At 42.3% G+C, this 144179-nt stretch overlaps 1 protein-coding gene across 3 annotated transcripts; it reads right to left on the reverse strand.

The window, feature by feature from the left end:
- Nucleotides 1-20659: 20659 nt before the first annotated feature.
- LOC117406984 (1-acyl-sn-glycerol-3-phosphate acyltransferase gamma-like) lies at nt 20660-109915 on the reverse strand. Of its 3 annotated transcripts, XM_034011486.3 has the most exons (10): nt 109656-109914; nt 108616-108689; nt 67316-67541; nt 60708-60877; nt 56693-56854; nt 56199-56352; nt 47192-47294; nt 42486-42561; nt 25438-25636; nt 20660-24935 (listed from the first exon to the last, which is right to left on the reverse strand). In XM_034011486.3, the coding sequence occupies exons 3-10, from the start codon at nt 67491-67493 to the stop codon at nt 24847-24849; spliced, it is 1131 nt and encodes a 376-aa protein (XP_033867377.1). In that variant the 5' UTR covers nt 67494-67541; nt 108616-108689; nt 109656-109914; the 3' UTR covers nt 20660-24846. The 3 variants fall into 3 exon arrangements, with proteins under 3 accessions (XP_033867377.1, XP_033867378.1, XP_033867379.1); XM_034011487.3 differs by lacking the exon at nt 108616-108689 and having other exon boundaries at nt 109656-109915; XM_034011488.3 differs by lacking the exons at nt 108616-108689; nt 109656-109914 and adding an exon at nt 91778-92022.
- Between the last annotated feature and the right edge of the window lie 34264 nt (nt 109916-144179).

Below are 144179 nucleotides of genomic sequence, written 5' to 3' on the forward strand. Positions count from 1 at the left end.
GACTGGTGAAAGACGGTTGAAGCAATAATTGAAGATGTAAATTTGACAGCTTGGAGAGAACAGGTGTTGCGTGGCATATGACCGGATACTGATATGTACTGAATGATGTGATGGAGATATTTGTTTTATTTTAATAGTGCCACATGCCACCAGTCGGGTCCACCACAGTACCGGGATAAATGTCAGTAGCCTAGGGGTAGTAATTGGAACATGGGTTATTGTCCCACAAATAGACATGGGTTGGTCAGTGTGCCCAAAATGCCACCCTGCACTTCAAGGCCACTGAGTGTATTGAATTTGGTGATGCTGTTCTGTGTGACCATGCTGGCAGCCTTGACCTGTTAATGTAAATGATGGAAGCAATGGTACACCCAAAGCTAGGGTATGAAAGATGCACTCAGATGAGGAATGGAAGATGGTGTGTAATCACCTCAAGCATGGGGGTGGGAAGTAGCGGCCAGGTAAGCCTCATGTCGCCGGCTGTGTGTTTTCACCCACAGGGTGTTGTGACTGTGGGACACCTGAGCATGCACCCCACTCCACCTATTAATATCACAGGCATTAACAAAGATGCTGAAGAATGGATGAAGACAATTAATCATACAGGTATGCTGATGGCATTGGCACACATTAAGGCAGCTTATGGACGTTCACTCAAGGGTTAGTAGAGTGCAGGCGTCGCTGGCGGGCAACGCTGGTCAACTGATATTAGCAGATGCCTAATTATGCGGGTGGGGTATCCTATGTGGATTAGCTGGAGAAAGTGCTGGAGTGGACTGGGCTGACTAGTGGAATGTGGTGGGACACGCGTCCTCGCTTATTTCATTATTGGTACTGCTTATTGCTATGTTATTGTCTGTTATTTGAAATATGTGTTTAAAGAAACAAGAGATCACTTACAGGGCTAGCCAATGTTGTTTGTAATATGCATCAAGAAACTGTGCACCAAAGCATTGGACACCATCTAACTATGCCACTGCTTACTACTGAGAACCTGTGCAATGAAGATAATAACCCTTTCAGTGATATGGCTGACAATGTTGTATAATTATTCTATCTAACAATAGTTGTAATAATATTTACAAAAGGAGGGAATGTGATAGAAGAATGATAGAATAATCGCACGAAGAGTTCTAATCTAATATGTTTGGGTGATCTCTGTGATTTGTATAACCTGAATAATGATATTATATGAAGTTTGTTGTTAACAAAGTATTAGATTTACAATGTTGAACTAACACACTGGAATGTGGCCAAGGGTCAGCAGCCCTGTTTTCAGAGAAGTGCATGAGTCAGCGACATGAGAATAGGACACTGTCTCAAATGATAATATTTTGAGACAGCGATAATTCCTCTTTTCTCCCCAGTCACTTAGCTAATATTCTTGTATTGCGAGAATCAACTTTGTGAGACCTGACAGACACTCTCTCCCTAGCAACTAGAAAAATCAACCAATCAGAAAAGTCGGTAGACAACAGTATCAAGAATACCACAAGGTTGGTTTGAGCTGACTAAGGGAGATAAGAATTACCACAAGTCATGAACTCTGTGCAAAAACTGATTATATAAGGAACTGTTTGACTTAGTGTATTTTGAGCTTCTTTGCGGTTGCTTGCAGAGTCTGTGTTACTTTGTTGAATGCTCCAGTCTGCAGACTAATAAAATGTGAGTTGCTCCGACTTGTCTCTGTCTCAATCGTTCTCTCGGTACGGGACCGGTGCCTGCTCGGTTGTATGCAGAAAATTCCACCACAGCTTCGCTTTACCTAAGATGAAACCAACAAGACACTCTCCCTCAGCATCAATGACTTTGAGGTAGGCTATTGCAGCTATGGCTTTAACTGAAGTGTCTGAGAAGATGTAGATCACTCTGCGCTAAGCTCTTGAAATAGACTTGGGAATGTAGGGCCGTGAAATCTGGAGCTGACAGAGATCCTGAAGGGAATTTTTCCATGTTTCCCACTCTTTCTCCTTTTCTCGAGGGAGTGGTAAGTCCCAGTTACTCGTTCCAGCGGTGAGTTCTCTGAGTAAGGCCTTCCCTTGGATGGTAACTGGAGCTACAAACCCAAGAGGATCAAACAGGCTATTTACCGTAGAAAGGACACCTCGACAAGTGAAAGGCTTGTCACTGATAGACGTCTGGAACGTGAAGGTGTCTGTTTTGAGGTCCCATCTTAATCCGAGACTGAACTGTATGGGAAGCATGTCGTCACTAAGGTTCACGTCTTTTAGATCCTTAGCGAGATCTTCTGGGGAAAATGCCTTCATTACCTTTTCGCTATTAGAAGCTATCTTATGCAGTCTCAGGTTGGAGCTAGCCAACATGTCTTGGGTCCTGAGCAGATCAATGGCTTCCACATCTGTGGGCAGTGACTTCAGTCCATCATCCACATAGAAATCTCTCTCTACAAAATGTTTGGCATCAGTGCCGTGGTCTCTTTCACCATCTTCTGCTGCCCGTCTAAGTCTGTAGCTAGCCACCGCTGGAGACGGGCTGTTACCAAAGACATGCACCTTCATCCTGTATTCAGCAATGTCCTTGTTGAGGTCATTGTCACGGTACCACAGAAATCTCAGAAAGTTTCTGTTGTCTTCTTTGACAATGAAACAATGGAACATCTGTTGTCAGCCGTAATTGCAACAGGTTATTTTCTGAAACGAATGAGAACTCCAAGGAGACTATTGTTCAGGTCTGGTTCTGTGAGGAGAACATCATTCAGAGAGATGCCATTGTACTGTGCGCTGGAGTCGAACACCACTTGGATTTGATCTGGCTTCCGAGGATGATACACACCAAAGGTTGGTAAGTACCAGAATTCTTCTCCATCTTTCAGAGGGGGCGCCGACTCTGCTTGATCATTTTCAAACATCTTCTGCATAAAGGTCACAAAGTGATTTTTCATCTCAGATTTCTTCTCCAGTGTGCAGCGCAGAGACATGAGACGACCGTGTGCTTGTTCTTTGTTATTAGGAAGACGGCATCTGGGTGTTCTGAATGGGAGTGGTGCAACCCAGCTGTTGGCATCATCCTTAAAAAACTCTTTGTCCATAGTTTTTTAAAAAGACTTGGTCCTCAATTGAGGGAGCTGGCTTGTCATCATCCCTCGTTCTGTGGAAGATGGTGCTTCCGAGGTCATCTTCAACTGCTCCAAGAGTGGGGCTGTCGCTGGCCTTTGCTGTTGAAACTCTCCTTCATAAGAACGTGATTAAGACATGGATTGAAGAGGGATGGATGTCCATTCACTAACACACTTGTGTTAAAGGTACTTACGGTCGAAGGTTTGTGAGCATTCCCTAGGCATACTTCACCCACAATGACCCATCCAAGGTCGTGCCTCTGTGCGAAGGGAGCATTGTGAGGGCCATTGAGCTCTTCACATACTTTGTGAACCCTCAAGAGGTCTCTTCCCAACAGAAGAAGAATTTGAGCTTGGGGATCTAGTTCTGGGATCTGAGCCACTATAGACTTCATGTGGGGGTGATAAAGTGCTACTGCAGATGTAGGAATCTCTGACCTATCGTTTGGCATTTGGTTACACTTAATGAGGGTAGGAAGAGTCTTTCCATAAATGGCTTCTACTTGGTAGCCATTTGCTCTTCTCCCTTCTGTCTCCATTACTCCAGTGCACGTTTTGAGGGTGTATGGAGACGTGTTTCCTTTGATGTTGAACAAATAAAAAAACTCTGACCACGCTAATGATCTGTTGCTCTGATCATCTAAGATGGCATACATCTTCGTAGCCCTTTCTGAGTGTCCTTTGGGATAAACTTTCACCAAACATATCTTGGAGGAGGACCTTGCACTCAGGCCTTCTTTGCAAACCTCAGTGCACTTGGAGGTAACTGCGGGAACTGTAGTACTTGCTTCTTCCTCCCCGCCAAGCTCTGCGGCAGGGGCAGACGCATTGGAGATCCAGGGGGCAGGACCTGGATTAAGTGCCGTGTCATGGCTGTCACTTTCGCACTCTCCGCATTTCACAGCTGTCTTACAATTCCTTGCAAGGTGAGTAGGAGAACCGCAACATCTAAAGCAGATTCCATTCTCTCTGAGGTAGACTTTGCGCTCTTCAAGAGGTTTTTCTCTGAAGCCACGACATTTCCTGAGTGGATGAGGTTTGTTGTGGATGGGACATTTCTTGTTGGGATCCTCCACCTTCTTAATTATGTTGTTTGAACGAGTAGGTGCAGAGGTAGACACTTCAGTGATGTGCACAGAGATAGGAGTTCTTGAGTTGCCATACCTTACGATAGACCTATCTGTCTTCAAGGTGTCAGAACTGGACGCGCCAAAAGTAAAGCCTGGGTCTTTCCTTGTCTTTGCTTGACTGCAGATGAAGCTTGTGAAGAAAGAGAAAGGGGGAAAGGGCGACGCGGTGATCCTTTTTGTATGTTGAGCCCTGCGACATCCACTTCTCTTGCAGACTGTAAGGTAGTTTCTCCACAATAGGATTTACACCGTGAGCTGTATACAGGTAACTGAGGCCAGGTAGGTATCCCTCTGCCTTGGCAGACTCCAGCTCTAACAGCAGGTCTCCCAGTTCTCTTAATTTCAGGTTGTCTTTGTTGGAAATCTTAGGGAAGTTTTCGAGCTTTTTGAAAAGTGCGCATTCTTCTAACCTTTCCCAGACCATTTTCAGTCCTTCAGTGGGGTGACTGGTGTGTACTGCCCTAATCCTTCTTACTTGCTCTGACGACTCATTGCCAAGCCACTTTGTCAACAAGTCCAGCTCTTCACTAGCAGTCAGGTCTAACCCTCTTATGGTGTTCATAAATGAAGACTTCAATGCTCTGTAGTTCTCTGGGCGATCGTCAAACTTCAAAAGTTCTGTATTGACGAGCTCCCGACGAACCAAGTACTTGGCTAAGTCTGCCGTGCTCGATGCTTTGTGCTGGGGTGCTTGTGAAGCAGCTTTGTAGGAGGAGGTAGCATGTTGGAGGTTGAAAGGGTGAGGGTGGTTTGGTCAGCTACCGCTGATCTCCTTGACCAGCAAGATTCAGGCTGTTTATCTTTAATGCGGGGAACCCGTGTGGAAGAGATTTCTGACTGTCGCAGATAAGGTGGCTCACGAGCATCGATCACCTGATGTGGAAGCTGCAACGTAACAGATTCTGGTAACGGTTCCGTAGTCGTTAGTGACTGTTGACTGCTGTGTAGTCTGGAGTGACTCTCCACATAGTTGTTGGTGCGCTGCGCAGGGTTTTGAGGGGCCATTTGCAAATCGATCTGACTGTGGTGCTCCCTGTCATCCATTTCCAGAGCTGCCTCCCAGGTCTCGGCTTGGGCCAGGGCAGCGGCAGCTTCATGTTGTAGGGCATGTAAGCTTGCTTGCAATTCTGCCTTCCTGTGTGTGGCTGCAGCTATGGAATTATTTTCTTCTTCCTCAATGCATGCTTTCTCCACCATCATGTCTGCTTCCTTTGTTGCGTAGGAAGCACGAGTACGTGCCTCCTCCGCTTTGGCATGTGCTCTGGCAGCCTCCAAGCTAGCTGTTGATCTGGAAGAGCGTCTGGATGAGCTGGAACTACGAGATCTGGTGTTAGTTAGCGTATCACCTGTAGCACCTTGTTCTGACATAATGAGATGCTGGTTGTCTTTTTCTAGGAGCACAATAAAGAGAGGTTTCCTTAGGTTGCTGACTACTGCTTCTGTTGCAGTGGTCAGCTTTTTTCACTGTTCTGTTCTCCTTGCATGTAACTCTGTACAATTTAACAGGCAGCTAAACTCCTTCTTTCACCACTACACGAAGAGACATGAAGAATATTTGAATGCCAATGTTTATTGTTTAGCCACTCAAATGCAGCAGTAAAAAATGGTGTGAAACTAAGAAAGAAGTACAGTACTTAATCACAACTGCAGATGTTCCTTACAAAGTGTACATACAGTGCAATATAACTGCATAACACCATCCTTATTGGACATATTCTTCTAATATAGAAAATATACCTATTTCCAGTCTACACAGTACTTGCATAACAAAGAAGTACAGTATATACTAAACATGTAACGATATAGCGATTAAATCTAAGCATATACACACATCAATCCCAGTTCGTATATCGTATAACACTAAGCCGTACTTATAATTAAACAAACATAAAATACTGTTGGCTATCAATCCGCTAATGCTGTTTATTTACACAGCCTCTGGAAACTAACAGAACTTGGAAATAGCGAAATAAAGCACATCATCAATATAATAATCATGTCAAAATCACAATTAATATGTTCAACAGATACTTGCAAACATTGCTTTCCAAGGCAGCAACAATTACAGATGCAAACAGATTGAGCACTGAACAGTGTACTACAATGTGCTGAGGCAATGGAGACTTCTGGTCATGTGATGCCTCCAAACCAATCAAGAAATTAAGAGAAGAACATGACACTTAGGAAATATATAAAAGTTAACCAAAAGGGGGCAACACAAAACTAAACTAACCAGTCACAGAACACTTATGTTCTAGACTATTACATATAGATTAGGCTGACTACACCAGGCTGTTAAATACTTAGAATAATGTGTCCAATTTTGGTCACCACAACACCAAAGAGACATTGAGGCCCCAGAGTCCAGAGAAACACAACCAGTCTAATCCCATGTCTTAAAGAACTGGGTTACGATCTACTTAGCCTAGAACAAAGGAGTTGGAGTTGACATAGGCCGGGTTTCCACGCAGCTTAGAAAGCCCAAACTCTCTCTTCACCGTCATAACTTATGTGACATAGGACGCACATGCTATGCATATTCCTCGCACTATAGGAAGTGCATGTCTAAAGCATTGTATGACTTTAAAGAGGGGGTTTTCTAGCGCTAAAAAGCCATACAATTTTTTGCATGGTAACATATCCAGAAGCCGTATCTTATGCTTACAAGACTTCAGCAGTGAAAATAAAGTTTGTGACGTAACCTTGTGCAGTGTATACTTAACTTAACTAGAACTAAAGGCCGTACCAGGCAATCCTTTATTATTTGAGATCTGCTGGAAGTAGCTCTGACAAGCTTCTTTGACCAAAAAGGAAACAATAAGCATACAATATGAAGGGTTTTATAGACCTCTTCATTGTGGTTTTTTTTATTGTTTTTTTTTTTATGTGACACCATTTATTCAACATTTCAAATTACTGCCATTTGACTCATAAAAAATTGCTTTACAGTTAAATTGTTTTATAAGCAAGGTTATAAAAAATTTACAATAAATAAAGCAGCCCTTTGCAAAGCACAGAAAGATATTTTTTCATCCATTACACTTTTGTTATCTTCTGGATTGGTCACTGAATAGCTGTTTGCTTTAAGCCTAGAATTTTCTGTCCCCAAGCAATAAGATGCAATTCATTGTACACTAGCCTTAAGTATCATCTATAGAGTTGAAGTAAAATCTCTTAAACCTTATTAAATGAGCAAGATTTGTTTTAAAAGTACGAAAACACAAAAAAGAAACTAATCTGTTAGTTCCAAGAATTTGCTCAAAAAGACAAATGTGGGGCTTAACGTCAGCTTGCTGCAAGATTTACAAAATGAAGTTCCAGAAAGTCCCCGTGGATTACAGCATCTCCTGAGAAATGGGTTGAACTCATATGGACTATCGGTATATTACTGAATCCTAAATAACATAATTCTATTGACGAGGGCCTTGCACTGTCACTATGAAATTCGGATTCTGGTATTTATTGTTATTATAATAATTATTATTATTAGTATTATTATTATTATTATTATTATTATTATTATTATTATTATTATAAGAATAACATAATATGTAGTAGGAAAAGCTGGCGAGTAGGGCATCCTATTGTAGATTTACTACCAATATTTTAGAAAAATGTACTGTACTAAACATTTTGACTGGATCATTTTATATAATTAACCTAAAGTGCTGGTATTTTAGCTCCGTTTGTAGACTAAGATCAGATTTGCTGAAGCTACGGCTCTGTAGGAAAACTTATATATTGTATATATTGTAGCGTGCATGGTTAAAAGGCAGCAACAGGGCTGGTAGGTGACTTAATCACAATCTGAAAAGACATAAGCCCGATATACGCTCCTTACAAGGGAGACGGCTCTTTTGTACAGCGGTATCGGCGCTATGCTTTAGTTCGAGAGGTCCCAGGTTCGTGCCCGCCCTCCCAGGCCTGTGTGTGGATTGCCTCGCCCTGTGCGATGCGCCTGTCTGCGTTAACTGAGATCGCTACAATATTATATATGTACGTGTATAATAGGTTTATAATAAATATATATGCAGTCAAAAATGCAAAAAGCAAATAATACAAGGAATATTGCAAAGTGCTTTCTTATGTACCTTTCTCAATACCTTTGAATTTCATGCAGTCCAACTAACCTCTCCTTGTCAACTCCTACTCATTGTTCTGTACCGCCCCCCTGGGCCTCTCACTCACTTTCTGGATGAACTCGACTATCTACTCTCCTCCCTCTCCTCTCTGTCTACCCCGACTGTCCTGTTGGGTGACTTCAACATCCATCTCTCCAACCCCAGCCACTCTGCTGGATTCCTCCCTCTCCTTCACTCCTTCGACTTCTGTCTCTCTCTGTCCCCTCCTACCCACAAAGCTGGCCGTCAACTGGACCTCACCTTGTCCAGGGCCTGCTGCCCCTCCACCCTCTCTGTCACCCCCCTGGACCTCTCTGATCACTATTTCGTCTCTTTTTCTCTGTCTCTCCCCCCTCTCCCTGCTCCTCCTACCCCCACTATCACCTCTCGCCGTAACCTCCGATCTCTCTCCCCCTCTGTCCTTGCCTCCACTGCTCTCTCTCACCTCCCTCCTATCGACTCCTTTTCACAACTCTCCGTAGACTCTGCTACCTCCACCCTCTTCTCCTCACTCACCTCCTCCCTCGACTCCCTCTGTACCCTCACCTCCCGACCTGCTCGCCCCGCCCCTCCCTATCCCTGGCTCTCCTCTGCGCTCTGCTCGGCAAGAATCACACTGCGATCTGCTGAAAAGAAATGGAAGAGAACCAAACTCCCTGCTGCCCTAGACCTTTACCGCACTCTCCTCTCCTCCTTCTCCTCTACTCTCTCCTCTGCTAAATGTGCTTATTTCCAATCTGTAATCCAAGCCTCCACTAACCCACGCAAACTATTCTCTACCTTCTCCTCCCTCCTAAACCCTCCCCCCTCCTCCCTCCTCTATCTCCCCTGATGACTTTGCCTCAGTCTTCTCTTCTAAAATCTCAGATATCCGCAAACTCTTTAACACCTCTCCCTCCCCCGCACCCCCTCCTGCTCCAACCCCTACACCCACTACATCCCCTACTAACTCGCCCTCCTTCTCCACCTTTTTGCCCCTCTCAGACTCTGACCTCTCCTCCCTGCTCCAGGGTCACAAACCCACCACGTGTGCCTTGGACCCCCTCCCCACTCACCTCTTTCAAGCTGCTGTTCCTGCTCTACTCCCCTTCATCTCCTCTCTCCTCAACACCTCTCTACTTTCTGGTATCTTTCCCTCTGCCTTCAAAAAAGCCTCTATCACTCCCCTCCTCAAAAAACCTACCCTCAACCCCACCTCCCTCCAGAGCTACCGTCCTGTCTCCCTCCTACCCTTCCTCTCCAAAACCCTCAAGCGGACTGTACACCGCCAGCTCTCTGCTTTCCTGTCCAACCACTCTCTGCTTGACCCTCTCCAATCTGGCTTCCGCTCTGCTCACTCCACTGAAACCGCCCTCCTGTCTGTCACCAACTCACTTAAGTGTGCCCGAGCTGCCTCTCTCTCCTCTGTCCTAATTCTCCTCGACCTCTCTGCTGCCTTTGACACTGTTGATCACTCTATTCTACTATCATCTCTTGCTGACCTGGGGATCTCTGGCACTGCTCTGGCCTGGTTCTCCTCCTACCTCTCCAACCGCACTACCAGGTAACCTGGCGTGGAGCAACCTCCACACCTCACCCTCTCTTAACTGGAGTCCCCCAAGGGTCAGTCTTGGGTCCTCTCCTGTTCTCTCTCTACACCCGCTCCCTGGGCCCCCTCATCGCATCCTATGGTTTCTCATACCATTTCTATGCTGATGATGCTCAGATTTTCCTCTCCTTCTCCACCTCTGACTCCACCATCTCCTCCCGTATCTCTACCTGTCTGTCTGCTATTTCCTCCTGGATGCACTCGCATCACCTCAAACTCAACCTCTCTAAATCTGACCTCCTTTTCTTTCCCTCCTCCTCCCCCTCCTCTGATCTCTCTATCTCTGTTCCTCTGGAATCTACCACACTCTCTCCCTCTTCCTCTGCTAAGAACCTTGGAGTACCCTGGACCCCTGCCTCTCTTATTCCCAGCACATCTCCACTCTGGCACGCACTTGCCAATTCTTCCTGAGCAACATCCGAAGAATCCAACCCTTCCTCACCAACTACGCTACCCAGCTCCTGGTCCAGGCCCTGGTACTCTCCCGCCTAGACTACTGCAACTCCCTCCTGGCTGGCCTCCCTGCGTCCGCCACCCGTCCGCTCCAGCTCATCCAGAACTCTGCTGCCCTGGATAAGGGCGTCTGCTAAGAAATAAATAATAATAATAATAATTATGGAAGGTGTTTTTTACAAATGAGACATGCTGCAACTTAAAAACTTTGTGGAAACCCAGTTTAAGAAAGCTGTATGATATCAGGCAGAAATATTTATACAGACGTGCTCAAATTTGTTGGTACCCTTACAGCTCATTGAAATAATGCTTCATTCCTCCTGCAAAGTGATGAAATTAAAAGCTATTTTATCATGTATACTTGAATGCCTTTGGTATGTCATAGAATAAAGCAAAGAAGATGTGAAAAGAGATGAATTATTGCTTATTCTACAAAGATATTCTAAAATGGCCTGGACACATTTGTTGGTACCCCTTAGAAAAGATAATTAATAATTGGATTATAGTGACATTTCAAACTAATTCGTTTCTTTAATTAGTATCACACATGTCTCCAATCTTGTAATCAGTCATTCAGCCTATTTAAATGGCGAAAAGTAGTCACTGTGCTGTTTGGTATCATTGTGTGCACCACACTGAACATGGACCAGAGAAAGCAAAGGAGAGAGTTGTCTGAGGAGATCAGAAAGAAAATAATAGACAAGCATGGTAAAGGTAAAGGCTACAAGACCATCTCCAAGCAGCTTGATGTTCCTGTGACAACAGTTGCAAATATTATTAAGAAGTTTAAGGTCCATGGAACTGTAGCCAACCTCCATGGGCGCGGCCACAAGACGAAAATCGACAGATTGAACAGAAGGATAGTGCGAATGGTAGAAAAAGAACCAAGGATAACTGCCAAAGAGATACAAGCTGAACTCCAAGGTGAAGGTACGTCAGTTTCTGATCGCACCATCCGTCGCTTTTTGAGCGAAAGTGGGCTCCATGGAAGAAGACCCAGGAGGACTCCACTTTTGAAAGAAAAACATAGAAAAGCCAGACTGGAATTTGTTAAAATGCATATTGACAAGCCACAATCCTTCTGGGAGAATGTCCTTTGGACAGATGAGTCAAAACTGGAGCTTTTTGGCAAGTCACATCAGCTCTATGTTCACAGACGAAAAAATGAAGCTTTCAAAGAAAAGAACACCATACCTACAGTGAAACATGGAGGAGGCTCGGTTATGTTTTGGGGCTTCTTTGCTGCGCCTGGCACAGGGTGCCTTGAATCTGTGCAGGGCACAATGAAATCTCAAGACTATCAAGGCATTCTGGAGCGAAACGTACTGCCCAGCGTCAGAAAGCTCTGTCTCAGTCGCAGGTCATGGGTCCTCCAACAGGATAATGACCCAAAACACACAGCTAAAAGCACCCAAGAATGGATAAGAACAAAACATTGGACTATTCTGAAGTGGCCTTCTATGAGTCCTGATCTGAATCCTATCGAACATCTATGGAAAGAGCTGAAACTTGCAGTCTGGAGAAGGCACCCATCAAACCTGAGACAGCTGGAGCAGTTTGCTCAGGAAGAGTGGGCCAAACTACCTGTTAACAGGTGCAAAAGTCTCATTGAGAGCTACAGAAAACATTTGATTGCAGTGATTGCCTCTAAAGGTTGTGCAACAAAATATTAGGTTAGCGGTCCCATCATTTTTGTCCATGCCATTTTCATTTGTTTTCTTATTTACAATATTATGTTGAATAAAAAATCAAAAGCAAAGTCTGATTTCTATTAAATGGAATAAACAATGGTGGATGCCAATTACTTTTGTCAGTTTCAAGTTATTTCAGAGAAAATTGTGCATTCTTTGTTTTTTGTGGAGGGGTACCAACAAATTTGAGCACGTCTGTATATACCTGCCCGTATTTTAATATTAATTAGGTTATTTGTATTTGGAAGGAGAATATCTCTGGGTAAAAGAAAACTACATGGAAACCCACAACTAGCATACCAAAATAGCATGAGAAAAACTTATTTTTCTTTTTCCGTGGAAACTGCCCCATAAATTAACCTGAAACCAATACTTTACGCACAGCACAGAAACCAGAACCAGAGGACACAGTTGGAAATTAAATGGAGGTAGGACAGCGGGAAAGCGACACTTTTTCACACAGAGAGTGGTGAGGGTATGGAATGGGTTGCCTAGTCATGTATTTGAGGCAGAATCAGTTGGACCCAAGTTGACAAGGTTCTGAGATCAATCAGCTACTAGAAACCGGATTATTTTAGATGGGCCAAATGGCCTTATATTATCCAGAGGCTCTATTTTACCTGTCCATTCCTTTTGCCATTTTTATACTGTCCCTCATAGGTATCTCTATTAGGCAGCACTGCCTTTCCATGTCCATGTCTCTCACCAGCTTCATTGCGTTCCCCTTCATACTCCTAAAAGATTGTATTGAAGACACAGCAACAAACACCATGCTTTAAACGTGCCACTGGATCGAATGCAGTGAATCTGATGGGCATTCATCATATGTCAATCAAATATACTCTCGGGACACATTGACTTTATTGATCTGCATTTAACATTTACACATTTTTCGGAAATTACACATTTTAACTGATAACAACCTGAATAATGGTCTGACAGCATTAGACTTTCTTAAAAGATCCATTAGTTTTTTAAAACTGTCACAAAAACATTCAAAATTGAATCACAAAATACTTTCACGTTTCGCCTTTAAATTGCAAATTGTAATTAAGTGCACTAGTACACACAGCCATTAGTATTCAAGATTATGAAAACACCTTATTGGTACAGTTCCAACAATACATGGACATCCAAGTTTACTCGCTTTCACACTATAAAACTATCAACTATTTTCAGACCAATCAAAAGGTATATCCACTTTTACGGGTACTTGATGAAGGGAATAATGTGGTTGTGAAGCGTATATTTTCTAATTTGGTCCAATAAAAGGTATCAATATTATTATTTTTTTATAACAATAAAATAAAACGACAAAACGGTTAAGGCTTTGAATACGGTGCGTGTACATTCCGGCCAATCGTTTTTGCATTCTAAATCGGAAATCGGTAAACCAGAAAACGACTTGTTTTTCTATTTCGGTTTTTCATAAAAAGAAAAATCGACCCGTTTTTCATTTTCAAGTACTGAGGCGTGCTCTACTTGTATCGAATGTGTCTCGGTGTTACGACGTTTTCTGCATTAATACATTGATATCTATATCTATGGATGCACCACTCCAAGTGAAACAAATTGGGTACCGGTGAAAGGGGAACTCTAAACATACGTGAGCGTCCTAGGCAAATGTGCTATGATAATATAATCCAGTTAAGTTTATAAAGCCGGATATAAATATTAAGAACCGTACCTGCATTGTTTTTCCCCCTTATGTGAAGGCTTGTTATTTTTAGTATTATTATAATGCACTGTACCTGAGTGACCAAAGGATGATTACGGCTGTATTTTAATATAGTACTTTGTAACAACAGCTAAATAAATAAATAAATAAAAATAAATAATGTTGGTAAACAGACAGAACACTTCCACGACAATAACAAAAACAGGCGCGAAATTATTGCATCGTCCTAACAGCGGGGCACAGAAAGCTGGCCGTGTCTGACCTTTTTTTTTTAAGGTCTTGAAGGAGCCAGATAATTTTTTTAAATCTTAAATGTTGTGGAGTGTTTTCATGCTGCAGTGGGGATGGGGGGGGGGGGGGGGGGGTTCTTTTGGAACAGAATATGGTGCAGGGTGGGGGTGAATTCTGTTTACAGTTTCGCACTGTATCGCAGTTCCTTCTTTTCCAAGAGCTGCAAACCGCAAGGAGAGAGGACATGTTAACATCTTACAGAGCTTGCCATACGATCACTAAAATGGGCTCGCACGCTTGGTTGAAGTTTAAGTGTGTATCTGTTAGAGAAGCATTAACAGATTGCCTGCGAAGTGCTGTCTCTCCACCCTATACGCATGCCAGCGTCAGTGACACACTGTCGCTGGAGATGAAAAGCGCTCAGTACCTACTGGCGCTGGTGTATAACACCTGTAACATGTTAAACCAGCGCTAAGTGCCGTACCGCCGCGGACCAGCAGCCAATTGCAAGCTAGCAAGCCAATACAGAAAGTGTCACATGACAAGTGTTCGTGTGGTGTTTTAGCTTTCTCAAATCATTTTCTTTAGAAACTTTATTTTTATTTTTGATGGTGCACACTGTAAGTGATATTCTGGAAGACGAGACTCCCTTTTCAAAGCGCGTAGAAACAAGCAATCAGCAGCGACAGTGCATCCCGGCAGCTTTTGTCGAAATTCTCTTTTTATATTTATTTTCTATTAACATTAGTTTATGGATAATCTTGTTTGCTTTTAAACCAATTAAATTGTTAACAAAAAAGACTATTCTATAGTCCATTCATTTTAATTCCGTACATAGTCTTGTTGTACTAGTGCTCAAATATACACTCAGGGACGGGACGTTGAAAAGAATTGTGGGAAATGTCATTTTAAGACCTTGAAATATCCCTTTGCTTCTATGCCTGATCCCACATTTCCCACAATTCTTTTCAATGTTTTCTGATTAAAGCAACTCCAGATTTAATTGAAAGATGTAATTCCTCCTTTCTGCTTCTAACTGCGCTGTACTTGTCCACGACTGTACTTCTCCCACGCTGTCGCTTCCACCTAGGAGACCTAGGAGTTTATGTTGACTCAGAAATGTCTTCATCTAGACAATGTGGGGAAGCTATAAAAAAGGCCAACAAGATGCTCGGATATATTGTGTAAAGTGTTGAATTTAAATCAATGGAAGTAATGTTAAAACTTTACAATGCATTAGTATGACCTCACCTAGAATATTGTGTTCAGTTCTGGTCACCTCGTTACAAAAAGGATATTGCTGCTTTAGAAAGAGTGCAAAGAAGAGCAACCAGAATTATCCAGGGTTTAAAAGGCATGTCGCATGCAGACAGGCTAAAATAACTGAATCTATTCAGTCTTGAACAAAGAAGACTACGCGGCGATCTGATTCAAACATTCAAAATCCTAAAGGGTATAGACAATGTCAACCCGGGGGACTTCTTTGACTTGAAAAAAGAAAAAAGGACCAGGGGTCATAAATGGAGATTAGATAAAGGGGCATTCAGAACAGAAAATAGGAGGCACTTTTTTACACACAGAATTGTGAGGGTCTGGAACCAACTCCCCAGTAGTGTTGTTGAAGCTGACACCCTGGGATCCTTCAAGAAGCTGCTTGATGAGATTCTGGGATCAATAAGCTAGTAACAACCAAACGAGCAAGATGGGCTGAATGGCTTCCTCTCGTTTGTAAACTTTGGTATGTTCTTATGTTCTTAAATCAGCCTGAGCCTCATTGAAATGTGTGCCGGCTGTTGCACTTGTTTTTGTGCTGCAACCACACAGTCCTTGCTGATCTATTCTCGTCAGTCAGCTGTGAATAGATGCTCTTCTCAGAATTCTCAGAATGTAGTTTTTAACCACCCTTGCTTAGAATCTAAAGTGTCCCAGAATTACTGTATCTCTTTTCCATTTTCTTTGTGGTTTTCATTTGTACTATGCAATGCCAAATTTCAGGTGTTCATCTATGTCATGTCCAAAACATGTGAAGTGAAAGGTACATTTTTGTTCCCTTACAGTTTATAAAGCAAGAACTTGTGACCCGTTGTGCTAAACACAACCACAAAAATTTACAATGATCTTCTTCACGGCCTCTACACAGCTGAATTCATGGCAAGACACAGAGTGGCAGGGTCTAAATCTTCAACCCAGATTGGTAGCACTGTAGAGCGCACACCATCTCTCCCAAAACTGGAGCTTACAGTTGCATTTTTAAATGTATTTATTTGCATTATGTTAGCAACTATTTTTAAATGTATTCATTTGCATTATGTTAGCAACTATGTTAGTTCTCTGTTCTGGAACAAAAACCTAAATAAATGATGTGATATAGTGATGCACATCATAATGCAAAGAAATACATTTAAAAATGCAACTGCTAAGCAAAACATAAAATCATCAGTAAATCAATACACTCAGTGAAGGGTGACTAATTGCATAAGCAATGAAAGGTAATTGCATTTAAGTCTGAAGAACAGCAATGCAACAGAGAAGTACTTAGTATTGGGGCATTTCACAATCAAATGTTTTGGTTACACACATTAACAGAAATGTATACTTATTGTTAAATACCATTTTTAAAAATATGCTATATATCTGTATCCAAAGAGAAGCTTACTCCTCTCTTGCAGCTCCAGTTTTGGTAGAGGTGGTTTGCGCGCTATATTGCTACCAATCTGGGTTGAAGATTTAGACCCTGCCACTCTGTGTCTTGCCATGAATTCAGCTGTGTAGAGGCCGTGAAGAAGATCATTGTAAATTTTTGTGGTTGTGTTTAGCACAACGGGTCACAAGTTCTTGCTTTATAAACTGTAAGGGAACAAAAATGTACCTTTCACTTCACATGTTTTGGACATGACATAGATGAACACCTGAAATTTGGCATTGCATAGTACAAATGAAAACCACAAAGAAAATGGACAAGAGATGCAGTAATTCTGGGACTTTCCAGATTCTATGGTACTTTTTCTTTAGAACATGTATAAATAATTGTACCTGGGCATCAGCAATATTAATAGTTTCTTCCGCAAGTGAATCCCTCCTTGTTGTCTCGCTGCGTTTCATTTCTTCAGTTTTCCACCTGCTGTGGCAAACATATCCGACATTTCCCTTTGACTCATCATGATATTAATAGTATTATATTACAGAAACAATAAAATGCAATGCCATTCTGTGTTGTTGATATAAATCACTGGACAACGATGACCTATCAATCAAAATTAATGAATGCAGCCGACACCTTGAGACTCTGAGCGCGAGTAATTACATCACAGTGGCACCGAAAAACGTCATTTGTTTGGGAAGACAACTTCGACCATCTTATATGTGATTATATTATATGTATGGGGGTTAAAAAGTGGAAGACATAATGTCATGTAGATCGTCGGGGGCAAACCAAGGTGAGGGGGGACGGGGACGGGGATGACTGCCCAAACCCCCCCGCCCCATAGCAAATGACGCCCCTCGTTATGGTGATTTGAATTTGATCCGAAATAAATATCCTCTGATATATCATTAGAAACCAATAAAAAGACACAGGCATATTAAACTATTCAAGAGAGGCTGTTTATTGAGATTCAAATGCAAGTACAATGCAACGTTCCACAGGCCAGATGAACCATCGTGCATCCACTTAGAAATGAATCCCTGAAAGTCTAAGTTGACTTTGAGTGCAAAACTGCACAATATCATGCGGAAAAACAATAAGAGCCCAGACAACTAGGCCTTGTTCATTAATTGGTTACAACTGCAAAGCAGGCATTCATTTTCTTTAGGTAGAGAACTGAGATATTCATTTACAGATTCATTGAGCAATAGCTAAAACAAAACAAAAAATCTTGCTAGATACTGTATTTAGAGATTTTATATATTTCTACCTATAGATGCAAAATCCCTTTTCACAACAAAACAGTGGATTGGCATCATAGATACAAAGCAGCATTTAATTATTATAGTGTAAACGGGATAGAACATTTTTAAAAGTAAGCAAACCATTCTGATTTCAGCTTTCAGCTTGTGCCTACTCAACACATTACATCAGTAAGTTTATACACAAGCATTTAGTAAATGGGGCATGTGATTATGACAGAAATGATTTCAGCACAATTTCATTCAGGTGGTGAATTGTGTGGAATGAGATGAATACAGTCCTTGTGTCAATAATGAATTATATGTACAGTTTTACATTTTAATGACTAATTTCCAGAGCTTTTAATAATCTTTAAATAAATAGAATGTGTCAAGATTGTATTAAACGTGTGCTTGCAGTTGATTGGTCTTACTTGGCTTTGATCAAAAGCTGATTTTGACATAGTTGGTGCATTATAACTTCATTTAATTGATTTAAAAGGCGTCTGAAATGACAGGTCACTTAATTCTCTCTCCTAGGGCTTTGCGAGCTAAGGCTTTTCAATACATGACATTTTGGAGCCTGTCGGCATAGAGACTTGAAGGGGGATATACTTAGAAACTGCAAATAATGAAGGAGTAGAATCACATTCATCAGCAGGCGATGGCTGTAATTCAGCCAGGGGGCATTCATCTGTAGATTTGAATGCAACACCACTCGACTCACCCGCGTGCAGGCCAGTTTTTCAAGCACCCCTTTAATGTCCTCTGTCTTTAATTCACCTTGTCTGAGGCAGGGATTCTCATCTTACTGCCTACTTAGTGTACTGAATTATTATTATTCTTTTTATTTAGATTTGCTTTTCTTTTCTAATAGGTTCATATATTAAATGTATGAACCTAATTTAAAATCATGTTTTCAAACTGAGTTCTCTGAGCTGTTCAACCATCAGGATTTATATCAGTATGTATAGAAAGCAAGTTGGTATGGGAATGAAGAGTTATTTTAACCAATGCATTCTTCTTTGCTGGTAAAAGTTCAAAGCACCCCTAGAGATCAATAGATCTTTCAGAATCATGTCTAACCTCCAATTACATCAGGTGTAGCAGAGTGTAACAGTTAACTGGTCCTCCGCCTCTAGTGGATGTAAGAAATATATCAACACCACAAGAACTGTACACATAGTTTTGACAGCTCAGATTATTCATATACATACCACAAGAACTCTAAACATAATTCTGACAGCTCAGATATTTCATACCCACACCAGTTCTTAAAAAAAGGTTGTCCACATATTCCAATTTAATGATAAAATAGAGCCGAATTATTTAAAAACATGCCCCAGGGGAAAGCTGCAGCAAAACACTGAAGAGTTTATCAAATCAATTTCTAAAACAGAAAGATCTGCTTACTCGTTTTAAATTTCTGTAATAATTTGTATTTTTTTTTTTTAGTCAAAGAAATATTAACAAAAATCTACATAAAGCAAGCTTTTATTAGAAACTTCCAGCATTAGAATTATGAACTATTTTAAAACTATGTTACCCCTCTCTCTAACTTAACTCTGGCTTTACTTACCTTTTAACAAAAATAGAACTTTGTATTGGTGAATTGTTACTGTTGGTCCACAGAAATCTAAGGAACCCCCCCCCCCCCATCAACAGTACGGTTCAATATCCACAGAAATCTAAGGAAAACCCCCCATCAACAGTACGGTCCAATATCCAATAACAGGAACTTTTCCAAACTGACCCACAAAGGAAACACTGTATAGTAGGTGTTTTAAAGAGAGGCTGTTTTTAAATAAGTATATTACTGTTGAAATAAATGGCAACAGTGGATTGTTTATGGCTATCCTCATGAGTGAAATAAACACAGCACTCCATGCAAGTTCATGCAGTACTCTTGTTTATGAGTACAATGTATGGAAAAGAATGCATGCTTAAACCTAAATTAAAAGAGCTTCTTTCCTTTATTAAGCTCCGTATTTGCTTAACACAACACAATTTGGAACTGTGCAGGGTCCCTCTGTAGCACTTATTACTGAACACGTTTATGGTGAACAAACTGTTGTCCCCTGATATCTGTGGCCCTAGGTTGTAAGTTTAATGTAACAAAAATCAAGAGAAATGTGTTTTTTTAGTTGTAATCTTACCAATGCAACTTTATTATTCATAGTTTGTGTTATTAACAAACAAAAAATCCCCCATATTCTTAGTGGCTTTCTTACAAAAAATGCAACTGCTAAAATTACACAATTTATGAGTTTTGTTGGCTCTTTAGTTAAAGGCTGTACAGCCTTTTTGATATCAGAACTGAAACTTCAAACAGCTCATAGACAATAAATGGAAAACAGTCCAAGCTGCCCAGCCTTAACTGAATCAGTAGTGTGCAGGATATGGTACAGTGTATTTCATGATTCACTTATATTTTAATTTACAAACTAGTGCTGGTAAGGTTACAAATAAAATCCTTTTAATAAAAATGCGTTCTACAATCTGTTACTACAGGTCACTATAATTATTTTTCTTTTAATAGCAGTATAGTATTTAAGATTGTTAATGTGACCTTGGTATCCCACAATGGAATATCATTTTTTCAAACCATGGGAGCAGTTTATACATATGTACACATTCACAGGAGTAAGCTCTAGTCAGTGGTGTCCCCCCAATACATGTGTTTGTGTCTGGCCAGAGGCCATTTTCTACATGGTGCACCATATTCCAAAACTGAGAGGGAGGGTGCAGGGCACACATACCTCTCCATGTTGCCCCTCCCTGAATCAGAAAAAAAATGTTGAAAAGCTACAATCAATATTATTATTAGTATTTTAACTTTTTTCACGAGGAAACATATACAGTGCATTTCAAATTAGCTGGTAGTCAGCACAATTAAGCAATAATACCTGACACAGAGAGCAGTACCATAGGTGTTTTTTAGTCTCCAAAAGTACTTTATATCAGAGATTAATAACTGTTTTTAAGCCAATCAATCATCTTACAAGTTTTCAAGCCATTGACTAATTAATTGTTATAACAAGATGTATGAATTACAGATCATTGAAACCAATTAAAATAACTCTTTCTTGAGTGTCCTTAGTTCTACATATACTAAGGATACACATTTTCTTTACTGGTTATATTGTTCATAAACCAGCGTGTGCTTGCATTTAGCTTATACTAATTCAATCAGATTTTACTTGGTTCACTACGAGGTATCACTGGTAAATCCTTACTTAAAAACTTAGGATTGCATTAAAGAAGACCCCATTGAGCTTGCTATTCTTCCTACCAAACAATATAATTGAAAAAGTAGATAAACTGTGCCTGCTTCCACTTTTACCCTTTGTTGCACACAGAATTCTACAATTGCATGGGCTAATGTGATGGTTTGTTCGATGAAAAGTAGAAACTTTAGATATAGTGTACAGCAAGTTCTGGATCGGAGTTGGTGCATGTACATTCCCATTTTTATTAATTCTCTGCTACAGCTGTAGATGTCCCGTTTCTACCACCATCTGTCCCAATTTGGTACTAAGGCACTATACAACAGCACTATACAGGAGTGTTTTTTTCTTTCTTTTTAACATGCTATCATTAATAACAGTACGTATTATTCCCCGCTTCACATGCATTGATGCAGCACTTCACAGATTTACATACATCTATAAAACCGCTTAATCAGTTATGATGAGGACATTCTAGCACAAGTTTTTGAGAGCATCAGAATCTGGAATTTGAGATGTCTGTGTCTTCACGTACATACATTTTTCATACTTTCTAGCTTAAATATATTGATAGTCAAATTATGTGGTCCAATAGATTTAAAAGTGCTTATTATATGGATATATGAAAGGGACTGTCCTTTTGTACACACATTTTTCATATTGTGGGCGTATTTCATGGTGGTCAACTTTTGAATGTTACTTAATTTTGTAAGCACATCTGAACTGTATGTTTGTATTTAAAGATTTTGGTCCAGTTATGAATACAATTTTATGTTCATGCCAAAATAGAAACATCTAAACTAAATCAGCCATCATGTTTATATTTTGTTCATTAATTCAAAAGAATAGTTCAAAAGTAAACATTTGGGAACTGACCTATCTTGTATCACATAGTACCGATAACGCAGCAGATATCAAAGTCTTCCATTTAAGTATGGAAATTTTGTGTCCCCCCCCTCACAATAATAAAGTATCAAAATGACTAGGCAACTTGTATGGACACTTCACATATAGACCAAATATTTTATATTTGTTAACAGTTCAATATATTTAACTAATAAAAACTATTCCAGTGTTTACACAAAATTAATAAAATAAAAAAAAACGTCCTAATTGCCAGCTGCCATGAGCCCTTTTTTTATGAACTTGTTCACAACAATCATTCTGAAGAATGCACAGCACTAAGTCAAAAAGACAACAAGTATTATGGCAAAATACAGCATATTCTTGGTGCTCTGCTGGTAGCACTCAACATTGATGTTAATCATCTTAAAAAGTTCTTAAGAAAGTTCCAACTAACATGTCCTGAATGATTGAGACCTTGGAGATTATTAATGATATTCCTTTAACATGGTTCAAACTATCTGCAATGTACAAAGTTCCAAGTTTTTGTGGGTGTGTGTGTAGCGATAAAATGACCGATTGTAAATAGGCATACATTTACAAGGTCAGCTGAATGAAGGATCTCTCTGGCTATTTGTTGATGGTTAGTGAGCCTGGCTCCCCTACCTGGCATACTTTCATTGTTATCCAAGTTGATCATATCAATGAAAAAGACTAAATAGTAGATTTAATAGTGGCCTAAAAAGAAATATGCCTGGCAAAGATTAGCTGGGACGACACACCATTCTAGATGCGTCAGGAAATGTTTTACATGTAATATATGCAAATCACAATCAGAACATCACATGCAAATAATAGAACAGCCTGATTGTTAAAGCAGTTATGCGCAACATGCTGTACTAAGGCACATCTACCTGCAGGTGTTGACTCACTAGTGCCACAACTTTCAGACTAACTCTTCCCTGAGTTTGTAAACAAGTTAGCAAATGGTGATGCTGCTAACTGTGGGACTGATAGAATGGAGAGGATAAACTAAGGTATCTGCTGTAGTGGTAAAGTCAGCTTCATCTGTAAACAAGCAATGACAGAGATGCTGCCAAGCTACATGTCTCTCCCTGCATATATTGATATTAGCCAGTCATGTCTGAAGAGTGAAGTCCTAGGATGGTACATGATTACAATGTTAATAATATAAATGGTCTTCTGTGCATGACGGGAAGTAATGTTCATTAATAAAGTGCACAAAACTAATTTCCAAAGAAGTTTGGTGTGTATTCATGTTTGCATTGCTAGTTTTGAGATTCTGTTAAATTTAATATGAACGCTATATATTTTTGTATATATGCCATAAAGTAAATTGGGCTTTGGGGTGCCAAGCTGGTTACCTTTATAATCTAGAACAGTAAAAGTTTTCCTTCAAGGAAGAGGGTTTCACCACTATTTTCAATTTCGCTTTTATTACTGACATTTATTTAGCTACAATATTTTACACTACTGGGGATACACGTTACACTCACAGTCTGACTTTGGAGTTAACACCATTTCTGCAGATTTCCATTTCACATTTAATGTGTCAGCAGTCGGCAAGATTAGTTCCTGTTTATCAACAGACTTTTGAAAACATTTTATTTCATGCACAAATTTAAACCTGAAGATTCTGTTCTGGATACAAGGGCCAGGACTATATTTTCAACTGTGGACACATTTACAAAAATGCCTCAAAGCTGGAAAAATCAGGCCCAATGAGTTTCTAATGTGTTTAAAGAGTTGTAACGTTCCTATGCCAATGTAAGTCTTCACACAAACATGACCATTCTGTGTACAAATGAAGGGTTTCTTTGTCAAATATAGATGCACATGGCTAAATGATCAACTGGGGGGCTTTGTGAATTTCTTATTGGGATTTCTGAGCACTGGAGCAATACCACCCAAATGTATAAGTGACCATGGCCACATAGGGATGCCATGGAGTTCTATACCTGGCAGGGGCTGTCTCAGTCTGGATGCAAGTCTAATACAAGACACTGGGAAAAGGCTAGCCAAACTTGGGCTTGAATCAATGATCATTACAGCCATAGGGCTAGCAGGAGAGAGGCTTACTGCCAACTATATTAAATAATCCACAGGCAAACCACTGCTTCTCTCCAACGCTGGCACGTAGCCAGGGTGTATGTTATAAATGCAACCCTACATTTTATCTATAATTTATCATTTTTTATCCAAAACAACAGATATATTTGTCTTTACCATAGATTGAAATCTTAGAGCGAGAAGTAATGTTTGGCTTAGGGTTTGGTTTAATGACAACAAATATATATCTTTTTAATGACTCTCAAGTCACAGACAAAAACATGTTAATTTAGTAAAAAGGACAGAGGATATTTGTTCTTGAACATGAAAAAGTAAACCTATGTATTCCTAAGTATCAATGCAGTAACAGAACCGTAAGGAACACACATTTTCTCTCTCTTAATGATAAGCTTTCTGAGTATTTAAAAATACCTTTATTGTGCCCCTGTACTTGACCAGATCCAGCTTCACACCGCACTTTAAAAGGATAGAAGCCTTTCATTTTCCACAGAAAGAGTCACTCTGGGCGATTTAAAAAAAAAAAAAAAAAATCTAACTGACAACATTTTATATTATTCAGTTATAACAATTAAAACAGCACCCTATATCCAGTATTTAAGTTTAGTATTGGAATACAAAGATTAAATGGGTTTAAATTGGTTTAAAAAAAGACTTTTTGTTGGTGTTGTTTTCTTTTGACCTGAAATCAAACTGGCTGTCAGGCGTTCCAACCTGGTTACACTCCTTAGTTGGTTTCTTCGGACGGTATTTCTGGTGATTTTAGATGTTGTCTTTTTTTCCCCTCCTCTAGTGAAGGTCATTGAACATTTTGTTTTAACGAGAGTCAGAAAACTTAATTTTTTTTCTTGAATTCCTGGTTCCCGTAACTGGAGCCCTTTCCAATTTCAGTCACTCCTATTAGCCGCCTGACAGCAAAGCATGCTGAAAAAAGTTGACAAAAAGACAAAAAGGTTAATTTTAATTAAGTCCATAGTTAACCCGAACCAATACCTTAAGTGCAGTTCCAGAAACCAGGAACAGAGGACACAGTTGGAAATGAAGTAGAGATAGATAGGACTGAGGGTAGGAGACTCATCATCAAAACACCAAGTAGCCACATAAAAGGGGGATGCAAGTCTGGTTAGATGATTTTGTATAACAGACCCACATCTGGAAGTAACATGGATGACTTGGAACTTCAAGGGCCTAGCTTTGCCTGCTTTAAAAGCTGAATGCTGTTAGTTATGAACATGTATAGCCTGCAAGCCTTTTTTATTTAAATGGGACCAGGTAGTGGTATAGTTAAGTGACAATCTGGTTAATAGAAAGATATTTTTAATTGTTTGCATCTCTGTAGTGATATCTAACTTTGATGTCAGCCTCAGGTACCCAACTATAAATAAACCTTTTCAACTAACAGAAAATAAAAATAAAAACCAATTACCTATTCCAATAAACAGCAGAAACCCGATGATAAGGAGGGGGGAGCCGCTTACAAATACACCAAAAGCAAAGCTGATAAGTGGGGAAAGCAAAACTGTGGCCCAGAAGAAAAAATTTAGTAGAGTCCATGGTCTCCTTGGGGGTTTGAACTGTGGACCAGGGAAAGAGCCATCCTTCTCATAATGCTCCTGCAAAGCATCCTGGAAAAGACAAGAGTGGTTTAGACCAAGCAGCAATTATTTACTATTAGAGCACAATCATTTTTTTGCTATGTGGACTAGACTAGAAGGGGTTTATCCGAGCTTGTGTCATCTGAGAAATAAAGGGAAGCTCCCTTTTGTGCAACCCTGTCCCTTGGGTTGGACGAGACAGGAGTTTACAAATTTAAGTCTTGTCTGGGAACGTCAAAACATTTTCAACATGCTCTGGTCCGTGGGACAAGTGCTTCATAAATATATTTTAACAGGTTGTGTATTTAAAGATCAGAGACACTGGGAAGCAGCGAACATCCCTTCTGCATCATACACAGCAACATACCAGTAGTCTTAGCAATCAAAATGCCGCACACACCACACAGTACTATTATGAGATGTAGATGTGCGTCCTGCAGAAGACTGTCAATCTAAACAGTTTTTTTCGTCGTTGTGGGAATTGTAATAGTTCAGCATGTTTTACATGCTATCAAGTGACATGATAAAAACATTCACTGTACATGTTTCGTTGCTTTTTTGCAGTTAAAACTAGGGATGCACCGACTGGAATCAGAGGTGATTATGAATAAAATACCATAATATGTAATCAGTGTTTCACTGTCCTTATCACAGCTGATAATAATAATAATAATAATAATAATAATAATAATAATAATTATTATTATTATTATTCTCCCTTTAAAAGCTCAGGTCTCAAATCTGTGATGTCATACTTTAAAGTTCAACACAGGGGTCAGAGTTTTCATCTCCAAATCCACGCTCTCTGCTTGTTGGTCTCCCTATCAATCAGCAAACTCTGCATTGGTCAGAGCACATTGTCGTGGGTGTGGCGGCTCGCAGTAGGAAGCGCAATCTTATTTATAACTGGGCTTCTGATTTTCCGTGTTTTACCACGACTTCTCAACGCTCCTTTTAAAATTTATGTATCTCAGGTCACAACTGAGAAATGTGTTAAAGTAGAATTTATTTAGTTTACAGTTTTTTTTTTGGTGAAACTATTTACTGTTAGCACATTTCTCAGTTGTGATTGAGATACACAAATGGCTTAACAGGTATCAATTGAATTCCTAAAGGAAGGATAAAAGTTGGGGTAAAACACTGAATATCAGAAGCCTTATTTATAACTTATTTTTGTTGTTGCAAACTTTTAGTCTTGTTAACGCTGTATAAGAAATTTTCTGTTTATGCATGACCACCATTTGTGTGCTTGGAGCTTTCCAATTCTTTTCGTATAGTTCATCATCTGTGTTTCTTGGACCTTTGTATCAGGTACTGGTACAAGTAAATAGCAAATAGGCCTGTATACATGTGATACAGTAATAGCCTACAAGCCTTTACATTTTTAACTGCAGTTTTAACAAAAAATCTATTTAAGGATCTTGGGAAGACATTACTCAGAATAGTTAACTTTTGTGTTTATGTTTTGTTAGGCTGTGTGTCTGACACGAGTATGTTTGATGCACAATATTAGTTACCGTTTCTTTGTCTTATTTAGTATGTAGTAAGCTGATCCCTGGAGCCAGCATTACACTTCAGCCATCAACACCTGACAGAAGGATATCTACATCATCATATGGAAGGAAGCGCAAATGGATGGAGACACCTATGGATCACATTAGTTTACTGTAAAGCTACGTCTTAGTTGGTGCTTATCTTGGCGAGAGCCGAGTTCAAATCAGCATGAAGTTTTAACATCTACTCTCGTGTAATGGAAATCATGAAGATCTGGATACTTCCAGTGACTGCTGTGAATAGTGCAGCTGGCAACAAGGGAAAGACCTCGTGACAGCCTGGAGAGACAGCTGACAGGAGGAAAGAGACACCATTGGGGCTGGCAAGGGTTAGCTACCCCTGTCGGCAGTATCCAGCTCTGTGTTTACAGGATGCTGGAGACACCCGCCCAAGGCTTCTAAGAAATTAAAGAGAAAAATACCCCTAGAGTCTGCGAGAGTGGAGGCGGAAGATGACTCAACGTTGGACAACGCGGTTAACGACTTAGGAATGGAAACGGATATGAGTATGGAGAGTACTTCACAAAAGACTAGTTCAAGATCTGCAGTTAGCAAAGACATGGAACTCCAGGTTTGTGTCTGCGGCTGGAGCAAGGCGACAACGGTCAGGGGTTTCAAGATTCATCAAGGGAGAATGAAATGCTTGAGGGAGAAGGGACAAGGGCCTCGCATTGATCAGTACTTCTTAAGAAGTCAGTCAAGTCAGTCGAATGAAATCCAGCGCCAGGAAGCAAACCACAGTTCGCAGGATATCAGCACCCCTGTCACAGATGTGAGGAGGACTTGCATGCACACAGTTAGTGATGAACCTAATGATCCTTATGAACCCGGTCAGACAAACCAGCATAAGAGAGAAAAGAACCTCGACGGGCACAAACCTGGAGTTAAATGGCCAAGAGCTTGTGAGAAAACTGTATGGGACACAGTAAATACAGATCTCTGCTTTGCTGGAAAGGTTAAGTGGAACAGCTGAAAAGAAGCTGGATAAATTTGTGAACATCATCTATTATTATTATTATTATTTATTTCTTAGCAGACGCCCTTATCCAGGGCGACTTCCAATTGTTACAAGATATCACATAATTTTTTACATACAATTACCCATTTATACAGTTGGGTTTTTACTGGAGCAATCTAGGCAAAGTACCTTGCTCAAGGGTACAGCAGCAGTGTCCCCTACCAGGGATTGAACCCACAACCCTCCGGTCAAGAGCCCAAAGCCCTAACCACTACTCCACACTGCTGCCCACATCTACACATATGGAAGCGAGAGGTTTGGAGTTGAAAAAAGGAAGGAAAAAGTACAAACTATTCCTGGAAAGTCTAGACGGCAGCAGGAGATTGAACGCTTAGTTAGAGAAAGGAGACAGCTGAGGAAGCAATGGAGAAGAGCAGAACAAAGTCAGAAGGAGGGACTCAATCTCTTGCAAAGGGTGATAAAAGATAAGCTTGCAACATTGCGCAGAGCTGAGCGCCTACGGAAACGCTACAAAAAGAAGGAGCGTGCGAGAGCTAACTTTTATAAAGACCCATTCAAATTTGTAAAGAAGTTATTCACCAGTGAGAAGAATGGCACATTAAAAGCATCTAAGGTTGAGCTGGAGAGATATTTGGAGGAAACACATACAGATTCAAAAAGACAGGAGCCTATGTCATTTCCGTCAGACATCCCACCTATCAATCCACCAGAATACCAAATGGAGGACTGTGCACCTAAGTGGAAAGAAATAGAGCAAGCTGTGAAAAAAGCAAGGGCTTCATCATCTCCAGGGCCTAATGGAGTTCCGTACAGAGTGTACAAGAGTGCTTCAGGAGTTCTACGAATTCTGTGGAAATTGATGAAAGTGGCATGGGAAAAACAGGTTGTACCAAGAGCATGGCGCCGAGCAGGTGGAGTCTTTATACCTAAAGAAAAAGATTCTACAAGCATCAGTCAGTTTCGTCCTATTTCCCTATTAAACGTAGAAGGCAAGATTTTCTTCAGCATTATTGCTCAGAGATTGTCAACTTACCTATTAAAGAACTGCTTCATTGACACTTCAATACAAAAAGCGGGCATTCCAGGTTTCCCAGGATGCTTAGAACACATCAGTGTGATCTGGCAACAAATTCAATCAGCTAAAAAGGAGAGGAAGGAGCTCCATGTGACATTCCTGAATTTGGCTAATGCATATGGTTCAGTGCCACATGAACTTCTATGGGCAGCATTTGATTTTTTCATTTGATGACAATAACAAATTTAGTGAAAGCCTACTTTGGAGATTTGCAATTTAGTTTTTCAACTTCAGAATTCAGCACATGGCAATGCCTAGAGGTTGGAATAATGGCAGGATGCACCATTTCTCCACTGGCTTTTACCATGGCAATGGAAGTAATCATTAGGGCATCAAAATGGGTAGTGGGAGGAGAGTGCTTGGCTTCTGGAATGCGACTACCACCAATTCGAGCATACATGGATGACATGGCAACCATGACTACAACAGTAGCCTGCACTAATCGGTTGTTGGGCAAATTAACCAATAACATTGAATGGGCACGAATGCAATTCAAGCCCACTAAATCAAGGAGCATCTCTATAATTAAAGGTAAAGTAGTAGATAAAACGTTCTTCATTAACAGTGAGGCAATACCAACAGTGTCTGAGAAGCCAGTGAAGAGTCTTGGGAGATGGTACGACGGGGATCTAAAGGACACAGTTCATGTGGGAGAAGTTAGACAACAAGCAGTGGAAGGGTTGAAGAGCATAGACAGCAGCACTTTACCAGGCAAACTAAAACTCTGGTGCTTTCAGTTTGGTCTACTGCCGAGGTTGCTGTGGCCACTGACTGTGTATGAGGTTGACAACAGTAGAGAAGCTGGAAGCCTTAAATCGGTTCATACATCAGGAAATGGTTGGGAGTTCCACGCTGCCTCAGTAGAGTGGGACTTTATGGTAAAGGAATACTGCAGCTACCAGCACCCGCTCTAACCGAGGAGTTTAAGCGCGCCAAGGTCAGACTGGAAATGACATTAGTAGAGTCACGCGACAAATGTGTAAGGGAGGCAGCACCTGTGCTGAAAACTGGAAGAAAGTGGGTTGCAAAGAAAGCTGTGGAGGATGCAAAGGCTGCCCTTCGAATTGGTGATATCATGGGGCAAGTTCAGCATGGAAGAGGGGGTCTTGGTCTCAATTCAGCCCCTCCTACATGGCACAAGGCAGCCCCAGCTCAACAGAGGAAGCTGGTAGTCAACGAGGTGCAAAAGCAGGAGGAGAGGATGAGGTGTATAAAGGCCATTTCCCAGGCCAAGCAGGGAGAATGGATGAGATAGGAGAGTGTGGAACAACGCAAGATTGGCTGGCAAGACCTATGGTCAATGGAACACAGCAGGATCAGTTTCCTCATCAGGTCAACATATGATGTTTTCCCATCACCACATAACCTAAACCTCTGGGTAGGAGAGGATTCCTCATGTCCTTTGTGTTCATCACCTGCAACATTAAGGCACATTTTGACAGGATGTAAGGTGGCTCTTAGTCAAGGATGGTTTACTTGGCACCATGACCAGGTGCTGCGATGTTTGGGGTTAGCATTGGAAGACAAGCGTAACATGACCAATAAGTTGCCACCTGTTCCATCAAAACATTACACACAAAAGACAACATTCCTTCGTCCAGGAGCGCAACCACCAAGAAAAGGTGTTAAAACCAATCCTCGCCCAGGACAACTGGAAGCTGCTAGAGACTGGAAAATGCTGGCAAATGTTGGTCAATGGCTTTTTCCACCTGAGATTGCCACCACTAACCTTCGACCAGATATTGTCTTGTGGTCTGGATCAACTCGCCTTGTTCACCTGGTAGAGTTAACAGTGCCATGGAAGGATGCTGTAGATGAGGCGTATGAGAGGAAGAAACTGCGGTGTGCTCAACTAGCCACTGAAGCGGAACAGCGAGGATGGAGAGTCCGGGTTTACCCAGTGGAGGTGGGTTGTCGAGGATTTATGGCACACTCTACAACCCGGTTTCTCAGAGACGTCGGATTCAGTGGCCAAGAGTTGCGTCGCACAGTGAAGAACTTATCTGAAGCAGCAGAGAGGAGCAGCAACTGGCTGTGGTTGAGACGGAAAGATTCTGGCTGGGGACCTCAAGCACAATAGAAAGAAAGAAATGCTGATGTAGAGGTAAGTAAGCTGGGCTGAGTTGAGTGGGGGACGGAGGGGGGTGATTCTGGGACCCACCAGGTAACTACAGACTTGACTTGTATTATATGTAAACTTATGGAAACTATAATAAGATCTAAAATGGAAAATTGCCTATATGGTAACAATATCCTGGGAGACAGTCAGCATGGTTTTAGGAAAGGGAGATCGTGTCTAACTCACCTGCTTGACAATGGATAATTGTAAAGCATACGACATGGTTTATTTAGATTTCCAGAAAGCTTTTGACAAAGTCCCGCATAAAAGATTAATTCTCAAACTGAACGCAGTAGGGATTCAAGGAAATGCATGCACATGGATTAGGGAGTGGTTAACATGTAGAAAACAGAAAGTACTGATTAGAGGAGAAACCTCAAAATGGAGCGAGGTAACCAGTGGTGTACCACAGGGATCAGTATTAGGTCCTCTGCTATTCCTAATCTACATTAATGATTTAGATTCTGGTATAGTAAGCAAACTCGTTAAATTTGAAGACCGCACAAAAATAGGAGGAGTGGCAAACACTGTTGCAGCAGCAAAGGTCATTCAAAATGATCTAGACAGCATTTAGAACTGGGCAGACACATGGCAAATTTAAAAAAAATTTAATAGAGAAAAGTGTAAAGTACTGCACACAGGCAACAAAAATGTGCATTATAAATATCATATGAGAGATACTGAAATTGAAGAAGGGAACTATTCAAAAAGACCTTGGAGTTTATGTTGACTCAGAAATGTCTTCATCTAGACAATGTGGGGAAGCTATAAAAAAGGCCAACAAGATGCTCGGATATATTGTGAGAAGTATTGAATTTAAATCAATGGAAGTAATGTTAAAACTTTACAATGCATTAGTAAGACCTCACCTAGAATATTGTGTTCAGTTCTGGTCACCTCGTTACAAAAAGGATATTGCTGCTCTAGAAAGAGTGCAAAGAAGAGCAACCAGAATTATCCCGGGTTTAAAAGGCATGTCGTATGCAGACAGGCTAAAATAATTGAATCTATTCAGTCTTGAACAAAGAAGACTACGCGGCAAACTGATTCAAACATTCAAAATCCTAAAAGGTATAGACAATGTCGAGCCAGGGGACTTTTTTGATCTGAAAAAAGAAACAAGGACCAGGGGTCACAAATGGAGATTAGATGAAGGGGCATTCAGAACAGAAGATAGGATGCACTTTTTTACACAGAGAATTGTGAGGGTCTGGAACCAACTCCCCAGTAATGTTGTTGAAGCTGACACCCTGGGATCCTCCAAGAAGCTGCTTGATGAGATTCTGGGATCAATAAGCTACTAACAACCAAACGAGCAAGATGGGCTGAATGGCCTCCTCTCGTTTATAAACTTTCTTATGTTCTTAATCAAAATGGATTTAATTAGTTTTTGCCACTGATCAACACAAAACAGTCCATAATGTCAAAGTGAAAAATAAAATCGTTAGGTTATTATCATAACCATGGTTCTCTGAAATAGAAATATTAACCATCACTAATGGGTTATTCCCCTTTAAGAACCCAAGAACTGAAAAGCATTATGCCAACAAACTCTCGCGAGAGTGCATGACGCAATGTGAGTTGCCCTGACAAAAGCACATTGCAGCCATTTGCAAATTCTCCTTTTACTTTTGAGTCTCACGGCTCCGCAGCAACCGCGAAGACTTATGGTTAATATTTCTATTTCAGAGAACCAGGGTTATGATAATAACCTAACGTTCTCTTTCAAGTACGAAATATTAACCATCACTAATGGGTAAGTATACCCAATCGTCGTGAGGACAGGCGCAAGACTCTTATGAGCTAACCGCGCTAGTAGTCCTACAAGGTGACAAGTCACTTACCGATCAATCCTTAGTTGAGGGGACGGCCTCTGAGGCAGCCCTTAACACCCTCGATCCAAACCCAGGACATAGCAGATCCACGATGTTCATCCTGTAGAACCTCGTGAACGTGTGGGGGGTCGCCCACAATGCTGCATTGCATATGTCCATGCCAGATGCACCCTGGAACATTGTCCAAGAAGTGGCCTGCCCGCTCGTGGAATGGCCAGTGATCTTCGCAAGTTGATACGCCATTTTCACGGTCTCCGTTAGCCACCTAGACAGGCGCTGTTTAGACAGAGCCTGGCCTTGGGACTGAGAACCGTAGCAAACAAAGAGTTGCTCCAACTGGCGCCAACCTTTTGTCCTCTCCACATAGTACGCAGCGCTCTGACAGGGCTTAGGGAGTGGCGTGTGGAGCATTCTGTCTCTGTCGGACTGGAAAAGAGGAGGGTGAAAAGCCTCCAACTCCACCGACTGATTGATATGGAAAGCCGAAATATTCTTCGGCAAAAACGCAGGGTTGGTCCGGACTGTCACTCATGACCGCCTCTTTGCAAAATATAAACAGGCTTTGGCGACAGATAGTGCCCGCAGCTCACTTACTCGCTTAGCAGAAGTGACTACCAACAAAAAACCTGTCTTAAAAGACAAAAGCTTTAGCTCTGCGGAATGCATGGGCTCAAAAGGTGGTTTCGTCAGTGCATTCAGCACGACATTCAACCGCCAGTGAGGAACTTCCTTCCTTCCTTAGCTCCCTTCAAAAACTGTCCCGCCAGGAAATGTGCTCCTGGGGAGAATGAATCTATCTTCACATGGCAAGCTGAAATAGCTGCCAGGTAGACTTTCAGAGTAGAAGGGCTCTTCCCATCATCCAGCAGTCTTGCAAAAACTGCAAGATCACTGCCATCGGGCATGTCGTGGGATCCTCTCCCTTCGACAGACACAATGTCTGAAAAACGCCCCACTTGTAGCCATCCTGAGAACGAGTGGAGGCAGCCCTAGCATTCTGTAAGGTGTCAATCACCCTATTAGACAAACCCAGACGGCTCAATGGAGCCGCTCGGGGACCAAACCCAGAGCTGTAGGCTCGATGGGTCGTGATGCCACAGACCGCATGGCTGAGCAGGTCGCGGCGACTGGGCAACTGCCAAGGCTGTCCGCACAGGAGCTCAGTGAGGCAAACCAGGCTCTCTTGGGCCAGTGAGGTGCTACTAGTAGGACTGTGGCCCTGTCCTGTCTGATCTTCTCCAGACACAGCGGTAGCAAGGCTATCGGCGGAAACGCATATAGTGGACGCGCTGGCCACTGGTTAGCCAATTCGTCGACCCCTAGACACCCTTCGTCTCTTCTTATGGAGAACCACAGGGTGCAATGTGTCGACTCCTGGGAGGCAAAGAGGTCGATCTCTGCTCTCCCAAACTGTTTCCATATGAGGCTCACAACCTCGGGATGGAGTCAGCCGTCCAGAACCTGCCTCAATGTTCACCACTCTGGGTAAGTGTATCGCTTGGAGGGAGAGGAGGTGGATGTGAGCCCAGACCAGAAGCCTGGTGACCACCCTGTTGAGACTGGGTGATCTTGTACCACCCTGGTGGTTGATGTAAGCCACCACTGTCGTGTTGTCTGTCTGGACAAGCACGTGTCTCTGCCTGATCTCCTCTAGCAAGAACTGAAGGGTGAGAAACACTGCTTGCAGTTCTAGAAGATTTACGTGTTGGCCCCACCATGGAGACCTCCACACCCCGACCGTTCCGTGGTTGGAGGCGTCGGTGGTAACGACTTCTCTTCTCGTGAACGCTCCCAGCCTGACGCCTAGGTGTAGGTGGGTCGGTTGTTTCCACCACGAGAGAATCCGGAGACAATATCTGGACACTGTCACCAAACAGTTGCGGTTCAGCATTGGGTGAGGGACCATCCTGTTGAACCAGGCCTGGAGGGGCCGCATATGCAGGAGGCCCAGGGGAAGAGATTGAGAGGCTGCTGCCATCAGGCGCAGAAGCTTCTGGAATGTCACCACTAGTAAAGCTCTGCCTAACTGGAATAGGTCTACGCAGGCTGATATGCTTGACAGCCTGTTGTCCGACAGCGCTGCTGTCATGGACTGGGAGTCCAGACTCAGACCCAAGTAGAGCTCTACTTGAGCTGGCGTCAGTTGACTTTTCACATGATTCACCTTCAGACCTAGTCACCTGGATAGGTGATTGGTGACAAGCTCTGTGTGTTGCTGCGCCTGACCTGGCAACTCCGCACAAATGAGCCAGTCGTCCAGGTAGTTTAGAACTCTGATACCCTTCAGTCTCAGAGTGGCCAGGATAGCGTCCATGCATTTCGTGAAAACGCGTGGCGCTAGGGATAGGCCGAACGGCAATACACAGAACTCGTAACCCTTCCCTTGAAAGGCGAACCGAAGATACTTCTGGTGCCCTGGTTTTATGGGAATGTGGAAGTAGGCGTCCACTGTCGTGAACCAGTCGCCCCGGCCTGATGAACTGCAACAGCTGTGGCAAGGTCAACATCTTGAACCGTCTGCGGCTCAGATACAGGTTGACCTGTCTGAGATCGAGGAGCGGTCTGAGGCCGCCGTCCCGTTTGGGCACCAGAAAGTATTTGGAGTAGAACCTGGCACTGCGCTCAGCTGAGCGAGGACTAAGCTCCCTGGAAAGCCTGGAATGGCGCTCCCTGGAGCAGCGCTCTCCAGAGCGCCCCCTACTGCTACCAGCTGCCTCCATAGAAGGTAACTGTGGTAATGGAGCTATCACTCGACTGGCGCATAAGCCTGGAACGCAGTGATCGCTTGCTGAAAACAGCGCACTGCGCACAAAAGGCAGGGTCCGCCAGAGCTCGCTCTGCGTGTTCCTGACCTAAGCAGCACACACATCTTTCGTGGCCATTAGCTGCTGGCAGATTGGCGCCAACCGTGAAACATATTAGTGTAGGTACCGAGACGTTGGTATCAACAGACTTAGTAAAAACTAGTCTGGGTACCCAATGTAAAGTATTACCTACAGTTAGCTTGGTACTGAGCGTTTGTTCTAGGTACTGAGGGAGTTGGTACCGACAGACTCAGTATAACTAGTCTGGGTACCAATAAAATATTATTGGTATAAAGTCTAACCAGTTAGCCTGGTACCAAACATCAGTTCTGGGTACTGTTGTTATCAACAGACCTGGTATGAACCAGTCTGGGTACCAAATACAAATACCTACCGTCGGTACTGAAGGGTAGCAAAAAACGCAGTAGCGTCAGTACCGAAGCGTATGCAAATGCGGTAACGCAGGGTACCGAAGCGTATGCAAACGCGGTAGCGTCAGTACCAAAGCATATGCAAATGCGGTACCGAAGCGTACGCAAACACGGTACCGTCAGTACCGAGCCTTTGAAAACGCGGTACTGAGACATGGTACTGTAAATATAGAATAATAACTCAAAGGCTGCGTCAACTCTGGTACCAAGGTACAAAGAAGAAAAAACGCTAACCTTGTGCTAATGCACAACAGCAGCCAGCAATCCCACAAAAAAGCAGGAGATCTCACGAAGAGATGCACGCCAGCTAGCTGTACAGTCAAGAAGACTGTAACTGTGGAATGAGCAGCACGAATACTACACTCAGTAGATCCACAGTTACAGGATATCCTCAAGCCTGAAGATAACCTCTGTACTACAGCTGTAATACAGTGTCCTGTGAGCCCACAGAACTCGATCCCGTTTTCTGTAAGATAAAGAAAAACAAGGGAAAGGGTATACAGTAATGTAAGGCAGCACTGAATACACAAAAATAATAATACAACAACAAAACTATTTCAACCGGGATAGAACGTTTCTTTTGTTTTTTTTTACTGGAACAGAGCCCTGTCCAGAGGAGAGTTATCTGCCGTAATGGTGAACTCACTGCCAGTTCGGGCTGACTAGATCAAAAACTCAGCAATAAATAATTATTTTAAACAACGGGAGTGACCGTGAGTAAAACAAGGCAATACTACTAAGTAATACTTAGCTCAGATGCTTTCACTCTTAGTGAAAAAGGAAGAGAATTTGCAAATGGCTGCAATGTGCTTTTGTCGGGGCAACTCACATTGCGTCATGCACTCTCGCGAGAGTTTGTTGGCATAATGCTTTTCAGTTCTTGGGTTCTTAAAGGGGAATAACCCATTAGTGATGGTTAATATTTCGTACTTGAAAGAGAACTACAAATTGTTCTAAATTAATTACAAATATAAAACAGAAAATAATTGATTGCATAAGTATTCAACCCCTTTGCTATGACACACCTAAATAAGCTCTGGTGCAACCAATTGTCTTTAGAAGTCACATCATTAGTTGAATGGAGTCCACCTGTGTCCAATTAAGGTGTTTCACATGATTTCAGGTTAAATACACCTGTCTCTAGGAGGTCCCACAGTAGGCTAGTACATTTCCTAACAAACACTACATCATGAAGACGAAGGAACATTCAAAGCAAATCCGGAAAAAGGTTCTTCAAAAGCACCAATCAGGGGTAGGATATAAGAACATTTCCAAGACATTGAATATCCCCCGGAGCACAGTAAAATCCATTATTAAGAAATGGAGAGAATATGGCACTACTGTGAATCTGTCTAGAACAGGCTCAAAAACTGAGTATCCGGGCGAGAAGGGCACTAGTCAGGGAGGCCACCAAGAGGCCTATGGCAACGCTAAAGGCTTTACAGTCTTCCACGGCCTTTATGGGAGAGTGGCAAAAAGAAAGCTATTGTTGAAAAAAACTCACATCAAATCTCAGCTAGAGTTTGCCAGAAGATTCTATGGTCTGATGAGACCAAATAGAGCTTTTTGGCCTCAAAGCTAAGCGCTATGTTTGGCGCAAGCCTAACACCGCACATCATCCTGAGAACACCATCCCTACTGTGAAGCATGGTGGTGGCAGCATCATGCTATGGGGGTGCTTCTCTGCGTCAGGGCCTGGAAAGCTCGTGAAGATAGAGGGCAAAATGATGCAGCAAAGGTCCTGGAGGAAAACCTGCTGAAGTCTGCAAGAGACCTGGCACTTGGGAGAAGATTCATCTTCCAGCAGGACAATGACCCCAAACGTACAGCCAAAGCCACAGTGGAGTGGCTTAAAAACAAAAAGGTCAATTTCCTGGAGTGGCCCAGTCAAAGCCCGGACCTCAATCCAATTGAAAATATGTGGAAAGAGTTGAAAATTACTGTTCACCAAATGTCCCCATCCAACTTGACGGAGCTTGAGCAATTTTGCAAAGAAGAATGGGCAAAAATTGCAGTGTCCAGATGTGCAAAGCTGGTAGAGACTTATCCAAATAGACTCATGGCTGTAATTGCTGCCAAAGGTGCCTCTACCAAATATTGACTCAAGGCGGTGAATACTTATGCAATCAATTATTTTCTGTTTTGTATTTGTAATTAATTTAGAACAATTTGTAGATTTTATTTTTCACTTTGACATTATGGACTTTTTTTGTGTTGGTCAGTGGCAAAAACTTATAATTTTAAATCCATTTTGATTCCATGTTGTAACACAATAAAATGTGGAAAAGTCCAAGGGGGGTGAATACTTTTGAGAGCCACTGTATCTGTACCAGCTTTAGTCTTACCAGTTCTCTGCAATTATTTGTTTCTTTCTTATCATTGTTATTATTGTTTCCAATTTTTCTTATTTTTTTATTTCTTTATTGGTTCTATCCTATCTGTATTTCGGTTTTTGTTCATATTTCATTTGTTGACATTATTGTTCACAACAATAAACGGATATATGAATAGGGCCAGTATCTGCTTAGGGAAGACAGTGCAACTGCTTCTCAGTTGTACAGAGTGACTGTTACACCGTACATAGCAGAAAAAATAACAAACCACAATGCATTTGTATAGCATGTCACAACTACAACTGCCACAATCAGACCATTTAAATAAAATATTTAAATAACAGTACACACATAATACAAAAGCAGCAATTTTAAAGTTACATTAAAACCCACTAAGGTAAGAAAGCCATTTTATAAAAGAGCATTTCTAGTCTTGACTTAAATTGTAACGGTCCCAGCTTCCCTGACAAATGAAGGCAGAGCATTCCATAATTTAGGAGCTCTACAAGAAAAAGCCCTACCTCCCGTGTTGCTTTTGTTGACCCTAGGAATAACCAGCAGTCCCGCATCCTGTGATTTCAGAGTGCGGTTTGGAAGATACGGGGTCAGTAACTCCTGCAAATAACTAGTTACCCCATTTTTCACTGAGGAAATTTGGTAATTGTAAACTACAAATCGACAGTGCGAGAAACTGAAGTTCTGATAGAAATTTTGGTCAGACACCAAAATCTTGCTGAACTTGACAAACACACAAAATAATAATATATTTTCTCAAATTACTTTGTTTAATGCTGACAGTAGGAGAACCGTGCAACATTGCGTAAACTGCATTCTTCTACTGTAGGCATTCAAGAAATGCATCCATTAAATTAGCAAAGTACTCCCTCAGGGCTTTCTTTCACAGCAATATGTAAGAATCTAAGACGCTGGATTAAAAACCGGAGCAATACATCTATAGCTGCCATCTAACAATATGCCTTGCAGGATACTGTAAACATCTAGTTCACACACCATATAAACGAGCCGAGTGCACTTGCAAACTGCATTGTGAACGCAAACAGACTCGGTCCTGAAAAAAACCCCAAAAACTTTTGCATGCATATTCTTTCATGATGGAAAGAGAGCCCAAATAAAAAAAGGTGGCTAAGTGAAGCCTTTCAATATATGTTGTATTATTTTTTGTAAATTCGGTTTTCAGCTTTTTGGCACACTGACCCATTTTTCTGCGTTCATGAAACGGAAGCCATGTACACTATACTATATACATTGTACAGTTAAAAAATCTAACAAGCCCAGTCGGGCCTGTGGTGCTTCATAACTACCGGCCAAACTGCGATCTCTACCGGCCCCAGGCCGGCGGGCCATGGTTAATATCGAACCCTGGTCAGAATTGTAGCGGCTATATTCTGAATAAGCTGCAAGCGGGATACCACACGTTTTGGGACACCAGAAAAAAGTGCATTACAGTAATCAATTCTAGATGAAACAAATGCATGCATTAGTGTCTCAGCATCAGATACATAAATAATTGGTCTAAATTTGGCTATATTTCTCAAATGGTAAAAAGATACCATTACTCGAATATAACATTAAGAGTTATAAATGTTTGTAATTGAATTGCAACAACTCTCTCTAGAACCTTATCTAAGAATGGTAGGTTGTTATTGATGTCCAAATTGTGTTTTTTAACATAGGCTTTACCACAGCTACCTTAAGTGCTGAGGGAACTATACTGGGAGGAAAGTGAACCATTTATCATTTTTTAAAATGTGGGTATTAATAACACCAAGAACATCTTTTAATAGTTTTGTAGGAATAGGATCAAGAGTGCATCTAGTAGCTCTCATATGTTCAACGAGATTGACTAATTGATTATCAATTGACCCTGGCCACATGCCACATGTCTTTAAAAAAGGGCCAGTCCTAGGTTCTTCTTTTGTTCTTTACACAGCTGGAGGTGGATCGGTGGAGAACCCGCACGCCTCAGTGTTTGAACCAGGGTGAGGGAACCAAAACCAGGCAACCAATGCATGGTCACCGTGTGTACACTGGGATCATCAGAACTAGGATCACCATGCGTGTTAAGCGGGATCCGAGTGCTTAGACATAGGGATTAGTCAGAGAGGGTCAGAGTCCTCCTTTCAGGGGAGTAGTGCTCAACCACCATTTGGTCAACTTTTATTTTGTAGTAGTTTTGAACAGTGTTTTGTTTTGCATTTTTAAATGTTTTTTTTATGTACACTTGTGTGTATATCTTCCTGCATTACTGGTACTCTAGTGGCGGTCACCCACCTACTGCACCTGCCTGTTTGTCTTAATAAAACCAGGACACCTGAGCGGCGTTTCAATGTTTCAAAATGCAATTTGAGATATCTTGAATTACTTAGAGATATCTGTAAATCATTTGCAGATATCTTCAAATGAATATGAAATATCTGTAAATAAACCCTTTTGAAGATATCTTAATTTCATTTTGAGATATCTAAAAAGGCTACATCTCAAATTGACTTACAGATATCTTTAAATAAATGTGAGACATCTCCAAATGATCCGGAAGTAATTTCAAGATCTCTAAATTACTTTCTGAGAAAATGCTCTGTTTTGGATGGACTTCCTGTCCATTTAGAGATCTCTCCAAATGAACAGGAAGTTATTTAGAGATTATTATTATTATTATTATTATTATTATTATTATTATTATTATTATTTATTTCTTAGCAGATGCCCTTATCCCTTATTCTGAAAATTATTTAATGATATCTGAACATGCATTTTAGATATCTCATTTAAAGCTCCATTTAAAAGATATCTCTAAATGTATTAGATATCTATACATTAATTTGAGATTCTCAATGATAATTTGGCTTGCCATATTTCAAGATGATCTTCGATTACTTTAATAATAAGTCAGAAAAAATATGTACAAGATGTAGGTTAACCCTTAGCCAGGTCCAATTTATTTTCACACGCGCAGTTTATTTTAGATGCGCTGTTTAAAAGTATTTTTTCACAGTAAAACAGGTTTAAAAGGCACTGCATATCAACAGGACACTCAGTACTGCATCTCCAGCCCCGCACCACCCCTTGTTCGCTATATTTTTCAAATGCCTCTTAATAATAGTACATACCGATAAATCATCTCTTGATCACTCATTTTATCGCCAAACTCCTCAATGTGATCCAAGTCGTTATTTTATTACTATAACACCTAAAAAAAGCTCTGCAAATGTCTGTGATGTTCTTTGAGCGCTGGATGCGGAAGCAGCTGTCTTGTTTGTTTTGTCCGTGTTATCTATGTGGTGTCGGGTCTATCAGTATTCATGAGATACGCCCTTTTTTTCCGGCTTTTCTCGGCTCCTATCGGTCTCACTCGGCCATTGAATGGTTGTCTCGGCTTTTTCCGGAGAAAAAACGACTAGCGACCTGTTTTTTGCGTCTTTTTGGACCGGAAAGGGAAAATTGCGATGTCGACCAGGTCCGACATAGGACCGCAAAGGGTTAACAACATCTCTGACATTCTGGCGCACAATAACTCAGAAGATTTGGTTAAATCTAATGTGCACTTATGTGGGTACGAAGGATTGGTACTCTAGGCACGTTAATTTTTAGTGTGACAGCTCAAGGAGAAAGGTTGGGATGGGTAATCAATATACAGAAAAACTGGGCAATTTGTCTTATTGTTTTTTCTTCAATAATTTTGCTAAATTTATTTCTTCTCTCCTAACCCTAGTAGGAAATTATATACAGTACCTTCTCCTGATAGAGTTTGTGAAGCCAGTTTGCACACTCTTTCTCATCTTCGGGAATGTCTTCTACTGGAAACCTCCTAAATAAAAGACAGCACATAGGTTGTGAAGAGGTCAGGAGTAACAGATTTACAGAGTCACAGTGGTTTTTGTCTCCAGTAACATTTTAGTTGTCAGTTCTTCCACATGCCACTAGAGTAGTCCATTTTAAACGTTTCTGTATGACCTACAAGCAAGCTATGATACACTTGTCTTTTGACTGGAACATTAATGCATACAGGTAATTAAACAGTTATTGGTATAAAACTGATTATACTAATATTGCTTACTCTTATGATTAGTAAGACTATGGAGCAGAACAAAGGCGACATTTTACTTTTACAATGGTAGTGTAGGACAGTGATTGTCCTGCTGATATTCAATTGTTTTAGGGGTTCGACAGAGAATACCTCACCCTCTCTTTTGGCATAAAAAGCTTGGGCAGATTGATCAAAAACCAGAAACTGACCCTATTCTCTTCATAGTGGGAATTTGGCAACACTAAAGGTCAAAGATGTTGTGTCTGCAGTGACAGTAGTTATTCCACGTCAGAATTCTAATGGACAACCCAATATATAAAAAAAAACAAAAAAACAAACAAACAACTGCTGGACTGGTGAGTGCATAGCCTGCAAGATCAACACATGAAGACTGGACTCTGAGCCAGGATGTCCAGAGTGGGAATCTTAGATCTGCTGCTCATACCTAGAAAGGAGGAGTTACATTTAGTTCAGGTTCTCTGTACTGATCTGTCTCTATAGACTCAGACAGAGATTTAGTCTGCTGACTAAGTTTGTTGTTTCGTCAATGGGTGAAAGATAATGCTTTTATAAATGCTAGGGTTAAAGAGTAAGTAGCGGGGCTCTGAAAAATACATGTGTTTAAATAAGATACCTGTACACGTATAACTTTAAAGTCTGTTTCAAAGATCTTTTCAAATTGTCCGCTCTAGTGCACTGATAGTGTAAGGATTAGTGCCCACATTGTCAAACAGGTAACACAGCAATAACTGCAGTGATTAGAAGACAGATCTCAAATCCCAGTGCACTAGAGCGGACATTTTGAAATGCTTTTTGAAATAAACTTTAAAGTTCTAAGTGTAAAAAGTTGTCAGGATGTTAACAATGGAAAGAAAAATGACAGTGGGAGCGTGTAACACTATTTTTCGGAAACCTGCTACTTACTCGAAGGTTAGTTTATGAGGTTCGTTTTATGGAGTGATGAAACAGAAATCGAGCTATTTGGTCACGCCGAGTCGTTACGATTTGGAGAAAATCTGGTGAGGTGTACAAAGAAAAGAACACCATACCTACTGTCAAGCATGGAGGTGGTAATATCCTTCTATGGGGCTGTTTTTCCTCTAATGGCACAGGAAATTTAGTTCCAGTACATGGTAAAATAGATTCCATAGCATACCAAAAGGTATTGGCCAATCATCTGAAACCCTACGCTACTAAACTTGGTTTAAAACGCTACTGGACGTTCCAAACACAACAACGATCCAAAGAACACATCAAAATGTACTTCAGAATGGTTAAAGAAGAATAAAAACAAGGTTCTGGAATGGCCTAGTCAAAGTCCCGATCTAAATCCAATTGAAAATCTTTGGTATGAGTTGAAGGCGGCTGTGCACAAGAGAAGTCCTTGGAATTTGAATGAACTGGAACAATTTTGCATTGAAGAATGGTCAAAAATCACTAAAGCTCATGCCAAAAGCTCATTGACAAAATATCCTAATTGTTAAAAGAGGTTATTATTGCTCAAGGTGCTCAACTAGCTATTAAAGGGTAACCCAAACACCCATACCTATGTTCACACTAAACTATCCTTTGATATCATAGAAATACGACATGATGTGTCTTTTTTCAACTTCCAATTTAAAAAATAGGTAATTTAGTTATTAAATCCAGATTTTGAACCGTGTTTTACTTCCGCAATCTCTTATCAATACAATCCGTGATTTACTTTTAATTCGGTTTTTGCCATAATACCACGCTGATGTGTTTTAGTTTAGTAGTCGCCAATTGATTTTACCCTGTTTTTCTACCAATTTGAAATGGCTAGTGTATTTATGTATTTAGGCTCAGCTCACTGCTAATCACCCCTGCGCTGACGCAGGAGTGGCGAAGACGAACATACGCTGTCCTCCGAAAAATGTGCCGTCAGCAAGCCGCTTCTTTTCACTCTGCAGGCCCTGTACCAGATGCGCTACTCGGGAGCCCCACCAAGATGGTTTTAATCTGCATAAGTGGCCAAAGAATCCAAAAGTTGGACAAAATGTGTTCAACTTATGCATGTCTGGATGAAGCTTAGCAAATGGTCATATTATGTTCGGAACTCTTTGAGAACCACTGCTTCAACACGTCAGAGACGGCCAGATTCTTTGGCTTCACTCCCATATTGAGAGAGGATGCTGTACCAACAAGAAGAGCCAAGATACAAACAAACAACAAGGGAGAACTTGAGGGTACGTACATTCTTACAAATTCTATTCAGAATCAACCAACTAAACAAGACGCAATTGTACCCTATGCTATACAGTAATATAAGAACATAAGAAAGTTTACAAACGAGAGGAAGCCATTCGGCCCATCTTGCTCGTTTGGTTGTTAGTAGCTTACTGAGAAATGTGAGAAATGTGACACGGACAAAATGTGGTCTACAATGTACACAGGGTGCGATTTGTCAAAATTCACTCTATTATTCGTGTGTTTTGCTAATTGATATGGAAACGTCTAGGTTTATAAACAATACATTACACTCAAAATTAGAATTCGGTCAATGAGTGATTAAAATAACCACATCGCGAATTGAACAGTGCATATTTTTCAAAGACTGAAATTAAAGTTATTTCGATGTTTGCACAATTTGAAAAACATAATATAACCTGGGATTTTATTTAACATTAACTTGTTTTCACAATAGTAAATGTTAATAATCTAATACAAAACATTACAAAAGTGGAAAATATGATTTACATACTCATCTGGGGCGTTTCTTGGAATCGTCTATGTTGTACTGTTGTCGGTACTGGTAATAAGCTGTATCCAGCACTCCGCAGTTGAGACCTACTGGGTTGAAGTCTGGGTGACAGGTTACACATGTACCCGGAGGGTCATTATTTTTACAGGTCTCCTGAGTTTTGTCAATTTCCTGACAACAAATGCTCTCCCTTTGTGTACCCATTGCTTGGCAGTTACCACAGGAGCAGCTGAGATAAGGAATGTAAAACACATACCAGTGGAATTAGGCCTTCATTCGCGTTTGTATTCGGGAATCTGTGCATGGACATTGTTGTGGCTTTGGCTCCGTCTAGCGGAATTTGAAGAAACGTTTCTGAATAGGTGAGTTTTTTATTTTTTATTATTAGCTAACTTACATTTTTTTATAAAGATATGGCACCAGCAAAACCCTTCCCAGTCAGGGCTGACAACATTGTCGTGATCGCTGCTCTTTAACCTTCCCAGTCAGGGCTGACAACATTGTCGTGATCGCTGCTCTTTAACCTTACCAGTCAGGGCTGACAACATTGTCGTGATCGCTGCTCTTTAACCTTACCAGTCAGGGCTGACAACATTGTCGTGATTGCTGCTCTTTAACCAGTCAGGGTTTAAACGATCACAAGATTGTCGCGATCGCTGATATTTTCCGTTTCGCTCTTGTACGGCTCGAAACAATAGGGCTCTATCAGGCCATCTGAAGATAGTTGCTCCATAAGGTTTTCATTATTGTACATTGCTTGGACAAAAATACCACTTTTAAAAGTTTTTGGGATGGGAATGTATATTTGTTTTATTTTGTCTTTAAATACGGACCACGTGGCGTAATTATCAGTATTTTTTATTTGATTTTTTTCTGTTTGGGTTCCCCTTTAATTTAAATTTCCTTGTCAGGGTATGAATACTTTTGAATTGGCATTTTTGGAGTTTTGCAAAAAAATTGCTGAAATAAATAATTGTAGACATCTATTTCATGTAACTTTTTTTCCGCATCCACAAAAGCAAAACTTTTGCTACAAAAGATTTTTCCTACAATTCTTTGTTTGAGAAATTTCTAGAAATTATGAATTTCCACTGGGGTATGCAAACTTTTGACTACAAGTGTGTGTGTGCGTATAAATATTTTTGTTTAAACCGATGTTCAATAGTGATGTGACTGTATAACTGAATATGTCTTTTGAACACCAAAACTAAGTACATCAAACAAAGTTTGCATTCTAGCGGCAAAATAACAGTAGATTTAAAACGCAGGTGTTACAATGAAAACTGGACAACGTCCTTAAAGCAAGCATAGCCCAGTGTGAACCTTTGAAACAAAGCCTCCATGTAGAAAAAGTTAACTTTGTATTATTTGTAATAGATTCTGTGTGACTTACCAACACGCGTGCAGAAGAAATTAAGCAAATTATACAAACACAGTACCACTGGATCAGTTTATGGAAGCACAGTACGTCTGAAATGAAGTGTTCACAATGTCACTGGGTCTTCCATTGAGCAGCATACTATATAAAATGTTTATGTACAGTATAACATCTTAAAAAAAAAGAATAGTCAGCAGTTTAAAGATCCTTGTAGTGTCATTTGTATATTTGAACCCCCCATTATGTATCTTTAGACTGCACAGAACATGGATATGGAAACTAATATCTACTTTGACAAATGCATTTCCTACCGGACAGACATGTCTGCCTCGTACTTCTTTCCATGTAGAATGCCTAGTAGGGTGGGATTCCTCTTGTCTTTGAAATTCAGGGTCACATCATAAACAGCTGAAACTGAAGTTCAAAACAAAACCAAAAAACGCTGTTAAACAACATTTTGCAACCAGAAGAACACCACAAAAACATCCCTTCCAAATTAACAGTGTCCTTAGTAGCATTAAACTGAAGCTAATTTTAATAGGATCAACTGAGATGACAGCAAAATAGTCAGAGAGTGCCTTCTAAATTAGTAAAAAAAAAAAAAAAAAAAAAATTACTATATGCATAAACTGATATAAGCAATGTAATATGCATAACAGTTTTTAAAGCGTTACTAGCAATGTTACAGTAATCCACAGCTCCACATGTATTACTGTTTTTTTTTTTTTTTTTTAACTTATTCGTGTTGAGTTGCAGACAAAAATATTTAATAAAACAAAAAGCAAAATGTCTTGCATTTTAACAAATCTTTATCAAAAAACAAACAAACATACTAACTTAATTAAAGTATTCATTCATGACAAAATGGCACCCCTGCTTTAGTATTTTGTGTGTCCTCCTTTTGCTTTTATTACAGCTTTCAGACGTTTGATAATTCTTAACCTGTATGTTACATCTTGTTGGTGAAATCTGGGCTCATTCAGTCGTGAATATTTCCTTCAGCTCCGACAGACTGGATACACAATGCCTGCTGCAGCTTTTTCATATGTCCAAAGCATTTCTATTGGACTGAGATCTGGTGATTGCGAAGATCATTCCAGAACTTTCATCTTTGTTTTTTCTCAAGAATTCCAGTTGACTTAGCCTTATGCTTTGGGTTGTTGTCGTGTGGAAGATAAACTGTCTGCCAATCAGCCTACGAGCAGATGGTATAATTTTACTTTGTAGAATGTTTTGTTTTTTTAATAAAATTTAGTTTTTGACAATTATTTTATTATTATTTTCTCCCAATTTAGAATATCCAATTATTTTTTAGGCTCAGCTCACCGCCACCACCCCTGCGCTGACTCGTGAGGGTGAAGACGAACACACGCTGTCCTCTGAAGCGTGTGCCGTCAGCCGACCGCTTTTTTCACACTGCGGACTCACCATGCAGCCACCCAAGAGCTACAGCGTCGGAGGACAACGCAGCTCTCGAGCAGCTTACAGGCAAGCCTGCAGGCGTCCGGCCAGACTACAGGGGTCGCTGGTGCACGGTGAGCCGAGGACACCCTGGCCGGCCTAACCCTCCCTCCCCCCGGGCGACGCTCGGCCAATTGTGCGCCGCCCCCTGGGGGCTCCCGTCCTCGGTCGGCTGTGGAATAGCCTGGACTCGAACCGGCGACATTCTGCACTATAGAGCGCGTCCTGCACTCCACGCGGAGCGCCTTTACTGGGTGCGCCACTCGGGAGCCGCACTTTGTAGACGCATTGTTTTATGAATTTTCTTTAAAAGTGGTTTGCAGTGAGGTCTACGTGCATACAGCTCTTCTGTGTTCAGGTGTCTTGTACAGTTCTTTTGTGCACTACTGTTGGATGCTTCTAAGTCCTTGGCTCTCAATCTTGGATTTTTTTAGTTGCTCGGGTGACTCTCCTACCTGTTGTACCTGTAATTTTCTTTGGACCTCCACTTCTTTCAAGTGTTTCAGTTGAATTTGTTCTGTGGTACTTCCTGATTGTGGATTTTGATATTCCACATTTATTTGATACTGTTCTGTAGCCATTTCCTATGTTGTAGTTTGCTACAACTGTTTTTCTCAATTGTGAATCCAACTCCTTTGTCTAGACCATCATCTCTGGTGTTGCCAAAACATTCTTCTTCAACAGATGTTGGAAATAATTAGCCTACCTCTTTTTCTGGCTATTGACTTTATAATGCAGCTTAATTACTGTGCAATGGCTTTCGATCAATAAATAGATTTAATTAGTTCTATAACATTTTTACAGACTTAACTTAACAGTGCCAATACTTTTGTCATGAACAAATATTTGAAATTGCTTAAGTGCGTTTGTTTTTTACACTTGCATCAGCTTGTACTTGCACTGAGCTGCTCCATACCTGGTCATATTCCACTACTGCTCTTCATTATATTTATTTCCTGTATCTTGTACTTTGATTTTTGTAATTTTTCTGATTTGAAATCGTTCTTATCAGGGCTGTCGGTTAAGCCTCAAAATAGCAATCGATTAATTGGGCACATAAAATATAATCGTTCGAACAAATATCGATGATTGCAACATACATTTTCAGTGCATTCCTCTTCACGTGACGTTATTATTTTAATATCTTTGCAGTTAAGTAAAAGCCTGTGCACAACAATTGAATGCGAGGGGTAATTATGCCTTGGTAGCGTCAGGAGAAAAAACAAAACAAAACATTCGCAACAAGCCTAAAGCAAGTTTAACATACTACAGGAGTGTTATTAAAATATTTATTCCAAACAGATTACAGTACTTTGGAATGTAATCTATATAAACTAGACACGGGTTTATGAAAAACGTCTTTTTTTATTCAGTGACAGCTGCAGCATCATTAATTGCACCTTGTTAATACTGCACCACCTAACCTTCACTATCTGTGAAACACAATGCGGAAATCCCGGCCTAAAACATAATAATAATAATAATAATAATAATAATAATAATAATAATAATAATACATTGATTTACTACCACATATTGCATACCCGCTAGCTGATCCTTACTCCAAAATTGCGTTTAATATCACTGATCATTTTTTTTTTTTTTTTTTAACGTTACTGAATATTGTTAAATATTCATTATATAACAGTTCATTTTGAAACTCCAAAGCAGCGCACACTATACAGTGAGTTTTCTTCAATGTGCACAATTTATTTACCATGAATACAAGCCTGTCGTCCTGCTCTGGATACAAGGTGGCATGCTTTTGTTTGTTTATACAGTAAATATGCAGAGGGGCGTACTTACAAAGCATTTTCAAATCTGATTCGCTGGTAGGATGGGACCAGCAAATCAGATGCTAGTTAGCACGAGCAGAAGAAGAGGAGCACACCCACTGCTTGTCTGGCAGAAATACTGTACATAGCAAGGCAGAGCGTTCGGTGCAGTTTCGTTGATAAACTTAAATAATTGTATTAACTATGCGCATTACAAAAAGGTAAGTATTGAATCAATTATCCATTATTTATATCGATGTACAGTGCCTTGCGAAAGTATTCGGCCCCCTTGAACTTTGCGACCTTTTGCCACATTTCAGGCTTCAAACAAAGATATGAAACTGTAATTTTTTGTGAAGAATCAACAACAAGTGGGACACAATCATGAAGTGGAACGAAATTTATTGGATATTTCAAACTTTTTTAACAAATAAAAAACTGAAAAAATGGGCGTGCAAAATTATTCAGCCCCCTTAAGTTAATACTTTGTAGCGCCACCTTTTGCTGCGATTACAGCTGTAAGTCGCTTGGGGTATGTCTCCATCAGTTTTGCACATCGAGAGACTGAAATTTTTGCCCATTCCTCCTTGCAAAACAGCTCGAGCTCAGTGAGGTTGGATGGAGAGCATTTGTGAACAGCAGTTTTCAGTTCTTTCCACAGATTCTCGATTGGATTCAGGTCTGGACTTTGACTTGGCCATTCTAACACCTGGATATGTTTATTTGTGAACCATTCCATTGTAGATTTTGCTTTATGTTTTGGATCATTGTCTTGTTGGAAGACAAATCTCCGTCCCAGTCTCAGGTCTTTTGCAGACTCCATCAGGTTTTCTTCCAGAATGGTCCTGTATTTGGCTCCATCCATCTTCCCATCAATTTTAACCATCTTCCCTGTCCCTGCTGAAGAAAAGCAGGCCCAAACCATGATGCTGCCACCACCATGTTTGACAGTGGGGATGGTGTGTTCAGGGTGATGAGCTGTGTTGCTTTTACGCCAAACATAACGTTTTGCATTGTTGCCAAAAAGTTCGATTTTGGTTTCATCTGACCAGAGCACCTTCTTCCACATGTTTGGTGTGTCTCCCAGGTGGCTTGTGGCAAACTGTAAACGACACTTTTTATGGATATCTTTAAGAAATGGCTTTCTTCTTGCCACTCTTCCATAAAGTCCAGATTTGTGCAGTATACGACTGATTGTTGTCCTATGGACAGAGTCTCCCACCTCAGCTGTAGATCTCTGCAGTTCATCCAGAGTGATCATGGGCCTCTTGGCTGCATCTCTGATCAGTCTTCTCCTTGTATGAGCTGAAAGTTTAGAGGGACGGCCAGGTCTTGGTAGATTTGCAGTGGTCTGATACTCCTTCCATTTCAATATTATCGCTTGCACAGTGCTCCTTGGGATGTTTAAAGCTTGGGAAATCTTTTTGTATCCAAATCCGGCTTTAAACTTCTCCACAACAGTATCTCGGACCTGCCTGGTGTGTTCCTTGTTCTTCATGATGCTCTCTGCGCTTTAAACGGACCTCTGAGACTATCACAGTGCAGGTGCATTTATACGGAGACTTGATTACACACAGGTGGATTCTATTTATCATCATTAGTCATTTAGGTCAACATTGGATCATTCAGAGATCCTCACTGAACTTCTGGAGAGAGTTTGCTGCACTGAAAGTAAAGGGGCTGAATAATTTTGCACGCCCAATTTTTCAGTTTTTTATTTGTTAAAAAAGTTTGAAATATCCAATAAATTTCGTTCCACTTCATGATTGTGTCCCACTTGTTGTTGATTCTTCACAAAAAATTACAGTTTCATATCTTTATGTTTGAAGCCTGAAATGTGGCAAAAGGTTGCAAAGTTCAAGGGGGCCGAATACTTTCGCAAGGCACTGTATATAATGAGAACATAAGAAAGTTTACAAACGAGAGGAGGCCATTTGGTCCACCATACTCATTTGGATGTTAGTAGCTTATTGATCCCAGAATATCATCAAGCAGCTTCTTGAAGGATCCCAGGGTATCAGCGTCAACAACATTACAGGGGAGTTGGTTCCAGACCATCACAATTCTCTGTGTAAAAAAGTGCCTCCTATTTACTGTTCTGAATGCCCATTTATCTAATCTCCATTTGTAAGCCCTGGTCCTTGTTTCTTTTTTCAGGTCGAAAAAGTCCCCTGGGTTAACATTGTCAATACCTATTACAATTTTGAATGCTTGAATCAGATCGCCGCGTATTCTTCTTTGTTCAAGACTGAATAGATTCAATTATTTAAGCCTGTCTGCATATGATATGCCTTTTAAACCTGGAATAATTCTGGTCGCTTTTCTTTGCATTCTTTCTACAGCAGCAATATCCTTTTTGTAACGAGGTGACCAGAACTGAACACAATATTCTAGATGAGGTCATACTAATGCATTGTGAAGTTTTAACATTACTTCCCTTGATTTAAATTCAACACTTCTCACAATATATCCGAGCATCTTGTTGGCCTTTTGTTATAGCTTCCCCACATTGTCCAGATGAAGACATTTCTGAGTCAACATAAACTCCTAGGACTTTTTCATAGATTCCTTCTTCAATTTCAGTATCTCCCATATGATATTCATAATGCACATTTTTATTGCCTGCGTGCAGTACCTTACACTTTTCTCTATTAAATGTCACTTGCCATGTATCTGCCCAGTTCTGAATGTTGTCTAGATCATTTTGAATGACCTTTGCTGATGCAACAGTGTTTGCCACTGCTCCTATTTTTGTGTCATCTGCAAAATTAACACGTTTGCTTACTATACCAGAATCTAAGTCATTAATGTCAATTAGGAATAGCAGAGGATCTAATACTGATCCCTGTGGTACTCCACTGGTTACCTTGCTCCATTTTGAGGTTTGTCCTCTTACCAGTACTTTCTGTTTTCTACATGTTAACCACTCCCTAATCCATGTGCATGCATTTCCTTGAATTCCTACTGCGTTCAGTTTGAGAATTAATCATTTATGTGGGACTTTGTCAAAAGCTTTCTGGAAATCTAAATAAACTATGTCTTTTTTGACCTGAAAAAAGAAACAAGGACCAGGGTTCACAAATGGAGATTAGATAAAGGGGCATTCAGAACAGAAAATAGGAGGCACTTTTTTACACAGAGAATTGTGAGGGTCTGGAACCAACTCCCCAGTAATGTTGTTGAAGCTGACACCCTGGGATCCTTCAAGAAGCTGCTTGATGAGATTCTGGGATCAATAAGCTACTAACAACCAAACGAGCAAGATGGGCTGAATGGCCTCCTTTCATTTGTAAACGTTCTTATATGCTTTGCAGTTATCCATTGTCGATGTTGCATCCTCAAAAAAGTCAAGCAGATTAGTTAGACACGATCTCCCTTTCCTAAAACCATACTGACTGTCTCCCAGGATACTGTTACCAAATAGGTAATTTTCCATTTTGGATCTTATTATAGTTTCCATAAGTTTACATATAATAGAAGTCAGGCTTATTGGTCTGTAGTTACCTGGTTGGGTTTTGTCTCCCTTTTTGTGGATCGGTATTACGTTTGCAATTCTCCAGTCTGTCAGTACAACCCCCGTGTCAAGAGACTGTAGCATGATCTTGGTTAGCGGTTTGTAAATAACTTCTTTCATTTCTTTGAGTACTATTGGGAGGATCTCATCCGGCCCAAGGGATTTGTTTATTTTAAGAGCTCCTAGTTCCTTTAACACTTCTGCCTCTTATGCTAAAGTTATTTAAAACTGGATAGGAACAGGTCGACATGTGGGGCATGTTGCCCGTATCCGCCTATGTAAAAACTTGTGAAAAGTAATCATTTAATATATTTAATATTTTTTTCTCTTCATCTATGATTTTGCCATTTGCATCTTAGACATTTTATATCCTCTTTGAATGTTCCCTTGCAATATTGATTTCTATCTCTCTCTTGGCCTTTCTAACTTCCTTTTTGACTTGTATTTGCAAGTTCTAAGTACTCTTCCTGTGTACTTTGTTCTTGGTCCCTTTTAAATGCTCTGTAAAGTTCTCTGAATATTTTTTTTAATTGATTTATTAAACCATTTGGGCAATTTTGTTTTAGATTTAGATTTGTCTACTTTTGGGATGTAATTGTTTTGCGCCTCTAGTACTACATTTTTAAAAAAACAGCCATCCTTTTTCTGTGTATGTTTTCTCTATTTTACTCCAATCTACTTCTGTCTCTGTTTCATTCCTTCAGTTTGCCTTCCTAAAATTGTAAACCAATGGTTCTCTGACCTCTGTTTTAGTTATTCTGTCTTGGTTATTTGAAAAGACTAAATCAAGCCATGCCTCCCCTCTAGTCAGTGCCTTGACAAATTGCGTTAGGAAGCAGTCATTTGTCATTTCCACCATTTCAATTTCCTCTGTCGTGTTCTCCACCGGGTTTTCCCATTTTGAATGGAATCGATCAAAAAATTGATTTGATTTAATTGTAGCAGCCCTAGTGTTCTTAACCATTTATCGTACTTACTACGTTCTCTTAATTAACTTTACTCATATAAGCAAATATTTTTACTATAAATTTAACTGCTGTTGGTCGAAATCGCTCTTAAACGTAATTATTTACTGTATTCTTTATTTTGCTGATTTTATTTCAGCATACTTGTGGTTTAGTCCACATCAAACGGAACAACTTTGATACTAGAAAATCCCAAAAGAACTGCGTTTCAAAATCACAAGATCCAGTTAATTAGTTTAAGTGGAACAAGTTAGAGTGACTATTGGAAACAACCTATAGATTGATATAAAGAAAATAAACTAGAAAATTATACTTTAAGAAAACCTATACATGCATCACTGAGACCTTAACCTGCCTTTTTTCAGAAAAGGGAGTTTGTGACAGAACCGAGAAATACTGAGACATTAGTGAGAAGTTTTGAAATTCACTCTTTCTGGGACTTATTTGCCTATTTCAAAATCAGGTGTGGCTTTAATGCTGTATCCACATGTCTGGAACGTACTTTAATGCTGTATCCACATGTCTGGAACGTACTTTTTATTCCACTACACAATCTATGGTTGAACCAACTTCATAAAATAACCCATGTTATTTTAAAGGAATACTTTATACATTTTGTTCCACTATGTATCTTCTACTACATAATCTGTTACGATTTTTTTATTTTTTTAAATTATTATTATGTTTTTATAAATTTAGAGTGACCAATTATTATTATTTTTATTTATTTTCCCCCAATTTGAAATGTCCAATCATGTTTTTTCTCCTCACCGCCACGCAATCCAGAGCATAGGTGGGCAGGCTACCGATCCTGGAAGATAGAGATTAGCCCTGCTTCTTATCCACTCTGAATATGCTTGGTGTCTGGCCAGTAGGGTTTGCTGTTGTGCGATGAGGACAGTAAATCCCTGCCTGTTTCCCATACCCACCCCTGGGACACCCCCTTCAGAGTCCCCAGCAAAGCTCCTACTCTTTGCACAGCTTGGACGCGAACCGGTGCCGTCCAAGCAGTAAGACTCATCCTACACTCCCTGCGGCAGCGCTTTAACTGGATGAGCCACTCTGGGCCCACGATTGCCATTTATTTACACTCAAAGACTTTCTTTCAGATTAAAATGACATCTTAATTTATATTATTATTAATAAATAATTAATTATTATTATTATTATTATTATTATTATTATTATTATTATTATTATTATTATTATTATATACTTGTAGTAATATTAAAACTGGCATCTGGCCGCCCCTTCCCATAAATGTCAACAAATCAAAACCAATCTTCCAATTCACACAAACTCGCCAAATCAATCTTGTTTCAGTATCTAAGAAAAGTACAATAGATCTGTAAATAATTATACTATTCCACTGTTTGGAGGAATCTTTATCACAACCCCTTACAACAATCAATATCAGAAATGGATAAACAATTGTCATTACATACTTGGAAACCGGTAAACCATTATTATTTTTTCTGCATGGTCCAAATATAATATTTTGGGTTAAAACAGTAGCTCTGATAAGTAAAGTAAAGTTTAGTGTTGATTAACAATGCAAATTTCGCAGAAGGTATTGTAGCACCCAGCTATTTCAATCTCTCACCTGTTCCTTTAAGACACTGCATGGTTGTGGTGAATCCTTTTGTTCTGGGCAGTAAGTGATACTTCAGCTTGGGAAGGCCCTTTGATTCGGCAACCTGCATACTGATCTGGTGTTTTTTTTCTGTAAAGCGTGTCCCTTCACAATACAAGAGGAACTGTAAAAAAAAAACCGAGGAAAACAGGAGTGCTAAAAGTATATTAAAATAAATCTCCCATTTTCATCTGATTTTAAGTTACAGAAAATTATTGATATTTCAATTATTATTTCACTTCGGACATGCGCGTAACCCAGGCCTCTACAGTATGTATACATGAGGATCGTTTGACACTAGTGAATGTTAGCCTTTTGCACTACCTAACCCACTCGTCTTGCTTTTTGTTCAACTGCAGTGTAAAATGGATTGAATAGAACACTGTTAAAAGGAGCTGCAGGATCCAAGATTTACTATAGTTCTGTGTATAGTCTTGTGAGTTCATTGCATGCCCAGCACTTACCCACATGCACTCAGGATAGTCCGAGAGGTTTTTGAGTCCCTGGATGACAGTGTCTTTGTCTTCTTCCCATCTCCTTTTACAGAAAACTATTTCCAAGAAGTACCAGGTCCACCCAATTAGTGGCACTTTCAACAACTCATGCTTTGCAAGGACTTTCGAACTCTACCAACAAGATAAAGATAATAAAGATGAATAGGGTTATTTACCCAACAGCTTGTCCATTCTGAACACAAACACAAATTTATTTCAAAAGCTTTAACAGTTATTTAATATAGTAACTTTGACAATTATTTATAATCACTTTCTATGGTTGAGATTCCTTGTTTAGATTATGTATGTGTGTATATATGTATGAGAAATTACAGTTAAAGTTAAAAACAAAACGTTAGTGGGTTAACCTATTACACCCGATTCAAGTGAACACTCTAACAAAGCTGCATCTTACGCCCGCAACGTCAGCATGTCTGTCCGCCCCCACAGGAGACAAAACTGTGTGCAGGATGATGCTCAGTGCCATAAATTTTCTTCAGCCTATTGCACAGAATGTATGCAGCGACCAGAGAATTGTAATGGATACATTTCTATTTCAGGGAACCAGGGTTATGATAATAACTTAACGTTCCCTTTCAAGTACGAAATGTATTCCATTACACAATGGGTAAGTATACCCAAGCCGTCGCAAGGACATGACTTGCAGAACAGCCAATTTTGCGAGACCGATGGCTTGCCATACTTATAAGGAACAGTAATTACCTCATGCATGTGCTTCTGAGTCAGGCTGAGATGCCGCTGTCAGCACTCTAGTTCCAAAGGCAGGGTTCTGAGGATCCAGGACACTAAGCCTGGAAAACCTTGTGAAGGTGTGAGGAGTGGCCCACACCCCTGCATCGCAAATGTCAGACCGATGCACCCTGAAACAATGCCCAAGAGGTGGCAAGACCCTGGTGGAATGACCTGTGACCTTCTCTGAAGCATAACCTTAGTCCTAGACTCCATATAAAACAAACAATCAAGCTTTTGCCTCTGAAAATGCTTGTATCTTACTCGCACGTCTAGCGAAGGTGATGGCAAGTAACAATGCTGCCTTCAGAGACAGGTATTTAAGCTCTGTAGAATGCAGAGGTTCAAAGGATGGTTTCGTGAGTGCATGCAGCACCACATTTAACCACCACTGAGGAACTTTATCCTTCAAAAGGAGACCAAAGCCTCTGCACCTCTTTCAGAAACTGGCGAGCCAGAAAGTGAGCCCCTGGGGACACAGTCGAGGGGGACTTACCCTCATGAAAAAGGTCCTGCAAAAACTGCAGAATGACTGGCATGGGGCTAGTCGTGGGATCAATCAGAGTGTGCTGAAGCAGCTCTCGCACTCTGGAGAGTTGATACGACTGTCTCCGACAAGTCTAACTGGCTGAACCAGAGCCGTTCAGGGGCCAGACCCAGAGCTGTAGGCTTGATGGGTTGGGGTGCCACAACGTCCCTTGCGCCTGGCCTAGCTGCATCTAGCTGGTGCCAGGGCCAGTACGGGGCCACTAAAAGCACCCTGGCTTGTTCCTGCCTGATTTTTTCAAGGCACATTGGAAGCAATGCTACCGGTGCAAAGGCATAAAGGAGAGTCCTCGGCCACTCGTGTGCAAGGGCATCAACTCCCAGCGGATCCCTTTTCTCCAGAATGGAGAACCAGAGGGGACAATGAGGTCGACCTCCGCTCTCCCGAACTTGTCCCAAATCAGGCTCATCACCTCGGGGTGGAGCCTCCACTCCAAGCCGAACGGGACTCCCCTTGATAGGAGGTCTGCTGCGTGTTTTTCTGCTCCTGGCAGATGTATCGCTCTCAAGGACAGCAGGTGCTTGTGAACCCACAATAAGATTTTCTGGGCTACCCGATGGTGACGGGGCGATCGCAAGCTGCCCTGGTAGTTGATGTAAGCCATCGCGGTTGTGTTGTCCATCCTGATCAACACATGTCTCCCCCGCACCTCCTGGAAGAAACTCTGCAAGGCCACAAAAACTGCCTACAGCTCCAGGATGTTTATGCGTAGCCCCACCCAAGGGGGCTGCCACACACCTTGCGCTCCTCGTCCGCTCCACACGGCGCCCCAGCCTAAGCCGGAGGCGTCCGTGGTGATCACCTCTCACTTGGTGATACTGCCCAACGATACAGGTGAGCTGGCTGTTTCCACCACGAGAGAGCGTCCATACAGTGTCGGAACACCGACGGGCGGAGATGTGGTTGCAAGAGGGGATGATTCACCCTGCTTTTGAACCTCGCTTGGAGAGGGCGCATACGGAGAAGACCTAAAGGAAGGGTCTGGGATGCTGCTGCCATCAGGCCCAGAAGCATCTGGAAGGTGACAACATCCAGCTGAAACAAACAGCCTCAGGCAGTGTGAAGCCTCTGGATTATGTCCTCTGACAGAGTGGTGATCATGCTGCTTGAGTTCAAACATTCACCACTTTGAAAAGGTGCGAGGGGCTAGAGAAAGGCTGAATGGCAGAACACGGAACTCATAAGTAGTCCCTTGAAAGGAGAACCACAGATATTTCCTGTCCCGGTCTTATCGGGACATGGATGTAGGCGTCTTTCAGGTCTACCGTAGTGAACCAGTTGCAGACCGCAAGAGCCGTTTCACTGTCAGTACCTTGGACTTCCTGCGCCTCAAGAACAGATTGAGCTGTCTGAGGTCGAGAATGGGCCGTCCCTTTTCGGCAACAGGAAGTACCTGGAATAAAACCCCGACTCCAGGTCGGTGGGGTCTATTACCTGAATAGCCCTTCGTTGTAACAGGGTCTTCATCTCTTGGAACACCACCAGGGCGTCTTGAGGGTTGGAGACAGAAGTCGTAACCACTCCTGAAAAGGGGGGAGGGCCCTATTTGAACTAGAGCGAGTAGCCAAGCTGTACTGTGGTGAGCACCCAGTTGTCTGTGGTGCTTGATCGCCAATAAACCAGTTGGCTCCTTGAAAAAGGGCCAACAAACCCCTAGGGCTGCTACTGAGCCACTGGAGATTTCGCTGTTGCTTTGTGCATAAAGCAGTCAGTGGTATTGGGGCGGTGCCCCCTCTGTATCTGGCCGCCCCTATGGTGGGGAGCTCCCCAACTCCAAGATTTACTACGCCGAGTCTGGGGTTGCTGAACCCTAGGACGCCCTGGCGTCATTTGCTTCCTAGCTTGATGAGCCTTTCTGGGCAGCAAGCGTACCAGCTCTTTGGTGGATTCGTGCGCCTTCTGGGAGTTCAGCAAAAGTTCCACCGCTGGACCGAACGTATGGCCTGGTGTGACCGGGGCATTCAAAAGAGAGGCCTTGTCCCCATCAGGCACTCTTGCCTGGGAGAGCCAAAGCTGCCGTTGAGCAGCTATCAGTGCTGCAAGGCCTCGGCCAAGAGGCTGAACATTGTATTTGGATAGCTGCAGCAGGTGGTCAGTGACCAGGTTCAGCTCCTCTAGCGTCTGCTGGGGGGCCTGTGATTCACTGACAAGCTCTGTACAAGCGTCGACTGGTAAGCCACCAGGATGCTCATGTAGTTACCCAGCCAGGTAGCTAGAGCTTCTGCCGCATAGGCCTTTTTTAACATCGCCTCCGTGACCTTGCACTATTGTTAGGGCATGACACATCTTTGGAAAGGACTGCCAGATGTGTGTCTTGTACAAAGAAGGCAATGGATGTTGCGACAGGAGGAAAGTGGCCAAGCCCCAACTCCTCCGTGTCGTGGACCCGATATAACAGGTCAGCAGCCCTGGGGTTAGATGTGGTTAAATGGATAACACAAACTTACTGATATGTGCATTGCTTTCAGCTACTAATGTTGGTGGTCATTACCCAATGGTATCTGAATCATGTTACTAGATACAATTGTAACTGATATTATATACAACTGATTTGTAATAGAAGATGTCTATTTGTTTTTGAGAATTTCGTTGCAGGCATCACATTAAAACAAAATATCGACTTAGAGTGGTCTTCACAATATTTAAACAGAAGTTAACTAAATAAAGAAATAAATAAAAAAGACTAACCCCCAAAACTCCAAACCGCTCACAAATGGTCCATCCACAGAGGAAATCTATTTCATAATTGTGATTAAGGATGACGATGACATGCTCTTTCCCTAACTTGTCCACAGTGGCCTTGTCTGTAAACAGAGTGCATTCTGTACCCGCCCACCACTCTAGCAACATCACAAGCTCTATAAAGGGAACAAGACAAGATTTGTTGCAAAAACACTTAAAGTACCAGGGTTACAAAAAATACAGCATTACATGTCCCCATGTGTTGCTACAACTGTTAAAATAATGTACCTGTACTTCTTTTCATTGTTAACATCCCGACAACTTTTTACACTTATAACTGTTTCAAAGCTCTTTTCAAAATTGACACTCTAGTGCACTGGGGTTTGAGATCTGTCCTCTAAATCACTGCTGATTTTATTTATATATATCTATATATCTATATCTATATATAAAAATCAGGGCTTTCAGCATAGGATTGCAGGAATCGCGCATTTTCCAAGTTGCTCCCACATATCTGCAACGTTCAGTGTGGGATGGACAGCAATCTTCAAGTCATGTCACAAATTTTCGATAGGATTTAGTCGGGGTTCTGACTGGGCCACTCAAAGACATTTACCTTTTTGTTACTTAGCCACTCCAGTGTAGCTTTGGCTGTGTGCTTGCCTGCCGATGAGAAACATCCCCATAACATGATGCTGTCACCACCATGCTTCACAGTAGGGATGGTGTTCTTTGGGTGATGCGCTGTTTTGGGTTTGCGCCAAACATAACGCTTTGCATTTAGGCCAAAAAGTTCAATTTTAGTTTCATCAGACCACAACTTTGCCACATGGCTACAGAATCTCCCGAGTGTTTTTTTGCATACTTCAAAACAGGATTCAAGTTGGGCTTTCTTGATTAATGGTTTCCTTCTTGACACCCTACCATACAGGCTAGATTTGTGGAGTGCTTGGGATATTGTTGTCACATGCACACTTTGACCAGTCTTGGCCATAAAAGCCTGTAGCTCTTGCAAAGTTGCCATTCGCCTCTTGGTAGCCTCTCTGATCAGTCTCCTTCTTGCTCGGTAATCCAGTTTGGAGGGACAGCCTGATCTACGCAGGGTCTTGGTGGTGCCATACACCTTCCACTTCTTAATCGTCTTGACCGTGCTCCAAGGGATATTCAAGGCCTTTGATATTTTTTTTATACCCATCCCCTGATCTGTGCCTTTCAACAACTTTGTCCCGGAGTTCTTTTGAAAGTGCCTTGGTGCTCATGGTTGAGTCTTTGCTTTGAAATGCACTACCCAGCAGAGGGAACCTACAGGAACTGCTGAATTTATCCTGAAATCATGTGAATCACTACAATTTAACACAGGTGGAGGCCACTTAACTTGGTGTGTGATTTTGAAGGCAGTTGGTTACACCTGAGCTAATTTAGGATTGCTATTACAAGTGGGGTGGACACTTATCCAACCAAGCTATTTCAGTTTTTATTTTTAATTAATTTTCTACAAATTTCTAGAATATTTTTTTCACATGGAAGTTGTGGGGAAGGATGTGTAGATAAATGGAAAGAAAAAACTATTTTAATGCATTTTAATTCCAGGCTATAAGGCAACAAAAGGTGAACATTTTGAAAGGGGGTGTAGACTTTCTACAGGCACTGTAAACAGTTTTGAAAAAAAAGACGATATTAACCCTTTGCAGTCTTTATTAAATGCGTGTCAGGCGCGTCAGGTCCAATTTATTTTCACACTCGCAGTTAATTTTAGACGCGCTGTTTAAAAGTATTTTCTTTCCACAGTCAAACAGGTTTAAAAGGCTCTGCATATCAACAAAGCACTCACTAGGCATCTCCAGCCCCGCCCCACCCTTTCGTTCTCTATCGCTTTCACATATGCTAAGAAATAAATAATAATCATAATAATAATAATAATAATAATAATACATACCGATCTATAATCTCCTGATCACTCGTTTTATCACCAAACGCCTCAATAATGCGATCCAAGTCATTATTTTATTTCTATAACATCTCAAAAAAGCTCTGCAAATGTCCGTGATATTCTCCGAGCGCTAATGCAGCAGCAGCCAGCTTGTTTCCTTATGGCCGCCGTTATATGATGCCAGGGGCAAGTATGACTATGAGATACGCCCATTTTTTTTTCGGCTTGTCTCGGCTCCTGTCGCTCTCACTTGGCCATTGAATGGTTCTCGGCTTTTTCAGGAGAAAAAATGAGTAGAAACCCGTTCTGTGCATCTTTATGATGATGTCGGACAGGGTCCGACATTGGACTGGATAGGAATAATTTTAATGTCGGACCAGGTACTACATAGGACCGCAAAGGGTTAAGTCTATCTAGCTGTTGTTTTGCTTTAACTCTTAAAACTCAGCCCCATTAAATTTTGAGGCGCCAGCACACTGAAGGTTATACACATTATTATTTGTTTATTTAGCATTCGCCTTTATCCAAGGTGACTTACAGAGACTAGGGTGTGTGAACTGTGCATCAGCTGCAAAGTCACTTACAATTACGTCTCACCCGAAAGACGGAGCACAAGGAGGTTAAGTGACTTGCTCAGGGTCACACAATGAGTCAGTGGCTGAGGTGGGATTTGAACCGGGGACCTCCTGGTTACAAGCCCTTTTCTTTAACCACTGGACCACCCAGCCTCCTAAAATCCGTAAAAGCCACCTACCTGTGTTCAGTGTGTGTATGCAGTAATCCTAGCAGGAACTATGATCGCCTGAAGTTGAGCCTCTCATCATGTGACACAGTTCACAGCTTAGGTTTCGTTTTGAATTTATTGTCATTGTAGCAGCTAGACTGAAAGGGGCGATATTGTTGGAAAGCTTAGAAGCTCTAAAAATGGTTCACATGATTTCAGATTAAATACATCTGTCTCTGTAAGGTCCCACAGTTGGGTAGTGCATTCAAAGCAAAGATACTACCATGAAGACCAAGGAGCTTTCAAAACAACTCCGGGATAAAGTTGTGGAAAGGCACAGATCAGGGGAGGGGTATAAAAAGATTTCAAAGGCATTGAATAGTCAAGTCGATCATTAAGAAGTGGAAGGTATATGGCACCACCCAGAATCTGCTTAGAGCAGGCCGTCCTCCCAAACTGAGCAGCCGGGTAAGAAGGGCATTGATCAGAGAAGCCAGCAAGAGGCCAATGACAACTCTGAAAGACCTGAGATGGAAGAAACTGTCCATGTGTCAACAATAGCTCAGGTACTCCACAAATCTGGCCTGTATGGAAGAGAGGCAAGAAGCCATATCTGAAAAAAGCCCATGTAAAATCCCGCTTGGAATTTGTAAAAAGGCATGTGGGAGACTCTGAAAAGATGTGGCAAAAGATTCTGTGGTCTAATGAAACAAAAAATGAACTATTTGGCCTAAATGCAAAGCATTGTGCTGTGTTGGGTTTGCGCCAGACATATCACCCAAGTAACACCATCCCTACTGTGAAGCATGGTGGTAGCAGCATAATGCTATGGGTATGCTTTTCATCCGCAGGGACTGGGAAGCTTGTCACGGTAGAGGGCAAAATGGATGGAGCTAAATATAGGCAAATCCTTGGGGAAAACCTGCTTCAGTCTGCAAAAGACCCAAGACTGGGACAGAGATTCACCTTTCAGCAGGACAACGACCCCAAGCTTAAAAACAAGAAAGTGAATGTCCTAGAGTGGCCCAATCAAAGCCCGGATTTGAATCCGATTGAGAATCTGTGGCAAGACTTGAAGATTGCTGTTCACCAATGATCCCCATCCAACTTGACAGAGCTTGAACAATTTTGCCAAGAGGAATGGGCAAATATTACACGATCCAGATGTGCAAACCTGGTAGAGACTTACCCCAAAAGACTCACAGTTGTAATTGCTGGCAAAGGTGGTTCTACAAGTATTGACTCAGGGGGTGAATACTTATGTAACCAAGACATTATAGTTTTTTTTTATTTTTCATTAACTGTTGTTTCACAATACAAATTCTCTTGCCTCTTCAAAGTGTTGAGTAGGTTGTGTAAATCAAAGGAAAAAAATCCCATTTAAATGCATGAAGATTTCAGGTTGTAACACAACAAACTGAAAACGTCCAAGGGGGGGGGGGTGAATACTTACTACAGGCACTGTGTATATTATCTATCTATCTCTATATATACACACTACCGGTCAAAAGTTTTAGAACACCTCCAATTTTCCAGTTTTTATTGAAATTTACACAGTTTAATGTCTCAATGTACTCTGAAATTAAAGCATAGAACAAATAAACAATTGGAGATAAAAAATAAATCATGGAATCGTTTTGTTTAACAAAATTTAATCTAAATTTTGGACTAAAAGTAGCCACCTTTTGCAGATATAACAGCCGAACACACTCGTGGCATTCTTTCTACAATGGAAATCAAATATTGTTCGAAAAGTTCTTCCCAACACTGTTGCAGAAGTTCCCACAAATGTGTTGCACTTGTAGGTTGCTTTGCTTTCACCCTTCTGTCCAGTTCATCCCAAACCAGCTCGATGGGGTTTAAGTCTGGAGACTGTGCTGGCCATTCCATGATTTGAAGCCTACTGTCTTGTTCTTTTCTTCTAAGGTAGTTCTGACATAGCCTGGAGATATGTTTTGGGTCATTATCTTGCTGTAGGATGAACCCCTGACCAACTAGGCGCTGCAAAATGCTGTGTTAGCAGTTTTGGTTCAGGGTGCCACCCACTCTGTGCAAGTCGCCGACTGGATCCAGCAAAAGAGCCCCAGACCATCACGCTTCCTCCTCCATGTTTGACAGTTGGGTGTCACACACCAAGGAACCATCCTTTCACCTACTCGACGGCGTACAAAAACCCTGCGTGATGAACCGAAGATTTCAAATTTTGATTCATCAGTCCATAAGACCTTCTTCCAGTCTTCAGTAGTCCACTGGCGGTGCTTTATGGCCCAGGCAAGCCTCTTTTTCTTATTTTGCCATCTTAGCAATGGCTTTCTTACTGCCACTCGACCTGTCAAACCTGCAGCTCGAAGCCTTCTCTTCACAGTTGAAACTGAGACTTGCTTACTTCGACCAGTGTTAAGCTGTGCTTGAAGCTGTTGTCCTGTGAGCCGCCTATCACGCAAGCTGTTGACTCTCAGAAACTTGTCTTCTGATTCTGTTGGGGCTTTGGGTCTGCCAGACCTCTTCCTGTCAGAGTTTCCTCCAGTTTCCAAGTGCCTTTTGATGGTGTAGGAAACTGTACTCACTGACACCTTGGCTTTCTTTGCAATTTCTCTAAAGGAAAGAATTACACTTTTAAGGGTTATAATGGTCTGTCTGTCTTCCTTTGTTAATTGCCTTTTTCTCGCCATTATGAGAGCAATGTACTACTTCCTGCAGTACAATACTGTCCAAATAATGCTTAAGAGGGTGTAGTAACACAGTCTGTTCCAACACTGCTTTTATACAGACAGAGGGTTTGTAAGTAATCAACAAAAGTTGGGACACCTGTAGGAATTGTTAGCATCAACTTTCAAGGCTTAATTTACTTCCATTGCTGCAGAACAGCTGTAAGTTGTTAACCCATTACTTGTTCCCTGAAAAAGGCCTTTTTGTATGACTCTGAATTTTTCAGTTTTTGGTAACCTAAACTTTTTTTTTAACCTCTGGCAGTTTACCGCTTACCTTTGTACCATTTCAGGTTATTCACTGGACTTGAACTGCTTAAATTTCAATAAAAACTGGAAAAATGGGGGTGTTCTATAACTTTTGACCGGTAGTGTGTGTGTATATATATATATATATATATATATATATATTGCTGTGTTACCTGTTTGACAATGTGGGCAATAATCCTTATACTGTCAATGCACTAGATCTGACATTTTGAAACAGACTTTGAAACAGACTTTAAAAGTTAAGTGTAAACAGTTGTCGGGATGTTAACAATGAAAAGAAAAATTACAGGTGCATTATTTAAACAGTTGTAGCAACACCTCGCTACTTACTCTTTAAATAATTACAAGTGCCAATTATTTAATGTTGAAAACTTGTGTTGAACACTGTAATATTAGTGTTGAACACTGTAATATTAGCTCCCAAGACAACATTTTTTTTCTTTTTTTTAATAAAACAAAAAGGGGTGGGCAGCCTATGGCCCTGATCATATTACAATACCCTTTGATAACTGTACATTCTCAACAAGAGGGCCAATATAAAAAAGAAACAAGGACCAGGGGTCACACATGGAAATTGGATAAAGGGGCATTCAAAACAGAAAAGAGGAGGCACTTTTTTACACAGAGAATTGTGAGGGTCTGAAACCAACTCCCCAGTAATGTTGTTGAAGCTGACACCCTGGGATCATTCAAGAAGCTGCTTGATGAGATTCTGGGATCAATAAGCTACTAACAACCAAACGAGCAAGATGGGCTGAATGGCCTCCTCTCGTTTGTAAACTTTCTTATGTTCTTACAATGTAGGGCACATTTTTATAATTATTTTAGAGAAAACTAAGCAAAAGTAACAAACAAAGAGTTTTCCCAAAATTACATTTAAAGCAGAATGTAAAAGTAACTTTTCCACATATAGTATCAGAATTGTTCAGTACTGCTTTCAAAACATTTCAGCTTGTTAAATATCAATGAAATTGTCACTTACGGCTCCACAATGAATAGGAAAGGCGGCAGTTGACCCTGCGGTAGAGCTGTTTGTTTACTGGCCAGAGAACCAGTGTGCATAGCTGAACGAAGTTTATAATTAGTCCACTCACTATGAACACAAAGCTGATAAGCAGGTGCAGAATAAACTGAGTCTTCAGGTACGCAAATAAACCCATGACAGATATCAATAGCGTTTGCACGGCCCCTCACTTAGAACAACAGACCTAAAAGAAACAAAAAACAGAAAATCAGTATTAAAACAAAACCACCATCTGCTTGTAGTATGGTCCTGTTTTCTTTCCCATAGACTGTAATCCATCAACAGACCCTAGATCTGTACTAACAAGAAAATCTAATGGAAATCCAGAGTCACATTCATAGACAGCTGACAGTAAACAAGACAGCAATTTGCAAGGTTCGAAGTTATCATATATTTGGTAACATTTTGCTGCCCAAAACTCTTAATTTGCTACTAGTTTTTTTATGCAGTAGCATTTTTGATATCTTAAGTTGCAGTTTATATGACCGACCCTGAGTGAACATGTACATAATTACCGGTATTAGTTTTTTTTTTTAAACACATACATTATTAGTATCTTTCATAAAGTGTGAAACCATTGATAAGAGCTTCCCGATTTGTAGATGACTGAGGTTTGTACCGCCCCATGTAGATACACACGAGGCCCACAATGCAAATCGTATTGGACAGTGGAGTACAAATACCTACAGTACCAGAACAACGTGGACACAATTTCAAGGTATGAAGTTTATTTTATAGACCAAAAGTAAAATTAAATAACTGTTAAAAACATAACAATTTTATAAGATAACAGGCAATGACCTAACAGGATATTAAGTTTATCCAGTGTGTATAAAATGCTAATTGAATCTGTCATGGAGAATGTCAGCTCCGGTTTTGTTATAATGTTAGCCCTGGTTTCACCCACGCTGAAAATGAGCACAGAATAATTACAGAATTATTACCTTATCAAAATTCTGACTGAAAAAATAAATAAAAAAGGAGCAAACAGCTAGCTATAACGTTATGATCCAAGTACAGTAACGTCTTCCTTGTTTTATAAGTACGAATAATTACAGAATTATTACTTTATCAATTCTGACTACAAAAAATAAATTAATTAATTAAAAAAAAGCAGGAGCAAATAGCTAGCTATAACGTTACCATGATCCAAGTAACGTCTTCCTTGTTTTATCAGTACGAATAATAAACAAAATACAATCTTGAGGTGCATTAATTTAACCAGCTGCTTTCTTTTTATAATAGATTATCACTACCTTGCGTACTTCTCCTGTTAAACTAGTGAAACATGTGCTTTAACAAAATGTTTTTAATATTGCACTGTCAAACTATAAACTTACACATATAGCTAACTAATGTCACTGTTTATTGCTAATTACCTGTCACGAGACTTGCAGTGTGGTGATGCAAAAACTGTCACAGCTTTGCAGTCCTGTTTTTTCCCCCCCGACTACCATTGAATCAGCTGCACTTAATTAGTCCTGCCACCAGGTGGCAAAAGAAAGTGGAAAATGCAGTAACAAAATAGCAGGGAGCACTGTGGACTTAACCCTTTAAGAACCCAGTGTTTGCCTTTCAAGTCGAAAATAACCATCAAGGTATGGGACATTGCCGTCAGGCAGTAGGGATTGGCTGAGCTTTATGTCAAAGCTGCCGATAGGCCTCCGCGCAAGCTGCCGTGTAAGCCCGCCCCCTTGGGAGCTTACTATACGCAGCGCGCGGAGAGTCACTTCCTCTTTTGCCTTCAGCATCAGTAGCGGTAGGACTTAGAGCTAATTTAACTGATTGTACTCACTAAGCTTAGGCTTGAGAAGCTGGTTTATCCCCTTCTCCGAGTTTATTTCAGTTATTATTATTATTATTATTATTATTGTGTGTTTGTATTATTTTAGGATATATTTTGTGTTTACATTATATATTCCTTTTCGCTTTGCTTCGGCATTGCGTTCTTCGTGGTCTCCCCGTCTTTCCTCTGTTCCTTTATTATTACTGTGTGGGTTTTTTGTATATATATATTTTATATATATTATATTTTTTGTGTAATTATATTGTTATATATTTACATTGTGTGTCGGACGCGTGTTGCGTTGGCCTTGGCCACGCGCAATTGCATCCTCGGTCTAGCTTAGGCTAACCGTGTGTGTGTGCGGGTAGTCTGCTCTGCAGTGTACCCCCCCCCCCCCCCCCCCCCGCGGCGCGTTCCCGCCACGTGGTATTGCACTACACTCCCTTTCCTTCTGCAGCGTCCACGAAAAAAAAAAAAAAAAGTTTTTCCCTTCACTATACAGAGGAAGACAACCACCAACGTGCAAAATCCCCAGCACCTTCAGGTAGGTATTGCACAGCATCAGACACTGTACTAGCACTTTGCGTCTCCGCTTGGCGGGTCAGCTGACGCTTAGGCGTCTGTGCTAGCGTTCCACGCTCGGTACTCGCGCTTCAGCGCTTTTGGTGTCAGCGCTTGTGCGCTTGGTGCAGCGCTTCGGCGCTTTGTGCAGCGCTTCAGCGCTTGGTGCATAGTGCTTCTGCACTTGGGGCTCAGTGCTCGACGCTTCGGCGCTCGGTGCACATTCCATCAACGTCGGTGCTCGACGCTCGACGCTCGATGCTTCGGCGCTCGGCGCCTCGACGCACGCACCCTCGACGCTCGACGCACGCGCCTCGGCGCTCGACGCTCGGTGCACGCACCCTCGACGCACCTCGGTGCTCGACGCTTGGTGCTCGACGCTCGACGCTTCGGCGCTCGGCGCCTCGACGCACGCGCCTCGACGCACGCGCCTCGACGCTCGGTGCTCGACGCGCGCACCCTTGACGTCGACGCACGCACCTCGGTGCTCGACGCTTCGGCGCTCGACGCACGCACCCTCGACGCCTCGGCGCTCGACGCACGCACTTCAGGTGCTTGACGCTTGGTGCCCAGCGCTTCGGCGCTCGATGCGCACACCTCGGCTCTTCGTGATTGACGTCAATATGTCTGGGTTCCACCGTTGTGTGACCTGTCAGGCCAAGTTGCCTGCCAGCGACCCTCACGAGGACTGCGTCGCATGTTTAGGGCCGGACCATGCAGCATCTGCCCTGGCAGACAGGGCATACTGCCAGCTATGTGCGTGGTTTCAAACACGCACCCTGCGCCAGAGAGCTAGGAAGGCGGTGGGAGGTCGTTCCCCATCCTCGGGCTCGTCCCACACCGTCTCGGCCCCACCATCGTCTATCGTGTCGCTGCTGGCGACGTCTCAGCCTATGAGCCCATCTTCCCAGCTTACAGCTGGTCAAAGGTCTCCAATTAGGCGTGCTCGGGAACGTTCCCGCAGCCCCTCCTCTCGCGGGGCTCGCCCCCGTCGGGAGTCGCGATCCAGATCTCGATCGCCTCGCCGGAGAAGGCACTCCCGCTCCCCTCGAAGGGGTAGACGGCATCAGGACACATCTGGGGTGGCTGAGCTCACCTCCAAGATGTCGCAGTTTATGGAGCTCATGATGGGACAACAATCCCTCCTCATGACTCTAGCGAATGTGGCGCCTCGGGCCCCAGAGATGGTTACCGGACCCAGCGCTAGTCAGCCGATGGTTCCTCCACCAGTGCCCCAGGAAGTAGAGTGGGACGCCGATGCTGTCTCAAGGGACGCATCTGACGCAGACCCGCTCTTTGAAGACACAGAGCCTGAGGTGGCATCCCAGCACTCTGGTCAGGACGACCCTGAAGTGCTGGATACTGATGACCCTATCTGGTCAGTGGTGGACTGGCCTGCATCAGAGCCAACACGTCGCTCTCTATTTGAATTGCCATCGGCTCTGCCCCTTCAGTCCAGGATGCTCCCGGCATTCCCGGATTTTATTAAGGAGGTGCAGTCCACCTGGGGAGCACCGGCCTCCGCCCCTGCGACTTCTCGCAAGGCTTCGGCCTTCACCATGCACGGGGCAAGCGAAGCTGGGCTGGCGTTGTTTCCGCCAGTGGGCGCCGCGTTCGCCGCGCTAGTAAAGGCGCCGACACTTTCGGGGCTGGCTAAGGACCCTTCCTGCCCTAACAGGCAGTGTAGGATTACGGAGGCCCACCTAAAAAAGAGTTATGCCGCGGCTACAGAGGCAGTTAGACTGTCCAACGTGGCCAGCCTCCTGACAGTCTACCAGGCGGCGCTGATTCGCGACCTGCCTGAGTCCCCATCCGTCGGGCTCAGAACCGAGCTGGGTGCAGTTGCACAGCTTTTGGTCAGGCTGGCTCAGCTAAATGCGCGAGCACAGGGCAGGAGCATTGCTTCCCTAGTAGTAGCAAGGAGGCAGCTATGGCTCTCACAGGCCAGGGTACAGGAGCCTGATAAGGCCCCGTTGTTAGATGCTCCTATATCCCCGGGGCACACGTTTGGCCCAGCGGTGGAGGAGATGCTGCAACGCTCCGTCAAGGCGCGTGAGGCGTCGCAGCAGTTGGCTAAGATGTGGCCAAGCAAGCCTTTCCAGCCAAGGCGGCCGCAGGAGCGCCAATGGCGCAGGGCGCCGCCGCAGCAGCAGGCGCACCCACAGGGCAGTAAAACCGCCCCTTTGGGGGTTGCAGCACGCAGCCAACCCGCGTTTGCAAGACCGCAGCGCGGAGGGTGGCGCCCCAGAGGAGGTAGCAGACCACGCCCTGGTGGCTCTGGTCAGGCCCCTCGTGAGCGAGCGCAGCCTAAGCAGCCCTGAGAAACCCCGGCAGCCGTTAACCCACCCCTACACTGTTCCACAGCTCCTGTTCTGGCAACAATGCACCAACGACATCTGGGTGCGCAAAACTATAATTACCGGGTACACCCTTCAATTCCGGTTAAACCCCCCCCCCTTCAGGGGAGTGGTGGTAACTGCAGTGAAGGACTCGGTTCAGTCCTCAGCTCTAAATGCAGAAATACAGGCATTGCTCAAGAAGCGTGCCATTCAACTAGTAGACCCTGCTCTGACCGACCAGGGGTTCTACTCCAAATACTTCCTTGTGCCAAAGAAGGACGGCGGGCTCCGCCCTATTCTAGACCTGCGTGTACTGAACAAATACCTACGGGTGTTGTCGTTCAAGATGCTTACGCACAGGCACATTGTCCAGTCTGTCCGGCAGGGCGACTGGTTTACCACCGTAGACCTCACAGATGCGTACTTTCACGTTCCCATCTGTCCGGGTCACAGGAAGTACCTACGTTTCGCATTTCAGAGCAGGGTCTACGAGTTTTGTGTCCTGCCATTCGGCCTGTCTCTAGCTCCTCGAACCTTTTTGAAGTGTATGGACGCCATTTTAGCCCCCTTGCGGGTTCAAGGCGTTCGACTGCTGAACTATCTGGACGACTGGCTCGTCTGCGCGCAGTCAAAGGAGCAGTTGGCACAGCACACAGTGATGGTTACAGACCATCTTCAGCGGCTAGGTCTGAAGGTCAATCCAGACAAGAGCCGCCTCGTGCCCAGCCAACAGACCGAGTTTTTGGGTCTGCATCTGGACTCAGTGTCCATGGAAGCGACCCTATCGACAAAAAGAGTTGCCTCATTAGAGCGGTGTCTCTCCCTATTCAGGTTGAGAGAAACAGTCAGCATGGAGCTCTGTCAGCGCATGCTGGGGTTGATGGCTGCCGCCTCGCAAGCCCTTCCTTTGGGCTTACTACACCAGAGACCTCTGCAGGCCTGGTTCAATGCCTTCGCGTTGCACCCGCGGAGAGACAAGCACCGCAGGCTGAGGGTATCCCGAACCTGCTGGGAAGCATTACGCTGGTGGAGAGTTCAGTCGAACATCCGCCAGGGCGTGCGCTTGGGTCCCATCTTCCGAAGGGAAGTTATCACAACCGACGCTTCCAACCAAGGTTGGGGAGCAGTCTGGAACGGGACAGGGACCCGTGGAGTGTGGTCAGGACCCTGGAGGTCAGCCCACATCAACGCTCTGGAACTCAGAGCAGTGGACCTTGCCCTTCGGCACTTCTTGCCAGTGCTTCTAGACAAGCACGTGTTAGTGCGGTCAGACAACACCACAGTAGTGGCGTATATCAATCGCCAGGGCGGATTGCGGTCCCCAGGTCTTCACCGGATGGTAACGCGGCTGTTGCTCTGGGCTCAACCGTGGTTAGCCTCTCTGCGTGCAGTTCATCTGCCGGGCAGAGTCAATTACGCAGCGGATCTCCTGTCCAGAGGAGGTCCTCTTGGGGGCGAATGGCGTCTTCACCCTCGGGTGGTAGAGCGCATTTGGGACTGGTTCGGCACAGCGCAAGTCGATCTCTTCGCTTCGCGAGAGACCACGCACTGCCCCCTATGGTTCTCGGTGAAGGACCTCGACAGCCCCCTAGGAGTCGATGCACTGGCTCACGAATGGCCGCCAGGGCTCCTGTACGCATTTCCACCGATTTCGATGCTCCCCGCCTTCTTGGAGAAGGTCAGGGTAGAGCAAGCGACAGTGATTCTGATCGCTCCTCGGTGGCCTCGGAGGATATGGTTCCCGAGTTTAGTGCAGTTGTTGCACGGTCGCCCGAGGGAGCTCCCTCTGCGAGCGGACCTGTTGTCCCAAGCCCAGGGAGGGCTAGGGCATCCGAACCCCAAGCTCATGCAGCTATGGGCTTGGCCCCTGAGCGGGAGCGCCTGTCAGCCTTAGGGCTTTCGACGGCGGTTATATCCACTATTCAGAGTGCGAGAGCGCCCTCTACTCGGTCGCAATATACGTATAAGTGACAATTATTTCAGAGTTGGTGTCTGGCTGAGGGCCATGACCCGGTCTCCTGCCCTATGGCAGTGATATTACAGTTTCTGCAGAAGCTGTTAGACGAGGGTAAGTCTCCCTCTACACTTAAAGTGTATTTGGCCGCTATTTCGGCTTGCCACGTACGCATTGACGGGTTATCACCTGGTTGCCATTTTTTGGCATCTCAGTTTCTGAAAGGCGCAAGACGCTTGCGGCCTCCAAGAACGACCAGTTTACCGTCGTGGAGCCTTGATGTGGTGCTAGAAGCCCTTGCCAAGGCACCGTTTGAGCCTCTCCACAGCGTGGATATGAAGCTCTTATCTATTAAGACTGCGTTTTTGCTGGCTGTAGTATCAGCAAAACGCGTGAGCGAGTTACATGCACTGTCAGTGCATCCTTCTTGTACTCGTTTTGCAGGAGACGGTTCTAAGGTCTCCATGCGCCCTAATCCGGCCTTTTTACCAAAGGTTATATCCCCGTTCCACATGAACCAGTCAGTCGAGTTGATGGCGTTCCATCCTCCTCCTTTTTCTTCCCCAGAGGAAGAGCGGTTACACATGCTCTGCCCTGTGAGGGCATTGAGGTGTTATATTGACCGTACAAGGACTGTGAGGCAGACAGAACAGTTGTTCATATGCCATGGTTCTGGATCTTTGGGTCAGCCGCTGTCTAAACAGCGCCTTTCCCACTGGATAGTGGATGCTATTAAATTAGCGTATGAATCTGCAGGCCTTCCACCACCAGGGCAGTTGAAGGCGCATTCTACCAGGGGTATGGCGACATCCTGGGCCCTCTTTCGAGGGGTGCCGGTGTCTGATATTTGCGCGGCAGCCAGTTGGGCTACGCCACATACTTTCATGAGGTTTTACAGGCTAAATGTACTGGAATCCTTTGCTCCGTCATTTGGAGCATCTGTGTTGCACTCTATGACGCCTCAGGTTGCGGACGTCTAGAGTAGGTGACAATATGGTGTGACTATTCCACCTTGGGACAGGTGTCATTGCGAGCATAGACGCTGAGGCGCAGCTCCGCATATGTGTAGATGTACTGCCTACGCAGTTGCGTTATGACGTAAGTCTGTCCTACTGCCGAGAATCCTCCCTCGCGACGGCTTGGGTACACTGTTCCCATACCTTGATGGTTATTTTCGACTTGAAAGGGAACGATAGGTTGCGGATGCAACCCCGGTTCCCTGAAAGAGAAAATAACCATCAAGCCGCGAGGTCGCTCTGGAGGCCTTCACGGCCTGAAGGGCAAAAGAGGAAGCGACTCTCCGCGCGCTGCGTATAGTAAGCTCCCAAGGGGGCGGGCTTACACGGCAGCTTGCGCGGAGGCCTATCGGCAGCTTTGACATAAAGCTCAGCCAATCCCTACTGCCTGACGGCAATGTCCCATACCTTGATGGTTATTTTCTCTTTCAGGGAACCGGGGTTGCATCGTTTTCAGTGGAATGCTCCCTTGGCTGTATTTGATTGTATTGCAATCCTGGTTTTTGTTCCAGCTGTACCCTAAGTACTTAATCAGACCATGTGACGGGGTACTCCCCGCCTCTGTGCATATATGTTTTATTTTGTATTACGTGTTATTGTTTGGTGAGAATATGTGACTGTCAGCTAGTACTATCAGCTAGTACTTGAATTGGCTGACAGTCTGCATCTTTAGTAAACCCATGCAGAATGTGACAGAGGGGTTAATAGGATAATTGATAGCTAGTTAATCCCTTGGTCACCACTATAAGAACCTGTAGCTTTGGCTGCACAGGGTGGAGTGTTCCGGAGTAGAGAACGGGAGTAAGAGGAGGTAAAATAATAATTAAAAGAAACAATTGCTACACGTGCTGGTTCTGAACCAGCACAATATTTGTTATAATTATCTGTGTGTTAGTTTGTTTCTTTTGGCCCACGTGCCGTTTATTTTGTGTTTTCTTAAATCTTTTATTTTATAATAAAATAAATACACGCATCAGCGCATTTCATATCCCAGTCCGCTGTGCGATTCACATTCTGGAAGAGCCCGTTTTTGAATTAGAAAGGCCAAGAGAGAGATAGAAATCAATATTGTTAAGGGGGCTAAAACCAATTCCAAAATGTTTTTCCTATATTATAACAGCAAGAGAACATTCAAAGAGGAGGTTAAATGTCTAAGAGACACAAATGGCAAAATCATAGACGAAGAAAAAAAATAGCAAATATATTAAATGATTACTTTTCACAGGTTTTTACAAAGGAGGACACGGACAACATGCCCCACATGTCGACCTGTTCCTATCCAATTTTAAATAACTTTAGCATAACAGAGGCAGAAGTGTTAAAGGGACTAGGAGCTCTTAAAATAAACAAATCCCCTGGGCCGGATGAGATCCTCCCAATAGTACTCAAAGAAATGAAAGAAGTTATTTACAAACCGCTAACCAAGATCATGCAACAGTCTCTTGACACAGTGGTTGTACCGACAGACTGGAAAATTGCAAACATAACATCGATCCACAAAAAGGGAAACAAAACCAAACCAGGTAACTACAGACCAATAAGCCTGACTTCTATTATATGTAAACTTATGGAAACTATAATAAGAGCCAAAATGGAAAATTACCTATATGGTAACAATATCCTGGGAGACAGTCAGCATGGTTTTAGGAAAGGGAGATCGTGTCTAACTAACCTGCTTGACTTTTTTGAGGATGCAACACTGACAATGGATAATTGCAAAGCATACGACATGGTTTATTTAGATTTCCAGAAAGCTTTTGACAAAGTCCCGCATAAAAGATTAATTCTCAAACTGAACGCAGTAGGGATTCAAGGAAATGCATGCATATGGATTAGGGAGTGGTTAACATGTAGAAAACAGAATATACTAATTAGAGGAGAAACCTCAAAATGGAGCGAGGTAACCAGTGGTGTACCACAGGGATCACTATTAGCTCCTCTGCTATTCCTAATCTACATTAATGATTTAGATTCTGGTATAGTAAGCAAACTTGTTAAATTTGCAGATGACACAAAAATAGGAGGAGTGGCATACACTGTTGCAGCAGCAAAGGTCATTCAAAATGATCTAGACAGCATTCAGAACTGGGCAGATACATGGCAAATGACATTTAATAGAGAAGAGTGTAAAGTATTGCATGCAGGCAAAAAAATGTGCATTATAAATATCATATGGGAGATACTGAAATTGAAGAAGGGAACTATGAAAAAGACCTTGGAGTTTGTTGACTCAGAAATGTCTTCATCTAGACAATGTGGGGAAGCTATAGAAAAGGCCAACAAGATGCTCGGATATATTGCGAGAAGTGTTGAATCTAAATCAAGGGAAGTAATATTAAAACTTTACAATGCATTAGTAAGACCTCACCTAGAATATTGTGTTCAGTTCTGGTCATCTTGTTACAAAAAGGATATTGCTGCTCTAGAAAGAGTGCAAAGAGCAACCAGAATTATCCCAGGTTTAAAAGGCATGTTGTAAGCAGACAGGCTAAAAGTTCCTGTGATGTCTAGTTTGTGTGCTACGCACCTTAAAAATGAAATGCCTGTCTCAGTGACGTCACACAAGAAAAAAAAAGCAGGTAGTGATATTCAATCCCTATCCAATGACATCGGTTTACAACCTGTACTGCAAAGTATGGTGACCCAGTAAGTCAAGGAAATGAAGTGCATTTATCGTGTTTACACGATCACAGGCCCAGAATGACACTCCAGTACAGTATGATCGTGTTTACACTAACATGGTCCTTAAAGGGTTAAAGACTTAAGGTAGCGGACGAAGTATTGACATACTTAGAACAGAAAGTTGCCCTGAGTGATGACAGAGATATTCTGTCATTTTGGAGAACACATGAAAAACAATTCCCCCTGATGTCCAAGCTGGCATAAAGATTCTGTGTGTTCAGCACAAAGTGTTGTTTGAGAGGCAGCTTCTAGCATCGGCGCACATCTTTAGGAACACCATCCGTCAACAGTTTATTGTTTTTGAACAGCAATATTAAGGAAAAAGGCAAGTGTGTAGTTTTACAGCTTTAAAGTTGGGAAAAGATTGTTGCTGTACTGTAGGTGTATATTGTGTTACAAATGTTACTTTACTGTTTAATCTTTACTTTAATTGCACTTGCACTTGCACATTTGTGGACTGTATATAGTTGTTTTTCTTAACAGTACAGCGACATCGTGGGAGAAGTACGAGTGGACAAGTACAACGCAGTTAGAAGCATAAAGGAGGAATTACATCTTTAAATTTGGAGTTGCTTTAATCAGAAAACATTGCAGCTTAAAGCCTTGCAGCTGCGTGTATTTTTCTAATAACAAGCTGAAACTCGGAGCAGCTGATTCAAATCCCGCGGCGTTCTGGGACACGGGGGAGGGGCGGAGCCCGCAGCAGAAACACAAACGAAGACAGCCAGGCTTTCCAGTGACAGTGTGTGGAAGCGACATCATGGGAGAAGTATGAGTGGACAAGTACAACGCAGTTAGAAGCAGTTGAAAGCAGGTTGACAGCTGCAGAAGCTACACTAAACTAAAAAAACATGGTCTTCAAGCCAGTAATCTGTGACAACTGCATGATGTGGGAAATCCGAGAAAACCCAACAGAGCTCAACCAAGTTTGTGTAAAGTGCCGCACGATCCAGGACTTGCTTCAGCGATTAAGCCTGCTAGAAAAGGAGCTGGAGGAAATGAGACAGCAACAGGAGCTTGAGGAGCTGACACACCCACAATTCATGGAAGTCTGCACCCCTAGCAGACTGAAAGCCACCAGGGAGATGGAAGAGAGTCGAAACAGCTGGGTTCAGATAGGCAGAAGCAGGGAAAAAAAGAAACTTCGTCAAACACAACCACCAGAAATCCAGACATCAAACAAATTTGAGCCACTTCAACATTTAGATGACCAAAACCAACATCAGGAGAATGAAAGAAACAATATCCAGGACCCTATAAACAGTGCTGGCCAGGCAGCAAAAAGAAGGGAGGTCATGATTGTTGGGGACTCCATATTGAGAAACACAGCAAGTTCAGTTCGCAGTTTGGACCCCCTTACTACAACAGTGTGCTGCCTTCCAGGAGTCTCAGTCAAGCACATCACTGAGAATGTGGACAGGCTCCTAAAACGAACAGGAGACGACCCGGTAGTAGTCATCCACATCGGTACAAACAACATTGGAAGAGACAGACCAAGATCCCTGCAAAACAAATTCAGAGAGCTAGGAAGGAAATTAAAAGACAAGACCAAAACTGTGGTATTTTCTGGGATACTACCGGCGCCTTGCAAAGGACCATATGGACAGCTGGAAATACAAAATCAAAATGCATGGCTGAAATCGTGGTGCACACAGGAAGGCTTCACCTTTCTTGAACATTGGAGCACATTCTACAACAAGGACTATCTATACAGATGGGACGGACTGCACTTAAACAGAAAGGGAACCAATCTACTAGGAGAAAGGATCCTTGAGGAGGTCCAGAAGCATTTAAACTAGAAAGGAAGGGGTGAGAAAACAAAAAAAACAGAAGGGAGACCACATCAAAACAAGGGCAACAAATCAGGTAAGACCACTATTAAATGTATTTATCTTAATGCTAGAAGTCTCAGAAACAAAATGTTAGAACTTGAAGCTACTGCACTAACAAGTAACTACGATGTGATAGGTGTTACAGAAACTTGGTTGTCTGAGAGTGATGGAGACGAATATAATATTAGTGGGTACACACTGTATAGGAAAGACAGGCAGGACAGAAGAGGCGGAGGGGTAGCGCTATACATAAGAAATAGTCTTGACGCCCAGGTGTTAAATCAGGACAAAGAAAACAATGCAGAATCAATATGGGTCAGAATAATGGACAAAAATTCAAAGGGCATAATAATAGAAGCATGCTATAGACTGCCAAATTCAGACGCTAAGCAAAATAATCTGTTGTACAATGACATTCGAAATGCGTGTAGAAAAGGAGAAGCCATACTAATGGGGGATTTCAACTTCCCCTGTATAAAATGGGAAAGCCCGAAAGCAACGGACGAAATTGAAATGGTGGAAATGACAAATGACTGCTTCCTAACGCAATTTGTCAAGGCACCGACTAGAGGGGAGGCATGCCTTAACTTTAGTCTTTCCAAATAATGAAGACAGAATAACTAAAACAGAGGTCAGAGAGCCATTGGGAAACTCAGACCACAACATGGTCTCATTTGAAATATTTTTTAAAACCCCAAAAGTATTGACTAAAGCTAAGGTTTACAATTTTAGAAAAGCAAACGATGAAGGTATGAAACAGAAGTAGATTGGAGTAAAATAGAGAAAACATCCACAGAAAAAGGATGGCTGTTTTTTAAAAATGTAGTACTTGAGGCACAAAACAATTACATCCCAAAAGTAGACAAATCTAAATCTAACACAAAATGGCCAAAATGGTTTAATAGATCAATTAAAAAAATATTCAGCAGAAAAAGGCACTTTACAGAGCATTTAAAAGGGACCACAAACAAAGTACACAGAAAGAGTACTTGGAACTGCAAACACAAGTCAAAAAGGAAATTAGAAAGGCCAAGAGAGAGATAGAAATCAATATTGCTAAGGGGGCTAAAACCAATTCCAAAATGTTTTTCCAATATTATAACAGCAAGAGAACATTCAAAAAGGAGGTTAAATGTCTAAGAGACATAAATGGCAAAATCATAGACAAAGAAAAAAAAATGTGATGCAAATATATTAAATGATTACTTTTCACAGGTTTTTACAAAGGAGGACATTGACAACATGCCCCACATGTCGACCTGTTCCTATCCAGTTTTAAATAACTTTAGCATAACAGAGGAAGAAGTGTTAAAGGGACTAGGAGCTCTTAAAATAAACAAATCCCCTGGGCTGGATGAGATCCTCTCAATAGTACTCAAAGAAATGAAAGAAGTTATTTACAAACCGCTAACCAAGATCATGCAACAGTCTCTTGACACAGGGGTTGTACCGACAGACTGGAAAATTGCAAACGTAATACCGATCCACAAAAAGGGAGACAAAACCAAACCAGATAACTACAGACCAATAAGCCTGACCTCTATTATATGTAAACTTATGGAAACTATAAGAAGATCTAAAATGGAAAATTACCTATATGGTAACAATATCCTGGGAGACAGTCAGCATGGTTTTAGGAAAGGGAGATCGTGTCTAACTCACCTGTTTGACTTTTTTGAGGATGCAACATTGACAATGGATAATTGTAAAGCATACGACATGGTTTATTTAGATTTCCAGAAAGCTTTTGACAAAGTCTCGCATAAAAGATTAATTCTCAAACTGAACGCAGTAGGGATTCAAGGAAATGCATGCACATGGATTAGGGAGTGGTTAACATGTAGAAAACAGAATGTACTGATTAGAGGAGAAACCTCAAAATGGCGTGAGGTAACCAGTGGAGTACCACAGGGATCAGTATTAGATCCTCTGCTATTCCTGAGCTACATTAATGATTTAGATTCTGGTATAGTAAGCAAACTTGTTAAATTTGCAGACGACACAAAAATAGGAGGAGTGGCAAACACTGTTGCAGCAGCAAAAGTCATTCAAAATGATCTAGACAGCATTCAGAACTGGGCAGACACATGGCAAATGGCATTTAATAGAGAAATGTGTAAAGTATTGCATGCAGGCAATACAAATGTGCAGTATAAATATCATATGGGAGATACTGAAATTGAAGAAGGGAATTATGAAAAAGACCTAGGAGTTTATGTTGACTCAGAAATGTCTTAATCTAGATAATGTGGGGAAGCTATAAAAAAAGGCCAACAAGATGCTCGGATATATTGTGAGAAGTGTTAAATTTAAATCAAGGGAAGTAATGTTAAAACTTTACAATGCATTAGTAAGACCTCACCTAGAATACTGTGTTCAGTTCTGGTCACCTCATTACAAAAAGGATATTGCTGCTCTAGAAAGAGTGCAAAGAAGAGCAACCAGAATTATCCCGGGATTAAAAGGCATGTCGTATGCAGACAGGCTAAAAGAATTGAATCTATTCAGTCTTGAACAAAGAAGACTACGCGGCGATCTGATTCAAACATTCAAAATCCTAAAAGGTATAGACAATGTCGACCCAGGGGACTTCTTTGACCTGAAAAAAGAAACAAGGACCAGGGGTCACAAATGGAGATTAGATAAAGGGGCATTCAGAACAGAAAAAAGGAGGCACTTTTTTACACAGAGAATTGTGAGGGTCTGGAACCAACTCCCCAGTAATGTTGTTGAAGCTGACACCCTGTGATCCTTCAAGAAGCTGCTTGATGAGATTCTGGGATCAATAAGCTACTAACAACCAAACGAGCAAGATGGGCTGAATGGCCTCCTCTCGTTTGTAAACTTTCTTATGTTCTTATGTTCTTATAGCACACCTCATAGCAACACTGTGTACTTGTAGCCTAATTAATTTTGTTTACGTTTGCTTACTTTTAAAGCAAAAAATGTCCCCATGTTTAAAGCAGTTTGCATGTTGTTTTTGTTCCCTAACCTATTTATGGATGTGTAAATGCTTTTTCTATATACAGTGCCCTCCATAAGTATTGGGACAGTGAAGTCAAAATTGCTGTTTTTGCTGTACACTCAAGAAATATGAAAATATGAGTAAAAGATTAACACGGAGACAAAAAGTACAGAATGTCACCTTTTATTTCTGGTGGTTTCAAGACATACATGTTTTACCAACTAAGAATAACAGCATTTATGTGAGCATAAGTATTGGGACAATTCATCTTATCGCAAATCCCTTGCATGCAATAACAGCAGTGAGTCTGTGACCCATTGACATCACCAAACTCTTGGTATCGTCCTTTGAGATGCTTTGCCAAGCCTTTACTGCAGCCATTTTCAGCTGTTGCTTGTTTTGGGGAGTTTCTGACTTCAGTATCCTCTTCAACAAGTGAAATGCATGTTCAAATCGGATTTAAATCAGGAGATTGACTTGGCCAGTCTAAAACTTTCCACTTTGTTCCCCTGATGAACTCCTTGGTTGCGTTGGTAGTGTGTTTTGGGTCATTATCCTGTTGCATTATGAAGCACCACCCAATGAGTCTGGTGACATTTTCTTCTACATTGGTAGCCAAGATGCTTCTGTACACTTCTGAAGTCATTCTGCTGCTGCCATAATTCATTACATCATCAATAAAGATGAGTGAGCCCGTTCCAGAGGCAGCCATGCATGCCCATGCCATGACACTACCTCCACCATGCTTCACAGATGAGGTGGTATGCTTTGGATCATCTGCAGTTTCTTTTTTTTTTCTCCACACTTTTGCCTTCCCACTTTGATAAAGGTCAATATTCGTCTCATCTGTCCATAAAACTCTGTTCCAAAACTCTACTGGCTCATCTCTGTACTTTTTAGCAAATTCTAATCTGGCCTTTGTTTTTGTTGCTGATCAGAGGTTTGCATCTTGCAGTGTAGCCTTTGTAATTCTGCTGCTGAGGTCTTCTGCAAACAGTAGATTGTGACACTTTGACCCCAGCATTGTGGAAGTTGTTGGTGATTTCACTGACACTTATATTAGGGTTGTTTTTCACAGCTCTGGTCATTTTTCTGTCATCAACTGCTATTGTTTTCATTGGCCGACCTGGTCGTTGCTGATTGCTGAAGACACCAGTGGTTTCTTTCTTTTTCAGGACATTCCAAACTGTTGATTTGGCTATGCCCAACTTTTGTGCTATGGTTCTAATTGAGTTCCTCTTTTCTTTTAGCATCCAAATCACTTGCTTTTCTTTCATAGGCAGCTCCCTAGTCTTCATGTTGGATTATGCCTACTGACACCAAATGCAGACTCCAAAGGCAAAAGCAAAGGATAGAACTGAGACAGCAAATTCACAGCTCTTTTATGTGTGAAAAATCAATGCAACAGGAAACACCTGATCAATTAGAAACACCTGTGAGCCAAATGTCCCAATACTTATGCTCACATAAAATGGGGGGATGGAACTCTGAAAGTGCTGTTTTTCTTAGTTGGTAAAACATTTGTGTTGAAACAGCCAGAAATAAAAGGTGACATTCTGTACTTTTGCCTCATATTCATCTTTTAAATCGTATTTTCATATTGCTTGAGTGTACAGCAAAAATAGCAATTTTGACTTCACTGTCCCAGTACTTATGGAGGGCACGGTATGTTTGTAAATCTGACGTTCACATATCCGCCTATACCCCAGTCCACAGACGTTGTACTGTACTACCGCTTAATAACCGGAATAACATTTTATTTAGGGTTAGTGTGCCTGCCTTTACCCCTACCCCCACACAAGTACATTGCCCTGCTAACTTCCTCTATTCAAAAACAATAAATCGGTCTGGTTCTCGCTTTCCTTTTTTCAATAAATAGAATTTAATAAATAGAGAATAAAAACAAACCAAGCTAACAACTATCTAGCCTAAACAGAAATGTATTTATTTATGTATTTATTTACTTTTTGCAATCTCCACAAACTCCGGGTTCTGTTGCATTCACAGCACCGATTAGGGTGACCAGATAGCAAGAGTGAAAAATCAGGACACTTTCAGTTGGTGAGGGGAGGAAAGAAACCTTGTGAACTAATGCACAACGCAAGCAATGCAAACTACGTATCTTTCTTCAGTAGATATGCTTTTTTTTATTCCTTCGCCTTCCTGTGTGCATTGCACTTAGGCAAAAACCAAAAACTTTAATTAAAAAAAATAAATAGTAATACTGCAAAGCGGTTGACTTTCTTGTTTACTGTTCAGATGACAACAATGTTTTAATCAGCCTATCAGTGTGTCTGTACTGGCTTTTCTGTGACCTGTTGTACTGTATGTAGCAATCAAGCACAACTACCTCGGTTCAAACAACCTGCTGTTTACTTTGTAAACGCAATTAGAATTTTAGACTCGAATAGGCATGTTTTCTTTGTTTTGACTTGGTACTGATTAAATGAATTCCTGGATGGGCCAAATAACATGACAACGAACGTGCTGTGTATATGGACTTTATTAAAGAATGTCAGATACCTTTGGGTAACTGAGTTTTCAGACTGTTTCTAATTGAAGTCCCATCTGTATAACTTGGCAAAGCTTTGCATTACACTTCCAACCAATTCAGTGGATGCGGATGTGCAGTCTCAATGTATGGGCAAATCCATACCAGACAGAGAATGTCAACAGCAACTGTTGGGAGCCTTTTAACAAATGACAGCACTCTGTGTTAGTAAGGAAGCAAGTACCACTATTTTTAGGCTTTTATAGTGCTCTGAAATATTAGGTGTATTTAATGTTTAAACAGGTCCGTGAAATGTCTGTGAAATCCTAATTATAACCATAATCCTAATTGGATGACTTGACCATGGGCATATGATCGAATCCATTTTTTTCCCCACTGCGTTTGGTACTTGTCTTTTTTGCTTTTTAGGCGACAGCCTCGTCAACACCACCAGCCATCATGACACTTAGCCAGTAAAACCGGACGCCCAGGCGCACGCACCAAGAAAAATGCTAACGTGATTGGATAGCCGCATAGATGCAATGAAAATGACACTCAAACAACACGCCCTAAACCAGTAGAGTATGCTGTTGCACCGCAAGACAGTACAGCAGCCACATACACGAAATTTCCTAATGAGAAAATAAAAATGTCACATTTTACGTCTGGGTTTTCAACGTTCACTCTAAAAATTGGGACGTCTGGTCACCCTAACCCTGGGTCAATCAATGTTTGTGTAAGGTGCGTGTATAATTATTTTCGTCACCTGTATCGTCATCTTAATGCTTTTCCACTTTTTATTTCATTTTAAACTGTTTAAATGCCAAACCATAATAAAACATATAATAACAGTGCATATACAGAGCAAAAAAAGTGGATGGGCAAAATACAGTTGCCCCTACCCCCCACCCAAAGAGCAGGTGGCACTGTCACAAGAACATAAGAAAGTTTACAAACGAGAGGAGGCCATTCAGCCCATCTTGCTCGTTTGGTTGTTAGTAGCTTATTGATCCCAGAATCTCATCAAGCAGCTTCTTGAAGGATCCCAGGGTGTCAGCTTCAACAACATTACTGGGGAGTTGGTATCTTTTTTTTAATTTTTATTATTTTGGGTCCAGGGGCCAGGTTCGTTGTAGCTGAAGGTTCTTTATAATGAAGGGCGTTATAGCGAGGGTGTACTGTATTTAATAGAAGTAGCCGCCGCAAATATACTAGTAGGCGGTGGATCGCACCAGTCGCTTCCTTATTTTGAAAACCCTGTTAACCATTCAGCAGAATGTGGCAACAAATAAGTGAGTACAGACATTAAGTTACTGTTTTAGTATCACTTTAGTGTCTTAGCAAGTTGTTGTATTTTAAGCAGGTGAATATGATAGCAACCAACTGGCTCCTGAAGTGGCACCAGCAACTAGATTTGGCAACCTTTTTTTTTTTTTTTTGGCACAAACCTTGTCTGGAGCCCTGATTTGTAATTTTGTTTTAAATAAATGTATTTTAAAAGAATAAACAGGAAACAAAAGCAAAAACAGGCCGTGAAGCTTATTTGACCACTAGTGCTGTACCAGCGTTATTGCAAACACTTGCACAAGCAAATTAGACAATTGTGTGATTTTTATGTTTCATGCTTCATTTTTACTGTATCATGATACGTAACATAAAAGACAATGCAGATACCCAGCTCAAATCACAGGTTAGGTACTTTAACAAAACATGCACATTTGGGCAAGTGGTTCTTTAAGTCTTCATTAGTTTTTAGTAACTGCAAACCGACAAAACTGGGCAGGTGCTTCAGCATAACATTTTCAGTATGTACTAAGCATGCATTTATTACAAATACACGTAAGTAGCACCAAATGGCACAGTGCTACACCTAGAATTCCCACATGTAGTTTAAGAACATAAGAAAGTTTACAAACGAGAGGAGGCCATTCAGCCCATCTTGCTCGTTTGGTTGTTAGTAGCTTATTGATCCCAGAATCTCATCAAGCAGCTTCTTGAAGGATCCCAGGGTGTCAGCTTCAACAACATTACTGGGGAGATGGTTCCATACCCTCACAATTCTCTGTGTAAAAAAGTGCCTCCTATTTTCTGTTCTGAATGCCCCTTTATCTAATCTCTATTTGTGACCCCTGGTCCTCGTTTCTTTTTTCAGGTCGAAAAAGTCCCCTGGGTCAACATTGTCAATACCTATTAGAATTTTGAATGCTTGAATCAGATTACCGCGTAGTCTTTAAAAGGAAAGTGTTAAACAAAAAAAATACTTGCCATGACAGAAGCACTGGTTTACTATATTAAAAAAAAGACAATTCTGAAGCAAATGCAAAGACTTTTTTGCTGAATAAAACAATTCCAACAGTATATATTTAACAGTATACATTTAGTTGCAGTAAGGACCAGTCAGAGGGCAAAGTTTGTCCATAATAATAACTACTGCAACCAAGTAATTTCTTGCTAGTTTTAAGCTTTAAGATTTTTTTACTTTAAATCTTGGGGCAAGTTTTGCACTTGCTTCGGATCGGGTATATTATTGTATATCTTTAACAAGGGCTGACAGTGCGCAGAACGACGGGCAGAGTAATATAAGCACAAATAGTTTAATTACCTTACGATTTCAGCTACATATCTCCGCTGGCTGCGAAAGATAGACTGCATCTGTATTGTTGTTTTTTTATACACAATTAAGCCTACCTAACAAGAAAACCATCTTAAACAATGCAAGCAAATTCCTGTTTGGTTTGATTAAATGAGTAGTACACAACAAGCTTCAATATGAAAGCTGAAAATTAATTACAATAAAAACAACAAATTCTAGCCAACTTCACTAAAGGAAAAATGGGCTTCTGCTATTTTGATATACAACTGCTTCAGATTATTCAACAACATTACTGGGGAGTTGGTTCCAGACCCTCACAATTCTCTGTGTAAAAAATTGCCTCCTATTTTCTGTTCTGAATGCCCCTTTATCTAATCTCCATTTGTGACCCCTGGTCCTTGTTTCTTTTTTCAGGTTCAAGACTGAATAGATTCAATTCTTTTAGCCTGTCTCCCATATTGATTCGGCGTTGTTTTTTTTTGTCCAGATTTAACACCTGGGCTTCAAGACTATTTCTTATGTATCGCGCTACTCTTGAACAAAGAAGACTACGCGGCGATCTGATTCAAACATTCAAAATCCTAAAAGGTATAGACAATGTCAACCCGGGGGACTTCTTTGACTTGAAAAAAGAAAAAAGGACCAGGGGTCATAAATGGAGATTAGATAAAGGGGCATTCAGAACAGAAAATAGGAGGCACTTTTTTACACAGAGAATTGTGAGGGTCTGGAACCAACTCCCCAGTAATGTTGTTGAAGCTGACACCCTGGGATCCTTCAAGAAGCTGCTTGATGAGATTCTGGGATCAATAAGCTACTAACAACCAAACGAGCAAGATGGGCTGAATGGCCTCCTCTCGTTTGTAAACTTTCTTATGTTCTTATGTTCTTAACATGCCTTTTAAACCCGGGATAATTCTGGTTGCTCTTCTTTGCACTCTTCCTAGAGCAGCAATATCCTTTTTGTAACGAGGTGACCAGAACTGAACACAATATTCTAGATGAGGTCTTACTAATGCATTGTAAAGTTTTAACATTACTTCCCTAGATTACTTCTTCAATTTCAGTATCTCCCATATGATATTTATAATGCACATTTTTATTGCCTGCGTGCAATACTTTACACTTTTCTCTATTAAATGTCAGACACGATCTCCCTTTCCTAAAACCATGCTGACTGTCTCCCTGGATATTGTTACCATATAGGTAATTTTCCATTTTAGATCTTATTATAGTTGCCATAAGTTTACATATAATAGAAGTCAGGCTTATTGGTCTGTAGCTACCTGGTTCGGTTTTGTCTCCCTTTTTGTGGATCGGTATTATGTTTGCAATTTTCCAGTCTGTCGGCACAAACCCTGTTGTCAAGAGACTGTTACATGATCTTGGTTAGAGGTTTGTAAATAACTTCTTTCATTTCTTTGAGTACTGTTGGGAGGATCTCATCCGGCCCAGGGGATTTGTTTATTTTAAGAGCTCCTAGTCCCTTTAACACTTCTGCCTCTGTTATGCTAAAGTTATTTAAAACTGGATAGGAATAGGTCGACATGTGGGGCATGTTGTCCGTGTCCTCCTTTGTAAAAACCTGTGAAAAGTAATCATTTAATATATCTGCTATTTTTTTCTTCATTTATGATATTGCCATTTGTGTCTCTTAATGGCAAAATCTCTTGCTGTTATAATATTGGAAAAACATTTTGGAATTGGTTTTAGCCCCCTTAGCAATATTGATTTCTATCTCTCTTGGCCTTTCTAACTTACTTTTTGACTTGTGTTTGCAGTTCCAAGTACTCTTTCTGTGTACTTTGTTTTTGGTCCCTTTTAAACGCTCTGTAAAGTGCCTTTTTTGCTGAATATATTTTTAATTGATCTATTAAACCATTTTGGCCATTTTGTTTTAGATTTAGATTTGTCTACTTTTGGGATGTAATTGTTTTGCACCTCTAGTACTACATTTTTAAAAAACAGCCATCCTTTTTCTGTCAATGTTTTCTCCATTTTACTCCAATCTACTTCTGTTTCATACCTTCATAGTTTGCTTTTCTAAAATTGTAAACCTTAGCTTTAGTCATTACTTTTGGGGTTTTAAAAAACACTTCAAATGAGACCATGTTGTGATCTGAGTTTGCCAATGGCTCTCTGTTTTAGTTATTCTGTTTTCGTTATTTGAAAAGACTAAATCAAGGCATTCCTCCCCTCTGGTCGGTGCCTTGACAAATTGCGTTAGGAAGCAGTCATTTGTCATTTCCACCATTTCAATTTCGTCCGTCGTGCTCCTCACTGGGTTCTCCCATTTTAGATGGAAGAAGTTGAAATCCCCCATTAGTATGGCTTCTCCTTTTCTACACGCATTTCTAATGTCATTGTATAACAGATTATTTTGCTCGGCGTCTGAATTTGGTGGTCTATAGCATGCTCCTATTATTATGCCCTTTAAATTTTTGTCCATTATTCTGACCCATATTGATTCGGCGTTGTTTTTTTTTGTCCAGATTTAACACCTGGGCTTCAAGACTATTTCTTATGTATCGCGCTACTCCTCCGCCTCTTCTGTCCTTCCTCTTTCCTATACAGTGTGTACCCACTAATATTATATTCCTCTCCATCACTCTCAGATAACAAGTTTCTTTAACACCTATCACATCGTAGTTACTTGTTAGTGTAGTAGCTTCAAGTTCTAACATGTTGTTTCTCAGTCTGTCCCGCCTATATAGATAGTCCTTGTTGTAGAATGTGCTCCAACGTTCAAGAAAGGTGAAGCCTTCCTGTGTGCACCACGATTTCAGCCATGCATTTTGATTTTGTATTTCCAGCTGTCCATATGGTCCTTTGCAAGGCGCCGGCAGTATCCCAGAAAATACCACAGTTTTGGTCTTGTCTTTTAATTTCCTTCCTAGCTCTCTGAATTTGTTTTGCAGGGATCTTGGCCTGTCTCTTCCAATATTGTTTGTACAGATGTGGATGACTACAACCGGGTCATCTCCTGTTCGTTCTAGGAGCCTGTCCACGTTCTCAGTGATGTGCTTGACAGAGGCTCCTGGAAGGCAGCACACTGTTGTAGTAAGGGGGTCCAAACTGCGAACTGAACTTGCTGTGTTTCTCAATATGGAGTTCCCTACAATCATGACCTCCCTTCTTTTTGCTGCTTGGCCAGCACTGTTTATAGGGTCCTGGATGTTGTTCCTTTCGTTCTCTTGATGTTGGTTTTAGTCATCGAAATGCTGAAGTGGATCAAATTTGTTGGATATTTGGATTTTTGGTGGCTGTGTTTGATGACGTTTCTTTTTTTCCTGCTTCTGCCTATCTGAACCCAGCTGTTTTGACCCTCTTCCATCTCCCTGGTGGCTTTCAGTCTGCTAGGGGTGCAGACTTCCATGAATTGTGGGTGTGTCAGCTCCTCAAGCTCCTGTTGTCGTCTCATTTCCTCCAGCTCCATTTCTAGCACACTTACTAGTTTAAGCAAGTCCTGGATTTTGCAGCATTTTACACACACTTGGTTGAGCTCTGTTGGGCTCTCGGATTCCCACATCATGCAGTTGTCACAGATTACTGGCTTGAAGACCATGTTTTTTTTTTTTTTTTGGAAGTTTAGTTTAGCTTCTGCAGCTGTCAACCCGCTTTCAAACTGCTTCTAACTGCTTCTAATTAGTGGTAAAGAAGTCAAGTTACTATTTACACAATTTTGGAAAGGCTCTTCATCAGGGGCCTACTGTCTCCCTGCTTTCCCAACTAAAAGCCCTTTTTAAATTTGACAGTTTATGGTGTAATGAATAGTGTTTGATGAATTTGCTCTGTCAGTAGAGATGGTAAGAAACACAATCTCACATGAACTGCCCTGTCATCAAGGTACTGTAACTGCGTGCTACTTACACTTTACACCCTTACAGACTGCACCATTGTTACAGGTTGCTTTTCCTTTTTTCAGTTTTTAATTTGTGATTTCTCTTAGATGTCATTTTCTGGAGTATATTTACAAAACTGTACATGCATAACAGTTGTTGTAGTTGGCAGACTCAAAAATCTGCCAAGCTAATAGCAAATTAAAATAAATACAATTAAAATAAATAAATAAATAAATACATATACATTATACACACATCAATACGGGAATGGTAAATAAACCACCTTTTACCAACATTTAGCTAGTGTCTCCATGTCGCTTCACCTATACAAGAGAATGATTACAAAACTACCTTCTTACCAATAAGTGTAGTATACCACTGCCAGCATCAGCAGCATAGCACAAATTCCAGAAAAAATTAAAACGCTTGTCTGGTTTGCCAACATCTTTTGCGGTTTTCCCCCCACCACCTCAGTTTGCAAGAGAACAAAAGGGAGTCAGTCTTCACCAAGCTGGAAAGCCATGCAAATCCAAGGAGAAGATTATGATGACAGAAGCAGAACAGAGCAAATCAAAGAGGTCTGAAAACTGCTTTCTCAGCAAAGAGTAAATTATAATACCTACGCAACGATAAACCAAACCTAAACTCCCAGGAGCCATTAACAAACATCCACTTTTTGGCACTGATGATTTAAGTTATCTTGTCACACACCAAAGGAAAGCTAGTGTACAACATTGTATATTATTTATAAATAAAGAACTGCAGCAGTATCTAACATACCATCCTTGTTCTAATTCTTAAATCAGCTTATTATCTATTAGCCTGCTACAGGCACCCTGGATCAGTCACATTGCATTTTCATCACATAGCTCCTGGGTACACAACAGCTGTGATACTGCAGCTTTACCTAATGTAGCTGTGGGTTGGCTGAGATATGGGGAGGGGGTCAGGGGACTTAGAGTCCCAATATGGCCTACAATCTCTGAGCAGGAATATACAGTAGTCAAAGCTCAATGGATGGGTCAAAGGCACAACACACACAGATGACATGATCTGCACCCTCTTCAGTCGAAGGGAGAGATTGATTGGACATAGACGGAGCTTGAAGGGAAACACACCCTGTAAATTATTTATTTTGCCACTGTGACCTGCACAGGTGTTAAGGAATGGAACATTCAGTCTGTAGAACCTAGTAAAGGTATGGGGAGTAGTCCACACCGCTGCATTACAAATGTGCTTGACAGATGCTCACTGGAATAAAGCCCACGAAGTTGCCATGCCCCTGTCTTGACCATGAGATTTAGCCCCATAGCAGACAAAAAATTGTTTTAGTCCTGTCAACCTTGTACACTAGGGCGCACAATGGGCAGAGTATATGGAGCGGTCTCTCCCTGTCAGACTGGTTGACATTAGGGATGTAAAACTTGTTGTCTGTCACGCAAATCTTGATGTCCCGGTTGTCGGGCGATACGAATTGCATACCCCTTGATAGATAGACAGATAGATAGATATATTAGTGCTGGGACGAACACTGGATTTTCATGTCTGGATATTCGCTCAGAATTAAAATATTCGTTCATTTTCAAAAAGGACGCAGGCAGACAGCATGGCAGCAGGGGCAGGGGTGTGTGGCCCCTGTGTGTGTCTTTATTTTACAGCAAGACGTTAGACTATGTAAAATGTTAAAGTAGAAAAATATCCCAGGAGTAAAGAATACGTTGTGTAGGCCTTACTTTACCCCAGTGAATTAACTACAACTACTTTGTTTTCATTCCTTGCCATTGCCGTTTCTTCACAGTAATAAACCATGGCCATAAGCACGTTTTCATAAAGTAATAACATGAGGTTTACTTATGGCTTTTTGTAGCTGAACAAGCAAACGAAAACTGAAATTTAACTTTAAACACTTAAAATAAAACAAACATGGAAATGGTGTTGAAAATGAAGGGGGAAAAAACTTGTTTACAGTGTGGAGTAGTGATTAGGGCACTGGACTCTTGACCGGAGGGTCGTGGGTTCAATCCTAGAAGGAGGACACTGCTTCTGTACCCTTGAGCAAGGTAATTTACCTAGATTGCTCCAGTAAAAACCCAACTGTATAAATGGGTAATTGTATGTAAAAAAAAATAATGTGATATCTTGTAACAATTGTAAGTCGCCCTGGATAAGGGCGTCTGCTAAGAAATAAAAACTAATAAATATAGACTGCATGCCTAACTAGTGGCCTGCATAGAATAGCTTTAAACTACTGTTGCTTTATACTACTGTACTGTATGTAACCATCTTTAGGGCTATTAATTTTCCATTCATGGGAACAGCAAATTCAGTTTTTCAGAAATGGCTAATTCTGTTTTTTCCCCCAACTTTCTATCAATGTATTAATAATTAAACATGGCATTTCAACAAATATAATGCTGATACTTAAAATAAGTAAATTATTAAACATTACCACAATTATTTATTTTTATTAAAGCCGAGTTTTTTAATAAGACTCTTGTTGTACTAGTAAATAAAGCACCTGAAGACACTTCAGACTTGTCATAATGTTTATAAAAATCACTTGGCTCATTGCTGACATTAAATAAGCAGGAAAAACTAATAATCTAATTATATAACTACAGTTCCGAAAACAAATGTCAAGCACTGTTGTGAGAATCATATTTATAGTCTTCCACTAACAATGTAGTTCAATCTACAAATTAAGGACTTTTGAAAAGACCTGTTTATCATATTGCTGGCATTACAATGACAATCATGTGAGAGTACAGTACTCCACAAATAAAGTTTAGCATTTTACTGGTTAAGAACATAAGAACATAAGAAAGTTTACAAACGAGAGGAGGCCATTCAGCCCATCTTGCTCGTTTGGTTGTTAGTAGCTTATTGATCCCAGAATCTCATCAAGCAGCTTCTTGAAGGATCCCAGGGTGTCAGCTTCAACAACATTACTGGGGAGTTGGTTCCAGACCCTCACAATTCTCTGTGTAAAAAAGTGCCTCCTATTTTCTGTTCTGAATGCCCCTTTATCTAATCTCCATTTATGACCCCTGGTCCTTTTTTCTTTTTTCAAGTCAAAGAAGTCCCCCGGGTTGACATTGTCTATACCTTTTAGGATTTTGAATGTTTGAATCAGATCGCCGCGTAGTCTTCTTTGTTCAAGACTGAATAGATTCAATTCTTTTAGCCTGTCTGCATACGACATGCCTTTTAAACCTGGGATAATTCTGGTTGCTCTTCTTTGCACTCTTTCTAGAGCAGCAATATCCTTTTTGTAACGAGGTGACCAGAACTGAACACAATATTCTAGGTGAGGTCTTACTAATGCATTGTAGAGTTTTAACATTACTTCCCTTGATTTAAATTCAACACTTCTCACAATATATCCAAGCATCTTGTTAGCCTTTTTTATAGCTTCCCCACATTGTCTAGATGAAGACATTTCTGAGTCAACATAAACTCCTAGGTCTTTATCATAGTTCCCTTCTTCAATTTCAGTATCTCCCATATGATATTTATAATGCACATTTTTATTGCCTGCATGCAATACTTTACACTTTTCTCTATTAAATTTCATTTGCCATGTGTCTGCCCAATTTTGAATGCTGTCTAGATCATTTTGAATGACCTTTGCTGCTTCAACAGTGTCTGCCACTCCTCCTATTTTTGTGTCGTCTGCAAATTTAACGAGTTTGCTTACTATATCAGAGTCTAAATCATTAATGTAGATTAGGAATAGCAGAGGACCTAATACTGATCCCTGTGGTACACCACTGGTTACCTCACTCCATTTCGAGGTTTCTCCTCTAATCAGTACTTTCTGTTTTCTACCTGTTAACCACTCCCTAATCCATGTGCATGCATTTCCTTGAATCCCTACTGCGTTCAGTTTGAGAATTAATCTTTTATGCGGGACTTTGTCAAAAGCTTTCTGGAAATCTAAATAAACCATGTCGTATGCTTTGCAGTTATCCATTTTCAATGTTGCATCCTCAAAAAAGTCAAGTAGGTTAGTTAGACATGATCTCCCTTTCCTAAAACCATGCTGGCTGTCTCCCAGGATATTGTTACCATATAAGTAATTTTCCATTTTGGATCTTATTATAGTTTCCATAAGTTTACATATAATAGAAGTCAGGCTTATTGGTCTGTAGTTACCTGGTTCGGTTTTGTCTCCCTTTTTGTGGATTGGTATTACATTTGCTATTTTCCAGTCTGTTGGTACAACCCCTGTGTCAAGAGACTGTTGCATGATCTTGGTTAGCGGTTTGTAAATAACTTCTTTCATTTCTTTGAGTACTATTGGGAGGATCTCATCCGGCCCAGGGGATTTGTTTATTTTAAGAGCTCCTAGTCCCTTTAACACTTCTGCCTCTGTTATGCTAAAGTTATTTAAAACTGGATAGGAACAGGTCGACATGTGGGGCATGTTGTCCGTGTCCTCCTTTGTAAAAACCTGTGAAAAGTAATCATTTAAATATATTTGCTATTTTTTTTTTCTTTGTCTATGATTTTGCCATTTGTGTCTCTTAGACATTTAACCTCCTCTTTGAATGTTCCCTTGCTGTTTTAATATTGGAAAAACATTTTGGAATTGGTTTTAGCCCCCTTAGCAATATTGATTTTTATCTCTCTCTTGGCCTTTCTAACTTCCTTTTTTACTTGTGTTTGCAGTTCCAAGTACTCTTTCTGTGTACTTTTGTTTTTGGTCCCTTTTAAACGCTCTGAAAAGTGCATTTTTTCACTGAACATTTTTTTTAATTGATCTATTAAACCATTTTGTTTTAGATTTAGATTTGTCTACTTTTGGGATGTAATTGTTTTGTGCCTCTAGTACTACACTTTTAAAAAACAGCCATCCTTTTTCTGTGGCTGTTCTCTCTATTTTACTCCAATCTACTTCTATTAGTCTCTGTTTCATACCTTCATAGTTTGCTTTTCTAAAATTGTAAACCTTAGCTTTAGTCATTACTTTTGGGGTTTGAAAAAACACTTCAAATGAGACCATGTTGTGTCTGAATTTGCCAATGGCTCTCTGACCTCTGTTTTAGTTATTCTGTCTTCGTTATTCGTTATTTCTTCCTCGAATTACAGCTTTATTAAAAGGCAGGTAGCATGGAAAGAAATACACTAAACAATAATTAAAACACGCAATTAATTTGGCTCACTTACTTCGGGAAAGCCCTGCCTTGATCGCAGTACAAGTACCTTAGATCTATTTTTTTCAGCATAGAATGCAATGCTTTGCCATTTTTTGCTTTCTTTGTTCTCTACGTGTTCACGACTGGCAATATGATTTTTTAATGGTATTGACATACACGACAATGGAATGACAGAAAAACTTTAAGAATAGTATCCCACCGGGGGCTCCCGAGTGGCGCATTCCAGTAAAAGCACTCGCTAGAGTGCAGGATGCGCTCTATAGCCTGGACGTCGCGAGTTCGAGTCCAGGCTATTCCACAGCCGACCGTGGACGGGAGCTCCCAGGGGGCGGCGCTCAATTGGCCGAGCGTCGCCCCCTGGGGGAGGGAGGGTGGGTTAGGTCGGCCAGGGTGTCCTTGGCTCACCGCGCACCAGCGACCCCTGTAGTCTGGCCGGGCGCCTGCGGGCTTGCCTCTAAACTGCCCAGAGCTGCGTTGTCCTCCGACGCTGTAGCTCTGAGGCGGCTGCACGGTGAGTCTGCAGAGTGTAAAGAAGCGGGCGGCTGACGGCACACGCTTCGGAGGACAGTGTGTGTTCATCTTCGCCCCTCCCGAGTCAGCGCAGGGGTGGTAGCGGTGAGCTGAGCCTAAAAAATAATTGGGCATTTCAAATTGGGGAGAAAATAATAAAAAACGAATTGGCAACGACTAAATTATTTAAAAAAAAAAAAAATAGTATCCCACCATCCTCATATACAGATTTTTTTTTAGCTTTACTGTCTTTTACTGTTGGTGCAGCTGCCATGTTGCAACTTGCAAAAAAAATGCATATGGTATGTCTTCAATTACTATACACTTAAATGTGTATTGACTAATATTCTGATTACATTTTTACCAGTTTCAAAACACTTGAGATGATGATATTTATGAAATGGTCGTTTTTTAAAAGGGAAATAAAACTAAAATTGTCAAAGTATGAATATTGTGTGTGAGTTTACCAGAGTATTTATACTTCTAAATAATGCAGAAAGATTATGCTTCACTGATTAGTATTCAATTATACGACAAGTTCAAAACTGCAAAGTTCATGAGCAGCACTCTCCATACAGGCAGAATCGCCAGACACCTGCTTCGCCCACTCTGTACCAGTAGAGTCGCTGGTGCCTGAGCGACCTCTGCACGAATGCGACGTGCATTTTTACTAGGGGTGGGTATTGGGACTGAGGATCTGTATTGCAATATATTGCATTATTGCTATCTGATCTTTTGCTACCAAAATAAATCTACATATGTAAACTGTGCTTTTTTATGAATTTAAAGTATTAGAATGTAATATGACAAATTCAACTCTCATGTGAAATGCCCAGTAACTAATTTTTGTTGGATCATCTGAAGTACGTTCATTAGAGTGACATGAAGATGGGATTCCCGCGGTAAAGAAAAAAAATTGTGTTAAATTTTGCGGGATGGGATGGTGCAGGAATAAAGCTCACGGGAACGAGCAGGACCGGGAAATAAAAAAAAATAAACCTCAGGACGGGCAAGAACGGGATTTAAGCTTCCGGGAATGGGAAGGAACAGGACTACTCTGCCACCAGCAAACAGGAAGAGTATTTTTTGCTCTTTAAAGTCATAAGAGCCTACAGTGCCTTGCATAAGTATTCACCCCCTTGGACTTTCCACATTTTGTAGTGTTACAAACCTGGAATTAAAATTGATTTAATTACGATTTTTTGTCACTGATCTACAAAAAAAAAGTCCATAATGTCGAAGTGAGGAAAAAAAAATCTACATATTTTTCAAAATTATTTACAAATAAAAAACTGAAAAGTCTTGATTGCACAAGTATTCACCCCCTTTGCTGTGACACCCCTAAATAAGCTCTGGTGCAACCAATTGCCTTCAGATGTCACATAATTAGTTGAATGGAGTCCACCTGTGTGCAATTAAAGTGTCACATGGTCTCAGATTAAATGCACCTGTTTCTGGAAGGCCCCAGAGTTTGTTAGAGAGCATATCTAAACAAACAGCATCATGAAGACCAAGGAGCTTTCAAAACAAGTCCGGGATAAAGTTCTGGGGAAGCACCAATCAGGGTTGGGTTATAAAAAAATATCCCAAACATTGAACATCCCCCGGAGCACCGTTAAATCCATTATTAAAAAATGGAAAGAATATGGCACAACCGTGACTCTGCCTAGAGAAGGCCGTCCACCAAAACTCAGTGACCAGGTAAGGAGGGCATTAGTCAGAGAAGCAACCAAGAGGCCAATGGTAACTCTGAAGGAGCTGGAGAGATCCACAGCTGAGATGGGAGAAACCGTCCATGGGACAACTATAACCTGGACGCTCCACAAAGCTGGGCTTTACGGAAGAGTGGCGAGAAGAAAGCCATTGCTGAAAAAACCCCGTATCAAATCCTGTTTGGATTTTGCCAAAAGACATGTGGGAGACACAGCAAACGTGGAAAAAGGTTCTCTGGTCTGATGAGACCAAAATTGAACTTTTTGGCCTTAGCGCAAAATGCTATGTGTGGCGCAAAGCCAACACTGCTCATCACCCTGAGAACACCATCCTCACGGTGAAGCATGGTGGTGGCAGCATCATGTTATGGGGATGCTTTTCATCGGCAGGGACTGGGAAACTGGTCAGGATTGAGGGCAAGATGGATGGAGCCAAATACAGGGAAATTCTAGAGGAAAACCTGTTTCAGTCTGCAAGAGACCTGGGACTGGGGCGGAGGTTCACCTTCCAGCAGGACAATGACCCTAAACACACAGCCAAAGCTACACTGGAGTGGTTTAAAAACAGGAACCTGAATGTCTTAGAATGGCCCAGTCAAAGCCCAGACCTCAATCTGATTGAGAATCTGTGGCAAGACAGAAAATTGAAAATTGCTGTTCACCAACGGTCCCCATCCAACTTGACAGAGCTTAAGCAATTTTGCCAAGAAGAATGGGCAAAAATTGCAGGATCCAGATGTGCAAAGCTGGTAGAGACTTACCCAAAACGACTCACAGCTGTAATTGCTCGAAAGGTGCTTCTACCAAGTATTGACTCAGGCAGGTGAATACTTATGCAACCAACAAATGTCTTTTTTTTTAATTAACTTTTGTGTCACAATAAAAAATATTTTGCACCTTCAAAGTGTTAAGTATGTTGTGTAAATCAAATGGTAAAAATCCCAATTAAATCCATTTTAATTCCAGGTTGTAACACTACAAAATGTGGAAAAGTCCCAGGGGGGTGAATACTTATGCAAGGCACTGTATGCCGTGGAACTTGACTGTTACCTTAAACATACAAAATAATATTAACAGGTCTCACTTGAACATAAAAGCACATTCATTTTACCAAATTGTGTTTAAAATCGTGCTAAAATGAATTAAATAATACCTGGAAATACACAGAGGGCGATCTCCATTTCCTGGTTTGGGGCCAGGAGACTGTGACCTCACAGAGGGAGATGCCCACAGGCTCCTTGCATCTGCCAGTATGGCTGACAGTGACAGTGAACGTGAGGCCTAATTTTATCAGTTTCAGAAACCACTTATGAATGTGAATTATGTAGTGATGGATCTGATGTAGAGAGAGAAAACAGGGATTGTCTCCCGTATCAATTCGAGTCGTATGCCTCCGAATCAGAAGGGTCAAACTCGGAGAGAGACTCTGACAACACCAACGCGGAGGGACCAGAGGGACAGCAGATGCCCGCGGGGAATCAGCGTCTTGGCAACACGGAATGCTTAATAAAAACCCTTACGTTTAACATAGATTGATACTTAAAATATTTCATATTACCCATAATTGTATAGTTATGTTAGTCCTTTAGTTAACAATATTGATATATTAATTATTGATACTAGCAGAATAACCGAAAGCTATGGATTGCTACTGGCATGTATTTAACATCTCTCTCTTTATACACACACGTACAGTATATTAAGGATGTGCACATTTTCGGTTTTTATGAATATTACCCCTAATCACAATGCAGAGATGCCAACGGTTACAATTTGGCCGTAGCAGCTACTATTTTTTGGAGGTTATTATTTCAATACCATGAAATATTATTTCAATACCATGTTTTTTTGTTGTTTGTTTTTTTAATGAATTAATGGTTCGTAATACAGTATTGTATTTCACTGTGTTTACTGTGGCATTGACATACTAAAATCTCTGAGACTGGTTGTTTAGTAACCGATTTAGAAACTGAAACTGCCGCACAAAACTTTATATTGCCGAATTTATATATTACATCATTATATTGCACATTGTGCTTACAAAGACCCTGTTCTTGCACTGTATTTTTTTTTGAAAAAACTAAAATTAAAAACAAATTACTAGTAGTATACCGGTAGTGTTTAATGCAAAACCCTACAAACCCTAATTTTACATGAATACGAAAATATCTGTACCTCCAAATAATTGTTGATCTCTGTTTATCACAGGATGGGACAGGATTTTTTTTGACAGGACAGGATGGGACAGGACTGAAGTTTTATTATAAATAATATCTTTATTTTCATTTTATATTAAACATGTTTTTCAAAAGTGAATCCTTGGGTTTAAAGCTGCTTTATATAAATCGGTCAGTGCAGAGACCCGGGGTTTGGAATAAATGACTGACCTTGCTTTTAAGATAAATAAATAGCATAAATAACTGCTACACATTTATTTAAAAAAAAAATAAAAACTGGCAAGTAAGGTTAGAAACTATTTATTTATGTATCTGCTTTGCTTGTTTTGGTTTTTTACCCCTCACAATGTACAGTACCAGAACTGCTGTTTTTATTTTATTTTTTATCTGATGAGATCAAATGCAGCAGGTTCAGGGGAAAAAAAAAGATATTCAGAATATAGTAAAATTACATTGTCCACAACTGTCGTCAGATAGTCTTAAATGTAAAAACAATTAAAAAAGCCAGGGGGAGGACGTGATATACTATACAGGGCATAGTGGTGACCAAAGTTCTGCGCCGGAGATGACCTCATAAATCGAAAGGAATAGCATTGTTAGCACCGTGTTAGCACTGTTGCTCGCACTACGAGTTCTCAGGGGAAGTGATTATCTAGTGAGTATAGTCGACATTTTCCAGTAGACGTTTCCCTGAATCAGTTTAACCAAAAAATATTGGTATTATCGCGCACTCCTAATTTTTACAGAGGGAAATCAGAGAATCAGCAACAAGACAGACGCAAATATGCTTATGTTAATACTTTACAAGAATGCTCTCAAAATGATAGGATTACCTCGAGATGGTGACGTCTCAATTGAGGTTATTTATGATAACTTGAGAAAGTTAGTAAACTGAGTACAAAGGTTGTTGTCAGTTATTGCAAAAAATGCAAGCATTTTAGCCTTAGAGGGAACGCTGCTACATAGGGTTATAGACGCAACAGACTTAACTTTTTTTTTTTAAGCATCTAGCTTCAGCTTTTCACTTCTTGGGATGCATTATGTTTGTGTTTTATTAAGGTTTAAGCAGTGTTTCCATATGAAACTAGCCCACGACAAACACCCAGACTAAGTATGAAGCCGCAGTTATCTGAGGGCTGTCACAATCAACAACATAAGTCTTTTGATTTATGTTATCCTATTAATTATTAGGGCATGTTAATAAGAACTGTCTACATTCAGAAAAGTGTGCAATGAGCTCCCAAAAATGCTAGCTACTACAATGCCTGCCAACACCTTTTCATTTTACAGAAAATGCCGTTTCGGTTCGGTTTTGTCAGTATTATTAAGTTTGGAATTTTATGCAAATGTTGGTTTCGGTTCAGTTTGAAAGTGAAATCCACTGATCTGCACAATGTGTAAGCTGTAAAATAGGGTCTACACACCCCACATTCTGCTCTGCATACCATGTAATAATTTATATCCTGTTTGATAAAGGCTGTTTGGTATTCATACTTTCAATATTTGTAGTATGTTTGCGTGGTCTTTTAATGTGCAAAAAAACCCCATCCAAACTGCAATTAATAATATGCATTATTTGCATGTGGAATTTTGAGAAAATAGAAAACTCACCATTTGTTCCATTCTTAATATCTGTAGACTCAACATGGTTTATTATAACAGTTAATCTATAACAAAGGTATAAAAGTAGGGGAACACCGAGAGATTTTCTTGGCCGATACTGACAGCCGATGATTATCTACCCATATCGGTCGATACCGATAATAAATAGACAGTGCAGGCAAGCTATTGTAAACTATTAGAACAAGACATAGGGCCTATATTTAAACTGTCTTATAATTATAGATGTTAAATAAGCAGATAGTTTATTTGTAGTTATGACAAAAATGAACATGTATTGTGTACTTGTTGCATTTACTTCAGAAAATTAACTTAGTAATAGATTGTGTGCTTGACAGCAATTTTCACATTTATTTTACAACAGTCACACAAAAATAACATACTAGTAAAAACACTTTTGTACAAAAACATATATAAATGTGGCATTAACTTTTATAGCCACTTGCTCTCAAACATTGTACAGTGGCTCTCAAAAGTATTCACTCCCCTTGGACTTTTCCACATTTTATTGTGTTACAACATGGAATCAAAATGGATTTAATTAGGAGTTTTTGCCACTGATCAACACAAAAAAAGTCCATAATGTCAAAGTGAAAAATAAAATCTACAAATTGTTCTAAATTAATTACAAATATAAAACAGAAAATAATTGATTGCATAAGTATTCACCCCCTTTGCTACGACACACCTAAATAAGCTCTGGTGCAACCAACTGTCTTTAGAAGTCACATCATTAGTTGAATGGAGTCCACCTGTGTGCAATTAAGGTGTTTCACATGATTTCAGGTTAAATACACCTGTCTCTGGGAGGTCCCACAGTTGGTTAGTACATTTCCTAACAAAAACTACATCATGAAGACGAAGGAACATTCAAAGCAAATCCGGAATAAGGTTCTTCAAAAGCACCAATCGGGTAGGATATAAGAACATTTCCAAGGCATTGAATATCCCCCGAAGCACAGTAAAGTCCATTGTTAAGAAATGGAGAGAATATGGCACAACTGTGAATCTGTCTAGAACAGGCCATCCTCAAAAACTGAGTATCCGGGCGAGAAGGGCACTAATCAGGGAGGCCACCAATAGGCCTATGGCAACTCTAAAGGAGTTACAGTCTTCCACGGCTGAGCTGGGAGACACTGTGCATACGGCAACAATAGCCCGGGTGCTTCACAAAACTGGCCTTATGGGAGAGTGGCAAAAAGAAAGCCATTGTTGAAAAAAACTCACATCAAATCTCGGCTAGAGTTTGCCAGAAGGCAAGTGGAAGAAGATTCTATGGTCTGATGAGACCAAAATAGAGCTTTTTGGCCTCAACGCTAAGCGCTATGTTTGGCGCAAGCCTAACACCGCACATCATCCTGAAAACGCCATCCCTACCGTGAAGCATGGTGGTGGCAGCATCATGCTATGGGGATGCTTCTCTGCGTCAGGGCCTGGAAAGCTCGTGAAGCTAGAGGGCAAAATGGATGAAGCAAAGTACAGAGAAATCCTGGAGGAAAACCTGCTGAAGTCTGCAAGAGACCTGGGACTTGGGAGAAGATTCATCTTCCAGCAGGACAATAACCCCAAACATACAGCCAAAGCCACACTGGAGTGGCTTAAAAACAAAAAGGTCAATGTCCTGGAGTGGCCCAGTCAAAGCCTGGACCTCAATCCAATTGAGAATATGTGGAAAGAGCTGAAAATTGCTGTTCACTGAAGGTCCCCATCCAACTTGATGGAGCTTGAGCAATTTTGCAAAGAAGAATGGGCAAAAATTGCAGTGTCCAGATGTGCAAAGCTGGTAGAGACTTATCCAAATAGACTCATGGCTGTAATTGCTGCCAAAGGTGCCTCTACCAAATATTGACTCAAGGGGGTGAATACTTATGCAATCAATTATTTTCTGTTTTGTATTTGTAATTAATTTAGAACAATTTGTAGGTTTTATTTTTCACTTTGACATTATGGACTTTTTTTTGTGTTGATCCGTGGCAAAAATGAATTAAATCCATTTTGATTCCATGTTGTAACACAATAAAATATGGAAAAGTCCAAGGGGGGTGAATACTTTTGACAGCCACTGTAAATTATAACTTCTAATACTGTATGGTAGAAAAGAAATTTAGCCTTCAGCCTAAAATGTATTTATTTAAACGCATCAGAATAATGTAACATAAAGTCTGTTCTGCTACACACAACTTGGATATCCTATTGTTGTCTTCAGGTATTTTTTTTTAAATTCAAAACACCGCTCTTTTGAGAAGCCTAAGAGGCTTCTGCCTCCAGATGCATACTTTGTACAAATGTTTCCATTCGCCCTGATTTGACTAACGTCGGCGAGTATTAAGTGTTACATGGAGTGTATTAAGTGTTTGCTTTTCAGAAAGAGCGGGTTGAGCCAGAGAAACAAAGCACCGGTATTTACAAGCTCAGCACCTTGCAGAACATTCAGAATCTTGAATTTGTTCTTGTGTATAGGTAGTTAAGTTTGTTGCAATGGTTATTTAAAACAACAACAACAATAACAATAACAATAATAATAATAATAATAATAATAATAATAATAATAATAATAATAAGAAGAAGAATCTTCCAGAATTCTGCTTTATATCAATATTTCTGCAACCCAGGCAGGGTTCCCACTCTTTTCAAAAAATAATTCTCCAGGACATTTCCAGAACATTTTACGATAAATAATAGGGAGACATTACTCACTGAGTGGCAAAACACGCAATTACTATCAATGATTGGCTGCCACACAGCCTCAGTAGGTACCTCATGTGTAAAAACATTGTCATGTCACACCTCTCCTCTGCATTCTCCACTGGCCTCCGGTGGCAGGGTGCATCAGATTCAAGACCCTGGTGCTTGCCTACAGAGCAACTAAGGGAACAGCTCTAGGCTATGGACTGTCCCTACACACACCAGCACCAAGTTGGTGCTAATCAATCTCAAAACCTATCAATGAACCCATTTTCAAACAGCAATATTGACCCTCCCTTTTCTTTACTACTTTCTATACAGCCCACCATTAACACACCTGATCAATTAATCAGCAAGACAACCTTTGTCACCGAGACACAATCTTGCACACACTGCACCTCTCCAGAACAAAGGAGTGGAGAATAGTAGAAACATGAAAAGCACATCCAATGTCATAACTTGAACTGAAATGAAACAACCAACATAAGTACTTTAGGACAGATATGGAATACTTTATTCACTTTCAGTCACTCAATATAACATATTTACCAAGCTATTTCTCTGTCAAAAACAAAACACCTTTAGTCTCTTTAGTTCAATTGTTTCACTTTCTCTTTTAACTGTGCAAGACTCTGGTCCAGAGCTGTCACTTCTTCTCTGTGACACTCTTCCGGTAGGCGTTTGACTTCGAGAGTTGTGTGAAATCTTGCTGCTTCTCTGCCTTTTCTGCCATTTCATCCGCCTCTCTCTGCATTACTTCAATGCTGTTGATAATCTTCTGCCTCTTTTCCTGTCATTCTCTGTTGCAACTTTTTTTTTCTTCTCATTCTCTAGTTACTGTACTTATCTCGGAATGTTGAACAAGGGCCTGCTGGTTGAGAACCTAAAGAAGAGGACTCTTATTTCACTCCGCTTGGTCCAGGATTTGTATGTAAAAAATAATGTGATATCTTGTAACAATTGTAAGTCGCCCTGGATAAGGGCATCTGCTAAGAAATAAATAATAATAATAATAATAATAATAATAATGAACTGAAGTAATGTGACATCACCATTTTGATAACCCAGCGGATCTCTGCTTCAAGTACAGCTTTGTTCGAAAAAAAAGTTTAAACTGAGGAAGACCGTTGTGGTCCTGAGCTTGTTCCATCACCGGCGCCTGCATTTGATGTTTGTAGTCCTGCTCTGCTTCCTCCCTGACTGACACTTTCCTCCTCTGCATTGGCCGTTTGTGGTCCAGTGCTTCCTCCCTGACTGCCACTTGCCTCAACTGCTGTCTCAGATGGCCTTCTCATAAAATGTGTCATGCGAAGCTCACTTTGTAAATGTCCTGCTACTTTCAGATGTCCTTGGCCTCGTGCATGGCTCTTGAGTGCTGAGATGCCCACATTACCGACATCAAAGGACTCCCTACAAAACCTGCAATATGCCCTGTGCACATCTCCTGATACTTCCCCTATTCAAACCCTGAACAGAGGCTCTTCTTTCCACTCCACTTTAAACTTGCACTGCCTTCCTGACCTCCTCACTCACTCCTTTAATAATAAAACACAGCTTTTGCAAATGAGATTGAAGTGTCTAATGAATGTAACGATTAGCAAAGAGCCATCATAGATATAGAGCTCTAAACTCATTCCAACTTGGGAGTGAGAACTCTGTATGATTTTGCTCTGTATATCAAACCAATGAAAATTATAACACACACACAAAGTTGCCTACTGAGGGATTTTTATTACTCAAGCTATCATATCAAATTAGGGTTTAGGTTCTAGTTTCATCGAACTACACAGTCAAAGTCAGGAGGAGTCAGCTGCACATGCACACACCCTTCAGTCACATACTGAGAAAAGAGACCAGCCTACCTATGGAGATCCACACACACAACCAAAAGTGCGCACACACAGACACAAAAAGTCAGTAAGCAATCATAGGTGCATTCACACCGATTTTGGATTTTTTGATAAGAGACTACACATGGAGATACATGTTATGCGTGCGTGCGTGCGTGCATGCATGTACGTGCATGGAGATACACGTTGGGTGCGCACACACACACACACACAAAGACAGTACAAGCACTCATAGGTGCATTCACACAGAGGTTTGAGTTTTTGAAAAGAGACTACAGAGATACACGTTATGCGTGCATGCACGCACGCTGGCACACACACACACAGAGAAATACAGTAACACAAGCACAGTGCACAGACACTCATAGGTGCATTCACACAGAGTTTTGAGTTTTTGATAAGAGACTTCACACATGTTGATACATGTTATGCGCACGCACGTGCACGCGCGCACACATAACTGCAAGTCCGCTCTCATTCTCAATGCATTACCCGAAGTGAGCATGAATCCGTCAATAAGGAAGCACTGCACAACAACTACTTCCATGTTGCATATTGGTTTCCCAACAACAAGATTAGCTAGCTACCAGTAGCCTATGTTTTTGAGAAAAGATTACCACAGCATCAGGATCACACTCACGCACCATCTCTCACCCCAAAAACGAGTTGACTAGCTCGGTAGCGTGCTACCGTTACTAAATTTGATTCCAGCTAGACTATAATATACAAAGTAATTGCAATTAAACATAACAACCAGTCTCAATGCATAATGTTAGCGACACAAATTGTCTTACTTCTCACCACATCGCAGTTTCTGTCCTCAACGAGTTGAACTGAGAGCGCGGTCAAGCGGCGCAGTTATTGATGCTTTCAGCCTGCACTGAAATGACTTTCCCTGGACTCTGATGTTGTTGCCGCACGCTAATACAAGCTACAGTATGCCCAAACCCGTTTTGAATTGATGCAACTGCTTATTCGTTCGAGTTACTATGGCATCTGTAATCTTATATGATTTTTCCAGGACACTCAAAGTTTTCCAGGACATTTTTTTTTTTTTTATCATTTTCCATGTGTTTTCCAGGCCTGGAAGACTAGTCTTTAATTTTCCAGGTTTTCCAGGATGCGTGGGAACCCTGCCAGGGTGGATTCTGCAAATTTGCAGCGAGATCTTTGAACAAGTTTTTCACACGGGACTAATAAAATCATGAAAAAAACCAAACAGAAAAACTTTAAATCCTATTTGTTTTTTTAAATGCAGACATTTAGCAATAGGACCTTAAGAGGGCTTTGCCATCTGGTAAGGCCCTTCTCGTTGTGTTAAATCTCCTGAGGCGAGGGCATTTAACTAAGAAATAAATAATGAGGCAGGCCTTACCAGACAGAAAGCCCTATTTGGGTTCTATTGCTGAATTAACAATTAAGGTAATAAAATCATCAAATGTGGCTTTTTAACAAATGTTAGAACATTGAGAGTGTATACATACCTAAGAAAGTCACCAAGGTCCAAAGCATAGAAGGTCAATCACCAACACATTTAGCATACACTGCTTATACAACCCTGAAAATATAAAGCCACTACTTAAAATGGTACTGAAATTCTTCATACTAGCTTCCTGTGTTACTGGTACTCTCACTGTTTTCCACCAAGCACAGGATATGCTGAGGTCTCATAATTGAAACACAAAGTGAAAGATTGGGAATAAAGTAAGTAGGGGGGGGGGGGGGGAGTCTTGACAACAAACACACTTTCACAGACAAACATTTTTGTGAAGAATAAAATTTTAACTGAATACCCTTTTATGTTTTTACCACCTGCTATTTATAGAAATATAGGCCTAACTCATGAAAAAGTATTAAGATCAGAGTAAGTTAACAAAAGCAAAACCAGATCGCTCTTGCAGCCATTAAAAAGGTAAGGCCAGAGGTTCGGACAAATGGTGTGAAAAGGTTTTTTAAAAACAAAATTAAAACAAATAACAAAAAACTGTTGATTTAGTTACCTGTAGCAAATACAGCTATTTTGCAATGAATACCAGATATAAAATCTTGAGGACACACGTGGTTATTCTCATCGCAAAAATCTTTATTGTTGTTACTGTTGGTGGTAACATTATTAGCATATTTTGGAAATGACTGCATGCAGTCACATCAACATTGTCACGAGGTTTGCAAAGTCACCAAAAAATAAATAAAAAATAAAATCCAATTACCGGGTACGCATGCTGGGACACCGGAGTCATGTCCGAGTGCACGTGAAGTCAACGTGACAACTGGAGATCATATACAATCTTATTATATTATTAAAATATATTTAATAAACACGGCGATATGATTAAAAAAAAATACAGTACCGTATAAAAATATAATTATTTACTGTAATTGCTTTCCTGTTTGTAATGTGAATATTAAAGTCTAAGGTATTTACGATATTCATGTCTGTTGTATTTGATTGGTTTTACCTAATAGTTTATAAATGATTTTAACACTGAAAAATTGCACATCTAAAGAAACAACAAAAATATACCTGCTTTCTTTAGTGCCGTGGATGTCCGGGGTGTCGAAGATTGTGTTACACTGATTATATTCCGGGTTTGTGATTTGTATATATTTATAAGAGTATTTATTGTGGGTTTTATTACTTTGGAAATGGCTAGGTATTCTTAGCCCATTAGGGTTCCATCCTTCACAGCAAATAGCGGCAACCAATGCTTCCGGTCCGTCTTTGCAAACAATTCGACAAAGAAACAACGACGATAAAACAGATTAGTTCCCACTGCAGCCCCATAGCAAACATCCTCCCATTGATATAACTGCGAAAGTCGTGGGAAGAGTGTTAGTAGGACACAGGGAATACCAAGGTCAACAACACATAACACCGTGTAACAACTTTTTTTTTTTTTGTTCCTGGGTAGTAAGTGTTATTTCCTAATTGCTTATGCCTCAAAAGTATAGAAAATGGCTATTATTCCCCACAAACTTTGCTTTTGTGACCAGGACAGTGATATTTTGAAATTTACCTATTTTCCAGAACATTCCAGATAGATTCAGTGCTGAGTAAACTTGGAGTAACTTCTAGTTCTTGGAGTAACTTCTAGAACTTTCCAGTAATATAAATAGTAGTATAAATACAGGGGCCTTAAGACCACCAGTTCAGTTTAGTTCCAGCTGCATTACAATAGGATTACAACAGCATCAAGACCTTGCTGGACGCCTTGAAGTATGATGAGTACGGCTGGGAGGTCATAGGAGACTTCAAAATGGTGGCATTCCTGATGGGTCTCCAAGGCAGTTTTACCAAGTTTCCCTGCTATCTTTGCCTTTGGGAACAGCAAGGACACCAAGGCGCACTACCACAGGCGGGACTGGCCACAGCGGACTGAGTTCTCTGTGGGGAGGAACAACGTCAAGTGGGAGCCACTGGTGGACCCCCGGAAGGTGCTGATGCCACCACTGCACATCAAATTGGGCCTTATGAAACAATTTGTCAGAGCTCTAGATAAGGAGTCGGCAGCCTTCAAGTACCTTCAAGACTTCTTCCCTAAGCTGTCTGAGGCAAAGGTCAAAGCCGGTGTCTTCGTCGGACCACAGATAAAGAAGATCCTGGAGTGCAATGAATTCCCCAAGAAGCTCACTAGTAAGGAGAAAGCGGCTTGGAACAGCTTTGTTGCAGTGGTTCGGGGCTTCCTGGGCAATCACAAGGCCGAAAACAATGTGGAGCTGGTTGAGACTCTGGTGAAGAACTACGGCACAATGGGCTGTAGGATGTCCCTCAAAGTCCATATCCTTGATGCTCATCTTGATAAATTCAAGGAGAACATGGGAGCGTACTCGGAGGAGCAAGGCGAGCGCTTCCACCAGGATATACTGGACTTTGAACGCCGCTACCAAGGACAGTATAACGAGAACATGATGGGAGACTACATTTGGGGGCTGATTCGTGAAAGTGATTTACAGTATAATCGTAAATCTCAAAAAACTACTCACTTCTAAATCTTTTGTAGTCATTTTTGTATTACTTTAGCATAAATACATGTTAATTTGGATTCATATGTTGTTTTTTTCTGACTTTATGTGAACGAAAAGACACAAATTCGCCCGTTTTCTCATTGGAAATCGGTAAATTTCAAAATATCACTGTCCTGGTCACAAAAGCAAAGTTTGTGGGGAATAATAGCCATTTTCTATACTTCTGAGGCATAAGCAATTAGGAAATAACACTTACTACCCAGGAACAAAAATTGTGTTACATAGTGTAATCAGCAGGGGGCGGAGATCTTTGAAATGCTACAGAATAACTTCAGATCCGCAAAATTAATAAAAGATTAATTCTCAAACTGAACACAGTAGGGATTCAAGGAAATGCATGCACATGGATTAGGGAGTGGTTAACACGTAGAAAACAAAAAGTACTGATTAGAGGAGAAACCTCAACATGGAGCGAGGTAACCAGTGGTGTACCTCAGGGATCACTATTAGGTCCTCTGCTATTCCTAATCTACATTAATGATTTAGATTCTGGTATAGTAAGCAAACTTGTTAAATTTGCAGACGACACAAAAATAGGAGGAGTGGCAAACACTGTTGCAGCAGCAATGGTCATTCAAAATGATCTAGACAGCATTAGAACTGGGCAGACACATGGTAAATGACATTTAATAGAGAAAAGTGTAAAGAGTTTATCTTCAAACTGGTAACTTTGGAACCTCTGGGAACGAACATTCTATTCTTATAATTATGACACCATCCACGGAAGTTTTGTATAATTACAATTGTTGAATAACAACAAGTTTACTGCATTGTGTTTACTTTTCTTTTAAACAACTGAAGAAGGGCTTTTGCCTGAAACGTCCTGAAAATAAAATATTTTGTAAACTTTGTGTGCACATTTTTTTATATATAAATTTTGTCGTTGCCAATTATTTTTATTATTTTCTCACAATTTGGAATCGCCAATTATTTTATTATGGTCAGCTCACCGCTACCACCCCTGAGCTGACTCGGGAGGGCAAAGACGAACACAAGACCGCTTTTTTTCACGCTGCGGACTCACCATGCAGCCACCCAAGAGCTACAGCGTCGGAGGACAACGCAGCTCTCGGGCAGTTTACAGGCAAGCCCGCAGGCGCCTGGCCAGACTACAGGGGTCGCTGGTGCGCGGTGAGCCGAGGACACGCCTTTACTGGATGCGCCACTCGGGAGCCCCGTGTGTACATTTTTTAAAAACCTTTATTCTTACGTGATGTAATGGTGTTCTATATATTGTAACATCATTTTTTACTCCTATCTTTAAATCTGTATTAATTCAGAGAGAGAGAGCGTTACACAGTACCAACGGCACCCGTGATGATGGCCTCGAAAGTGAGGGAACTGAAAATGACGGCGGAGAACGACACCGAGGCTTACCTGGTCGCTTTCGAGCGGCTGGCTACCACCGCGTCATGGCCCAGGATGTACTGGGCAAGCCAGCTGGAATCCTGCCTGATCGGGGAGGCTCAGGCAGCGTATCAGGCCATGAAGGACACTGAAGCCGCCGACTACGACCTGGTAAAGCGAGCTATCCTACGCCGGCTCAACATCACGGGGGAAACGCACAGGGTACGATTCCGGAAGTACCGAAGATCCCCAGATACACGCCCCAGGGTGGTTGCGCAGCAGTTGTATGACCACATGGTGCACTGGCTAAGCCCCGTCCAGAAAACGGGTCTGCAAATGGGCGAAGCTATAGCAGTGGAGCAATTCTGCCATGTGGTCGGCGCCAAAACCCAGGTATGGATACGGTGCCACAACCCTGCCACCCTGGAGGCAGCAATAAAGCTGGCAGAGGATTCTGAGGACTCCCTGGTCTCAGCCCACCCCAACCTGGCCACAACTCCCGTCCACCGGAGCAGCGGCACACCACCTCCTCTCTCTGCTCCATTTACAGCACCAGGACCGAGACCTCCTATATCTCCGGCCCTGTGACCGAGTGGTTGCAGTGACATCACAGACCAGGAAGGAGCAACACATAAACAAAGAAGGGCTGGGCAAAACTGAAGTGCAACCGTTGCTCAGCATGTTTATTAAATAATAAAACAAAATATTTAAACAAAACAAAAGACAGAAACAAAAGGGCACGTTGGCCAAACAAAACAAACAAACAATTATACTAACAAATATTGTGCTGGCGGTTCCAGCACAATAGCAGTAGTTTTTCTTTTACCTCTTTATTTCTCCTCTCCTTAACTCCCGTTCATTACTCCCTGAACACTCTCTCCCTGAGCGCAGAAAGCTGCAGGTTTTTATACAGGTGACCATCTCCCGATTAGCAACAATTAATCAATTAATTAACTCGGGAGATGGTCACCATCTGCACAAGGTTTTTAAATAAATAAACAAAACAAATGCATGGCTTTTTGCCGTCATCTCAAAATAATAACTAAGACGGATGGCTTTGTCCTCCTGCATGAAAATACAATACAACAACAATAAGAATAATAAAACATACATAAATAAATATAAAAGGGTGGGCACTTTGCCACATACGCCCCCCCCTGTGGGGGTGGTCTCCTGACTTTCCCCCTCCTTTATAGTCGGCAGCTCCCCCTTGTGGGGCTCCGGCCACAGTATGTCCTGCGGCAAAGCAGGACTGACAGTGACCCCAGGCGACGGCAGCAGCGGACCCTCAGGAGGCAAAGGCAGCAGCGAACCCTCGGGAGGCGACGACAGCAGCGGACCCTCGGGAGGCGAAGGAAGCAGCGAACCCTCCCACGGCAGTTGAGGCAGAACCAGCAGGTATTCTCCTCCTCCTGGAGGGTAAGGCAGCTGACCACAAAGTGGCCCCACTCCGTGCAGGCAGGGCACAGGTTCTGGGCCTCGTGAGCGTTGAGGTAGGCCTCCCAGCTGCCTTCTGGTCGTCCCTCCTCCTCTCCGGGGCGGGGCCAGTTGATAACGGAGTGGCCCCCCTCACCGCATGAAGGGCACCAGCTCATGGCCTCGACAAGGCGGAAATAGCTGTACCAACGGCCTCTCGGGCTGTGGATGCTCGTGCTCCATCCACTTGGGCGGTGAACAAAATGGGACTTCGGGCTGATCCCTTTCCTCGTCTGTGTCCCTGTTGACCTCTGGGCAGCTTTCCTCCTCATTCCCAAATCGATGGCAGTATGTGCACCACTGCTCCTCCTCCTCCTCAGTGGAGTCCTCCCTCTGTACCCACCATGCGAGATCCCATGGCCGTAGCTTGGGGTCCACCCGATTGCTTCCTCTGTCCCTCTGTTGTGGGGGCTGGCCGTTCCTCTCCTTTCCCCTTTTTCTTCCCATTCTTATTTAATTACAGTTTTTTTTCCTCCCCAAAAAAATTTTTTTTTGAAAAAAAAAACAGAAAAAAACAGAAAAAAACAGAAAAAAAACAAAAAAAAAACGCACTTTGCTTTCCTGGTCCGGCTCCTGGAGGCGTTTATCCCACAAAGGACACCATATGTGACCGAGTGGTTGCAGTGACGTCATGGACCAGGAAGGAGCAAAGTATAAACAAAGAAGGGCTGGGCAAAACTGAAGCGCAACCGGCGCTCAACGCGTTTATTAAATAATAGAACAAAATATTTAAACAAAACAAAAGACAGAAACAAAAGGGCACGTTGGCCAAACAAAACATACAAACAATTATACTAACAAATATTGTGCTGGCGGTTCCAGCACAATAGCAGTAGTTTTAGTTTTTCTTTTACCTCTTTATTTCTCCTCTCCTTAACTCCTGTTCATTACTCCCTGAACACTCTCTCCCTGAGTGCAGAAAGCTGCAGGTTTTTATACAGGTGACCATCTCCCGATTAGCAACAATTAATCAATTAATTAACTCGGGAGATGGTCACCATCTGCACAAGGTTTTTAAATAAATAAACAAAACAAATGCATGGCTTTTTGCCGTCATCTCACAATAATAACGAAGACAGACGGCTTCGTCCACCTGCATGAAAATACAATACAACAACAATAATAATAATAAAACATACATAAATAAATATAAAGGGGTGGGCACTTTGCCAGAGGCCCCTGTGGGCAACCTTGCTCCCTCTTCATGGAGCGCAAGGTTGGCCCCCAGCTGGGGTAGAAATGTTGCCCCAGCCCCGTTGTCATACCAGCAACGGGACAAAGATTTAACCATGATTTAACCAAAGATTTAACCTCTGTCCCCCCAACTTGTTTTAGGTGCAACCAACAGGGACATCTGGCCAGGTCATGTCCTGCTGCCATAGAGTGTTAGGTGGTCTCGTGTAATTGGGCACCTCAGATAGGTAAGCGCGGGGAAAATGGTCGGGAGGGGCCTTGTATGATTGATGTGGTTTTAGGCAATGTGAAAACCCACGCATTAGTGGACACAGGATGTGAGCAAACCTTAATTAGAACAGCTCTCTTGGGCGGTGTGTTGTGGTGGCCACGAGGTCAGGTGGCCATCTCCTTTATCCATGGAGACATGGCGGCATACCCCACACTAAAAGTATATTTATCTGTAGGACAAAGAAAAAACGTCACCTTGTAGTAGGGGTGGTGGAAAGGTTGCCACATCCAGTTATTCTGGGCCGAGACTGGACAAAATTTAAAGAATTAATGCAAATAATGGCAGTCTCAGCCGCACACGTAAACGTGGCAGAAAAAAAGAAAAAGGAACAAATTGGTAATTGGTAATGTTTTCTCCTATTTTCCATCCTAGAAAAACAAATATAGAGAGAAGGACTGCAAAATGGGCGGGAGCATCACAGAGACAAGGCTGGGGTCTGGTGGGAGAGTGCTTGAATGGTAACAAACGCCAGTCAAAAGGAGTCGGAACGCAGTGTGACCTAGAGGGCGAGGTTACTGGACCATCCAGGGCAGATGCTACTCTGGCCCCTCTCAATATACCAGACATGTGGTACTCAAGCGCGGACATAGTGTGGAGCCAACATAATGACCAGTCACTAGTGCATGCTTGGGGGCAGGTCCGGACTATTGAAGGTAAGGATGTTGATTGCGCTGGGGCGCTAGTATATCCACACTTCAGTATCAAGGGACAATTACTATATAGGGTAAATCTAGCCGCGGACACAGGACAGCCTGTAACACAATTATTGGTTCCCTCGTCTTGTCGGACCGAGGTCATGAGGCTAGCGCATGACATCCCTTTTGCGGGGCACCTCGGAGCTGACAAGACAAGGGAGCGGATATTGACTCGATTCTATTGGGTAGGTCTTCTTACTGATGTGTCGAAATATGTAGCCACATGCCCAGACTGCCAGCGAGTAGCGCCGGGTCGAGTGCGCCCCGCCCCTTTGGTTCCACTGCCGATTATTTCCACTCCTTTTGAACGCATTGCAATGGACATAGTGGGCCCTCTGCTACCTTCTGACTCTGGGTATACACATATATTAGTAGTGGTAGATTATGCAACGCGATATCCAGAGGCAGTTCCATTGAGGTCCACTAGTGCCGCTGCAATAGCCACCGAGTTAGTACAGATTATGGTTAGAGTAGGGATCCCCAAGGAAATCTTGACTGATCATGGAACCAACTTTCTGTCTAAAACGTTACAGCAGGTATATAAAATATAAAAAAATATCTGTTTATCATCCACAGACAGACCATTTGGTGGAACGTTTTAATCAGACCTTGAAGACGATGCAGAGACGGCTTGTAACGCAAGAGCAACAACAGTGGGCATCACTCCTTCCCTACCTCCTTTTTGCAGTGAGAGAGGTGCCGCAGAGTGCGACAGGGTTCACCACCTTAGAGCTGTCGGCCGTACGAGAGCTCTGTTGAGAGAGGGGTGGGAAGAGCACAAAGGCTCATCCAAAAATGTAGTAAAGCATGTGCTCCTACTAAAAGATCGCCTAGATTTGGTCGGTCGTTTGGCCCAGGACAACCTCAGATCGGCTCAGCACCGACAACAGCAGCATTACAACAAAAATGCACTAATCCGAACCTTTTGACCGGAGACAAGGTAATGCTGCTACTTCCCTCATCAGAATCCAAGTTATCTGCTAAAGGGTAGGGGCCATATGAAGTAATTTGGGCTATAGGAAAGGTGAATTATGAAATTAGACAGCCCGATCGCCGTAATGAACGTGACATTTATCATGTCAATTTATTAAAGCCCTGGCAGGCAAGGGATGTCTTGTTTGTAGCCCCAGGCAACATAGAGGGTGATTTAGGCCCCTGTCCAGAGACTCCTAGCACAAAAATCATTCCAGATTTCACAATTGGTTCCAGACCAGCAACGGGAGCTGTGTTCAGCGATGTTTTTTCTGACTTGCCCGGCAGAACTAATTTGGTTGAATATGACATTATCTCTCCACCAGGTGTCATCGTGTGGGAGAGATCTTACCGGATCCCAGAAAGTTGACGAAGTGGCGTTCGCAAAGAGGTATGGGACATGCTCGAGCTTGGGGTGATTGAACCTTCCAGGAGCAAGTGGTGCAGTCCTTTTGTCATAGTGGCTAAGAAAGACGGCTATTGCCAAGTTCGATGCGTACCCTATGCCTCGGGTCGACGAACTTTTAGACAGACTGGATAAGGCGAGGTTTATCTCCACTTTGGACCTGACGAAGGGATACTGGCAGATCCCTTTAACCCACAGTTCTAGAGAGAAAACCGCATTTTCAACACCAGAGGGGCTGTTTCACTTTAAAACCATGCCGTTTGGGCTACATGGTGCGCCCGCTGCCTTTCAGAGACTGATGGACCAGGTTTTATGCCCACATCATGAATATGCAGCAGCGTATATTGGTGACGTGGTCATTTACAGCTCCACCTGGCGAGAGCATTTGGCTAGGATTGCAGCCGTCCTTCAGTCTCTAAGGGTAGCCCGGCTGACAGCTAACTTGAGAAAATGTGTGTTTTCCAAGACAGAGACTCAATATTTGGGATTTTTTTAATGGGGAATGGAAGGGTGAGACCTGTTGTCACTAAAATCCAGGCTTTGGTTGATGCAGCGATCCCCAAAACCAAGACTCAGGTGAGGTCACTATTGTGGTTAGCCGGTTATTACCGCCACTTTATCCCTGAGTATGCCACAGTGGTTAACCCTTTAGTTGACCTCACCAAATAGAGTGCTCCAAATTTAATTAAGTGGTCAGCTGAGTGTCAGGGGGCGTTTGATACTATTAAGCGTAGACTTTGCCAGGCCCCCACTCTTATCACACCAGATTTCACCAAAAGATTCATCCTCGGATGTGGGTTTGGGTGCTGTCTTGTCTCAAAAGGTAGATGGAGTAGAACACCCGATACTGTACATCAGTAAAAAAATGCTACCTCGGGAACGCAACTACTCCGTAGTCGAAAAGGAGTGTTTGGCCATTAAATGGGCTACTCACTCTTTACGATACTACCTGCTGCAACACTAATTTGATCTTATCACAGACCACGCCCCACTCAAGTGGTTAAGCACAATGAAGGACAGCAATGCCCGGATAACTCGGTGGTATCTGGCGTTGCAGCCCTTCATGTACCATATGGTACACCGTGCGGGGAAACACCATCAAAATGCAGATTATTTTTCCCGGGAGGGGGGAGTAATGGGAAAGATAGATTCAGCCGAGTGTTCCTTCGGCTCCACTCTGAGTGGTGGGATATGTGACAGAAATATAATGAGTTATGGTTGTAAATCTCCCTCCCAACCTGTGAGGGAGCTAAGCAGTGAGGACAGAGTTCTTTTGACAGGCTGGACTGACAGTTCTTTCCCGGGTCGGGGAGTTGGCCAGTCTGGAAAAAGGCAAGTCTCTGTTGCAAGAACGTATTGACCTGGAAGGTAAACAATGTAGCAGCCGCTGATTGTAAAGGCAGTTGCATTAGTTTACCAAGGGGTCATGAGTGACAGCATAAAAAGGGGAAGGAGACTCGTAATCAGTCCCTTCGCTTGGGTTCAGAGACGCACGGAAATGGAAGGACCGGGAGAGTTCCCAAAAAGTAAAAAAAGTATTTGTGAGTGCTTTTGTTTGTTTGTAACACTGTTAGTAATGGTCTTTTGTTTGTAAATTCACTAGACGACTAACACGTCTCCGGAGCTGTCGCTATGGGCCAGCACTACCCGGAACAACAACCCCACAGTCACTGTTATTTGTTATCACCCACCTTGAGCACTACTGCATGCACCCGGACTGGTGATTTGTGTCAGTAGTATTGTGGGAGTGGATAACGTGTTATTATTTGTTTTGTTTACAAATCATTATTATTATTTTCCTGCCGAGCTTTACACCAGGGGTTTATTGACAGAGGATTATTGTTTGGTCGCCAGACCAGGATTTGTATAATAAAAAAAAAGAACATTTCCAAATTGGATTACAGTTTTTCACTTGTGATTATTTCTGCACTGCATCACCTCTGCATCTGTTCTTAATCAGCAGCCACTTTGCCACAACCCCGTATCAACCAGAGCCAAGCAAGCCACCCCTTCCAAGGTGCATGGAAGGTACAGGCTTCTGCCCTGGTCGATGTGACCCACAGCAGCAAGAGCTTCATCAGGAAGGGGAAGAGTAGATGGACAGGATGGCGATCCCCTTTCTATGCCGCCCCTCCAGTTTTCCCGGCTGGTCAGGTAGGTGGGCAGCTGGCGTTGGCGGCAGTTGTGCACGAGGTGCCCTAGCTTCTTGCAGCACCAGCAGCGAGTATTACGTCTAGGGCCGGTAGTCCAGGTCTGGCCGGCTGTCTCCTCCCCGCTGTCTTCCTCAGCTGGGGCTCCCTCTCTGCAGGTCCGCGTCGGAGGGTGGCTATGGCTGCCCCGGTGGAGCACAGCCTCGACCCGTTTGGCTTGGGCCAGGGCCTGCTCCAGGGAAACCGGGGCAGTCAAGCGTACCTGTTGCTGTAGGTTCTCCGGGGTCAGGGCCATCAGGAAGGACTGCAGTGCCAGTTTTTCTTGCGCTGCTGCTGGCAACTCAGGGAAACCTTTTTTGGCCATGAAGAGCACATCCGCTGCTACCGCTCCCAGTTGCTCTCCTGGTTATTATTATTATTATTATTTGTTTATTTAGTAGACGCCTTTATCCAAGGTGACTTACAGAGGTTGTCTCTTCTTCTGCAGCAGCTGCTCGCGGTACCGCTCCCGTGGCTCCTCCAACCCAAAACGGCGTTCCAGGGCGGCCACAAAGGCATCATAACTTTGGCGCTGGTTGGAGGAGACGTCTTGCAGAACTTGCAGTGCTTTGCCTTCCAGAGCCATACCGAGTTGACCAGCCATTTCTTCTGGGCCCCAGTTATTCACCCAGGCAGCGAGTTGGAACTGTGCTTGGTACGTCTCCCAGGCTGTGCTGCCATCAAATCTTGCTGTCTGGACAGTCTTCCTTATTGGCCTCCGGGCTTCGGCCTGCCCGCTCTGCGAGGCTTCGGGAGTAAGCTGCTGTATGTCCTGTCGCATTGCCACGACCGACCACGGTGAGTTGGGGATCAGTCCTCCCAGCGTCGGCGGCCCGTCGTCAGTGGGGGAGCAGCGGGTCGCCATCCTCATGCCGGTCCCAGCTGCATTAGGACGCTCTTCCGCGAGTCACCAGGCTTCTTCCCGCAGTCAGCGTCTCGCTGCTCCTACCTCCTCGGTGAGGAGCTGGAACTCTTCCCGCAGCTTCTTATCTGCTCGCCGCTTCTTAGCGCTGTCGTCTTCTCCCCATGCTTCTCGCTCCTGACACCAATGTAGTGCCAAGTGCGCTGGCGTAGTTCAAGCAGAGACGAGAGACAGGATTCTTAACAACGGTTGCTCTTTATTAAGCTGCCCAAGCAGCACTTCTGCACATACGCTTACAGTAGCACTAATAAGTGCTAGAACCAGGCAGTAACAGAGACACACACACAGGAATGAGAGGGGAAGGCAACCCCTGAACGGAGACAGCCAGCAGGGGGTGGCCACGGCAACATTGGGAAACACACGGTAGGGGGGACACGGGGACACAACAGACAACAAATGCATCAAAGGCAACCAAATAAACACATTCAATAACTCATAATTAATAAACAACAACAACAACAAAGACAGTGTGGTTTGCTTGACCGCACAACATTCTGGGACGCCGCTGCAACAGTTCTCTGTCAGTCCTGCAGATGGCAGCAGCAGGCGCGCTACAGTATTCTAAATGTTCGGATCGCAACAACAGGTCTGTTTAACCACGCCGTGTTGCGTTGGATGAGCAGGGACTGCCTGATCATAAGAACATAAGAACATAAGAAAGTTTACAAACGAGAGGAGGCCATTCAGCCCATCTTGCTAGTTTGGTTGTTAGTAGCTTATTGATCCCAGAATCTCATCAAGCAGCTTCTTGAAGGATCCCAGGGTGTCAGCTTCAACAACATTACTGGGGAGTTGGTTCCAGACCCTCACAATTCTCTGTGTAAAAAAGTGCCTCCTATTTTCTGTTCTGAATGCCCCTTTATCTAATCTCCATTTGTGACCCCTGGTCCTTGTTTCTTTTTTCAGGTCAAAAAAGTCCCCTGGGTCGACATTGTCTATACCTTTTAGGATTTTTGAATGTTTGAATCAGATCGCCGCGTAGTCTTCTTTGTTCAAGACTGAATAGATTCAATTCTTTTAGCCTGTCTGCATACGACATGCCTTTTAAACCCAGGATAATTCTGGTTGCTCTTCTTTGCACTTTTTCTAGAGCAGAAATATCCTTTTTGTAACGAGGTGACCAGAACTGAACAAAATATTCTAGGTGAGGTCTTACTAATGCATTGTAAAGTTTTAACATTACTTCCCTTGATTTAAATTCAACACTTCTCACAATATATCCGAGCATCTTGTTGGCCTTTTTTATAGCTTCCCCACATTGTCTAGATGAAGACATTTCTGAGTCAACGTAAACTCCAAGGTCTTTTTCATAGTTCCCTTCTTCAATTTCAGTATCTCCCATATGATATTTATAATGCACATTTTTTTTTGCCTGCATGCAATACTTTACACTTTTCTCTATTAAATGCCATTTGCCATGTGTCTGCCCAGTTCTGAATGCTGTCTAGATCATTTTGAATGACCTTTGCTGCTGCAACAGTGTTTGCCACTCCTCCTATTTTTGTGTCGTCTGCAAATTTAACAAGTTTGCTTACTATACCAGAATCTAAATCATTAATGTAGCTCAGGAATAGCAGCGGATCTAATACTGATCCCTGTGGTACACCACTGGTTACCTCGCTCCATTTTGAGGTTTCTCCTCTAATCAGTACTTTCTGTTTTCTACCTGTTAACCACTCCCTAATCCATGTGCATGCATTTCCTTGAATCCCTACTGCGTTCAGTTTGAGAATTAATCTTTTATGCAGAACTTTGTCAAAAGCTTTCTGGAAATCTAAATAAACCATGTCGTATGCTTTGCAATTATCCATTGTCAATGTTGCATTGTCACAAAGACGGCCGGAGTGGGTGGCGTCAGACCAGAAGCAGGAAATAAACAGACAGAGACTTGGAGTTTGGTGGAGCTGAGCGAATGGTTTCGCTCAGCATTTAATAAAACAGCACAGAAAATAAAAGGTTTGAACAGAACACAAAACAGGACACGGCACTTGTAGCCAAAATAAACAGACAAACAAAACGAACTAACACTTAACAAACGGTGCACGGAGACAAACAAACACGTTGAGAACAAACACTTTACGTTTTATTTTGCTTTTCTTTCTCCTTCTCTCTCTCCCGTTCTCCACTCTCGAACACCCAACCCCGAGTGAATGCTACGTGTCTCTATATATACACTGTTGTGCTGGGATTCAATTACTAATTAATTATTCACTTGAATCCCAGCACGTGAATTAATTCTGTGCAACCCCGTGCTCACATATTACATTTAACCAGCACGTGAAGTGATTTGTGCCCTCCTCGTGCCTAAATACAAATCTACACTTTTTAAATACACGTGAAACACAGACCCGTTTATATCCCGTGTACCAATCTATACACCAACATTAACACACGCAACATACAACACATAACACACAATTGCACACAGGGGTGGGGCACATTGCCACATGCATCCTCAGAAAAGTCAAGTAGGTTAGTTAGACACGATCTCCCTTTCCTAAAACCATGCTGACTGTCTCCCAGGATATTGTTACCATATAGGTAATTTTCCATTTTGGCTCTTATTATAGTTTCCATAAGTTTACATATAATAGAAGTCAGGCTTATTGGTCTGTAGTTACCTGGTTCGGTTTTGTCTCCCTTTTTGTGGATCGGTATTATATTTGCAATTTTCCAGTCTGTCGATACAACCCCTGTGTCAAGAGACTGTTGCATGATCTTGGTTAGCGGTTTGTAAATAACTTTTTTCATTTCTTTGAGTACTATTGATAGGATCTCATCCGGCCCAGGGGATTTGTTTATTTTAAGAGCTCCTAGTCCCTTTAACACTTTTTCCTCTGTTATGCTAAAGTTATTTAAAACTGGATAGGAACAGGTTGACATGTGGGGCATGTTGTCCGTGTCCTCCTTTGTAAAAACCTGTGAAAAATAATCATTTAATATTTTTGCTATGTTTTTTTCTTCGTCTATGATTTTGTCATGTGTGTCTCTTAGACATTTATCTTTGAATGTTCTCTTGCTGTCGAGTCACGTGCCACTGTTATCAGGTGTGCTGCGGCGCGAATGTGACACAGATCAGAACCTGTAAATGTCTGACGAAGCAGTACTTAGGAAGTATGAGAGCGATGCTAAAAAGCAGAAACACAATGTCATAGCGAGGAAGATATGTTAAACAAAACACTAACGCTGACATGCTATTTTTTTTATAAATTTAGTAGTTTTTATTATTTTCTCCCCAATTTGAAATGCCCAATTATTTTTAGGTTCAGTTCACCGCTCCCACCCCTGCGCTGACTCGGGAGGGGCGAAGATGAACACACGCTGTCCTCCGAAGCATGTGCCGTCAGCCGCCCGCTTCTTTACACTCTGCAGACTCACCGTGCAGCTGCCTCAGAGCTACAGCGTCGGAGGACAACGCAGATCTGGGCAGCTTACAGGTAAGCCCGCAGGCGCCCGGCCAGACTACAGGGGTCGCTGGTGCGCGGTGAGCTGAGGACACCCTGGCCGACGTAACCCTCCCTCCCCCCGGACGACGTTCAGCCAATTTAGCGCCGCCCCCTGCGAGCTCCCGTCCACGGTCGGCTGTGGAATAGCCTGGACTCGAACCGTCGACATCCAGGCTATAGAGCGCATCCAGTAAAAGCACTCACCACTCGGGAGCCCCCCTGATATGCTATTTTAATACAATACCAATAAATGTATGTGACGGTACTAGTACTTTGAAAAATACATTGCAGAGAAATCAACAGGAGGAAACAACCAAGGTCTATTGATTGCAGTGGGGCAATCTCCATGGAAAAATAAAAATAAATCTCACCTTTTTCTCACTCTGTTTTGCTAGTAGTTTTACGTTGCGTGTGTTTCCATGGAGTTTTCTTTTAGACTGAGCAATTCTCGTTCCAAATGCAAATAAACCAATTCCTATTAAAATATGGGAGGCTATGTTTGTGCCTGAGTTCCAATTTGTACTTGCGCAACTTACTGATGTCTTACAGCTTTCTTAAACCAGGTTTCCATTAAGTTTTTATGTTGTCTTAAAAGACAGCTTGCCTCATTTGGTGCCCCCCACCCAGACCCCCCTCAAAAAACAGACAAGCTGCAGCATTACACAAATAATAATAAAAAATCAACATTACATAAGAAAGTGCTGTGTATCGCTGTATTATTTGCTAAACATTTTTTGACTGCATATATATTTACTACAAACCTATTATACACGTACATATTTGTAAGAGATAAGGACAACACATTTCAAGATAACTTGCTATTACTTGCTATTAGTCTGCAGTTTGCATTTCCCATTTTGTATGTGAAACTACCAGTAACTAACACTGTGGCCAATGCTCATTTTCAAAACTGGAACTAATGCAAACATCGAATCAGGTAAAATATGGATCACCTAAGACTGAATAATCTGACATTAATGTTAATCAAGCATTGTGGTAGTAAAACAGTAAAGGGAAGCAAATTAATATGTAAATAGGGGACCCCAAAACGACAACAGTCCGGGCCCCCATTAAACTTAATCCGGCCCTGGCTGTACCATTGTTTTGTTTGTAGTTCTTATCAACAAATGTAAAATAACTGTTTTCTAAAACTATGTTGATCATGTTCAGCACCTCTGCTGATGGTATTGATTTATCTAGTCTATTATCTAGTGCTTTTTGACAAGATTCTAAAGTTTCTTTACGAGGGACACTTGGGTACAAGGATTTTACATCCATGCAAAATAAAATTGTGTCCACACCCTAAAGTTTTTATAACAGAAGAATAAAGATGTTAGGACAGTGTTATATGTTGTTTATTTAAATGCAACAGTTTAGTTACTAGATTTTTTTTTTTCTTCTGAATTTTGAGTGAGGTTCTAAATGTGCAGATTTGTGGATTTGTACAATGCAAATAAGCAGCTTTTTCTTTGCAACATTCAAATTCAATATAAAAGAAAATAAGAAATGTAGCAATGCCAGAACATTTGTTGTAGACACTAAAGTTAGTTTTAAATGTGTTCTGACTTATACACATGAAAATGCATTTTACTTCTATGAATGTGATTGGTCAGCAATGAGGCTCCTTGCAAACCGAAGCCATATGAACTCGACACAACCCTCAACTCAGCTACCAGTGTCAATCGCTTACTGTCTGACATAAACATTGAAGTATTCCACTTACTTCAAATACAAAAGTCAAATGCTTTTAAATACACCACAACAGATCAACTATTTTTCTATCTATACATAAAACAAAGACTTCACCCTTGCTGAATAACTTATTAATAAGAATTGCGATGATTAATTATGTGTTTGCATTATAAGAGTACTGCTTAAAATGCAGAGCAATTCATTTTATACACCGCCTTCATTCTGCATGTTATTCGCTGGAATAGAAAGAAGTCTTAGTTAATCGTCTCGTTTCACTTCTTACTAAGTGCAGAAAACATATTTAAAATTAAATTAAATACTGATATTAAATTAAAATACCAACAGTAGACACATCAATCACTCGACACAAGTAAAACATTACAGTATGTCGATCTGTACACTGCTTGACTCAACACGAAAATAACATTTATACACCTAATTTCAATCATGTAATTGGCCTATTCACGGAGCCCAATGTTTGGGTCTCAGGACCCAGCTGTGGCAACACTGCAGAAGGCCCGACATGTATACTGTAAAGCATATTTATGTACAGTAAGTTACAGTGTCTATCAGAGGCAAGCCCCCAAACAAAAATTAAGTAATAATATTTACAACCTGGGTCCTCTGAACTATTGTATAGAATTGCAAAAATGCACATAAACGTGGTCCGCTAAACTGTGTAGTAGGTAAAACCCCGTAGTATGAAATGACTTATGACTCCACTCAGCAGCAGCTCAAGAAGCTTTATTACAATGAGCAAGGGAAGAGCAGCAGCTGTCACATGAACACACTCTCTCTTGGTTATTGACAAGGTAGCATAATATTTATACACTACTAGCGTAGCAATAATAGGCAGATTAACACGTCAGCATGGTTATAGAACTTTCTCAAAGATGAAGATTCCTTTATAGGGGGTTGTTTTTAGTTAGGCAGTTTCGCCTCAGAGTAGACATAACAGCGCCCTAGCCACATCTCTTTTTATCTCTTGAGAAACACATTTCAAGCAATTTCAATAGAACATACTGGAACATTTCATGGTCACATTTCATGGTCAAAAAACATCATGTAGCCCTTCTTAACCTGTTAAATGTCAAACCACATGTTAGTTGCCTCTTCAGGACCTTCGAACAATCTGGGCCGAGATGGTCCAAGTGTCAAGGCAGAGGTTACTAGCACATGTCTCTACACGGCATCGTTCTGGGAAAGTGGCTCGTATTGGGTCACTGGTACCATTGACCGGATGCGTGAGCAAATAGATTCGGTCATCAGCCCACGGAGGAGGCGTTTCTGCTTTTTCAATAGGCATTTAAAATAACATATCAGTAGTACAGAACTCAATAAAGCAAGCATGGATAATACTGAGGACAAATGTCCTACCATATTCCACCAATCAGCCCAATCTACACCAGCTACCTCTCCTGTTAACCCGCATAGAATACCCCAACCGCAAGAGCGGGTGTTTGCTAGAGACCGGTATTGCCAGCCAATGACGCTTGCACTCGAGCCACAACTAACACCTGACATCTGTGTCTCAACACGCTCTAATGCCAGCAGCACGCCTGTATGATTGATCGTCTTCATCTAGACCTCTGCCTCCTGCAGAGTTGTAGAGATGTTTATTGGCGGGGTCGGGTGCAAGCTCAGGTGTCCCACAGTCACCACCCCACGTGGCTCAAAACACGTGGTTGGAGATATTGGGCACACCTTACCGTCACCACCCACTATCATGCTTGCCACTGAGGTCGTGATGCACCATAGGGCAGCAGTGTGGAGAAGTGGTTAGGGCTCTGGACTCTTGACCGGAGGGTTGTGGGTTCAATCCCAGGTGGGGGACACTGCTGCTGTACCCTTGAGCAAGGTACTTTATCTAGATTGCTCCAGTAAAAACCCAACTGTATAAATGGGTAATTGTATGTAAAAATAATGTGAGGTCTTGTAACAATTGTAAGTCACCCTGGATAAGGGCGTCTGCTAAGAAATAAATAAATAAATAAATAAATAAATAAATAAATAAATAATGTCCCATTCTGCATCTGAGCGCCGTGCTCATACCCTATCTTCGGGTGCACAGTGGCATCCATTATTTGTGCTGACAGGTTTGTGCTGCCGGCATGGTCACATAATATGGTGTTTCCGAATTCAATACACTCAGCTGACCTTAGGTACATAGTGGCATTAGTGGCAACCCGGCTCACCCAGGTAATTTGCGGGACAATGACCTGTGCTCCAATCACTACCCAATACTATTTACTCTCATCCCTGTGCTCTGTTGATCCTGACTGGTGGTATATGGAGCAACCAAAATGAAACAAACACCATTAATACAACGCTCTGTCTGAACGACAATATTGTCTTGGAATTGGTGACTCACAGGGTACCCTGTTTGTGCCAATCTCTGCATCACCTCTCTTTTCCATGCCCTCCCTAGCATTCCCTCGTGCAGCTTGCATTCTATAACATCGCTCTTCCCTTGTTGTTAGGATATAGTGTGTAATATAACACGTAGCATATTTACAGCAATATCAACAGCATCCTCGGTCATTTGCTCTGTCGTGGCCAGCTTTTGAATAGCATCGCCTGTTTTCAAAAAACTGCCCATGGTTTTCTTGTTGTTGTTCAATGTCATTTACAGAATTTAGGCCAGAATTCACAGCTCCAAACCACCCCACATTGTTCAATGTATATACATGGCTAACCTTTTGTTGTCCCAATGGTTGAACCGCTTTCACCGCCGCAGGTACCACGGGTTCCTGAGGGTATCACAGTTTGGTATGTGACATTGGTAGTGTGGTACAGGCCTCGATATGGGCTGGTGAGGACAGCGTCCCGTACCTCAGCAACACATTCAATACCTAACCCACCCACCTCAACATGTTGGAGAGACTCCCTATGCGACATGGGGAGGCGTCCAGAAAGGAGATGTTATATCTTGGTTAAAATGGTTCACCATTTCCATGCCCATGCGATAGCATCTTTCTTCATGTTGAGTAATATTTACATCATCTCTAATTGCCTGCAAGAGGAATCTGATAGTTTTTACAGTTAACTGTATTGCATTTGCAGTATGATACACTCCAGTGGCAGAGTGCATCATACCCATAGCATTCCATGTATTAGTACCATCATTATTACGCTGCTGGAATTCTGCATTGATCCCATTTATTGTTGATTGAGCAGCCCTGAACCACCCTGCCAGTTCAGATAATACTTCACGCTTATGCCGGGTCCTTCTGACTGTTGCTATAGTGCTTTGTTTGGACATATCTTAATAAACCTTCCGTCATTCGTTGTGTAAAGATTGTAACCAGTGACGGGAAGTTAGAACAGTGACGTACAAATATGGGCACTGAGTAGTTGCAATGCACTGTGACCCTATGCCATACCACATTTGCTAATAACTGTAGTGGATCCCCAATTTCAACTAACCCCTTGCGTCCTTATGACATTTTCTAAATGTGCATGTGCCAAACCTGAATTTGTGCTGTATGTAGAGCAGTTGATCTGCCTAATCTCCACACCCCATACAGATCCTCAGGACTGCAGGAGTGAGGCAACCAGTGTATAACTTCCTGGGTGTCGTTGCCCCCTTGGCAATGATGGTATCTCAGAGAGGATACTCCCTGGACATGCTGATCCACTGAGGAATGGATTCTACTTTCAGACCTGACTGACAATGGTTGAAGCTCACCCTGTGGGGACAAAATAAAGTAAGTACAGGGCACCTGATCCATCCCACTTCCTCGTGAGATTTGTTCCATCCCAAGTCCATCACTGTCACCCTGTAAACACAAGGAAGTCATCATACATTCAAGCTGGCCCCTGGCGGAAAAATAATTAATGTTTATACAGTTTAGTTTGTATCTTAGGAACCAACCCACTGTCCCTTATTTTGTCCAGGTAACCCTGGTATAAATTAGGATCATTTATTGTTCTGAATCTCCTTCACCTCCAGTACTGAAAGCATTGATATAAGCACAGGGCAGACCAACACAGGGCTCCATTGCTCATCTGTTCTTCTTTGGCAGCCTGATCAACGTGGTTGCTGCATTTCCATTTCTCAGCTTCAGTACCCCCACTTTGTTGCCGTTCCAGTTCATCTGCCAAATGTTGTCAGTCAAAGCCTGATGCTTGATGTTTGCTCCCGTTGTGATGATAAACCCTATTTAGCCCAGGTGGCCGTATAGTCATACACCACAATACTGCCACTGGCACCGAAATTCCACCTTCGAGCTGCTTCGGCTGTACTGCTCGGTTCTAAGAGGATATTCATATCCCATATTCACAAACAAACAACTAACAAACAAACTGGTCACCATGCCAGTATCACAACCTAAAGATACCGTAATCCATTATTTTCACTAAGCTTGCATTCCTGCACTGTACTGCCTTTCCTGTCAGTTCCGTGACCTGTCCACAAAGCACTGCAGTTACCCTGTGACCTTCCCACTCACCCTGGGGAATCTAAATGAACCCCCATCTTACCAGATCCAGCAGCTCCCATAGCTTTGGTCTACCTTGTGCAACTCAGTAGCCACCCAGCGATCAGATCCTGATCGTATCAATAATGCTTTCCACCATGCTCAAATAATTATAACAATTTCCTGATGCCTGTCTGTAACAACTCAACCATAATCATATATACTTATTGCTCTGGTGCTGCCTGCTCTGTCCGACAGTGGATATACCCACTTCACTGTCTCCGTAGCCTGTTGCTGCAGAATCGAAACCCCAGCACCTAACCTTAGTTCTGTGCTCGATTGTGTAACCTCTTGTTCCCTTCACATACATCCATGCCATTCTCTGTCAGCTAAACTGCTTCATCCCATATAAAGGGCCTGCTGAAACATCATAGTTTCCTAGGTTCCTAGGAGCTGTCTGAGCTCCGTCACCATGTTAGGGTTAGGGATCAGTGTAAGAGCCTTTTTCGGTCTGTGCTGACGGCCTTACTGTTGTAGCTGAGTACATGTGCCAAATATGTTATCTGTTGTTAGAGTACATGTGCCTTCTTTGGATTGCACCTGTATCCATTCTCCTGTAGCACCGCAAGAGTGGCATTTAATGGACAAAAATTCAAAGGGCATAATAATAGGAGCATGCTATAGACTGCCAAATTCAGACGCTGAGCAAAATAATCCATTATACAATGACATTCGAAATGCGTGTAGAAAAGGAGAAGCCATACTAATGGGGGATTTCAACTTCCCCCGTATAAAATGGGAGAACCCGGTGGGGAGCACGACGGACGAAATTGAAATGATGGAAATGACAAATGACTGCTTCCTAACGCAATTTGTCAAGGCACCGACTAGAGGGGAGGCATGCCTTGATTTAGTCTTTTCAAATAATGAAGACAGAATAACTAAAACAGAGGTCAGAGAGCCATTGGCGAACTCAGACCACAACATGGTCTCATTTGAAGTATTTTTTAAAACCCCAAAAGTAATGACTAAAGCTAAGGTTTACAATTTTAGAAAAGCAAACTATGAAAGTATGAAACAGAAGTAGATTGGAGTAAAATAGAGAAAACATCCACAGAAAAGGGATTTTTTAAAAATGTAATACTAGAGGCGCAGAACAATTACATCCCAAAAGTAGACAAATCTAAATCTAAAACACAATGGCCAAAATGGTTTAATAGATCAATTAAAAAAAAATATTCAGCGAAAAAAGACACTTTACAGAGCGTTTAAAAGGGACCAAAAACAAAGTACACAGAAAGAGTACTTGGAACTGCAAACACAAGTCAAAAAGGAAGTTAGAAAGGCCAAGAGAGATAGAAATCAATATTGCTAAAGGGGCTAAAACCAATTCCAAAATGTTTTTCCAGTATTATAACAGTAAGAGAACATTCAAAGAGGAGGTTAAATGTCTAAGAGACACAAATGGCAAAATCATAGATTAAGAAAAAAAAATAGCAAATATATTAAATGATTACTTTTCACAGGTTTTTACAAAGGAGGACACGAACAACATGCCCCACATGTCGACCTGTTCCTATCCAATTTTAAATAACTTTAGCATAACAGAGGCAGAAGTGTTAAAGGGACTAGGAGCTCTTAAAATAAACAAATCCCCTGGGCCGGATGAGATCCTCCCAATAGTACTCAAAGTAATGAAAGAAGTTATTTACAAACCGCTAACCAAGATCATGCAACAGTCTCTTGACACAGGGGTTGTACCGACAGACTGGAGAATAGCAAACGTAATACCGATCCACAAAAAGGGAGACAAAACCGAACCAGGTAGCTACAGACCAATAAGCCTGACTTCTATTATATGTAAACTTATGGAAACTATAATAAGATCTAAAATGGAAAATTACCTATATGGTAACAATATCCTGGGAGACAGTCAGCATGGTTTCAGGAAAGGGAGATTGTGTCTAACTAACCTGCTTGACTTTTTTGAGGATGCAACATTGACAATGGATAATTGCAAAGCATACGACATGGTTTATTTAGATTTCCAGAAAGCTTTTGACAAAGTCCCGCATAAAAGATTAATTCTCAAACTGAATGCAGTAGGGATTCAAGGAAATGCATGCACATGGATTAGGGAGTGGTTAACAGGTAGAAAACAGAAAGTACTGATTAGAGGAGAAACCTCAAAATGGAGCGAGGTAACCAGTGGTGTACCACAGGGATCAGTACTAGGTCCTCTGCTATTCCTAATCTACATTAACCCTTTGCGGTCCTATGTCAGACCTGGTCCGACATCGCAATTTTCCCTTTCCGGTCCAATGTCGGACCCTGTCTGACATCATCAAAAAGACGCAAAAAACAGGTCTCTACTCGTTTTTTCACCGGAAAAACCATTCAATGGCCGAGTGGGACCGATAGGAGCTGGGAGAAGCCAAAAAAAAAGGGGCATATCTCATGAATACCTATAGACCCGACACCACATAGATAACACGGACAAACAAACAAGACAGCCGCTTCCGCATCCAGCGCTCAAAGAACATCACAGACATTTGCAGAGCTTTTTTAGATGTTACAGTAATAAAATAACGACTTAGATCACATTATTGAGGAGTTTGGTGATAAAACGAGTGATCAAGAGATGATTTATCGGTATGTACTATTAATTACGAGGTATGTAAAAAATATAGCGAACAAGGGGTGGGGCCGGGCTGGAGATGCAGTACTGAGTGTCCTGTTGATATGCAGTGCCTTTTAAACCTGTTTTACTGTGAAAAAAAATACTTTTAAACTGACACATGCTGAATAAATGGACCGCAAAGGGTTAATGATTTAGATTCTGGTATAGTAAGCAAACTTGTTAAATTTACAGACGACGTAAAAATAGGAGGAGTGGCAAACACTGTTGCAGCAGCAAAGGTCATTCAAAATGATCTAGACAGCATTCAGAACTGGGCAGACACAAAGTATTGCATGCAGGCAATAAAAATGTGCATTATAAATATCATATGGGAGATACTGAAATTGAAAAAGGGAACTATGAAAAAGACCTAGGAGTTTATGTTGACTCAGATATCTCTTCATCTAGACAATGTGGGGAAGCTATAAAAAAGGCCAACAAGATGCTTGGATATATTGTGAGAAGTGTTGAATTTAAATCAAGGGAAGTAATGTTAAAACTTTACAATGCACTAGTAAGACCTCACCTAGAATATTGTGTTCAGTTCTGGTCACCTCATTACAAAAAGGATATTGCTGCTCTAGAAAGAGTGCAAAGAAGAGCAACCAGAATTATCCCAGGTTTAAAAGGCATGTCGTATGCAGACAGGCTAAAATAATTGAATCTATTCAGTCTTGAACAAAGAAGACTTCGTGGCGATCTGATTCAAACATTCAAAATCCTAAAAGGTATAGACAGTGTCGACCCAGGGGACTTTTTTGACCTGAAAAAAGAAACAAGGACCAGGGGTCACAAATGGAGATTAGATAAAGGGGCATTCAGAACAGAAAATAGGAGGCACTTTTTTACACAGAGAATTGTGAGGGTCTGGAACCAACTCCCGAGTAATGTTGTTGAAGCTGACACCCTGGGATCCTTCAAGAAGCTGCTTGATGAGATTCTGGGATCAATAAGCTACTAACAACCAAACGAGCAAGATGGGCTGAATGGCCTCCTCTCGTTTGTAAACTTTCTTATGTTCTTATGTTCTTAACAGGAGCTTCGTGTCTGTAAGAGAAGAACTACACAACAACAGGTCATCAACAAACATTCTGTCATCGTCTTCTTCACCTCCCTTTGCTCCAATCAAGTTCACCGCACGTCACTCCCCTATCTGCGCCTGCAGCCGTCGCAACATTCTTATGCATTCACTATAATCTCCTTGCAGTTCTTCCGCCATTTCAGACTTTCCTGTGGCCTACTGCCACTTCACCAACAAGTTATCTTTAAATATCAATACGACCACAAGCATTGCTTTAAATTTTATTCATTCAAAAACTCGTTCTGAGTTGTGTCGTGACCTTGCAGCTGTGAGATGTGCCTTCAGTATCTACTATTAACACTTCTCTGCTGCTGGACAACTGCCCAGGCACCTTATCTGCATATTTGCCAGTTCTCTGGCAACACGCCCAGAATCTTATCTTTTATTGCTTCTGCATTGCCGTTGTGATCCATATTTCTCCATTATATCAATTCCTGAACTGAAGCTGGCTTCCGTTCTCAAACTGTGATAGATCCTGTCCCTTTTCACAGTCTGAGCTGCACTCTGCTATTTCGTGAACACAGTTTACGCGTTCCCACTCATCCTTATGTAATGTCACATAGTGTTAAACACCGGCCTTTTCTAAAATGTTGCTTTATCTTTTTGCTTAAGCAACACCCTAACCCTAACCCAAGCAATTATTAATAAAATGATTATTCTAAACTCACTTTTTACCAATATAATGTTCCAATATGACACAGAAAAAATGGAACGTTACTCTACTTTGTGGGTTTTATTAATGGTTTGTTTTCCTTTGTACCTTAAATTTACATGTTTGTTGGTGCGCTCATGGACTTTAACTCTGATTTTGTGCCCCATCTCCACCAGCAGTGGAAGAATGCCTGCTGTCCCCATCTCCACCAGCAGAGGAAAATGTCTGCTGTCCCCATTTCCACCAGCAGAGGAAAAATTCCTGCTGTCCCCATCTCCACCAGCAGAGGAAGAATGCCTGCTGTCTCCATCTCCACCAGCAGAGGAAGAATTCTTGCTGGTTTCCCCTTCCGAGACAGAGGGAGAGCCGCACCAGTCCCCTGCAAGGGAGGGAGAGTCGCACCAGTCCCCTGCCATGGAGGGAGAGCCTCACCAGTCCCCTGCCATAGAGGGAGAGCCGCACCAGTCCCCTGCAAGTGAGGGAGAGCCGCACCAGTCCCCTGCAACAGGGGGAGCTTACACACTGCTCCCACCTTCGTCGCCAGGAGACTACACGCTGCTCCCACCTCCGTCGTCAGGAGACTACATGCTGCTCCCACCTCCACCGCTTCTACCACTAGGAGCAGAGCAGCAGGAGCTGCCTCTACCTCCACCACCTTCACCGTTAGGAGCAGAGCAGCAGGAGCTGCCTCTACCTCCACCACCTTCACTGCCAGGAGCAGAGCAGCAGGAGCTGCCTCTGCCTCCACAACCTTCGCCACCAGGAGGAGTGCAGCAGGAACTGCCTCTACCTCCACCGTCAGGAGCAGAGGGGCAGGAGCTGCCTTTGCCTCCACCACCTCCACCGGCAGGAGCAGAGCAGCAGGAGTTGTCTCTGCCTCCGCCACCTCCACCAGCAGAGGGTGAATACCTGCTGGTTCCGCCTTCCCCAATGTGGGAGGACTGCTTGCCGCTCCCACCTCCACCACAAGAGGAGCTGCAGCTGAGTTTGCCATCGCCCGGGGATGCCTTCACGTCACCGCCCGCGGATGCCTTCACGTCACCGACCGGGGATGCCTTCACGTCACCGCCCAAGGATATCTGCCTCGCACCGCCCAAGGATGCCTGCCTAGCACCGCCCAAGGATGACTATAGGAGGCTGTGTGGTCCAGTGGTTAAAGAAAAGGGCTTGTAACCATGAGGTCCCCGGTTCAAATCCCACCTCAGCCACTGACTCATTGTGTGACCCTGAGCAAGTCACTTAACCTCCTTGTGTTCCGTCTTTTGGGTGAGACGTTGTTGTAAGTGACTCTGCAGCTGATGCATAGTTCACACACCCTAGTCTCTGTAAGTCACCTTGGATAAAGGCGTCTGCTAAATAAACAAATAATAAAATAATAATAATGCCTGCCTCACACCGCCCAAGGATGCCTGCCTCGCATCGCCCAAGGATGGCTGACTCGCTTCGCCTAAGGATGCCAGCCTTGCTTTGCCTGGGGCTGCCTGTTGCTCCGCATCGCAGCAGGAAGTACTGTGGCCGGAACCCCACCAAGGGGAGCTGCCGGCCACGAAGAAGGGGGGGGGGGGAGATCCGGAGACCACCAACCCCAGCAGCAGTTTTGCTGCCGGAGATCGTGGGGGAGGTCAGGAGACCTGCTCCCACTGCAGCACTTGCGCTGCAGGAAGTGCTGTGGCCGGAGCCCCACGGGGGGGATCTGCTGGCTTCGAAGAAGGGGGAGGTCGGGGGAACACCTGCCCCCGCAGCTTTTCCGCTGCCAGGACAGCCTGGCTACTGGCAACATTGCCGCCCATGAACCCCTTGAAGTCCCTGTTCTTGGCCTGGGACTTCGAGTGAGATTTTTGGGATTTTAAGGGGGGAGGTGGCCGTTGAGGCCACGTGTGCTGCGCACAAGGGGGGGGGGGGGGGTATATGTGGCAATGTGCCCCACCCCATGTGTATTTTTGTGTTTTATGTTGTATGTTGCGTGTGTTAATGTTGGTGTATTGTAGTTGGTACATGGGATATAATGTGGGTAATGAGCACGATTGTTTAAAATGTATAATTGTATTTGGGCACAGGGATTGCACTTCACTTCACGTGCATTTAAAGTACTTAATATGTGAGCACTGGGTTTTCAAAGATTAGTTCACGTGCTGGGATTCAAGTGAATAATTAATTGGTTATTGAATCCCAGCACAATTGTATATATAGATGCACAAAGCACTCACTCGGGGTTGTGTGTTCGGTGAGTGGAGAACGGGTGTGGAGAAGGAGAAAATAAAAAGTAAAAAAAGGAAAATATAAGTATTTTTACTCACCGTGTTTGTTTGTCTGTTCGTCCACTGTTTGTTTATTGTTAATCCATTTTTGTTTGTCTATTTATTTTGGCCTCAAGTGCCGTGTCCTGTTTTCTGTTTAACCCTTTGCGGTCCATTTATTCAGCGCGTGTCAGGTGTGTCAGGTCCAATTTATTTTCACACGTGCATTTTTTTTTATATGCGCTGTTTAAAAGTATTTTTTTTCACAGTAAAACAGGTTTAAAAGGCACTGTATATCAATAGGACACTCAGAACTGCAACTCCAGTCCCGCCCCACCCCTTGTTCGCTATATTTTTTACATACCTTGTAATAGTAGTACATAGTAGTACAATAGTAGTCAGAACAGAAAATAGGAGGCACTTTTTTACACAGAAAATTGTGAGGGTCTGGAACCAACTCCCCAGTAATGTTGTTGAAGCTGACACCCTGGGATCCATCAAGAAGCTGCTTGATGAGATTCTGGGATCAATAAGCTACTAACAACCAAACGAGCAAGATGGGCTGAATGGCCTCCTCTCGTTTGTAAACTTTCTTATGTTCTTATGTTCTTATGTTCTTATAACGATAAATCATCTCCTGATCACTCGTTTTATCACCAAACTCCTCAATAATGCGATCCAAGTCGTTATTTTATTACTATAACATCTAAAAAAAGCTCTGCAAATGTCTGTGATGTTCTCTGGGCGCTGGATGCGGCAGCAGCTATCTTGTTTGTTTATGTCCGTGTTATCTATGTGGTGTCGGGTCTATCAATATTCATGAGATACGCCCCTCCTATCGGTCTCTCTCTGCTCCTATCAGTCTCACTCGGCCATTGAATGGTTTTCTTGGCTTTTTCTGGAGAAAAAACGACTAGAGACCTGTTTTTTGCGTCTTTTTGATGGTCCGACATTGGACCGGAAAGGGAAAATTACGATGTCGGACCAGGTCCGACATAGGACCGCAAATGGGGTTAAACCTTTTATTTTTCAATAAACCTACTGAGCGCAGCCATTGCTGTCTGTCTGTGTACTCCTTTCTAGTCTGACGTCACCACTAGAGCCAGCTTGTCACAAGCTCCCAACAACGATCCCCAGGCTCCAGCACTATCTCCGTAGTAACAACATCCCCTTCAAATCCACAGCATGTAAGGTGAATTTGTTCAATATCTTCCTCTCTTCTCTACAGCATCCTTCCCATTGCAGACGTTATGACGACAGCACAGATCATTGCCTTCCAGTTTGCCCCGCACCCACTGGCCCATCTCTACATAGCTCAGCGCCTACATCTGGGAAACGCCAGGACCTTCATAACATAGGAGGCTGTGTGGTCCAGTGGTTAAAGAAAAAGGCTTGTAACCAGAAGGTCCCCAGTTCGAATCCCACCTCAACCACTGACTCACTGTGTGACCCTGAGCAAGTCACTTAACCTCCGTCTTTTGGGTGAGACGTAGTTGTAAGTGACTCTGCAGCTGATGCATAGTTCACACACCCTAGTCTCTGTAAGTCGCCTTGGATAAAGGTGTCTGCTAAATAAACAAATAATAACACCAGCCAATCAAAGGCCCATTCAGCAGTTCCCGAGCATTCGGATCCAGAGACTGTTTCACAGTCAGGAGCGGCCACTCCCGCGATCCATCCCGGGGTTTCAGCACCCGCTACTGTCGTCCAACAAGCTCCCCCTGTACCTCCAACTATAACCTTTCAGTGCAGGCATCCAGCAGGCCCCTGCTGTGACCTCTCTGGCTACTATGGGTGTCCAACAGGTCCCCATTGTGGTCCCTTCTCTGTCTAATGCCTTTCTTTCTTCTGCCTTTTCAGCTGCAGGTTTTCAACAGGGTCCCGTGGCCCCTTTCTATTCTATACCTCAAACAGCTGCCCAGCAAGCCCCTGCTTCCTATTCATTTCCAAACTCGCAGCAAACACCTGCTTTCCTTGCCTCCAGTTTTGGTTCTGTTTTCCCACCTCACCCGGGCCCAGCTCTATTTTCATTTTCTTTCCCTACGGCTATGGGCATCCATCAGGCCCCCATAGCCACTCTCTTCTCCTACCCCGCCTTCTCAGCCGCCGCCCCCAATTCACCCTAGTGCTCCAGTTTTCTGACAACCACCTTGTACTTCCTCCCTCCACAGTGTCTGGTTATTCTTTCAAAAATGGAGTGGCCCTGCCTTCTCCTGGAAATGCCCTGATATTCAACCCCAAACCTATAGCTTTCAGCCAATTCAGGGACATCATTTGCGAAATCTATCTCGACCGTCGGTGCGAGCTGAATGATTATTTATCCATAATTCTAGATCTATCAGTTCCCATTTTTTTTAATATCATAAAGCCTTTTCTGCCAAAGCCGCTGCCCGTCCAACAATGGAACCAGACGATCTACTGGGAAGCCCTGGAGCCCTGCCCACCCCACTATTTCCTGCTCCCTCACCGACCCTCTGCCCCATCCCCTCATGTCCCTCCCTCGCAATCCTTCTCATTCTTTCATCCCCTCCAGATCAAAAGATGGCCAGGGCTGCAATATTTTATTCTCCGAAGGCTGCCAGATTTGTAATAATTTTAACGAAGGAATCTGCTCCTACTCTGCCTGTAACTTCCTTCATATATGCAGCTATTGTGACGAAGCCCACTCTCAATTAGTATTAGTAGCCCCAAAAAACAGCTAAAAATAATAAACAGTGGAACAAATTCCTGTCCACATCTATTAATATCCAAACCCTAGCCTCAGAACTACACAAGCACCCTGACCCCTCTTTTGTGTCTTTCCTAATTAATGGTCTCTCTAAAGGGTTTTCTACCGGTCTTTTTTGTCTCCCTACCTCTTCTACTTATTGCAAAAACCTCCAATCTGCCATCTTAGACCCCGAATCTGTTGATATTTTACTAAAGAAAGAATTAGACAACCAGTTTTGTGATAGGTCCCTTTGAATCGCCTCCTTTTCCCACCTTTTGCATTAACCCCATCGGGGTTGCAATAAGGAAACACTCGGGCAAAAAGAGACTCGACCTTTCTGCTCCCCTAATGCTACCACCCCCAGCATCAATAGTTTAATCCCTCACAAAGATTTCTCCCTGCAATATGCAACAATCGACCACGCCATATCCTTAATCAAAATCGCTGGGAAAAACGCATGGCTGGCTAAAGCCGATATATCAAATGCATTTATCTGCAGAGTACAGTGGCACTCCAAATTTTACTTTTCTGTTTGCCTGACGTTCGGCTGCAGAAGCAACCCCAAGATATCTGATACCCTGTCAAAAGCGCTGTGCTGGATCCTTCTTAACAACTACAGCATTCCTTTTCTACTGCATCTCCTTGATGATTTTCTTCTCATTGACTTTCCCCACGCTCCCCCTGCCCAGAACATAACGATTCTCAAATCATTATTTTCAAATTTCGGCATCTCCCTAGCACCAGAAAAAACCTTGTGTCCTCTCACTTCCATCTAGTTTCTAGGCACCACCCTGGATTCACAATCTTTTTCGGCTTCACTCCCCCGGGAAATAATAGATTGTATTGTATCTATTATTTCCACTTTTCTGTCCAGTCTGTCTGTCTTACCAAGCGTAATCTCCTGTCCCTCCTAGGCCATTTAAACTACACCATGATAATTCCTCAAGGAAGAGCTTTCATCTCATACCTTCTTCTTCTCCCTTCTGTTGATTCCCTTAACGACGTCATACTCCTGGATCATTTTTGCGGCGAGGAACTCCGCCTATGGGAGCTTCTTCTAAAAGAATGGAACAGCATTACATTATTTTATGATGACTGTCTTCTGCTGCCCAAAGACATTCAGCTGTTCACAGATGTAGCGCCCTCTCTCGGCCTTGGAGGATACTACAAGGAGAAATGGTTTTCTGTTCCATACCCTGAAGAATTCAGCACCATTCCTATATCCGATCTATCACTGTAGCCGCATTGCTTTGAGGGCCTTCCTGGGCCCCAAAATCTATTCTTATCCACTCAGATAATTCAGCTACAGTCAAAATCATTAAGAAAGGTCGTTCATCCTCCCACCATATAATGAGAATATTCAGAAGGATTACCTTGTTATCTGTTACTCATCAGTTCATTCTCAGAGCTCAACACATTCCTCGCCACCTGAGTATAATTGCTGATTCTCTTTCTCGTTTCCAAATGCAGAGATTCAGAGCATTATCTCCTGCCAGCTCAGATTCCTCCCTTTTCAGACCTGTCATTCCTGTGAGCCACCCGCTGCATTCCCTGGTTCTGCAGAACAGCTCTTCTCAGCATCGCTCCCCACTCACTACAAATGTACTGGTGATCCTGGAATTGCTTTAAAAATGATCACATTGTATTCAACATTCCCTTCCCTTCATTTTCAATGCCCGTAGTATCATTCACATTTATCTGCTCTGGCTACTCCTCACAGTTTTTAGATAAAACCTTAGAAGCCCCTTTTCTTCTATCCTTTTTCAGGTTTCTTAGGTGCTCAGAGTTTACATCACACTGAAATACATTTGTAGCATCAGTTACACCTATGCAGCATAAGGAGCTTGTTGCCTGCTACACATAATTGTGTGACAGAAAACCTAGCTAGGTTATTATCATGTCTAATAAAAATTCTTAAGCCGTTAAATATAAAGGAATCAAATGTAATGGTTTCAAGGGTAAATGCTGAAAATGGAAAGTAATTATTCAATCAGTGTTTTCTACTCAACACTATGTTTAGCTATTCTTTTGCAGCAGTTCTTAGTTACCTGGTTAATTGTTTAAGTGCTTTTATTGCAATGCCCTGGTTCTCATTTAATTAATTAGCTTTGTCTCATTAAGCCATTTGGTCAATTTCTTGATAACAGGCACCTGACTGGTTTAGGGGGAGGCAGTTTTTGTGGAGAGAGAAGGGTGTGACGTTTGTTCGTTGGTTTGTTTGTTAGAAACTGTGACAGGCTAGCTGCAGGGAGGACTTCAGACCAGAAAGAATCACAGAGACAGACGTATGGTGTGTAACTGAATAGCGGCAGCGCTCAGTATTTTAATAAACAAACAAAAGGTTTTAAACAGAAAACAGGACATGGCACTTTAAGCCAAAATAAATAGATGAACAAAACGGATTAACACTAAACAAACAGTGGACGGACAGACAAACAAACATGGTGAGTCAAAACAAACAAGTATCGTAAACAATGTGTGAGAGTGTATTTTTGTTTGCGGCGCAGCTAAAAAGCGCTGCGTCTTTTGTTATTGTATTTTTAAAAACCTCGTGAGGATGCGTGGCTGATCAGCTACTGATTATTTAACTAGCTGACAGTCACGCATCCTTACTAAACGCGTGCAGACTGTGGCCGAGGGGTAATAAGATAATTAACAGCTAGTTAACCCCTTGGCCAGAGTATAATAACCTGCAGCTGTCAGTGCTGCGAGGAGGGTGTACAGAGGAGAGTACAGGAGAACATGGGAGAGCGAGCGAAAAACAATTGCTATATTTAAAATATACTTGTTTCTGTTTATTTGTTTGGCCATCGCGCCTTTTTGTTTTGTGTTTTGTTGTTTGTTTAAATCTTTTGTTTTGTTTTATGAGTTAATAAATACGCTGAGTGCAGTAGCATTCAGCTTCACTCGCCCATCCACTGTTTTGGTTGGTCCGTGACGTCACCACACCTCACCACTGCAAGCCATCCTGCCACATATGGTGTCCTGCGTGGGACAAACAACGCCTCCAACAGCCAGACCAGGAAAGAAAAGGACGTTTTTTTGTTTTTTTTTCCGAACAGTGTTTTGTGTTTGAAAAAAAAAAAAAATGGATAAAGTGGATGCCTACATGAAGAGGTGGCATGAGCATCAGAGGAAGTTGAAGGAAGGAGGGGCTACATGGTGCCTTGCCTGCCTGGAGTATGGGCACCTCCCTGAGGTGTGCCCATATGAAGACCCCCTCTTTGTGCAGGCCTTCGATCGAGGTGAGGTGGAGACCGCGGAGGAGTGGATCCACCTGAAGGCCGTACCATCGCCGCAGGGGGATCAGGAAACCTGCCTCACCTGCCTCAAAGGGGAGGAGTGGTGCTTTGCCATCGGCAAGGTTGGGCACAAAACACCCGACCAACCCCCTCCATGGCAGGAGGTGGAACTGCTGGTCCCGAGGAAGGGAAGGAGTGGTGGTGCCAAGAAGGCAAAGAAGCAGGCTCCAGCGCCTGAGTGGGAGCAGCCCGAACGTCCACAGCCGAAGAGGGGGGAGTCGGTGCGTCCACAGCCCAGAAGGGGGAGAGGTAAGCTGCAGCAGCAACAGCAACTGCAGCAACAGCAGGAGGAGGTCGGGGATGATGGCTGGGAGGTTTGTGTTATAAACCTCGTGGCGGAGTTATACCCTGGCTGTGGGGCATATGGGCACATGTTGGTCATATGCCCCAGGCAATACGAAGAGGCGGAACGCGAGCATCCAGCGCCCAGAAGAGGGGAGCGCGAGCATCCAGCGCCCAGAAGGGGGAGCCTGTGCATCCAGCGCCCAGAAGGTGGGAGCCCGTGCATCCAGCGCCCAGAAGGGGGGAGCCTGTGCATCCAGCGCCCAGAAGGGGGGAGCCCCGTGCATCCAGCGCCCAGAAGGGGGGAGCCCATAGGTCCAGAACATAGGCCTCCAGGAGCAGAGCAGCGGGAGCTGGCTCTGCCTCTGCCACCTCCACCACCAGGAGCAGAGCAGCGGGAGCTGCCTCTGTCTCCGCCACCTCCACCACCAAGAGCAGAGCAGCAGGAGCTGCCTCTGTCTCCACCACCGCTAGAGGCAGAGCAGCAGGAGCTGCCTCTGCCTCCGCCACCTCCACCGCCAGGAGCAGAGCAGCAGGAGCTGCCTCTGCCTCCGCCACCTCCACCAGCAGAGGGTGAATGCCTGCTGGTTCCGCCTCAGCCGCCGTGGGAGGACTGTTTGCCCCTCCCACCTCCACCAGCAGAGGGTGAATACCTGCTGGTTCCGCCTCAACCGCCGTGGGAGGACTGCTTGCCGCTCCCAGCTCCACCAGCAGAGGGTGAATGCCTGCTGGTTCCGCCTCAGCCGCCGTGGGAGGACTGCTTGCCCCTCCCACCTCCACCAGCAGAGGGTGAATAACTGCTGGTTCCATCTCCACCTCCACCAGCAGAGGGTGAATACCTGCTGGTTCCACATCCACCGTCATGGGAAGGACTGCTCCTGCCCTGCCTCGCACCGCCCAAGGATGCCTGCCTTGCACTGCCCAAGGATGCCTGCTTCGCATCGCCTGGGGCTGCCTGTTGCTCCGCATTGCCTGGAGAGCCACCAGTTACAGGGTACGAGGGAGAAGTGGAGCTCCCGCTGCCGCCTCCATGGCCAGGGGCTCCCCTCC

This window comes from Acipenser ruthenus, chromosome 8 (genome assembly GCF_902713425.1).
Source record: "Acipenser ruthenus chromosome 8, fAciRut3.2 maternal haplotype, whole genome shotgun sequence".
Classification (NCBI taxonomy): Eukaryota; Metazoa; Chordata; class Actinopteri; order Acipenseriformes; family Acipenseridae; genus Acipenser; species Acipenser ruthenus.

What these genes read in the sequence shown, in the direction of transcription:
- LOC117406984 (XM_034011487.3), bottom strand. Translation starts at nt 67,493, where the DNA reads ATGGGTTTATTTGCGTACCTGAAGACTCAGTTTATTCTGCACCTGCTT. An exon ending in TTCCTATTCATTGTGGAGCC is followed by an intron (nt 60,878 to 67,315) that starts GTAAGTGACAAT and finishes TTCCCTTTATAG; the next exon opens with AGCTTGTGATGTTGCTAGAG. An exon ending in TCTGCTGTTTATTGGAATAG is followed by an intron (nt 24,936 to 25,437) that starts GTAATTGGTTTT and finishes AACTTTTTTCAG; the next exon opens with CATGCTTTGCTGTCAGGCGG.